This window comes from Chroicocephalus ridibundus, chromosome 8, assembly GCF_963924245.1.
Source record: "Chroicocephalus ridibundus chromosome 8, bChrRid1.1, whole genome shotgun sequence".
NCBI lineage: Eukaryota > Metazoa > Chordata > Aves > Charadriiformes > Laridae > Chroicocephalus > Chroicocephalus ridibundus.
In genome coordinates this window covers 16,124,551-16,246,446 of record NC_086291.1, presented here as the reverse complement: position 1 = coordinate 16,246,446, position 121,896 = coordinate 16,124,551, and the positions used below count along the sequence as shown (strand labels likewise).

Here is a 121,896-nt window from a genome sequence, read left to right as displayed (position 1 = left end):
ATAAATGCATACCACACATGAGAAAACAGTCTGACATCTCTCTAGGATTCCCTAAAGGATTTTTCATACAGCTTTCTGTCCTTATCAATCATTCTAGTATTTGCAAAAGCCCACAATCTGTTCCTATTGAAATATCAGCTTACCTTGCAAGATGTTAAAGTAGAACTAAAAACATAATGCTGATCAAGTTGTAATTAAATTTTCAACCAACTTGCTTCATATCATTTAACACTGTCAACCTTCTCTGTTCCAGTTCTTTCTGACCAAGAAAAGTTTAAACTAAGCCTACTGAATATATTTATGTCTAACTATCTTAGAAAGGTAGTTGTAGAGATTCTCATGGAAGGCCTGTTTTAGCCAAGAGATTGTGCAGAAAATGTTACACTGAAATTGATTTTAAAGGTATGTTGTAATGAGGAATGTGTGATGTAACAGTGTAATATATCAATAAAGGGAGTTAATTAATTGATAAAACAGAAGAAAACCCAAACATTAGCAAGCAGAGTAAGTCAATAAAAGATTATGGCTAGTTCCACAGCCAACATAAATCAGCCTAAATCCAATGCCATGGTGATTTCCACTGTTTTTGGATCTGGCTCTAAACCTTGATAAACAAAGAGGATACTACATAATCTATTGAGATAATGGATTAAATTTCAGTCAGGCTTTTATTTATTCCTTTCAAAAAAGTTTTTTTTTTTACTTTTATTTTTTAATAGCATTCTTTAAAATCTGTATTTGACAAATGTTTCTCCATTTTTGAAAAATCTTTAATGCATTTATCTGATTAGGTCATGTGCGTTATGCTAGGACACAAAGTATTTCAGGAAAAGGCTGAAATGCCTCTTTCAAACAGCAGTTATGCACGCAAGAGTGAAAACATCGGCTACGAGACCAAAGAGAACGGGGGAGTGGGGGAGAGGAGCGGGACGTAATGGGTTGAAAACGGGTATAAATCAGCACAGACCCACGGATTTCAGCAGGTGACGGCAGGGCCCAGGGAAGCGGCCATCTGTCCGCAAACAGCCGCTGCCGGGGCTGCGCTGCGGCCGTGCCGCAGGCCCTTCCACCTGCCCCGGCGCATCCCGCCGCATCCCGCCGCCACCGAGTCCCGCGGGCGCCGGGACGCCTGCTCAGTGCTTCCAGGCCGAGGAGGGAGCGCCCTCCCGGGCCGCGGCAGCCCTCCATCAGCCGGAGCCCGGCCCCGGGGTCCCCGCGGCTCTGAGGGGCCGAAGGGAGGCGGCGGCGCCCGGCCCTGAGGGGAGCGCGCCCCGCGCCTCAGGGCGGCCGGCGGCGGTTGCTAGGGCCTCGGCTCGCGTCCCCGGGCAGGGCGGCAGCGCGGGCCGCTCCCACCACCAGCGGGAAGGGGAGCGGGGCAGACCGGCGGCCCGGAGGGGGCTGTCTCCCGCCGCCGGCGCCGCCTGCCGCGCTCCGCGGTCACCGCCCGCCTCCCCTCGGGCGCTCTCCTCGCACGTACCTGTGTGGGAGGGCCCGTCCTCCCCGCCCCGCCTGGCCGGCTGCCGGCGGTGCCCCCTCGCGGGGAATGGTTTCTTCCCGGTTCCCCGCCGTAACCTCCCGCTCCTCCTCCCGCTAGTCCCCGGCTCGGCAGGCGCCGGCTCGGGTGCTGCCGACGGGGAGAGCCCCGCCGCGCCGCCCGTGAGGCGCTGCACGCTCCGCCCGGCCCGGCCAGGCTCCGCGGCACCCCGCCCCGCCCGGGAGGACCGGAGCGCTCGGGGGCCTCCCGCTCCCCCGCCTCGACAGGTAACGGTGAGGGACCGGCGGGGCGCTCGCCCTCTCCGCCCCGGGCTTCTCCTCACCCGCCGCCCCGCGGGGGGACAGGCTGCCGTCCGCGCGGAGAAGCGGCGGGACGTCCGCCTGTGGTGATTCAGCATCACCGCCCGCGAAGGAGGGGCGGCAGGGAAGGGCAGCCCGGCCTGGGGGGCTGCGGGTGCCGGGGAGCGGGCAGGGCCGCTGGGGCAGCCGCGGGGTACGGGTCCCGCCTAGGGACTCGGGGTCTGTCGCCGGTTCGGGGCGATGCTCCGGGGCGGGAGCGCGGGGGAAGGGCCGCCAGCCCCACGCTGCTCCTCGGGTGCCCGGCCTGAGGGCGTTGCGGGCGGCGGAGAAGCGCTGTCCGCAGAGGCAGCCCCCGGTCCCGCGGCCCTCAGCCGGGGCGGCGGCGGCGGGGCCCCGGGGCCGCGGGCGGGACCGCGCTGTGCCGGCGGGCAGCGGCCCCGCGGGAAGTTTCCTGGAGGCAGCGGGCAGCCCCCGTGTCGGGAGGGGAGGGCAGCGGCGCGCGTGTCGCAGTGCGAGCGACAGCGAACGGGGGGCGTTTCGCGATTAAAGGTATTAATTTTCTCCCCTTCCCCTCCCCCAAATTTTGCATGCGGGGTCCATCCTTGGTGCGGGTCGTGTCGCACGTAGGGCCCCGTCTCTTCGGAGCCAGTTAAGGCTAAAATGGGCTCGGCTGTTGGCAGTGGTACCCAGTGGAAGCTGAAATGTAGAACAAGTTAAATCTCCGGAGATGCAAGTCAAGTATCTTGCCGTGCTTTCTGCGCTTCGTTGAAAGCCCATTATCTGTGGGATCTTTTTGAATTTTTTTGCTATTGAAACCACAGGTAATTGTAAGCGAAAGGGAAAAGCAATTGATGCTGGAATCTGAACATACTGCTGAACTCTGTTAAACTGACTTAAGGTCTCGATATTGATCGCTTTTGTGCCTTTCTTATGTATTTGTGGTTTGAGCACCAAAATTAGATACTATTCCTTCTCAAAAAAACCCTAAACCAAGCAAGCAAATCCCTCCTGGTTCAGTATACCTTTCTGCCTAAATCCTTCATTAGTTTTATGTAGCAGGATGTTAGTACCTGTCTAAATAATGCTCAGAGAAATTATGCTGGGTGTTTTCCCAATTGAAAGATTAGAAGTAATAATCAGTTGTCCCCCAAATTCTACAGGGTATCTCAAAATATACAGTGACTTGGCATCAGTAGAAGCTTTTGCCCCTGTTTTTAGTACTAGAATGTAGTTTTTAATAGAAATAAGATATGTGTCAATGCTACTTTGAACAAAAAGTAATGACAGAAGCAGTTATTACGCCAGGGGTTTTCCTACACGGTGACTAAGTATCACGTCTACACTGACATATGGAAGTATTATTTTTGAAGCTAGATTCTCCGAAGACAAATGTTACGAAGTTTCAGAAAATTACATGAGCTATCCCATATAAAATATGGAATTTCTTTCATAAGGAAAGAATGTGGTTTTTACCTGTAGGGATCGGCAGTATTATGCAAGAATGTCTAGAACAACGGGGTTTTGTTTGTTTGTTTGTTTTTTAGAAAAACACTCCCTTTCTGTATTTCTGATCGTTTGGATACATTCCACATATTTCCGGATCTGACCACCAGTTTGAAAGTGTTAGAAGAGGCCAGGAGATCAAGCCTGTCAGCAGTTATTAGGTAATTATTCCAGTAATCTAGCAATCATTTTAGTAATCTGAGGCTCAGGTTAGCAGACAAATAAAGGTTTGTTCCCATGCTCTTCCAAAGCTGACGGTGTTAAATTGGCCGTGCAGATTAAGTTGTGGACAAGTCTGAAGAACTAGGAGATGAATTGGTCAACAAGCAGTTAGACACTAAACCACCTTGCAATCTTTTGTATAGTTAGAATTTTTTCTGAGATCTCTGTAATACAGTATGTTGATAGTGAGAGCCATGATGTATTTCTGAAGGTAAAATGTGGCAGACTAATGCTGACTGCTGAATGTGCTTGCTCTGAATTGCCAGCATCAAGAAAGACTGAAATATGATTTCTTGATATGAATCTCCATCTGTGGATATTTATTGTAGGTTTTAAAAATCTCTGTAGGATACATATGGCAAATGAGTCATTTCTTGAACTTTTGCATTTTCTGATGTTCTTGGGTTGGGTTTTTTTTTCCTTTTCTTCCTCCCTATGTTTTAATGTTGTATTAAGCAGTATTTTTGCATGTAATAGATACTTGCAGGTGTCTTGTACAAATTGAAAACAAGTTATTAATTTAAGGATGGAAATCCTTAGAAAACCAAGAAAACCGAAATGAAATCTTAACGTCTGAAATAGAGAAATTGATAACATTTCCCAAGCTACTTTGCATCTGCTTTTATAAAGCTTCTGTCTTGTCTTGAAAAATTAGCATAACATGTTGGAAGACAAGATTTTGATGTGTGCGTCACTAATGTTTTTTGGTTTTGTGCTATAATTTTATCAGTGTAAAGACAGGTTATTGAAATCAACAATGCTTATTTCTCATATCTGTAAGTTTCTGTAAACCTTCAGAAAATTCTGAGTGTTATTACTGCCTCGAAGTATTGTGACTTTTGGGCCAATCCTAAATTATGAAGACCTTGAATTGTATTGCTAGATTCTGTATCAGTCCTGGAAGAAAAACACAAATGCTTCTCAGTCTTTTTACCTTTTTGATGGGGTATTTCCATCATCCAGAGTTGACACAGTGACTTTATAATGATCTGAGGGGGGAGGGAATAGTTGTATTTTCCTAAAAGAAGGTTAGAGTCTGTATGAAGATAGTGGGCGTTCATTTTATTTGGAAATATGCGTACAAACTGTCAAAGTTAAGAAAATTTCCTGCAAGTACCACAGCATACATATTGGGGCATATTAGCTGGATTTTGGTTTTCCCTGTGAATTTTAGAATATTTAGCCCCAGATTCAGTCTTATTTTCTACACACCTAGAAGTTAATTGGGGCCATTTGACTTCCGGCAGTAGGATTCAAATGGCCCTTATTAAGCATGAGGAAGCTCTTTAGAGCTCCATTAATGCTTACCTAAACCCCTGCCAGAATGGTACTTTGCAACTCCTTTTGCGCAGACATTATGAGCCTCCCTTAAAGTTTACTGGAACCAATAAGACTTTTTAACATTAATATTTAAAATACTAATGTATTTTAAATTTAGAATGGAATTCGTAGATGTCTGCTACACTGATGGGTAAGAGAATAATCTGTAATTGAGAATATGGGAGAAAAAATGTGATATACTGAAGTAGTCAATCTTTCAATCTGTTGGGTATTAGAGCAAGTCTTCCTGTTCCACAATAGCACCCCTTTTGGAGCCAGAAGCTTTTTCAGACCATGAGGTTCCATTGTGCCTCGGTCTACTGGATACTTTTCTTCATGGTGGTGGATGCAGGAACCTACAGGTTCTGTAGGGGTTAAAGTCTTAGCTTTTTGCTTGTTCCCAATGTTCTTCCCTGTCTTCTCTCTTAAATGTTCTTGTAGCTGTACAAAATAATAGTTTTAAAATACTACCATGTTAATTTATATACATTTGTCAACATTTTTGCACTTGTCTTGAATTTCATCCACCAGGAATCAAGCTTTACCATAACAGAATAAATTTTTGGTTTTGTGTTTTGAAGGACTAAATAAAGCAGGGATAATGGTTCTTGCCTTCACTATTAGTTTTAATTGGAATACAGGATCTCCAAAATAAAGACCAATGTATATAGTTGTAATATTTCTTTTCCCAATGTTAAAAATATAAGTGCAAATAGTTTAGAATGTTAAAAATAGAGGCGATCATTTGAAAAATGTCTTTGCTTCAAAGGCAATATTGAAGAATATAATCACATTTTTTTTGATGAGCGTTCATCTCTGGGGACACAGAAACAGTTCTGCTTTATGGAGAGCCCAAATTAACAATAGTAGTAATGAAAGAAATACAAAAGAAAACAACGTTATGGTTTAGGACTCACTTTTCACTTTCCTTTGTGTGGAGTAAGTGGCATGCCAATTCCCTCTTACGCTTGTATTTGGTTTTGGAAGGATTCCAGACTGAAGTCTAATAGGTACCACTGTTGAAATGCACCTTAGGTGGCCATATTACTGTTAATTGATAGAAAACCTGGCTGCCTAGAAGGATGGAAGTGCTTTATGCTGCAGTTCAGAAGTCTCTTCTGGCCAGCAGTCGTAGCAGAGTACTAAGAGTCACTCTCTTAAGAAAGCAAGCCTGGATCCACTTTTCATATATAACAAACGCTGCAGAAAGAATTGAGTGGGGCGTGGGCTTCGCAGTTAGACACAGCGATGTGTTGACAAGTTTATTTTCATCCTTGCTTAGTAGCAAAATGCTAAATATATTCTTCTTTGGTTACATTAAAGTATGTTTCCTTCCAACTTTGTCCTTGGGTTGACATGTGTTTGTTTTATTTTTAGCGCTTGAAAACCAGCACAGTAATATCCCTATAGGGTGCAGTGGAAGCATTGGGGTATAGCATGAGAAAATTAAATCAGATGCTTAATACTGATTTCATGCAGGTGAAGAGGCAAAGATCTAGATACTGTTCATGAACACAAAAAAGAGTGGACTGACAGGGCAGAAGATTGTGAGATTTGATGGGGAAATTGCTCTTATTTCCTTGATCAAAAATGGACTTTTCTTGAAAAATGCAGAATAGAGCTATGTGATGGATCTCTGCATTTTCTTTGCTTTTGTGGGTGGTTGTCGTGTGTTTAGTGTTCATCGAACATGAAATTTCTGCGAATTTGTTACATTGTTTTATTCTTTCAAGCTTATCTTGGTGGGGTGGGGGGTGGAAGAAATGTGCTAAAACACTTTATATGAATTATTGATGAAAGAGATCTGAAAGATGTGCAATTTATTCACCAAGGAAAAAACCACCCTGTTTTATTCCATTTTATTTCATGTGGCTTTTTAGAGGGATATAATATTATCCTAACTTTTTATCTTTATGTCAACCTGAAGTCTTTGAAAGACTATAAATTACTAGTGAGCATTAACAATTAGGCATTAATTTGAATAAAAGATTTTTTGCTTAAAAATGAACAAGAGTGATGTCAGAACATGTCTTTGTTACATTTTGTACCATTTTAAAAATGGAAGCATTTTCTGACAAGAATGTTTCTGAGGATGGAGAATAGTATATTCAGTAAGTAAAAGAAAATGTCACTGCGTGATGAGGCAGGGATCAGTGCTGTTGTGAATTGTTACAAGGTCTTCAGTAGAGTTGGGAATCTTGTAGGATATTGACCCAGAGCAGCATCCACAAGTGAAGAAATAGAAGAAAAGTAAAGGAAAAATACAGAGTTAGATTTGAAATTTTGGACACCAGTTGAGAAATGATGCAGTTAGTTAATGACCCCAAGCAGTTGCTTAAAAAAGCCTATATATTACTTTCTTCTATTGCATCTAGTTATAAAGAGAAAATGAAAAGGGCATTGTGGCCTTTCTGCCTAAAGCAACACTCAGGAATACAAACATGTATAGGAAGCAAATCTTTGATATTTTCTGAGAAAATTAAATAAAATTTATGAAAAACTAAAATAAAAAAAAAGATGTATTTTTGTGAGTAGATGTTTGGGAATATCTGATGCAAACAGTCAGCCCACCATTCAGTTTCATTGATAAAGAATACCTCTCAGTCAGTCATGGGACACGCATGCGTAATGCTGTTCCAGCTGTTTGAGGATAACAGATCAATGGTCCAGTTGAGGCTCACTCTGTGCAACAGCTGGATGTAGGAAAACTGGAACCAAGACAGTATGAGGAGCCACGGGGAAAAGTTGCCTGTGGGAAGAGACTTCAGGAGAGATGTCCCGATTTCACTGCCAGTTCTGTGCTTCCACGGGACATTGCATCTTGGTTGCACCGAGTTTCTTCCCATCATTTCCCACTGTTTCAAAGTCCTTGAATTCATCTCTTTTTCAGTTCTGAAAGATGTATCTGTCCAATTATGGCTAGGCTAGAGGTCTTAATCTTTGGTGGGTTGTTTTCTGTTTGTTTGTTCGTTTGTTGTTTATTTTAAGTAGAGTGAGACTTTCATGCTGAGCAACTTGTATAGGAATCATGTCACCAATGTTTATACATCTACAATGCAGATACCTGCAGCTGCCTACACTGACTATACGTAGGCTGTCAGTGAAGGCATTCCAGAGAAACCAGATTAAAATCTACATTGTAGGGGGTCTACATTTATACAGATGAATCCACTGTTGTGTCTTCATATTTGAGGAATAAATGTGATTGCAGTGTCACCTGTGGGATTTCATTGTAGTGTTATTCCATACTGATTTGGGTGAAAGGGAGAACTTTCTTGTAAGCTGGGGAAAATGGCAACAAACTGTGGCAGAGCTACTGAGTTTTCAGAGCCTTATTTCTTTGCACTTATGCACAAATATACACATTTGTTTTATTTTCTATTTCACTCGAGTGGGCAAGCAAGAGAGACATTCTCTGTGGTTCAGAGAGAACATCTACTCTTGCAATTCGTAAACTAAGGGGGGAGGAAGTAAGAGGAAATGTCTTTTATGTATATTGTAGCCTTTGCACATTTGGCTTCCAGCTTCGTTCTGCCTGTGTGTGATTCCTGAAGGATGGCAGTACAGCTAGTAGGACTACAGCCACTTTATGTGAATATGTCCTTCTCCACCTCACTAGAATCTGTCTCTCCGCAATACTTTGTACTACAGGTGTGACAGTAGCAGTGCAGTTGGGCCTGAATGCTGTAAAACTCACACAAGAGAATGGAGTGCAGTTGATTTTTTGGTGCAGTTTTGGTGGTGTTTTTTTTCTTTTCTTCCCCCCCCCTCCCCCCCCTCTGTGGGTAGAACAAAAGAACTTTCCAAACCTTTTATTATCAGATGGCCTCCTTGGTCCACAGTCCACCCTTATTAACATGTACTGACCTGTCAGATCAGACCAATCTTTTCTTAATGAAAAAGAAAAATAATATGACAAAGAAAAATCATCTTGTGAAATGATGTCAGAAAACAATATCTCATTGATATAAATCGACATTGTAAAAGAAAACAACCAAATTTAAGAAATGTGGATGGTTTCAGAATACTACAGAAAGAGTTATCCTAGGAAAGGAAGTAATATTTCTCTTTCCATCACTTCAGATTTCATTTGCTTTAAAAATTGCTCTATGAGATTGTAATCCTGGCCTCAGTGAAACCAAATAAGTTTGATTTCAAAACCCAGATCTCATTGGTCCAAGGCTGGAAGAGAATAATAACCGTTTTTCTTGTAGCAATTTACGAACTATAAATCTTCTTTAGCTTACTTCTCTGCTACTATTTTATGCTATTGTGGTCTTGACCTCTTAATTTTACATTTGGAGAAGTCATTGTTCTGGTTGCAGTACCTCATGTCTCTGGTATAACTCCTTCCCAGTCACTGAGTCATTTTCTGCTTTTAGATTTTACTTCTCTTTAGCTTATTGTTATGACTAAATCCTACTGACTCTCTTCCCACGGCTCTTGTCACTCTCTAAGTAAAGTGGGAAATAATGCATTCTTTTCTTACAACATGTATCGTGCCTTTCTCTTTTCACCCAAAACAGAGGGAGAAAATACCTAGAAAGGGTTAAGAAAGAAATCTAAAAAGTGCCAGGGACAGGCTAAATGGGAAGGAGCTAGTGCTGCACCATGTCTTTCCCTGGTGTACCAGCGCTGCCTGAAGCTGTATCGGTTGTCAATTATGGATAGAAAAATCTGTTTCCCGAGGGCTGACTCTTCAGATAGTTTCAGCAATGCAACACTAACGGTAAGTGATTTCATTTTGCTACTTCTGCTGCAGAATTATTTTAAATCCGTTTCCATATCTGTGGGAGGTCCTAGTATGACTGTTTATTCTGCAGTATGTAATGTTGTCAGTTAAATCCATAATAAATAAACATTTTGCACTCTTGTCAGTAATTTGTATGCAGAAGAATTTGGTATATCATCTCATCCTGCTACATGCTGCTGCTAAGTTGTTTTTGGTGTTTTTTTCCCTATTGCTCTCTATTGCAGACTGTGTTAATTGAAATACAATACCTTTAGTTTGAATGCTTATGCATTCTGTCCACCACATATATTTTGGAATGTGTTGTTTTTCCAGGCTCCTTGTTCCTTTTCTCCATTTTTATGTTCTTTCCCATCCATCCTTGAACTTCCAGTTTATCTTGCCTTATAATAGAGAACTGGATTCAGGAGCATCTTCTGAATAGAGTAAATCTTGATCCATTAGCTAGACAAAATATGCTTCTGGAGAACAGCATGAAGCTTTTTCTGTGGCGATATATCTATATAATGCCTGCATAGTAACCCCTGATTTTGTCCCTGTGCATCCTACATGAGCTATGAAATAGGACGTGCTGCATCTAGACAACCAAGCAGTTCTGAAAGTGCTCCCTGAAGCTCATAATCTTTGTCAAGAAAGAGAGAAATTCAGAGGCAACACAGTTATTTTTAGCAGTGATCTGTACTGTGATGAAGATTTGATTTAAATAGACTGTAGTTTTGATATGGATGAGACATAGGTTGGTCTTGTTACCAAATGAGTCTGTGTCTTAATGATATTCCTGAATTGCACCACCAGCAGGGCTGTTCTGGAACTGAAACACTATGTTATAAAGTCCACAAAAGTCAGTAGAAATGTCTGTATTTACATCATTGGGCTGTGGAAAAGATTGTGCTACATATGGCTTGATCTCATTTACACTATAGTCTTGAGTACAAAATTTGTACTTTGTGTACATTTCTTCCAAATAATGGAACTGGGAAATTCCTGGAGAAAAGCTTTCTTCCTTTGAGCAGTCAAAGGAGCATGAAAATTGGCAAGTAGTTTCGTATTTGTGAAATAATATCAGAGTCCTGGATCAATAACCAACTATGAATCCCGGCTTATTCTCTATTTCTTTCTGCTTGGATTATCGATGGTCTTCTCCTTTTTCCTCACTTCTACTAACGCTTTGCATTAAACATTTACTGAAAGATTTATTCTTCTTGTTAATAGATGTGTTGTAACTTTTCCATACCTTTGCATTTATAAATGCATTTGGCTCAGTTTGGTGCATTTCTTTTTTCCTTATCTGTGGTCATCATGTAAGTATAATACTCCCTGGCTACAAAAAAATTCTTCTGTAATATGAATGATGTGATACGTCTGAGGGAGTCAGAAGCACCAAACAATAAACACTGTAATTTTCAGCCTAAGATAATATGATGATTAAAAAAAGAAGTGTGTGGATCAGTTCTCAGTCATGTTTTATTTTGGGTGGTGGTGGTGCGTGTTGCTATAACATAACAAAAAATGAATGTATGTTTCTTTTCAATATTTGAAAACCAGTTAACTTTGCAGCCAGCATGTATTTGACTGTATAAGTTCATGCCTTTCTGCTGCATTAAGAACGCGCCTTTAAAAAGATTAAAGCAATGTAAGATTAAAGCAATGAAAAATCAAATTGAGCCCTGCTAAATGAATTGAATATCCCACTGCTCTAGCCTCTGCCTGAGGACTTTTATTTCAGTACACTTCTCAAGCATAGCTCTTAACCAGCACACAATGAGGTTTTTTTTTTTTTTTAAAAAAAAAAAAACAAACAAAAAAACAAAAACAAAACCACAACCAAACACCAAAGACACACTCCACAGCCAATTGCTTTCAAGTGTTGCTTTCTGGGAGCTGACCAAGATGGATGAGGACAGGGCTAACTGTGTTATTGTTCCAAACTTGGAACTGTGCTGCTGCTGTGATTAAAGTCATGAAGGCAAGTAGGCATGCTTAGGGCAGTTATCTCCTCAGATTTTGGAGTTATTTTAAACTGCATTAAAAGCTATGATGCCATTGTCAGCATGGTCTCTGTATCTCAGAGGCAATGTATAATTACTCAGTAAATAAACTGTTCAATATGAAAGGGTTGCATCAATAATGCTGTACTTCTCATTCAGAAGGTGCATTATTCTGATCCTATGAGTTCAACCATATCCCAGAAAATTACTTTCTGGTAGGCTATTCTCATGCTTTGTTCTTTTAAGCAAAAATTAAAGGTAGTGTGTATAACGTCTGATGCACTTCATTTTTCTTTCTTGTTTTGCGTATTCAAAGTATTCAATTCAGTGTCAATATTTAAGGCATGTTATTTTTCTAGACTTTCTGACTACATGCTGTATTTCTCTACGGGTAAGCGGTATATACACAAAATATTCCTATAGGAAGTTACTGGAGTCTCATCTCATTGCTGATGAGGGTAGTGACTCTATTTAGATCCCCTACAATGGATAAAAATAGCGTGACACAGGGCATTTGGAGCCAATCCAGCCTTTTAACGGAATTTTTCTAAATTGGGTCATTTCCAGTTAGAGAAGCTTCTGAGGACTTGCATCCTTTTGAAACTGCTGATTTACTCCTGTTTTCATTTGCAAAAATATTTTCAAATCAGTGGTACCCCATTGAGCCCCAAATAAGAAGCTGTAGGGAGGAAAGCATGTTTTTGCTGAAATATTTTGTAGCTGCTGGAGTTTCTGTCTGGCTTTATCAGCTGTTTGTAAAATATTACTAGCATGGAGCGTTGGTCACAGTAGTCTTAGTGATACTGTAGGCCAACTGTGAGTATTTCTGACTGTCATTTATTCTTTACGGAGTAGAAGTATATGGCACAGTCATTAAAATATTAGAGGTCTACCAACTCTCATACAAGCATACAGGTATTCCTAGTGGAGCTGAGCAAATTGGTTGGAAGTGTCAGTATAATATGATAAGCAATCCGGTGATCACGTATGAGCAACTTTCTTGTACTTTCATGGTCAAGAAGACTTTGAATAGATGTTTCTTGTCAGTGCCCTTGGTAGCTTATTCAACACCTGATTTTTGTTTAATGTTTTCACATCAGGTGCTGAAACGGCATGCTAATGTGTGCCAATTTATAGCTCAGGCTGCTGTGGGAATGTCATCCTTGTTGCTAAACTAGAAAACACTGTTACGTGGCAGCATGTGAATTAGGATGATGTAATCCTCAATCAGAGTTGTTGTAGGCTATGTGCGATGACTGCAGTCCACGTTTAGCGATGCTGAAATAGGTCCATGAAGTGTAGGCCTGTCGAATAGGAGATGTAATGGGGCAGACTTCATGCGGGGCTAAGGTGTGGCTCTTGCAACACACTGAGTCTGTAGAAATAATTGTAACCATATTTGTGTACCCGTATCCCTGAACTTGAGGCTGTTTTCACACCAAGCCAATGCCACCAACTTAAAGAAGGGAGGGAGAATCTGATGTATGAGGGGGAACCTTTTAAATATATCCTTTTTTTGTTTGTTTTTTTTTTTTTGTTGTTTCTTCCCCAGGATCCTTAGTAAATCTTCCCCAGGATCCTTAGTAAATCTCCCCTCAGGGGCTATTTATAATAAAAGGAATCATTGCAAATACATCAGCTTCATTAAAGGATTACTGCTTTTTCTGTTATACTAAGACAACTATGCTTATACATGCAAAATGTTAAATTTTCCTGTTTTGTAGATCCCTAAGATCTCTAGCTCTTGCTAGAGAAATAAATCTTTTGAGAAGTGAATGACAGAAAAAGAAAGGAATAATTTAATTCCAGCAGTGATTAGTCTATGGTGAACACAATTTAAAACGTCCTGTAATATGTGTTGGTGTATGTTGGCATGCTGTAAGGAAAAGCATGGATGGTGCACTGCAAAGTCTAAAGCAGAGCAGAGATCTTCCCACAGGTGCTACAACTCAGTTCCTCTCCTAACTCTCTCTTGTTTTACCCTTTCCCCTACCAAAACCACACGGTTAATGTCAGACTTCAGTATCGCTATTACACATAATCGTTATTGCACATTATCATCTCTGTTTCTCGTATTAGTGGCCATGGTTGTCTCACCACAAAGAACATTGGCCCTTAGTGTGCGGCAGTCTGATAGCGCAGCTTCCTGCACTCCTGGTCCCCAAGACAAAGCAAACAAGGGTCCTTCAGCTATTTGTTTTAAAGGGAATACTTCAGTTGAGGTGACAGGGGTCCATCCCTCCTCTGGGCGGTAGGTATCGTGCTGCTCAGCTGTCGCGTGCAGAGTAGGTATGGCCAGTGCACTCTACATAGGGTACGTTTCTAGGCTGAAAATGCTTAGATCACTCCAACGCTATTTTAAGTGAAGGTGGAATGGTTGCTGGTGTTGCTGAGGTAGGTAGTTACACTAAATAGAGATGGGTTTCCATTCCGCACTGTTCAGTGGAACTCATTGTGATCAGGGGCTAGGAATACTGTCTGTTCTAGAGTTAGTGAAATGCTGTCCTGCTGACAGATTTATGGTGTTATCAACACTTACAAAGTGGCGAACAGTAGTACAAGACCTATATGTTGTCTATGCTTTTTGCTGACAGAGTATAACGTTAGAGCTGATATTTTTTTAGCAGTGAGTGATGCAGATATAAATTTTCTGAAATTAAGATTTTACTGTGTAAAAACATGGTTGTGCTTCATTTTGCCTGGGATATTTTGCCAATATTTTTCCTTACCATTATGAATGCTAAATGATGTTTATTAAAGTTCCCTGCATTTTATTTATGTTATTGTTTTCTAAGTCTTACAGGTTCTTTTAACTTGCCTTGTCAATTAATATATTTCCTTCGTTTTACTGAACAAGAGAAAGGTTCATGCGTTGTCCTTTTTATTGTAGTCTTCTAATTCTGTCTTGCTTTCTTTGATGACCCTCTTTTCAATATTGAGAACATAAATGTGAAACTCTATACCACTCATTTTGCTAACAGTCTGAAATATGTTATCACATTAAAAAGGGCTTTTGAAGGGTGAGAATGAGCCAACAAATATTCACATTGTGTGCTCTGCTATGAAAGACACTTTGGAGGTCGTTTTTAAAGAGAAAATCAATCTTCAGCTTTGAAAGCTTTGAAATTGATTTGAATTTGGCCAAGGATGTTAAGGTTCCTTTTGTGAAATGAATGAATGAGAGAGCCAAAAGAAGCAATATTGCTTCAAGATGCAATGAAAAGAAAAAAAATTGCCAATTCTGTGCCCACTCCTGATCTCTAAATTGTGAGTGTGAAGTGATTAATTCCTGTGAAACACTTACATTGTGATGCTTCCACCGTCTTAACAGCTTCTAATAAATTTCCCATTTTCTGAGTCTGGGATATATACTTGCCATTTCATTGGCCGTTTATGATAATGAAAAAAACCCAACCCAAAGCTGTGAAGTACAAAGTCAGGAAAAAACAAAAGAAAATCTCCCATGAACTGAGACTGCAAAGTTGCCGAGGCTCTGTGCTGACGTGCGTGGCTGAGCCTTGGAGCTGGCATTGAAGGGTTGTCTTCTGACCTGACTCCAACCATTTAAGATAACACACCTTTTATGTTCTCCAGCAAAAGATAAGGTTCACAACTGTGACACAAACTCTGTTTTGCGTTGTGTTTTGAAGGTAGACTTGGGAGGGTCAGGATAGGTTATGCTTTCAGTATTACTAAATAGGTGTTGTAAGATGCTGTTTATTATATAAGCTGTGGTGCAGAAGGCTAAGAATGATTCTGGGGCCTTTACTGATTGGGGTCTTGAACGGTAAATGGCGGTTGTAAAGTTAAACTCACACAAAAGCAACTGTAACTTATGAATTCAAAGGTGGAGTGCTGATACCATAGCTTGGTTTGGTCCTTTTCAGAGATATTTTGGAAGTTTTAGAAATGCTGGCCATTTGGATAAACTACTTCAGAGAATTGTTGTACAGAACTGCATGATTCAAAAAAGTTTTAAGTTGTGTAAATCATGCTGTTTGTATTCTTGTGTAGCGTGTAGCTGTCCGTTTAGCAAATCAAACACCCGAGAACTCTGTACGTTCACTTTATCTGAACGAGCTGCTGAATAAACATCTCGTCTTGTTTGATGGTGAGAGCAAAGGCTGTTGAAATTAATAGGTTTCCTTTGACTTCAGAGTATTTTGAACCAAGCCTTAATGTATATGCATTTTTAAGCCAGCAGAGATAGCCTTTTAAAAACAAGCTTGTCACTTTGACACATTGAGCCTCAAAGTGAGGATTGCTTTTTGCATCTAAAATTTCTCTGTAGGAGTGAGAACTTGCCACCAAATTGTTTTTTTAGCATGTTACAATAAAACTGCTTGGTTGTAGCAGGAACACTTCACCATAGGTTTTGTCAAGACAAACATTAAAAAAAATCGTGAAAGGGTATGATGCTTTTAATTCTGCAGTTTAATTACCGCAAATTATTATTACCTTGCTATTTGAGGGTGGTAGTGAAGAAGGCATTTTTATTTATTATAATTTCTGCTAATGTCTTAATCTCATTTTGAATCTGCATTTTATAGCTTAATTCCAGATCAACAGTAGATTATAGTTTTGTATAACTGTGATAAAGAGCAGAGCCCCACACTACGGTGTATCCAGACTTTCACACTCTGAGATCTCAGGGAGCAAAAAGCTTAATTATTTATGTCAGATTGAAAAAAACCCCAGAACTCAGATGTTTGCTAGGTCAATGCTCTGAAGACTATTTTCACTTCTTTCTTTTTCATGTTTCTGTGAAATTTTTGTTATTTTAATTTTCCAGCCAACCGGGGAGCAGGGATTGCGGTGCTGTGATGTTGTCCTTCCATCCCTGTGGTCATCCGCCAAGTTCTGTAACTAGATCGTCAGCGTGTCTCCATTTCAGGGCGAAAGCTCCTTATGTCAGGAGCTTTGAGGATTTCTTCCCGGCTGCTGTGCGTTTCCAGACACTTCTGACAGCACTGAGTAAATTGCATTAATGGGCTCAGAGGAGAGCAGTCTGCTAGTTTTAAAATCTACTCTAAAATATTCCACTGTTGGTGAGTGATTACTTGTCTCTACACAAAGAATGCAAGAAATGAAAATAAAACGGACAATTTAGTTTTTGATGCATTTCACCTAGATAAATAGGAAGACACTTAAAAAATGTTAGTTGTCTTTGAGAGGTCTCGTTGTATGTGGCATGGCTTAAGATCTGAAGTCACATTTTCAGTTCATGTATGTACAGCTGAGCACATGCATAGTCCGTGGAGCTTTTCAAACTGGTCGCCAGTAGTGTCACAATAGCTAGAAGGAAGGAGGAGGTTCACATTAAAAACTGTATGGAGTGATACAGCATTGCCTCTCCTTTAGAACATGGAGTATTTTGATAGCAGATGATCCTACCATTCCTAATGCTTAAATCTGTTAGATTAAATCTATTTTAAATGTGCATATGCAAGCTAGTCTCTTTTTACTAGGGTATACAGTAGCAGTTTCATAGTTACTGATACGATCCAAGTTAGCTATAAGAATCTCATTGATTTGAGTATTCTTTGGAACAGATTCTCAAGGTGCACCACTTTAAGTTTGATTGGACTCTCCCTTCTCTATTTTGATTGGATTAATTCAACCTTTTTCTAGGATGCTTACTCTTTGAGGGGGCAGGGGGGGAAGGGTCTGGTGGTATGTAGTTCCTATTTAGAGATTAAAAATAACCTTTTCAGCTCCATCCTGCATCATTACATAAAGTAAAAGATCATGAAAGGCAGAGGTCACTTGTGAGCAGTAAGGAGCAAGTAACTTAGGAAATGAGAGGGATTTGTTTAAAAATACTTCTATATAATCTAGAAGAATATTTTTCAGGCAGTTTACTAACTTATGATACACTTAATTTGTGTAACAGCAAAAAATACTTTTTTCTTTTCTATAACATATTACAACTTGTAATTAAGGAAACATGGATCACTCCATTAACTGTGAAAGCACTTCTTCCCACTATCCTCTGCTCTTCAGCCCAGGTACCCTCATACCTTGCTCAGACTGTTCCCTTAGATGGACTCAAGCATCTGCATTGGTCTCTGTCTGTGTGCAACACTTTGCTCTCTGGCAAGAGTACCACGCCTCTGCTGTCCGTGGAGGAAAACAAGCTCCTTGTGTTTTTTTTGTTTCCCCCCCCCCCCCCCCTTCTGTCTCTTTCTAGGGCAGGATTGTGTGCAGTGTATCTCTCTTGCTGGCTCTCTCACACCTTTGCCAGGCAACACTAAAGATAACACCTCATCTTTTTATTTCCCTGTAGAACACTTTTATTCAAAGTGCTTGTTTGTATAAGAATGTGCTAACCTGATGAAGGTGCATTCATTTCTTCTTCACAAGTCTTTCTCTATTTATAGGTTAACCATTTTTGTTCAGCCACCCTTGAATGAGTATGGGTGCACAGCAAACCTCCACTAGTTTCTATTTATCGTGATTTCAGGAGGGAAATGGTATATACAGCACGGACAGCAGGAACTGTGATCCTTTTCTGTCTGAGCGTGAATTCAAAGATTCCTGATAGGTGACTTGCCAAGATTAAGCAAGCTCTGTCAGTCCCAGTTTGGAAATAAAATACTTTCTTCCATGTTATTAAAAGCAATCTGTTGGAAACAGGTCTTTCAGGTAGGCTACTAGAGAGATAATGTCTCTATATTGTTGTAGCTGAACGCAGGTTATAGGTTATGCTTATTTTAGAAGTAAGAGCTTGTCACAGTTGTCAGAACTGACTCGCAATTTGATGTATTCATAACCTGACCATGCTGCTCCTGTTCCTGTTGCATGATCCGGTGGGCCCTGCAATAAGCTTCGCCCTGTACCTGGCCATTCCGTCGGGGCGGCAGAGGCTGCCCACAGAGTGGTCTGCGCAGCTGGTCTTTTTCCTTCAGCAGGCCTGAGACAACCGTGCTCTGACTGGGGGTAGGGCTGGGCAATAATAACAAATCAAGAGATGTGAGCTAGAAAAAGGTGCCTGGGGAGGACCTGGGTCAGAGAATGAAGTGACTCAGGGGTGATTTCTGCTGTATAGAAGTCAAAAAGAGGAACGGCGTGTGGCTGCCAGGGCCCGTGGCATTGCAGTGTTGCATCTCGGTGCTCTGTCAGTGTGTGCCTCTCTCCTTCCAGCTCCCTCCCTGCAGCAACAGCCCTTCGTTTATTGCTCTCGGAGATGTATTCCTGTCTCTCCCAAGTGACCCATTCCCCCAGTGAGAGAACTGCTCATCTAAAGTGTAGTCTGAGGAACAGCTGCAGTTTAGTTTGGAGGACTACAACTTCCTCAGTAGCCTGGTCTTGGTTTTCTTGCTGCAGAATTGGAACTTCTCGTGGTGCCGCACTGGGGACCTACAAAGCATGGAGGCCTAAGCAGGAGCAAGTCTGCTGCTCCCATGGCTTATTGTACAATTCCAGCTAGTGTTCTGGATAACGTATGCCCTGAGATGAGATGCTGTACCTCTCATCTGTCACTTGACGTGGTGGGAAGAAAAGCTGAGACTGTCCAATTTCATTGGACCCATATTTGCCCTTTGGAAAGGAGGTGGGTTCCGGTAGGAGCAAAGGAAAGGATTGCATCTTGTAATGTAAATGTAAAATATTTTGGAAAACTACTTCTAATTTTGGACTGCTGGTGTTTTGGTATTCAGTGAAATGGTTGTTTGGAGAACGGCGACTTAAGAGAAGTGGAGCAATTGTGAGACAATTTTGAGTTATTATATACAAGCTTAAGGTGGATTACAGTTTAACTTTATTGGCATAGGATATGGACACTGCTTGTGAAAAGTCAAAATCCTAGAATAAGTTTAAATACAGAGTACGGTAATGATCCCTTCTGTCTTTGAAGAATTCAGTTTAAATCAGGATTTGACAAATAGACTGCATGTGTCTTTGTAACAAGATTTGACATCATTAGACGAGTACATGCTTCAGCTGTGATGATAAAAATTATGTCATTCATAATCTTGTCAAGAAAAGAGTTATTTCAGTGATCAGTTAGCAGAAATTTTTGCGAGGGTTCGTCAGTCTAATTCCTTTGTTTTCCATATGGCCAAACTACTAATTGTCTGTAGAATATTCTAAAGGTGACCATAAATCTTTGCCATAAACTCGAGTATGTGCGCTAAGAAGTTGACTGCTTGAAAGTCATGGGCCTTGAGTGTTGGTGCTTTCTATTTAAACTCAAAAGAGTATTCTTCTCGAAAGAGTAGAATAGTTTCTATAACAAGACAAACAGTAGTTCAACGTGGCAGTTGTTGTTGTCTCCGACACAGTTTGGAGCTTTATCGTCCACCTTCGGAATACAATGTGTTTTAGTAACTTTGGGCAGATATTTTTCTGTGATTATAAGCTGAACGAAAGCTCTATGAGCAGCTTTTTTTTTTCATTACCATATCATAGCCTGTAAATCATGCTGTATTAGTAAGGGCTGGTGTTTCTCACAGGGAAATATTAGTCGTCTTGACATTCTTCCAAATTTGTTGAAAGTTTTTAGTCAGTGTGGTAGAGGAACAACTGCTAGGCATTCGTGTACATGCATAGAAGTCCTTAATTGGCTAATGGACGTACTTCAGTATTATTCCCAGGAATTAAACATGTTGTGTACTCTGGTGGTATTCTTAGCTTGAGAAACAGATAACATGCAACATTCAGTGAGTCATTGTGCCCAGCACTGCTTTTCCTTCACAGTGGTTTTAAGGAGGATGAATGCTTTGCTTTCCCATCTCTGTGTCTAATTTTAGTAGGCCAGCGGACAAGAGGACTTTCAGGCCACTTTCTCAGATGATGGCATCCAAAACATTAAAACTGTAAAATGACCTGCCAGTTTTAGGTCAATTTGGGGGGGATTTTCTGATTTTCTTAGTGAGTTCTGGTTCAGCGAAGTATGTTGCAAGTAGGTATGGCTGCGTTTTACTACTGTGCTGTCGAACATTGTGTATAAAACATCTCCTGCTTTCTGGCTAAGTACACAGGATCGTGTTTTAGTGTTAATTTGTGACACTCCAGTAAATGGTCATGAGGGAGATTTGGTTGTATCATTACCAAGCAGGGTTTGGCCCCTAGTATGTTGGCAACAGTCATAAAGGAACCATAATCTTTTCTTTTTATCCTTTTGTGTTAATGGACTGTTAAGGGTAAATTTCTGTCTTTAAAGGAAATAAGATCTTGCAATTTAAGGTATCTGCTTTTATATTTTCTTACCTAGAGGGTGACTTGGCCAGAATATAATTGTATCTCTCTCTTTCTTTCTCTGATGTGTGCGTGCGCACACGGACACACACACACACACACACAAATAAAAAATGAGGATTTGTCAGTAATATTTTGGTAATTTTGCTAATACACATTTTGTCCAATCTTACTACCAAATATGTTTCACATCATAAGTCATGTCTGAATTTGACTTTACTGTAAATTTCTGCTATTGACAGCAGAAGAAATTCATCATGCTCTAGATAAAGCTATTTAAAATAAGTTTTGCAATCAGAAGTGTCAATGTAAACTAACCTAAAACTAGTGTAAGGAACTTTTGCCACACACATAATTACAGAAAAGAAATGAAAGCATTTAAAAACCAGTGATTTATATTGTATATGTTTTGAAAACTCATAGATTTGTTTGAGACAACCTGCCAAAACAGCATTTGTTTTCTTGCAGACTTCGTTATAACAGTGCTGCACACCTGAAGTCACGTAGCAGTGTGTTTAGAAGCATTCTATTCCTGAGGTTCTTTCCTAATATTTAGCCCATTGTTCTTATGTGCTTAAGCTGCACTTGAAAAGCTTTTTAATATGTCAGATTTTCATATGTGTTTGTGTATTCATAGAGGAAAAAACCTGAAATTTTGCATCAGTGTAGACATGAAAAACAGTTGATTAATTTTACAAACTGACAATTTAGATACTGGCCAACCCAAAGTGTCTTTCAAGTGATGTCTGCTGTGTCATGAAGTGGTCATGAAACTGCAGCCATGTGTTACAAAGTGATTATTGGACAATTGCTTTAAAAATGTTGAAAAATGAAAAAGTGGGAAAAGGATTATTAAGATGATTTCAGTTATTTCCCATTTGGTACCTGAAAACATCTCATACAGTGTGTTTGATTTTAAATTTTTAATTAAAATATGGTTTAAAATTGCTATAAATTCAGTGAGCTTTGTGGAGATAAAAAGTTTGCAGTATTGGTTGAATTCAGTGTTACCTATTTTCATGCCCAAAATCTCCCATACACAAATGAAAATAAGAAAATGAGTTAATATAATCTCATATTGAAAATCAATTCTGCAAAATGATTCTTGCCAGAAACAAAACAATTGAATTGTAATGAACAAAGTTTTATATTTACAATAACTTGATCAATCTTTTAAATTAAGTGTTGCTTTTGACTTGTTATTAAAAGCATTTCAGTATTTAGTTTTCTGCTGTTTATGTTTTTTCAGGATTTCTCTATAACAAAGTCTCTCATATATTTTTTTTTAACACAGATATTTATCCATTCCAGAACTAATATTTACTACAACCAGAGACTGAAATGGTATGACTGGAGCTTTAAATAATTTGGCTTTGACAGCTCCATCGTTTTCTGAGAACTTGGAACGGAATTTGGGCTCTGCTTCTGCACTATCCTAGGTTATAATGCCATCCTTGCCTAATGAGGGAGGTATGCTAGTCTTGGATTTTTAATATAGCCTATTAATTATTCAGTATGCTTGTACCTCTAAGTTGCAGCAAAGGAAACGTTTGTATTTTTAGTTTATTTGTATATATTATTTGAGAGATAAAGATGTTGATAGTTACAACATTGGTTTTCAAAGATAACCATGGAACTGCTCCTCTGACTTTGAGTTCGGAACTACCCTATCAAAGCACAATTAAAAGAAAAGTCAGAAAGAAGAAGAATGGAGTCATCACTGCAAATGTCGCTGGCACGAAATATGAAATTGGTAGGAAGCTACGTATTTTGTTTTCATCCTAATAGCTACTGATGTGAGGGAATTACTAACTAATGGGGTGAATTAATGGACTTTGCATCAGTCTGACAGTGAGACGTTTCCAAAGGATTTTCCTTTGTAAGAAATCTTTGTTCTTTTTTTTGTAATACTGAGTTGATAGCTTTGAACACTGTGCATCTATTGCTCCCCATTTGTTACTCAGGGAAGGGCCTTGAAATGCAAAAACATAAGTTACCTAGAAGGCTGTGGAAAACCCCTCTAATTATGAATTACCTACGTGTTTGGAAGTTTACTTAAAGCCTTGAAAAATGAACAGTGTAAATTTCATGTTAAATACTCTAATTATTATGCAGAGGTTTCTCAATAAGATCTACTAATGTTTTTTATTTTGATGCTTGGGACTACTTCAGAAAAATCTTTTCTTCTAGAATCTGAGTTATGCCTGCCACCTAATCTTTCTCTTTTTTTTTTATATTAAAATAATGTATGCATTTGCTTTTGTAACTACTGTACCTTGACTAAAGAGGCATTCTTGTCCCCTGTCTGCAGTGACACTTATAGTCATCACTGTTTTAAAATTAACGTATGTGATAGCCAAGATTAAGTCTTAAAAGCCATGCAAGTAGACTTTTACTAGATGATTGTGGAATGCCTTAAAGCTCTGACAGTTCCCGTCAGTGGTTGTGCTCTCATTCAAGCCTCAGTACAAGGTGCTGTAATGTTGTAATGACAGGTTAGCAATAGACTGATGGAAATATTGCAAGATAAAGAGTAGCTTGCATGCTAACATAGTTCTCGGACCAAGGGTTGAATATTGGAAGTGTTTAAAATCTTAATTGATTTTTTAAATTTTGAAAATTAATCTATTTTAGAGATGCAAAATATTCCCTAAGTATGTGATTTCTCCGTAGTACGCGTAGTAATACAAGAAATGGGATTTGTGAAAACACGTGATGAAGATGAAACAGCTAATCTTATATGGAGTGATTCTGCTGTGCAACAAGAAAAGATCGCTGAACTTCGGAACTATCAGGTAGAGTGGTAGTTAAGATTTCTCACCGGTTTCAGTAAACTGCCTCACTCTGAAATGGTCAGTAATGTGTCACTTGTGGTCAGTTACATTTGTATGGGGAGAAAAAAACCCACAAAACACCACCACCAACCAGACTGTGCTAAGGCTATACCACTACATGTTTTAAAATCCTACTCTTTTCCAGAGCTATTTGTTCATACCACTTGGAATGTGGTGTTTAAATATTTGGGGCTGTTCTTTCATGCTTTTGTCTGCCAGTTTGGGTGTTGAGAATGATCAGAGTTTGAAAGAAGATGCAGAACATCATTTATCAGTTGCTCATAAGCTTTTAAGCACTAAGTTAACAAGCAGAGCTCTCCACAGTTTCTGTGAATAAATAATTCCTTTCTTTACCATTACTTTGTGATAGCATTCTTTGTTCCTAGATAGCTTTGTGAGTACGAGTGTGATAGTCTCCTTTCATGTCTGAAATGGAATCAGTGGGCATACTCATGTTGGTGGAGGAGAATACAACTTACAGCATCTTTAGTATTGCTAAGAATACATAGTATAATGTAAGATATTATCTTAAATCATTTATATGTTACACTAATTATGTTTGCCTGATTATGCATTCGAACATATTAAATGATTATATTAGGTATGCCAGTAAAACTAAAAAGTACCAACTGACTTTCTTTTTTTCTTCTTCCTTAGAGAATCAACCATTTTCCAGGAATGGGAGAGATCTGCAGAAAGGATTTTCTGGCGAGAAACATGACTAAGTAATCTTTCTTTTACTATTAAGAAGTTTTTCAGCCATAGTATTTAATGCAGTACAACATTGAATTATTGCTTGTAACGTTTGTTTAATTTTACTAAGAGGCTATGAGAGGACCAAGAATAATTTCCAAAGTTTCTTAATAACTTTGGCTTTGGTCCTGGATGTGTAGCAGTGGAGTGGGCCACTGTATCTCTCCAGTTGACTCCAGTGGAATATGATGTGGATTCAGTTCTCTGTCTATGCATTGTAGAATGTAGGAGAGCCTTAAATTATTGTGTAATACACTTAATACATAATACACCCAGGCATTATATCCTGTAATGGTAGAACAGAAAAAATAACTAGTACGTGGATGGATATTATTTGTTTAAAATAATTAATGACTATGTTTTTGTGTATATCAACCTTAAAAAATGGGAAGCATTTTACTGTTTATCTAAGAAATGTCAGAGAGGCTCGTTTGTCTAATTATAAATTCTCCTCACTCTAGTGGAATAACTGGGTTCTGAGGAGTTATCCTAGCTGAGAATCTGTGAGTAAGACCTGTAAGAAGACAATACTAAATAATGATTCAACAGTCTGGTAATAAGGAAAAGTTTAGGGATAAATGTGTGTGAATATTTTGATTCTTCTGATCTCAATTAGTTTAAAGAGCAATGTTTAATAGAGTTAATCTTTTGGCCCCCAACATTACCTACACTGCATTTCCTGTTACCAGAACAGAATTTGTTTTCATATATTAATGTGATTAATGTGATATCTCCTCTCTCTCTCTCTCTCTCTCTCTTTCTCCATTTCTTTTTCTGTGTTGTACCTGCAGCACATAGCATGTAGAATGTATTGTAACTATTATGATGCAAATATTACGTGCATTGCTATGGTGTCTCCATGTCCTACGTGTGGGGCCAGAACTCCCTTTTGTCAGTGCGTGCTACTCACGCACTTTCCACTGCCCCTTCCAGATTTAAACTCTAAGTAAAATCATAGAGATAGCACATGGAAGCAAACAGCTATTTGGAGAGGTCCTGGAAACAGTGGAACAACATTGGTCAGCGTGGTAGGGAGTGGTATCCCTGTGTATTGCGACAGTTCTGTGATTTTTTTAAATAAACGTGCAAAATGGACAAAAGGCACACATTGTTTTCAAATACAGTCTGATTATATCTCTCTCAAGCTATTGAATTCTGAGTTTGAAACAGTTTAAAGGTACTTGATGCAGAGATTTCACATCCTATAGATAAGATGGGAATAATTTCTCTGATACAGTAACTCTGGGTCAGACATATCTATGTTGCAACTTCACTTACTATCACTAGATATAGCAGGGTTTTAATCAGCCTGTTTTTCACAGCCTCACAATTCAATACTTAGTGTTCATAATTTATAAAAATAAAAATTATATGTGTTGAGACTGCTTGTGAAATAGACATATGTATGTGAAATCACAAGTCATTTGGGATACATGGTTGGGCAGGCTCTTGTCTGTAGAGTGGAGGATTTTGTTCCATACAGCTGCTGTTCTTCGTCTTAAAAGTTACTTGAACAAGATAGTGCAGAAACACTAATTCTGTTCTCTTGGTTTTTTGCTGCATGCAGCCTTTTCTATTCGTGGTACTGACTCGTACAGAATAGCTGTGGGTTTTATACCATTGAGAGTTCATGAAACAACTGCTGAGAAATGGTGGAGAAGAGACTCTTCTTTTTCTTTTACTTCCACCTTTGTTGTTGTGCTGATCTTGCCCTTCCTTTTTATGCAAGCTGTTGGGAATGAAGCGAAAAAAAAATCTTTGGACTCTGAGAGGCAAATGCTCTTCAGGAGGAATTGCACTTCAGGAATTCCTCTTACAGCAATATCCAGGCACTCTGGATCACAGGACAATGTGGTTTTCACATGCAGAAGGTGGAATGGAGCGTCATATGATATGAAAGAAGACAACCCAGCACAGAAAGTCTAGGGACACAGAGTAAACGAAGAGATAGAAGCAGGAATGTAATGGAGAACAAAAGGAGACACAAGTATCATTTTCAAGGGGAATAATCAGAACACAGAAAAGAGACAAAAAGAGACCAAAAAAAAAAAAAAAAAAGACGTGCCATTGCAGGGCCAACTAGATCTTAATTTCTGTAAATGGTCTCTTAGATGAGACCTCCTCATGTTAAGGGTAAGTGTGGTTACAGAATGAATACAATAAGTGGGAGAGAAGGTGTACGGAATGAATGGGAAGGGGAACGTACCCATGTGTGAGATGGTATTTCTTGCTGCACCATTGTTGTTTATGTTAAAAGGTTTGTGAACTGATCATGGACCAAGAATTGTTCTTATCTATATGTACCCCGTAACCTCCTTTCATACTTGAAAAGTCAGAGGATCTTGAAACCTAGGCAGTGGAACCTGCATTATTAGACTGAGAAGTCATGTCTTTAGTAACCTACGTTTTCTTCAACACCTTTTATTCTTTGGCACAGAAAGCACTCTGAAAAACAAGAGCACAGTCTGACCACATCTGTTTAGCTAAAATAGCACTCAGAAGAGCAATAATTTGCTGTTTAATTCTCAGATCTCCTGGTAAGGACTGCAAAGGCTAAAGGATAGAACAGCACAGTGAAAAAGTGGTTACCCACAGTAGTGGATAGCAGATGTGCTGGAAAACAGGGCTATTGTAATGGAATAGGCCTTGATTCTGCAAGCTGCTTGATGGTGATCCTAAGCTATTTCTGAATAGGGCCAAGCAGGGAAAGAACAGAGCTGAATTCTTTTGTTGAAAGTTTTCGTGAGCACTAGAACTTGTAAACACTGCTTAAGTATTCTGCTTCATATTATTAAGTGTTTGTAGTCTACCCAGTTATGCATAAGATAGAGAAAGGCATGTAGAACTGATGTACTTGGCATCACAAAGTAATATTTATATATCTAGAATACCATTCATTGAGTAGGGAGTATGTGTATTGAAACTGTGAGTAAGTTAAATAGCAAGTCTCTATCATGTAGCACTTCAGGATGCATATGGTAAATCATTTGGAGAGGGATGGAAAATAACACAGAAATTGCTTTTTGCCTAAAAATGATATAATTTCTGCCTAGATATGCTATTCAGTTAGTGAGGTAATAACATTTGTAAATATATAGTGGATGGAATGCTGTTTAAAAATTTGCATGAATTACGAATTATAATATCTATTTATGTTTTTTAAGACTGATTATGAATATTTGGTGGCTTTCATCAAACCAGATTTGTAAAAATAATAGCTGCAATGAAGCTGCGGAAGCACTGAACCTCATGCAGTACTTCAAGACTACTATAGCTATTGTGGTTTCTGCAGAGTGTTTGTTGAGTAGTTGGCTAAACAATTTGGTGACAGCGTATCTATTATACCAGTAGGGCTTGGCTACGGTCCTAGCCTTACAGATGTGGGTGGCAGCTCTGTTTTTTCCATTAGTATTTGAGCTACTTAAAGAAAAAGTCTCTTATGCTGCATCAGGAGTATTATGTAGGCTCATGGTAGAAATGAAAAATTGAAATGATACTGTAAGTCTCTTTTACGTTTAAGTTATCCTCATGCTATTACTTTTCTTTGCAAAAGGAGAAGTATACCTAAGTCTGTAATCAATTAAAAAGTATTAGAATTCATCATAGTGTGATTTTTAAAAAAATCAAAGTTGGGAAACTTCCTATGTCACTTAATTCTTTCAGCCAGTCACCTTCTGTTGGTCTGGGGTAATTTGTATTTTAGAGGTGTCCACCCTAATTTACAGAGTAGTTTTGAGTTACCCGAACTAATTTCATATGAGGTTATGAATGAAGTTTCAGGTATTCTGATTCCTGAAACAAGCTAGCTGCACCAGTATTTAACTCAGCAAAGACTAAATTTAGTCTGCTGGGAACTGTGGTATACCAGTCTGCATAGTACCACCAAGTCCACATTGCTCCTACAACTTGGCTGTTAACCACTATTAAAGCTACTTTGTTTAAAGCTAACCCATGTGTATCTAGCGCATACTGCCAGTCTGGTGTGAGTATAATCTTCTTGTCTGCCAGATACACAGCTTTAGGTGATGGAAACTTCTACTGACTGAATTTTCTACCATTTTTCTTCTTCTATTTCTCTTTTCTGCACAGGCAACAGAGCTATAAAATGAAATATGTTCACTACCTCAGCTGCCACAGCTATTAAAGCGGGGAGATCAAGACCTTGCCGCATCCTTTAACCAGATTCAGTTTTGGAGATTGTTCCCTACGATGTCTTAACCTTATATTTGGTTTTGCTCTTCTATTGCAGAATGATCAAGAGTCAGCCTCAGGAGTATAGTTTTATTCCTCGAACATGGATCTTCCCTGCAGAATACACACAGTTTCAGAACTATGTAAAAGAACTGAAGAAGAAACGTAGACAGAAAACATTCATAGTCAAACCAGCTAACGGTGCAATGGGACATGGGTAAGTTGTGCGTTAAGTTCAGTCTTCTTACCCATTAAAGGTGAAATTCAGTGCTATTTACAACATTAACAGAAGCTGTGTATTAGTAAGAAGATTGTATTTCAAGTTGTACGGGGCATAAATGGCAGAGTTTCGGTGGCTGGGGGCTGCAGGGGTGTCATGTGTAGAGGAGGTCAGGATCTTCCAGAGCTCTGAGACCAGCCCGGCCACCCTATTGCATGCCAAAACTGCAGCCAGTCAGAGAAGCACAAACATATTTAAGCGGCAGCCACAAAGTGTAGGAGAAACAGAGGCGATGTTGTTGGGGATGTGGCTGGAGGTGCACTCTTGGAAGGAAGTGACACCCATGCCGGAGAAGGGACAGCCCTGAAGAGACTGTGACCTGCAGTTGAGTTGAAACAGTTTTGTCTGTGACAGGGCTGCACAGTAAAAACAATGAGATAAATATTGCAATTTCATTCTTCACTCTGTTCTTGTTTTTTAGATATTTCAATTTTAGCTTTTATTGCTTTTAATATCAATTTGGATTATACAGTATAGTAAAGCTCTTAGTTATTAAAAATATATCAGAATTACTGTAAAGGTAAGGCCACCAAACTTCTCCATTTCCTTAATTTTCATTCATCTTGATAAGGCCAAGGATAAGCTGAAGGGAGAGGTAGCAGCATAATTCAGAGAAATGTCTGGAAAGTACTTCATTGTGTTCGAAGTATTCAGCACGAGAACACTGAAATGTATCATAAATAATAGAGTAAGATTAAGGCAACAAAGCTATGGGAATTTGAAGTTAATAATTATATGCTGAAAATTAGCTATTACAGTTATTTAAAAGCCTGTGTGGTTAGGGACTGCCAGTTTATAGTCTGTGTATAAACCATTTTTCATTCGGATGTGGCAAAACTGGAATACAGAAATACTGAGCTTAATCTATGCCATCCTTAGTCGTCCCGATCAGTGTCCTGCTTTGCAAACGTCATCGCCGAGTCAGGTTAGCACTGAAAGTTCCTTACAATGTGTACCTCGGGCAGAAGTTGTGACAAAGACTGGAAGCCTATTTTTACTGCTGCATGGGGTATAATCACAGAAGCTGGAAACTGGTCGTTCTGCCAAGCAATTTCGAAGTGTAGAGGGAACCCATTATTACAAATCGTTGAATCAAAGGAAGCAGAAAGTTATTTTGAAATGGCTCATTTCATCCAGTGAAGCACCATAAAGAACAGGAAACCAAAAGCCATGCAGCACTTTTTCTCTACCATACAAATCAGATATGTAAGTCTCTCTCTCCAGGTAGACTTTAGCCTGACTACCTGGCTGGGTGACCATGAAAATCTATTATGAAGAGTAATGTCAAAGTTCCATGTTTTTAAAAGAACTTTTGTTTTTACCAGGATCTCTTTAATAAGAAATGGAGAAAAGTTACAAGCTCAGGATCACTTGATTGTTCAGGAATATCTTGACAAGCCATTTCTTATGGAAGGCTACAAGTTTGATTTACGTGTGTATATTCTTGTAACCTCCTGTGATCCATTAAAAGTATTTTTATATCATGATGGACTGGTGAGAATGGGCACAGAAAAGTACCATCCCCCCAGTGACTCAAATTTGGTAAGTTGGAGTTTATTCCAATTTATTGCTTATGCATGTAGACTTTTACCCGTGTTGTGTTTGGAGGAGGTAAAATAAAGTAAGTTGTGACATGAGATTTAATTTGGTATTCATCTGGCTGAACTTCTGCATTGTCATTGAAGAGAAAAAAATTAAAATGAAAGATATTTAACTCATGCTTTTCTATCAAAATCACAAGTATAGCCACGTTATTGCTTATCTATAAAAATTTTACATAACTTTGCATGTATGCATGCTAAATAGTTTAAATATTTCCTAAAAGAAAGCAATAGATGTCAATTACTGACGTTCAACTCAGAAAAAATGAAGTAAAGCAAATCACATCAAAACCAGTTACATTGCTTTTAGATTTATCTGAGACTAAGTTTTGGTTAGGTGGAAGAGGTAAGGTTTCTCTCCTGCTAGATCCTTGTTTAACGTCCCTGAAATTTAGAGCTTCTGCTGAGGATCCTGCAATGTTTCAGCCATTGTGTTGGGAACCTAGGCAGAAAACAGAGAAGCAGCAATACAAAGACCAGCGCGTGAGAGTGGTCACTGCAATCCCTGAACGCGAGGGAATCTGCTGGTGGTGCTGTTTGTCAGTGACTGCTTCAGCAGGGAAAGGAGTATGTACTTTACAACTTTAGGATGATGCAGCAGGGCTGCCTAGAAACTTGCAGAGAAACAAGAAATGGTAAGGGACGTGGTAACGCTTTTGGACTCTTTAAATCCTCCTGTTCACTGTATAGCATCTTCCCCTCTCGAGAGGTATAACCCCTCTCTTCTGGCACAGACCAAAATGCAGATGTCTGTTAAGAAAGAACTAGGTTTGAAGCATTGAAAGGCATCAGTAGATTTGAGTTTCTCACACCTAACTGTACTCCATTACTACCATGTCTTTCCTTTTCCGTACCACATACTTTTAGAGCTGCTTCAGTGTAATTATGCAATAGACAACGCATGGAGAGCTTTTTTCCCTACTTGTCACTTAAAATCGTGACTGTCTCTTAGTGCTCCTTTGAAGAATGCAGGTATAATTTGGAGCCCAGTACAAATGGTATAACTGGAAGAGTTCCAATATTATATTTGGAATAGTTTGCTTTTAATATTTTTCTATTCTTACTAATCTCAGCATTAGCAGCACTGAAATATGCTCTGAGTGGATAAACAGAACAGGCAGTTGTTTCTGTGTTCTCACAACTGTTCATGTTGCAGTTTGTCTATTGTATGAAATAACCTGGCTTATCACTGATGACTTCTTTGGATGACATTGTTCACAGTGACATTGTTCCAGATAACTTCAGACTGAAGATTAGTTAAGATGTTTAACAAATGTTCTAAAAACACTTCTATTTTTTGTAGGCTGAAAAATAATTGCTTTTGTCTGAAATAATTTGAATTTCATGGAAAGATGACATTTATAATGACTCAACAACAATATGTTTCAGAATGATTCTCAAAGCAGTAATTGGAAGCTATGGAAGAAATTAATTACTTGTAGTGCTAATACAATATATTGCTAACTAGTCTGCAATTAAGTTGCTTGTTTTTGTTAATTTCGTTAAGTGGGTTTTTTTAAATGTAAGTGCAGTGTGATAAATGGCAGCAGAAGGCTTGTGTTATCTATTGGCTATCTTATCAAAAAGGAATTGGAACAGAAGGCTTGTGGTCAGCTAGAACATCAGCTATACTCAAGCGAACAATCAAACATGACAGAGAACTTGCTGTGATGAGGACAGTCATTATGGTAGTGTAGGTGGAAAGCTGAGTTAATATCTGTACTGGGAGATAATGTAAACATATAATTTATAAATTAGCCTTGGAAAGGTAATTTTTTTTTTTTTTAAATGCAACTGATAACATGAATCTGCTGCTGGTGACATATTGCTCCATAAAGGAACTAGAGCACTCGCTCATCTATGCAATGTATATCTTGAAATTTACCTCCCTCTGAGGTATGGCTACCAGCCAGTTGAAAATGAGCAATTTTGGCAGATATCAACATGGCAGATGAGTTTATATGTAAAAGATATTTTAAAGTATCACCATCATGAGAACATTTCTCATAAATAAACTACAGTGAAAACTGAAATGTGGGATTGTCTATGAAGCAGATGCCAGAATGTTTTTTAGCACTTTTAAAGTAGCACTTCAGATACCATCTTTATTGTTTGCTTCTTGTGGAATGTAATCATTCTGTAAGTTATGATAATTGCGCTTCACTTTTTCAGATAGTTGTTTACATGCAGACCTGTAAAAATGGCAGCTATATTGCCTAAGCAGATGTTGAGTGGTTAGTCGGTTGACTGCAGCTGGCTTAAATACGAGCACAGGTTTTGTTATAAGAAGGCTAAAACATTTAGTAGATGAAATCTCCAAGATTCAGAAATGCTAAATCTGCACATAGTGTTATTTGCTAATGTGAACTGTTTGTGAACTGTCATTATTGATTTAACGTATTTTTTTTCTTGCAGTTATTTTGAATTGACCATTCTAGAGTTGTATTTAAGGTCTTTTTAATGTCTTTTCTCCCTTTTTTTAGAGTCAGTTGTATATGCATCTGACTAACTACTCTGTCAATAAACATAATGAACACTTTGAACGGGATGAAACGGAAGACAAAGGAAGCAAACGCTCCATAAAATGGTTTACTGAGTTTCTAGAAACAAATAATCTTGATGTCTCCAAATTCTGGAGTGATATTTCAGTAAGATAAAACTAATACACTTTTCCTTGTTTTATGTATGTATATTCTTAAAAAATCAATTGCTTCTGCCATCCACTTTACTGGAATCCAGAGTGATTTTTGAAACTTTATTTATCCAAATTCTCAGTGATGCATGCTACAAAGGACATACTATAAATGATGATTATGGTTTTTAAAAGGCTAAATTCAGAGTTTGATTATAAATTTAATGTTAAAATTTTTCTGAGGGACAAAAGCCCTTTCAAACTGCAATTCATGTAATTAACGTGATACAAAGGAACCATGCCATTTAAATTCTTGGAGACTTTTCTAGAATATAAAGTGAATTTTATGTGTGAATATTTACAAAATTGTAGTCAGCGTTGCGTGTATCGGTGGACTGGAACCTGTGCCGTTGAAGTCCAGTGATAATGTTACAGGTATCTTTAGGTGAGGAATAGGCCTAAGATTGTTAGAGCTTAGGCCTCATCTGTACATATGATTCTGAGAATGTTTATGAAAATTATATTGCAAAATGATATGGGTGAAGATTTGCTATACTGTACTTTGTTCCCAATATACATTTAGCATTTTAGTTATTACATATCTAAAGGTATGTATGTACTATCGAAAGTAGAACAGTATTCTCCAGAGCTATATAAGAAACCATATATGTTACTCCATAGGAATAGTTTATTTATTATAGACCATTTATTTGGTATTTTAAATCTTTTTAGTAGATACTTTAATGACATGTAAAAGATTAAAGTATGAAACACACTAGTTCAATGTATACTGGTATCTTCTCTCCTGATGAATTTTTCTGAAAAAAATCCCTACAGGAGTTAGTAGTGAAGACTCTCATAGTTGCAGAGCCACATGTTCTTCATGCTTATCGCATGTGCAGGCCAGGGCAAGCACCTGGAAGTGACAGTGTCTGCTTTGAAGTCCTGGGATTTGATATTCTGCTGGACAGAAAACTAAAACCATGGCTCCTAGAGGTAAACCTCTTTAAACAAACGTAAATTTTTAAGAGTAAAGTTAACTAAGCCCCCTGGTGAAAACGTATCTATGTAAGAAAGCTTACAATGAAAATCGGTGCATTGCAGGAAGTACTGTTGTTGAGTACATAGATGGTGCTTTTTCTGCAGCGTCCATATGGAAACACTGACTTGCAGTGATGTTTGGAGACTCTGGTAAAGGTAATTGTCTTCCTGGAGGAGTGCAGCATTTCATATGTTTTCGAAAGTTTTAATGAAAAATGTGATGTTGTGATGTTAATCCAGTCATTATTGTAGCTGAAGGACCTTGTTTATAGCAATTGGATGCTACGTAGTTTTCCTTCATGAGTATGGCTCTGTTACATGGTTCTGGCAACTTTTGTGATTGTATGGTCTTAATTTTCTTTTTTTGGGGGATATGTGTTCTTTTCCTCTCCTGTGGGTTTTGAAAGCACCCACACAAAGAGAGGAAACTAATTCAGAATACATGAAATGCTGTCAAACAATTGGCCTGAATGGACTGGAAGAAATGTTTTTCCTCTGACTGGTTACTGGTTACAGTTAAGCTTAAGTGGTTACTGGTTACAGTTAAGCTTAAGTGGTGCTTGAACACATTTTCAGACAGGAATGTTTGAGGTTTGTCTATTGTGTTCCTTTAATTACACTATTACTAATATATGCATGGGCTTCACTCGTCTTTTTTCAGATTGTCTTATATCATTATGCTAACTGGTTGGGAGGCTGTACAGCTGGAGTTAAAAAGCAAAATGTATTCAAAAATCTGTCTGTTTGGCTACTGATGAGCAAAATGTACACAATTAATTTACTAAATTATAACCTTGTTCTCAGACCATTAATACTGTCAACGGTTGCTTTGTTGCGCTTATTTCTCTCAGGGGTTCGGTATAATTTTAATTACAAAAGCACAAATTCCGTCACTGTTGCCATGCCAGACATAGGCATATTTGCTGGCTTTGATGTGCTAGCCAAAAGCAGCACATGACATGAACTTAGTCTGGACTGCATTGACATCTTCTCTTTATCGATCAAAGCCTACCATCCCTTTGATTTAGCTCTACGCTTCCAGATTATCTTCTATAGGTTGCCAGTAGCTTGCACATAAGTGTATGGAGTTGTTTAAGTACAGACTGAAGTTGGTCTGTGTATGCATTTCATCCAGCCGTGAAGCAAATGGCGACAGACCTCTGCTGTGAGAGATGGTGAATCAGCCTGGGTAGTGAATCCGCTGAAGGACACCCCTCTGTCTCTGTGGATGTTTACACGCAGTATGGAGATTTTAGGGGGTTCGATTCATCATTTATGATAACGGGTCTCAGAGAAGAGAATCATACTATCCCAGACTCCTTGTTTGTGAAGGAGGGATCTCATAAAGTAGTAAATGCCGCTCTGGTATTTTGTGTTGCTGGAGAATACTTGAGTTGTATGCCTCGTTATGATTTCTTTAAATACAGAAGTCTAATTATTTCCTCTTCTGCTTTTGGTGATACAGGTATCCTTCAACTTATTTTGCCAGATATTGAACTAAACTAACAGAAATGTCAAACTTCGAAACAGTAATTTAGTTTCTGTACTCATTTTTACTGTGCTTGTTCATGTTTTTTGCAGTGATCTCAAAACAAACACACAGTGTGTATATGTGTGCACACTGTATGTATACTGTATGTAGTGTAGTAAAGATAAAATATGCACTATACATAATTATATATATATATACAGCGAGTGTATATATGTATATCTATCTATAATTTTGTTTTCTTAAACTAGTTCAGGCTTCTTCCCTAGCTTACCACTCTGTTTCCACTATTTCCCTCTTGCCAAACCCCCCTTAGGGGAGTGAATCATTCTTTCTAACAGTGGTAACAAGTACTAATCACAAGGCTCCAAATGTTCCCAATGTTATGGGAAAAATGCCAAAATAGGATTAAGATGGTAAATCTAGTTTCATGTTTCCATAGCTCATGTAGTTTTTCTGTTATAAAGATAGCTTAATAAGCTATTATAAGAAATAAATTGTGCAACATTATAATGACCCTGCTTTCCTGAGATGACTTTTGTTTATATTGCCCTGATGCGATGTAGCTTTCCTGCTCCTTGATGCTACTGAACTTCCGGAACCTTCTACCGAAGTGAGGGCTGTGGGAAATGCGTGATTGCCATCTTGTGGCACCAAATGTCTCCGGCAAGCATCTGTGCAGCCCCAGCAGCCTCCATCCTTTCTGAGTAGCAACAACTACTTAGATCTCCCTTCTGCTCCCAGGAAATTCAGTTTTACTCTTTTTGTCTAAAACTTCCAAGCTAAATTAATTTATGTACATAGGAAAATCGTACACTTGAAGTTCTTGGATGGACTCCAGCATTGTTCAACCTTGTTATATCCAGTTGGGATCACAAAGTTGTGATCCTTGGAGATCCCATTTTAATAACTGCCTAAAGTGCAGGGTCTACCACTTCCCTTGTGATTTATGTGGCTGAGAGAAACTCACCTTATATACAGGTCCACAGATTTATTATTTAGTGTAAGTGAACTAGCAAATCTGTTCCAAACTTTGCTATCCATCCAGTTAAAAGGACTTTGGGCATCTTAGGCCAAAGTATCCAATTATTGCAAATTTCTATTAATAAAGTAGTTAAAGCTCACATATATAAGCTTTCTGGTATCTACTCCTTTCTCTTGTTACCCTGCCTATGCCCCTGGAGATCCAAAGGCCGACAAGGGGCAGGAGAGGACTGCTTCTCCAAAAAAAAGGTGGGTAGGTGGTTATAGCAAGTTTTCAGTGTCTTGTGTTCTTCAGCAGGAAAAACACACTGTTGATGGTGAAGGTTTCTTCTTCATTGCTCTTAGCTTCACTTAGGGTTGTCTTTATTGCATTCCTGTAGTGAACACTACTTGGCCACTGTGATCAGTGTATATCTCAGAGTCTCTGGATTTTCAAGGCCTTCGCTATCATTGCTTGTAGCTTTCCGGGCCTTCATACAATCCTGGTTTTGCCAACAATCTTCAAGATGTGCCTTTCTGATAAAATTACTGATGTTATATTAACACAACCTAGTAATGTATGTGTCCTGTTCTCGGGTCATTGAACTCTAAATAATCGTCTCTCAGGAGGCAGATACATAGACAATGCTCTGGTAACCAGTTATGAATACCTATTGTGACAGTATCACTGGTGCGTTATCAAGATTACTGTACAACGCTGCTGTCTTACCGATTAGTCAGCAACAATATTTCTTGTCTGGAAACAAGGGATAGCCACATGAAAAATAAGGGACAGTACTTTCTTTTAAGGGATATTTTAAGGGAAAAGCAGTTTTCTTAAGGTAGTGCTTTTGCCCAAGACTTCTCAAGATTTCTCACCCATGATCACATTTGACAATGCAAGACACTTTGTTCCATATAGCAAGTATTTAGCCCCGAGAGTAAAATTATATGCAGATATCAAACAGCTGAATATATAGGGTAATGGTATCTGCATTTTGTGTACTACTTAGATGACAGACATTTCCTGTGTATCTCATTGCATTTCATTGGCATTTGAATTTTTCCTGTGATACCATTTTTCATAAAGCTGCTGCATAAATGTAATCTTTTTGTTTGAGATCAAGTTCTGCATCTCAATCAGCAACACGGCTTGTGGAAAATGACTGACCTTCAGCAAAACAAAACAGATTCAGTCACATCTCATCTCTCTCAAAGTGTCGAGCATGAGTCAACAACGTGTACTTACAGTGACGTTGGCTAACTGGACCTGCAGGTTGATGGCAATGATCTGTTTGGCACCTGTGAGGCCACATCTGGAATATTCTGTCCATTTTTATCCCTTAGAGTAAGGGAGAGACATTGATGAACCATAGTGAATTCATCAGAAAGGTGCTAAGGTGCTTAGAGTGCTGGAGCGTATGTTGTATGAGGAAGACCTGGCTGAACTGGGTTTGCTTTGCCTGGAAAGGGAGGGTTTTGTGGGATCTAACTGCAGACCTGAAGTGGGCTTTGAGAGACATCGGAGTCAGGCTCTCCTCAGAGATGCACAGTGAAATGGCTGGAAGAATTCCGGAATCGTGCATAACAGCATGATGTGGAAAGGTTGCTTGAATGAAGAGAAAGAGAATAAGAGAAACAAGTATGAAAAAAAGCTTTCTCTGTGATCTTTTGGATTTCTTTTATTGTTTTGAAATAGGGAAATACATCCCTTGGTGATGCTCTGATAAATGCACATAGATAACTATGCAAAGCAAATGTGCTGTAAATTATTTCTCAGGGGGCAAAAGCTTAAACTTCATACAGAAAATTTAAGGTGAGATTCTCATCAGAAAAGCAACTGAACTGGCATTTTGGGCACGCAAATTTGTTATGCCCCTATGGTTTCCACACAGATTTAACCCCTTTGGGTTTTACTGTGAGGCTGGCCATTATTACTTTATAATTTAGACCTGTTAAAAAAAAAAAAAAAAAAAGAATAAAAGAATTCTGCCAGCTGCGTATTGTGTCAGCTTTCCACAAAGCACATGAATTATATTCAAACCGGTGGATGGAGAACATTTTGAGTAATTTGTCAGGTACAGACAGTCCTCTGTGATATTCAGATTGCTCTTAACAGTCACAAAAATTAAGAGGATTTAAAAGCATTCTGTTTGAAGGAAGTGTTCACCACCTTACATGATCAGGCACAGCTCTTGGGCTGCCATTTTGAGAGTATGTGTATTATACAAATATCTACTGGGGAGACCATGATGTTTTATTTTCTCTGAACTGGTACGTTTCAAAATACATAACGACATTGTAAATCAAATTTCAGCTTATTTAAAACACATAGAGAACCTGAGAGTTCATGTTGTTTCTTACTGAAGCACAGTCCAGCAACCTCTGATGTCAGGGTGAGCAGCCTCCACTGTTACTCTGTTGAGAAGAGCTCACTTCAGTGTCTCACTTAAGTTGTATGAAGTCCAAATAAGAATAGTATGAAAAGTAATAGTACAATAGTTACATTATTGTATAAAGTAGAATTGTTAACATTATGTCCAGAAATGAGTAGTTAATAACTTTAACAAAGGAATTCTGAGCTTTGTAAATATAAACTTTAAGCATGGGAAATTCCCATTCTTCTGCTTCCAAGAGTCTGTAAAAACATAATGAAAGCTGAAAATATATCTCTATTAAAGCGTTGGATTTTTCAAATATTCATTGATGTAACTAACACTTTTCTTAAAACCTCTATTGCCGCTTATTGTATGTTTGAAAAGGAACACTTTCTTTGTAGGTTTGCAACAGAGAGCACCTCCTTTACTCATATTCTTTAGTAAAAACTGTACGTGTTTGACAAAGCACTTTTATATCAGTCAGTGAGGCAGTGTTAACAAAGGAGTGGTGCACAGGCGTTAATGATCAGTGAGGTGAGCACAGAGCGCCATTAATGCTGCCCTCCCATGGTCCTCGGCAAGGTCAGCATTTCAATTATGTGACGAGTGTATATATACATATGTGTAAAAGAAAAGCTGCAAAAGCTCACTTCTCCCTTGACCCAAGCATTTAGCAATATTTAGAACCTTGCCAGCTACCATTAGGAAGAGCAACAGATGAGACTGTTCATCTAGCTCTTTGGTTCAGTTCTTTCCTTCTTTTTAATTTTATTTACGTAGAACAAAGAAGACTTCCTTTCAGTTATTTTTGTGCTCAGGCAGTCTCTCCCTCTGTTACGTTGGAGAACCATTTTTAGGGCTCTTTCTCCTGCTGTCTGCTGGCTTTTTCTTCTATCTGACACTTGTACATGGGTTTTCTTTGCTCTCAAACAGTAGCAGTGAACCCACTAAGCAGATATGGCTTTAACTGGCTCAATATTTGTAGTAATTCCTACTCAATATTTGTAGTAATTCCTACTCTTACCACTTTTCCAGTGAATAAAGAGTGAAAAATGCTGCAGTTCGGTTTAACGTATAATATGGTATTACTGTGGACAGTTGCCCAAAGAGCTGGTCTAGCAACTTGCCTCTATCCAGTGATCATGTCTATTGGGTGAGATGTTTCTTTTTGGATTAATGTCTCATTTACCATTTGAAGCAAACTGTAATTTTACACTAATTTTACCTGTAAAACTTCCTCACGCAGGGACTTCCCAACGCTTGGTCTGGTGTGGAGAAGAGGGAAGTGATGTGAAGGCAGGACTAAGAGAGGGGCAGCAGCAGTCCTTTCTGGCAGCCTGCAGTCACACTGGACTAGGTTAAATGTGAAACTGCACCTGTATGAGGCGGTTCTGTGGTGCTTAAACTGACGAATGTACCGGCTGTGAGATCTCTTCCCTCCTCCTGGCCTTTGTTAAAGGCATGCTCCTTTCCCTGTGATGGCACTGGTGCTTGTAGGATTCCTTCCTGAGATGATCAAGGACCAATGAGAAATAATTTTTGGTGAGGTTAATCTTTGTGTGGATCATTGGGATTAGCTTCCGCGCTCTCTGTGAACCCGAGTGGCAAGACAGTGAGGTAGGCAGAGTACGGCAGCTTGGATTCGTATTTGTTTGAACTGCCATGGAAAAAGAGCCTTCTGCTTAAGCTAAGAAAAAGGCGGTGAGCGCTCTCACAGTTTGTGAAGTCTAGAAATGAGTGATTAGAATGAACTTCATGATTGTCTCTAATCAAAGATCTGCTCAATGATAGCCACTAACAGCAATCTGTATAATAGGATTTTTATGGCTTATAAATTTCTTTGACTTTTTGAATTCTATTGTTAGCAATCTCAATCACTTTAATAAAGAATGAGATCCTTTCCAAAACATTAATGCTGTCCTACAGATTGAACAGAGATTAAATCCCTGTTATTGAAAGGATGTAATATGTTATTCAATTGATTTTAGGTTTATAAAGTCATTCATATAATCTCTCTTTATATTTGAACGGCCTTTTCAACAGGTATGTGTGACAGAGAGTAGAAAATTTCTTTTCCTACTCCATACTAATAGGCTGCAGCAGTGGGAGGTGAGAATATGTTCTTTGACTGTTTTGGTAAAGAGGTGAAATGCCAGGCTGAAATTTATCCCATGTCTTGGTGAAGAAGAAAATAGCGTATCATCTATCTTACGTATTTACGGAGTTTAGTTTTTGTAAAATCAGAATCGTTTGCAAATGTAACTGTGGATGGGAGCCTTCACAGGAGGTACTTCAACATAGGTTTCTTAATTTAAGCATTACAGATATGAGGTCTCTACTGACCAGTGTGTAATTATGAAATACATGGAGCTACACAACTGCTGTGCTTACAAGCAGTTTGTTTAATTGTATGTGCTATATTCAGTGAAATTTTCATTATGAAACCGAAGTTGAAGATTTCAGTTGGAGGAATTAAAAGCTTATGTGGACAATTCAGTTCTATAGCCATTGAGAAGTCAGAAAGTAAAGAAGCTAAAGTATCATTGCCAGTAAAGCAGATAACTTGGGAGATAAAACTGTGATATTGTAAAAATAAGAGATGTGAGAAACACTATGTCCAGGAGTCTATATAGAGGAATACTTGTATTTGTTTATTAGCAGTATTTCTTTTCTGTGCATTGTTGTATACAACAGATTAGAAAATTTGAAGTTTTGAAGATAGTTTATCCCAAGAAACCTAATGCACGACAGTGCCATAACTCCAGAATTAGTGTTATGAAATCTGTGATGACTAGATTCAACCAGTTAACTGCTAGTTGTAAGAGTAGTGCTGGTCATAGAAGGCATTCAGATAGATCAAGCATGTAGTTATTTTATTCCTTTGAGTGAAGTCCCAGGTAGTCTATAATATGAAGATGCTGCGAAGGAAAAATGTGTTAGTTACCTCTGAGCACAACTGAGTGGAGCCTTGAAAAGGTATTGTGTGGTGAGGCTGTGAAACGTTGTGCTAGCCAGTTTAGTCAGCTGTGCTCTTTGCAGGGAGTATATTATCTGTATGCTCTGGAGGTTAGGTTGTCTGCTGCATGGGGTTTTTTTCTGGCATCGAAGAGGGCTTTTATGTTCTAAAAACGTTATTTGTGGATTCAACCCTTTGTTTTGTGACTTAATTGTGATTTCTTGCAGATTTACCTCAAGAGTATGGGTGGTTTTGCACACCAGAGACTTAAGCAGTGGGTTCAGGTTATGAAGTTTTGGTAGCAATGCTGGATGAGGATATTACCCAGGACTGAGGCCACAGTAGGATTCAGATCTCAAACATTAGTCATGAATGGTATGCCAAAAAAATCGAGGATGTAGGCGATACGGCAGTGCTCCAGTTTTCACTATGAGTGCCGTAGCTTTTAAATGACTGCATTAAAGTGACAGAAACCTTCATGTGGAGTGATTGCGTAATGTCTCGTAATAGCATTTTGCTTCATAATAGCATTTCAAATGCCTTGTTACATCTTTCCTAACCTCACTTTAATTTTCTGCTTAATTAACACAGTCAATATGGTTTTGTTTGTTCAGAAGTGCCAGAGGTAGATTTTTGGCAAAATTCACTCTGTAGGAGAGAAACTGTTATTTAAATTATTTTACACTTTTCATAGTGTTAATTCTCACTGGTGCTCATATAAGTAACGCATATTTATAAAATTTTTATTAATGCAGAATTTATGCCCAATATTGTACTTCAAATTGTTGTAAATCTAGCAAGTACCTAAACTAAATATAAATACAACAGTGTGCACTTCTGTATGCTCTCAAGTTGGATGCTTCAGTGCTCTGTGTGTGTGTCAGTGCATCCCTAGGAATTCACTATTGGACCAGCATAGCATTTTACATGTTCCAAATAAGTTGTCATATCTAGCTGCAGTCTCACTAGATTTAAGGATTTGTTATACATAAAAAAATTAGAAATTAATTTGTTGGAAGTTCTAATAAATATCTTTCTGTCTGTTCACCTGTTTTTAATGCATGCAAAACCATTATTTCAAAGTAGAATATCGGTAGTTTCTACATGTTGATATGGAGTAAAAAAAAGCAATACCACGGTACAGAGTATAATTTTGTTCAATACCTAACATTTCTCCAGAATAAGGGGGTGGGGCTTGATTTTATGTCTCTATTTTCAGTCCAGCGAGCCTTTCGTGTATTGAGGTATTCGCTGGACTGAAGCATAGTGTTGCATATTGGATCTTCATACATATGTTTTTAAACATACATAGGTCCTTTCTGGATCAGACAGTGTGATATCTCAAAATCAGAGTATTTCCAAACTTATTTCAGTTATCAGCTGAATTTAATCAATGCAGCTCTTGTTGACGTGTTTTGTTTAAACTTCATGTTGAAAATGAGATGCAATGTGTCTGTGGTCTTGTCAACTGCCAGTATTCTTTAATGGAACTTTGGAGAACTGGGTTGTAATCCTTGTGTTTGTTTCTCTGGATGTTTACATGTTTGCTTAGCTGCAAGTGGAACATTCACATTTTTAAAAAGAAAAAGTTAATAAATGTTTTTGCTATCACAGTACAGGAAAAAAAAATTTAGTCTTTGTGATGTGAGAGGAGATGGACAGGTCAGTCTAAGGGGGTTGACCAATTAAATATTTGGAGGAAAGTCTTCCAAAAAAGAATATGTATACATGTTTTCGCTATTTCTGCTGGTTTTCTGTTATTTTTCTTTCAACATCAGATCTCATTGCCCACTTTGCTAGCCTGTGTGCAAAGCCAGCAAAGAAGCTGATTCTCAAAGCCAAAAGGTACCCTTCTGCAATAAGTATAAGTGGTGGGGCAGCTGGGACTCCGCAACAGGACAGGCGGTGGCTCATCAGCCAGAATAGTTCTGTCCCATTACTGTAGAGGTTCTAAGATGCTCTAATGTATCTAAAGTGTTAAAACACAATTTTAATGAACCGCTCTTGCCCTCTGCTTTGGACATACCGACTATCCCACATCTTATTTGCACGGGGCACAAGGTATTAGTTTTGCCTTCTGAAGCTCTTTAGTATCTGTCCCTTCTGTGACCAGCACTGCTCGTTCACTATCAATCGAGAGGATTCCTGCCTCTCATTAGAACCCGTTACTCATGTCTAAATTTTTGTACCAGCCTGGAAGGTGTTCCTAGAAGTGTTGATGCGGCTACTTCGTGATCCCTCCTCAAAGCTTTCCAAAAGCTGAAGTTCTTCTGCAGGGGCTCTAAAGCTTGGTGGTGGTTGGTTGAGACTCCTGGCTATAAAGTGTGTGGTTTAGTCTCAGTGATTCCCAGTTGCATTTCCCTTGTCCCTCTGTATTTATGGTGACAATGTTAATCTTTTATCTTGTACTTAGCTATAAGCTTTTTGTTACCGAGACTGTTAATTATTTTTTGTTCTCACACTATGTACTGATTTAATAACTTAGATCTCTAGGTGTTGCTGTAAAGTGTAGCTGAATAGTTATTTAAATATACATGAGAAGACCTTGAATTAGAGCCTCTTTCTGTCCTTATATAGTTGTTACTTTTTAAAGAAGTTTGAAGTTATTCAAAGTTGCTTTCAGACTGGGAACTAGAAAAGAGTTTAACTCTGCCTGTGATGGACTACCGTAGCATGGCACATAGTCTGTTATAATGGGTTTAACAGCACTTTGCACGGCAAATTTTCTGGTTGCAGCACCCAGGGATAGATTAGACTGGATTCACAGTGCCAGTACTTGAACGGTGTTCATTGCAAGTGTCTGGATGACTTGGTGGTTGAGAGGTACATCTGGCTCCCAGTATCTGTGATATTCAATGCTCTATTTTTTTAAAAATATGAACAGAAATGAGCTTCTCAACATGTGTTCTCTTATTCTCTGCTACGCTTGAAAGAATGGTTTCTCCAAAGGCTATTACTGAGTCCAAGTAGCCTTCTCCTGAATACTGAATATAGTTACTACTATATATACTATATAGTTACTACTATATTCAGCTACTACTGAATATAGATTCTCAGTGAAGCTGAACATTCCTGAGTCTGCTGTATCTTGTTTTTTCAGATTAATCGTGCCCCAAGCTTTGGAACTGATCAAAAAATAGACTATGATGTAAAAAAAGGCGTTCTGCTAAATGCATTAAAGCTTCTCAACATACGGTAAACTTGTCCTCTTCAGTCTGCCTCTCTTTCTGTTGCTTTATTTTTTTATTATTTATTTTTTTTTTATTTCAACCAGACTAGGAGAAAATGAAGACTTTTTTTCCATCTTCATATTTTCAGAATGTAAATGTTTCCCTTGCTGTCAGTTTTGCTACTGAAATTAACCCAAATTTAATGTTTCTTCTTGTTCATGTGCTTGCAAAAAATGAGTGGTAATAGTAATTTTTGTACATTTTTTTTTTTTTTAATGATTTTTCAAACAGGTCTCAAAGTGGGGATGTAAGTGCAGTCATGGGCATGTGGCCGTACAGGAAATTTGCTTTGGTGATAGTTCCATATATAGTCAAAAGCCATATTCCTCTACAGGAAAACTTTGTAGTTGGGATAGGTTGGAAAAAATCTACACTTCAGGAAAATAGATACAACCATGTTTGTACATTAAATTATAGTACAAAGTCATTACAGTACACCTTAAAGCATGAAAATATTGTAGCCATAAAAGTTAATATTTAAAAAAATTCATAATGAATGAGTCAATTCTAATTTTATATCATAAACTGCACATGACTGATGGGAAAATACAGATGATATACTGTCAGCTGCATTGGATTGACATATCTTAATATCATCTGTGTTTCAGGACAAGTGATAAAAGGAGAAATCTAGCTCAACAGAAGGCTGAGGCTCAAAAAAGACTCTATGGTCAAGGTTCAATGAAAAAACTGTTGCCAGGTTCCTCAGAGTGGGAGAAGCAGCGCCACACACTGGAAAGGAGAAAAGAAGAACTGGTAGGAAGGAAAAAATGTGCTGTTTCTTGCCCATGGCTTATGCTCTCTTTGTTTTAATTGTCTTGTTTTCTTGATTTGTAGAAGGAAAGACTTGCACAAGTACGTAAACAGATTTCCAAAGAGGAGCATGAAAATAAACACATGGGGAACTACAGGTAACTATTTTTGACTGTATTTGTAGGAAGTATTCCATGCATTTTTTAGGAATAATGGAAACAAGTATTTGTGGTAGATGATCATGTTCTGCCAGAAATATGGAGGCATTTATGGAGAAGATATATATGTACACCAGGTAGTAAATTTTTTTTTTTTAGATAAGTTCTTTTTTCTCATTTCGAATGTGTGCGTGCACTTAGGAATTTATATCACATCAGTTACTCCTAGTGTTTGTACAAGACATTTGCCTGAAAGACATGATTGTTCACATTCAGTGTACCAAGAACCATGACTGTCATTATGGGCCTGTTCTATAATCACGTACGATGATTCTTATCTCTAGGGTATACAATATATGGGTGTGAGTATACCCCTATAAAAAAATCAAATCTGAGTATTCCCCTATAAAAAATCAAATCTGAATATTATCTATGAGGCTTGCCAAAAGTTCAGAAACATTATTGGTGCTTCCATCATTTTTGATAGAATGGCATTTGAAATACTATATTCATATTTCTGCACTTTGATTTCGGATCTTAGTAGGCTTAAATGTAAGTATCTTCAGATTGCTTGGTAAAATACACTGAAAAGGAAGCTTTAACTTAACTTGTTGGCTATAATAGGTATTGGCCAGAAAACAATAATTTTGTTTTACGATGTTTTTATTATTACTATTATTTCTTTATATTTGTTTAATGAGAAGTGAAAGCAAGGCCTATGAATGTTTGGCAAAAGGGAGTGGAGTATGTCTAGAAGAGATGATGGGAGTATTTGCCCACTCTTTATAACATTCATCAAGGATGTGGGAGGTCCGAGTTCACATCTTTTAGTCTGAATTAGTCAAAATGCCTTTACTGCTCTTCTTGATCTCTGCTTTTTTTTTGAGCAGTTGTTCTATAATTCCCAGTAAATTTCTCATTTAAACAGATAGATGTTTCTTTGAAATTTTCATTTTTGATGAGTTAACATTTTGCTTACGAAAAGCCTTCCTTTGTAACATTCCCAGTTTTAATCACATCCTTTCTTGACATATGTGGAGCTCAGCTAGTACCTAACAAACCCCCCCACAATGAAACAGTTATTTTCATGCTACTCAGACTATAAGAAAGAGAAACATCATGATGCGTTAATACATTTTGCTTTTTTGATAACTTTATAGTCTAACTTTTTAACTGATCACATTGTAGGTTGCTTATTCAGTTCTTGGCTGAAAATGAGCCAAATGTTCTCTTTATTTAGCTTTTTGGTTAATGTAAATCAATAAAAATGCAAAAATATTTTTTTTTTGCCTTAGGGAAAAAATGAAGTGTCATTTCATGAGGAATGTGCACGTGTGAAATGGCAGAACAGCTTTGTGTTTTCTTATTACCATGTGTTTGCAAAAAGGCTGAAGAATCAGCAGAGCCTGAGAAGTAAAGGAATCTTGGCTAGAGACGCAGAGAAATTTTAGCTGAGCATTATGCAGTATTTTCTCCTTGTGATGTTCTTCTGCAGAGAAGGACTAACTTCTGTCAGGCATTGCCATAGAATCATGGAAATTTTGGGTGCTAGTATTGCTGCATGGATTAATATTGCTTTCTGAACAAAAATCCAGAGAAACGTCAATCAACCTCAGCAGGCTTTGATTTAATCTATGGATATCAGTTCAGCAGCTGGCTTAGTCGAGTGTCTGCAAGCATAACTAGCCCACTGATTCTAGTGGGAGTCCTGGGGTGGTCAGCGTAGGAACCGTACTTTCAAACATTTGTGAATTCATGAGGAACTGAAAAGGATATATATGGCTTTTAGCTGCAGTGTATTTCTACATATATCAAAATGAATATCCTTTCTTTAAAGTATTGTTCTATGGCACTTTTTCAGCAAAAATATCAACACCGTTAAAAAGTGTTGACTGCAACTAGATTAGAGCTCCTACAGGTATTTTATGCAAACTGGAACCATCTTCACTTTCTGTAAAACTGCCCTGAGTCTAATGGAATCATAACCGTCCTTTTTTCATTGCAACAAAATCATCATGAAATGAACTTTTTCAAGGAGAAAAAGACTGAAAAGGGAGGAGAAAGGACCTTGTAAAAAAGTTCACAACAGATCCATAAAACCATAAAAGTCACATAATGCCGGTCAATATACAAATGGTACCTATGCTTTGCACAGTGCGGGCAGAATTTAATTATGGATTATTCCTTGCAATACATTAGAAATTAGTCTTCCACTTTCATAATTTCTGGCTGTGTTTCAGGCTTTCATGACAAATGGATTGGAGTGGTTTTCTTCAAAGCCCCTTGTTGCTTGATGAGCATGAATAAATCGCCAAGTCCTGCTTCTCATATTGTCATCATCTCCTTACCTGCGGTTTTAGAGAATAATGGCATAGCTGGTCTAATGGAAAATCAGAGTCACCCTTTACATCTGTGTACCAGAAATTTTTTTTTCTTAGAGTACCTATTTCTTCCTGTTCATTATTTTGGAGGATTTAGCATTCATGTGCGGTCCTTATTCAATCTTTAATTTACATCATGCCCATTAACTCAAAGCAATTGTTCAGGTTTTCACCGTTTTATGTCCTTTCATTGATAATACAAATTATTTTGTGGCTCTGAATTTTACATGCAATATTTTGTAATATTTCATGAATCATTCACACCTGTGTGTATCATTCACACCCACTGAAGTTTCAGAGTACTGCAAAACTGAGTTTTGGTATATCTCTGGAGTGACCTGACTAGCTAATCGCTGGTTTAAATATCAGTGTGTTCACTGAGTTAAAATTAGATTTAGAGAGCAATGTTCAGAGTATATATTTTATGATATGATATTATATAATTATTATAGATGAGATGCATTATAGAAGAGACTGTGAAGTAGCCGCATTACTTTTGTTCCTAGTGTGTAAGTAGCTCAGCTTCTATCTTAAACTCATTTTTTTTCCCCCTATTTTAGGCGAATTTACCCTCCTGATGATAAGACATTACTTGAAAAGTATGAGAGTTTATTAGCCACTGCTTTTCAGACGTTTCTTGCTGGGAGAGCAGCTTCACTTCAGCGGGAAATGAATAACCCTTTAAAAAGAATGAAGGTACTGAAGCACAAGAAGTATTGGCTTCACGAGTTATTTATTTTGGAATTCATGACCTTGTGGATTAGCTTCACAATAATCATATGTGATGGCTAATAAATAGCATTTGATAATGTTTCCATCATTTCATTATTATTATTCTTTGTGCAGCTTGTGGGCCAGATCCTTGAATCTGGATGAACTGCAGTGGACCCAGGGTGGAGACAGGCTAGATGGCTTTAAGCTACTTTACCATTTCCCTGATCCTCAGCCTTACCCCTGGCCAAACCAGAGGTTGGCAGAAACTGCTTTTGAGCTGGTAATTGCCTCCTTCTTCCTCCAGTAACGTCCCCAGCCTATTCATCCACTTGTATGGACTGGAACGAGAGATATCATAAAACCAGCTCCACTAGTTTAAGGCATCCAAAAACTCTGCCTGATTGCCTACTTATGTAGTTGGAGTAGGAAAATGGCTATATTTAAAATAATGAACTAACGTGATTTAATTTGAAATCTGATAAATAATTTCCCATCTGTGTAGTTGACATCATCCAGCAGTTTTACAGGAGTAAACCCTTTCTTCAGACTTTTATCTTTAATAAATGTTAAGACTTGATTTTTAACTTTCAAATTCATGTTGATTGCAAGCAGAGGTGCATGCATTAGAAGAAATACTCTTATATCCTCCTGTGGAGGGATTCCTAGTGTTATGTCAGGAATTAGTAATCAAAGTAATTTCAAATTCCTACCACTTGGTGCTTGAATTTTGGAAGGATAGGATATGTCCTGCTTTGAATTAATTTTAGTGAAATTCCCATTTCTAGGAGGAGGACATTTTGGATCTTCTGGAGCAGTGTGAAATAGATGACGAAAAACTAATGGGAAAATGCACCAGGCAGCGAGGACCTAAGGTATTTGACTTTTAGATACCAGTTTTTTATTTCACTTCGTAGAGAGGTGGTCTGAGAATTTTAAGTAGGGAATTTAGTTAGCTGATCCTGGTGGAAGTTTTCTTCCTCAGACTGACATTAGCCTTTTTTTTTGAAGTATGAAGAGAAGCATAACTAGTTTTTGTCCAACTAAATCCCATTAAAATTTTAACTGGATATGAGATCCTTCTTTTCCTCTCTAAGCTATTTTGGGGAATTGTCATGCATGGCAACAACTGTTGCACAAGAGAGTGCTTGATTTCAGTGTGTGAAATGATTTTTATATCCATAGCCTATCTCAAAAGAACGCTTTAATCTTTAATCGATTAGTGCCAGCAATGAGTTTTGAGATCATAGGATAAAAGGCACTATGGAAACTCAAAGGATTAATTATTATTATGATGTATCTGTAGCTTGCTTGCTTGCTAAAAGGGTTGTACAGTATATCTTGGAGCCTGTTTCATATCCAAAATCTGCTTTTAAAGTGAATGTTTATTATTTTTAGCTTAATGCTTTCTGGTTGTGTGCATAGTTCATGTGAGTCTTTGCCTTAAATACACTGCATATTTCTGTAAAGATAATTTCAGTAAAGATAAATAGTTTGGGCTTGGCTAAAATAGGTATGTTTCTTATATCCTGCAAACATTTTAGGTCAAGTCTGCTTAGAGGAGCCGGCATTTGTGTTCCTGAGCTCTGACAGATTTGTTTATAGATGCATGTAAATTTTTTTACAGCGTTTTGTGTTTCCGATGACATGGTGTACAAATCTGGGAATTTCTGTACAAAATGAATGCTGACAATTTTCCTGAGCTTGCAGGGGTACTTTATGTATGTGCAAGAATCCAGAGAGCTACATCTTATTACAGGCATGCATACTGGAAAGAGGATCTGTGTATCCAATCTGGTATTAAGACAGATTTGCAGGAACCTCATTACAGATACGGCATTTTTGTGAGCTAGTGCTTTAACAGTCATGGATTCATTTAAAGAAGAGAGAAAAAAAAAAAACAGTCCACCCTGGCAACACAGTCAACTCACATTCTTCAGGGATTCTTTTCCTCAAGGTTTTGTTTTGAGTTCTTTAACATAGGGTCACTAAATTAGAGTTCAGCATCTCAGTCACATTTTTCCTTTTTCCAGAAGCCTGTCTCTTCCCAGCAGCCCTCAGAGAGCGTCTGTCTGTTGACTGTATGCACACAGCCTTGATCTATACTATCTCTACACTCGCTGCACAAAAGCCATTCCCAGGCTGGAGGGCATAAACATTTAATAGGGTACTGAGCCCAAATTAAGAAACCTCTCTTTTAGTTAGTTTTAAGATGAAGTTTGATCAGTTTTTGAGTGAGACTATATGGCATGGCAGGCATATGGTTCCATAGCTTACAAGCTGCTCTACCAATATAATATTGTTTGCACTTACAGAATAAAGAAAAAATGGCATATGACCAAAATTCTCATCTTTTTTTTTTTTTTTTCCCCATAAAACTGATGAAATCAAAAGGGAAGGCAATGAAACTAGCTTATCCAAGGAGATTGTTTCTTTTCCTTGCAGTGTGCACACTTCATGCTGTACAGGATCTCTACTCCTGCATCTTTTTTAGGGTCCTGATACACTTCTCAATCATTTAAACCATGCCTACAGTGAAGCCGTGTGACTGGAGACTTCCCTGGTTGCGTAATACCCTATGCACTCCCTTTGAAATACAGATGCCCATTGTGGATGGCCTTGTATCTTGTACCGAAAGAGCATCACCTCTTTCCTGTAAGGGGTAAGGTGCATATGGCTAATAATACACATTTGATTGGCCACCTCTTTGTAAAGGGTCGGCTATGAGATATGTAGTATCTAAATATATATCTGTATTGAAATCTGGCGAGTGAGGTAGGCAGCAAAACTTATTATTGCCTGCCAGTCTATCAGGTAAGAGAATAATCCAGCTGTAAAACTCGTCTTCTTGTAATCATAAAATCCCACAAATAAAGATCCATTAGCGTATCAAAAAAGGAACACATACAAGATCTGATAGACAAAACGAACCTGAAGGAACAGTTACTCAACATGAGTGTTCTTTCAGAAGGTCATAAAGTCCTGTCCTCCCTTAAAATTCGGTGTCTGGCCTGCTGACAAAAGCTGCTGTTAGGAAGTCAGGTGCTCTGCCTTGGGCGTGCTCTCTTCCTTGGAAAAAGGAACAGTCAGGACTTGGAAAACTCCATACAGAACAGCTGGAATAGTTAGGAGAGAGGAAAGTTTTCCTCCTCATCCTCCTCCACACATAGAAACGTGTATACATATACACATTACACATATATATATGTATCTGAGGGGCAGAGGAGCGTGTGTGTAAATAAACTTTGCAAGTACCAAGTATTCCATATTTGCCAGGAATTTCAGTTTCTCTTTTTTATTCAAACGTGATTAGGAGCTCAGAGTAGAAAAAAAGTCAAGAATTTCCCAGAATGAAGGCAGTTTTGCTTGCAATTAAAATATTACTGAATTCTACTTAGACTGAGAAATACATTTTGGAAATGTGTGGTTTATTTGTAGCCTCTAGAGGGCACATTATCCTTACTCATTGTAAGGTTTACTCTTTTTTTATTACATTGCACCTGTTTGTGCAGAAAAAAGAACTAAGGAAATAAAATAACATATTTTAGAGGAAATGAGCAATTACTTTTATTTTTATCCTTCTGATATAAAATCAGATTAGTTTAATCAAAGAAAAATCAGGTTAGCATAAGGGGAAAATGAAGGCGATTATTTGTCATTATTGCCTTTTGTAATATCTTTGATCTTTCTTTTTATTCTTCTTTGTTAATTGATGTAAAGTCTTGGTCACGATGTTCTTATTGTTTAGTGTAGAACGTGGGAGGAACATGCATATCATAAGTGGGAATGAGGTCGACCTTAAAGCCCCTGTGAATTTTGATTGAAAATGTTTATTATCCCTTGTATAACTCATCAGGAATGTCTGATCAATAGATCTCCATGATACACAACATTTCATGATTAGGACAGCTATTTTTGAGAATGCAATACGTGCTGAGGCACCTAAATTTGTCCTTTTGGCAGGTAGATAGATATCATAATATTTTTAGTGTAATCTGAACAATTGCCAGGGCTCTCCTCAATGAAATATACTTCTTCAACTTTTCCTTATCTGGTCTAACAGCTTGGGCTTGCATAAACATACTGTCACTTTTAAGTTAGTGGCAGAAATCTCTTTTCTTCCTTGGCTGGAATAGAAGTTTAGGTAGAACATGTTTACTTACACTACTAGTGTACCTTGCAGGAACAGTATCTTTGGGGCTTACCCTTCCAGTTAATTTTGGTGCATTACATTATGCTGAGATAATAGGGCAATTTAAATTAATCCTGAGAGTTCTTCTGTTTCACTCTGAAACAAAATATTAATGTTTTTAAAATCTGAGTTTTAATTGCAGTCTATTAGATGACTAGGAAGGTGAGGCCATCACCATAGCTTCTTATAGCTGAGAGTCACTGGAAAGAAAATGTGTAGGAAAAAAAAGTGACCACATGAGCCTTCTTAGGATAATAGATATCATGGAGGATATTGCATTTTTCTTGTTTGCTTGATGGTAGATGGAAGAAGAGTTTTCATTTGTAGCTTCTATTCTTGCTTCAGTTTGTCTCCTACTTTTTGCTTGTTGTCTCACAGTATCCTTGGTAATAGCACAAGATTAATTACTTAATGACACTGAATCCCATGTCCATATGGGACACCCAATACACCTAGCATAGCTTCCTATATTCTTCCACTTGCTGCTTTCTGCAGGATATGCATTAGTCACTCTCTTTTTCAGAAGTATATCAGCCAAAGTTCCCTGATGTATTTCTGTACTTTACATTGGTCATTGTTAAACTAGAGTTTCAGTTATTGCAAATATCAGTGAGGGATTGAAACTGATTGTAAATTGTATTCTGTACCGCTGGATTTATGATTTCAAACTATAATTCAGTATGTCTAGCAGTGTAAGTCATACTTAAAATAGTTTGTTCTCCCCCTTACTTTGTTAGGCTGCTCTTCATGTGAGAAAGATTAGGATAACCGCGTAGTGAAATTAATGAAATATTTAAGCATTTATTTTAAAATTAAGGACAAATTTCCAGTCTGATTTGGGAGGGTTTAAATATGTACAAATGAACCTGCTTGAATCAGGAACCTAGTGTCATAGTAAAATGTTCTTTGGGATTATGAAAGAATTTAATTTCTTGGGTATTTTTTTTTGTTGTGTGGTTTTGTTTTTTTTTCGCATTAGCCCTTGTGTTCAATGCCAGAAAGCGCACAGCCCTCAAGAAAACTTAAGAACTACAGTAGTGACAGTAGCTGCGATAGTGGTAGCAGTATGTCAGAATCGGGAGAAGAAATTGAAAAGGAAGATCACAATGAAAAAAAGGAGAAAAAAGTTTCATATGATCTTGAAGAAAATAAATGCAAATCTTTGGAACGATCAGGTAAGTTGAATTATCAATTTTCCAAGTAAGTCTGGCATTCACGATGATTTATATAAAATGCTTCAGTATTTAAAATGTATCAACATTTGTAACTCAGGGTTAAACGCTGGTTTGCTTGTTTCATCTTCTTTAAAATCTTCTCTAAATTAATGAAAATGAATTTTAAACCCAGGGAAAAATTAATATACTTTTGCCAAGAATGCAAAACAGAAAAATACACCTGGGTTATCACCTGGGCTACATGTGGAAATTTGCTCTTATTTTTTTTTTTTTGAGAACATTGTCCTTTTTTGCCCTGTAAAAAGTAATCTTATTAAGCTTGAATTTGCTGGAATATAGAAAGGATAAAGAAATATATAAAGGGTAAAGAAATGTATCTGGAGACATATAGAAGGTAATATATTCCAGATGAGATCCCTGCACAAGTTTTTTTTGTGATTGTGATTGTCTTCTTTCTTTTTGTGATTGTTTCTCTTGCTGCAGAGCATTAGTGTGAGGATGTTCTGTCAAACATGATAGATACAGCATGTTATTTTTTCTTTTTTTAGCAGTGTATTGTCTCAAAGAAGTTCATCATGTAATTGCACACATATAATGCTGCGTCTAAAATTTTATTTTTCATAGCAGCATCATTTATTTAGCAGACGACTGAATTAGAAAAGTGTACATCTATGCAGGAGCAGATGAGGGAGACCGGACCTGCAAATATGGGATCCCATCAACCAAATTTTCTCTCCTGCTTCCATATACTTACAGTCAAGAAGCCACACGTAGTAACCACATAATTCTTGACCTATAGGGCATATGCACTCTGTCATAAATCTGATGCATGTTATGGAAGACTGGAGTCTACTTGATTGAAAGTTGACTACGAGGAAGAAATAAATGTTCTTATAGAGTATGTAAAGTATGTATTATTAGGGGATCTGACAGGAGTAACTGCTACATGTATAGTTGTTAGTCAACATACATTATAGTACAGCATATGTGCGCACATGTTGGTCATATATGTTTGTTAGTTGGTTAGTTAGTCATTTGTTAGTTACAAAGAGTGAAAAATGGGTGTTAAAAGAATAAGTAATTGCATCATTCATTTAATTTGTCTGCAGGTAGAATGAACTGGAAACCTTCGATTAAAAATATAAAATCTCCATCATATTCACCCCCCACATCATCCACAGGTCCAATAAGGCGTTCTGTGAGCTGCCCTCGTTCAATATCGATATTGACTATGCAGTCACAGGCAGCTGAGCATCGTCCCTTTTCAGCCAAAACATCTCTGCAAATCCAGCGTGCATCCCCAGTGAATAGGTCTCATTCTTTAAATCGCAGCCCATCTTCAGCTAGAGGAGTCTCTCAGACATCCAGCTTGGGAACTATGAACTCTTCAGGGGTGAGTTAACACAGCAGTTGCATTCAAAATGTGTTCCATTTCTCTAAAACTCAATAAATACATTACTAATTTTCACAGTGTCAGAAAACCTGAGGTACTACAGTCAATGTTATTTTGACAGAAACTCATGAATTTAAGATCTCTAGACCAGCATATGACTCACCATGAGTGCTAGCTGTGATGTTTCAGTGTTTCTGGTGCAGCAATATAGATGTCGTGTTTATTGAGAATGGAATTAGAGTTTTTGTGACTGGGAAGGCTGCTCTCCTAAATAGTTTTTGAAGACAGAAAGGGTTTTACTTCTCTTAAAAAGTTTCTCTGGTTTCTTTGGGGACTGCTGGTTCTGAAATAAAGGATGTACCTACTTTCAAAATCTTTACAGTAACAGAAATACATCAGTATTTCAAAACCAGTGTATATTCCACATTGTATCAGAATAAAACATTAGTAAGACTTTGTATGGGTGTCCATTGTAGAGGAAGATGTAATTCATTTTCAACCTAGTGTACCTGAATGGCATACACTATACCACTGCAGCAGAGTTCTACTTCCAGCCATCTTTTTTTTTTTTTTTTTTTAAAGTGAAGATGAAACTTCTTTCCTTTTGAAGCCTGTCCCTGGGACAGACAAACATTTAGACTCAGGTGGTCTAACCAAACGATTAATAGAATAAATAGATCAGATTAAACACGTTTAGCTGTTTAGAATTTGTGTGGTTAGTTGTAATTTCACGATGTACTTCTGAGCCATACATTTTTTTCCTTTTGTGACTAGACTGCCATCTTCTTTGGCATCTTCTTCGCAACCCAGGCATTTCTTCTTCTGTGTTTGCACGGTGGATCACATATCCGCTTATCCCTGGGCAGTGTTTGCTGGGATCAGTCCCCAGCCTCATTCAGTATTGTATTCAGTGTTGGTGCCAGTGTTTTTCCATTCGTGCTTTGGTACCTAACCTGTATATTTCTCACCCAAATAATTCACCTGGAGATGGGGCAAAACTATATTTGCGGCCTTTCTCTATTGTGGTGAGCTTTGATTGTGAGAAATCCTTTTGTAATGCTAATGAACTGGCTTCATAGTATTTACTATCTCTAATCATCATTTTTATCCAGTAGAATGCTCATTGTCTGTTTTGCCTGTGAGGCTTTGTCTAAATGATGAAAAAGGATCCTTTTAAAATTGTGTGCTGAAATCTTGTGAAATACTCCTTAACATGGTTTTCCATCTTTAAAGTCAGCTAATAGAATTGGAAAGACATTAAGATTGTGTCTTCAACACAACGTGTTAAAGGTATTTTTTATCACATTAGCTATCTCAAGTTTAAAAAGTACCCTTTTATCATCAAGATGTACTCTGAGAGTTTAATGAGACAGGGCTAATATAGATTTTTCTATTCACATTAACTCTATATCAAATACAAATTACTGAAAGATTAAAAACAGTCTCTTACCATCTGACATTAAAAATGGGCTACTCACTTAAATTAACATTAGTAAGAAACCATACTCTGTTTTTCATTGAGAAAGCTCCACCAGAGAAATGATCTTGATGTGCAGAACAATTATGTTGGGTGATAGAGCTTAGGTCATGCTTCTTAAAATAATGTGAATAAAATTACTTACAGAATGGATAAGAACTACTCATAATTTAGCACTGTATTGTGAATGGAACTCTGTTCATAATTATTTTTGCAACTAAGAATAATATACTATATATTACTGCTAGAAGAAAATTTAAATTGATAAACTGTAACTTACTAAGAAGAAATCATTTGTGCGCGATAAAGTATTAGTTTATCTGTCCTTTGGGAAAGAAAAGAGCAGTACATTGCCATTTTTGGAGGCTGCTGAGATCTAAATGTACTAAAGATATGGAAACTAAGTGGAATAAGTCATTTACCGTTGGGAATTATATACGCATTATTATAGCAGTTACAAACAAAAGTGGGTTTGGAGATACTTGCTATCTTATTATTTCAGCCATATTATTATATATCAGGTAGCAAAATATTTTGTTATGCTTGAAAATATTTATCACTTACTTAAGCAAAAATACCCTTAAGTAATTATTGTAGTTCTTAGAAAATACTAAGATTTAGAAATACCTAAAAATATTCAGTTTCGCTCTTGAAAAAAACAAAATTAAGCCTGCTTAATCTTCCAAACACAAAAATAAGCAAAAGAAAGAGCACCAGAAACAATTCTGATTTAAAGAAAACCCCAAAACCCTCCAGAGATGGTCCTCCACAGACACTGTAGGGGTTCAAGTTGATGTTGGTGTAAAAAGCACTGAGATTTTAAACAAAATCCTGGACAATCAAAGACACTGTCAGAACCCCCACTGATCAGAGTGGGAGCAAAGCGTCCTTACTTTTTGAGGCTTCCTGAAATCCCGGCACAATGACATGTAATTGGCAGTTTCTGTTAAATTGTTGCAGTGAAGAACCGAAAGGAAGTTTTTTATGACTAATAATTTCTTTTCATTATGTTGAATTAAAATTCAAGGTCTGTTATCTAAATTTCAAATTTAGATTTTAAATGGAGGGCATCATAAATATCGAATATGTATTTGTTGGTTTTGTTTCAGACAGACTTACGTTTGAACTGTTTTTCTTGAATTTCTTGACAACTATAAGTAATGGTGATGTGTTAGTGTACATAAGGCATATATGTGCATATTAGTTACGTATTAGATATTATGTCTACAGAATTTAATAATATATTTTATGCCACCCTATTTAGAATTTATTTTTGTCGAGGGAACATCTTTGTAATGTGATCTAATGACACTCCTGAAATTTTTCCTCTGCTTCACATTGATGTTTAGAGTGAGTCTTTGCTGCAACAGAAAACAAAGGAGCAAGAAGTTGCTTTGACAAAAGAGACTCTTCTCATTATCAATGACATGAGAATGAAGTTCCCAGGAAAAACAGATGAAGAATCAGAATTAATTATAGAAGATGTAAGTATCTATAAATAAGAAAGAAGAATTAAAGGCTAGGCACTTACCGTTTAAGCCACTAAAATGAAGGGAAGTAGAAAGCTCAATTTATGATTCATGAGCTCCTGTGGCCTTAAAACTTCCATAACTCAGGATAATTCAAAAGATTTCAAAAGCTTGGAACTTTGCATACTTTCTGACCGTAAGAGAGTAGCACTGAAAAGGTTCCTATGTCTTTATAAAATATATGAGAGGCAATCAGGAAGGTTAGGAAAATTCAGTTTTTCATTGTGGAGAAAGTTCAAACTTTTAAGTAAGCTAAAAAGAATGTTACAATTCATTAACTGTTTATATTTCATCTGATATTGTTAGTATGGATCCTGACATGTTTAACTTGCTCTTGAGTAGGCATACGGGAGAACTCAGAATGGTATGCTGCAAGACAAACTGGAATTTTGCTAGTCATAAAGAACACCAGCCACACTCTTTTTGGCTTTTCTAGTGTGCCAGCTTACTCTTTATTACATCCCACATTGTCCCGAGCCTCATCCTGTGGTATCAAAGACATGTGAAACAATGCCCGATCTAAAGGGCAATTAAAAGGCAACACCTAATATTCAGATACAGAACCAGAAAATACATGGTATATGAATCCCTTTTAAATGGCTAGTGCAAAGAAACTAACGTCATCTTGGGAAAAGAAAAAAAAAGAAGATAGAAGTTCTCTCAGTCTAGTAGAGATACGGAGGGATCTAGTAATTTCAGTTAACACCTGAACTGTGATGTAGTAAGCACAGTCCACGGTGTGTTAGAATTAATCTCATTCACTATCCGGTCGGAAATGTCCTTTCCTCTGCAAGCTTTCAAAATGCTGATTATGTCTTTAGTGATCTGTGCGACTGCATCACGGTGGAAAGGAATTGTCCTGTAATGATGGTTGATTTGGGTGACTCTGGACATAAGTAGCATATTTAGTTTCTCATCTTAGAATCAGAAGTAAAATGCTTCGTTACATTTTCTCATTTGGACATATTGAGAGTGTGTGTGCATTTATGTGCGTATGGGAGTGTGTGTACATGCATGCACTCCATCTAGTGGTGCTTTCTCATGCAATGCTGGTGCGGTTATAAGTGCATTTCCTTATTGCAGAATTCTGTTATAAATTTGTTTGGCCTTAAATAGTTTCTGATGAGATACAGTATTTCATTATGGAAGGAAAGAAGTAGTGGTATACTAGTTGTCTGTGAGGAAAAACTTGATATAGATCTGGAATAGAATAGAAAGATAGAATAACAAAGTGAAAATAAAAATGTATGTTCACAGCTCTAGCTATTTTGATAGTACTTAAACATCATAAAAGGAGAGTATTGCAGTTCATATATGATCATTTATAGAAAGGATGTTTTCAAGATATGTCTAATGTCCTCGATGCAGCAAAAAGCTCACGATTTAAATAGATTAATAGTCATACATTATTGAACGTACTGCTGTGCTCAAGGAATCCTAGCTGAGTCAGTCAAGACAAGTTTCTACCTGCTTTGTAGTGTATGACTGTCAGAATCAGCTGGAAAAGAGGGCAGGATTAAACTGAAAGGTTGCACAAGTCTTTGCAAACGTTCCCCCCACATAAATTTGCAAATATTTTTCTACTTTTAGAGAAAAGTTCTTTTCACAGAGGTCTTTTAGATGCTCACACTTTGTAGCATTAGGAATGCCCATGAATGAAATGCCAGATTTCAGTTGGTTTTATGTGTATTTCTTTTATCTTGTGTTTTGCAATGACTCCAGATTATGGACAATTGGAAGTATCATAAAACAAAAGTGGCATCCTATTGGTTGGTAAAACTGGATTCTGTAAAGCAACGAAAAGTAAGTGACGTATATTTCATTTTCTGAAGATCATCTGAAGTAGATGCATAGCAGTATTCCTACTGGTGTTTAGCAGTAGCCGGGAGTGACCTGAGATGCTAAAATACTGGCTATTAATGCTAAAATATATATGAATTGATTTCATTGCAGAAAGTAATGTTGCTTCATATTTAGACAAGCATAATTATCCTGGAATATGATTTCAAGAACAATTTAAAAAAAAATTAATCTGCTGAAAGAAAAGCAAATCATTAGTGCTTACATACCTAATTTTTGGCAAACATTCTTAGAAGTGTATTGATTCAGCAGATTTGATTGATAAGGGATAAACCAGTCAGCAGTTTCTGACCAGGCATATTAAAATTCCATTAGAGGTAGTGATATTGCATTTGGTTATTTGAGTCTTTGACCCACAGTATTACAACAGATCATGCTGAATAAAAAATAGACCTGCCAAGCAAAGATTATTGACATTGTTAAAGTGTTCAACTAACTGGTTTAGTCTTGCAAAGGACTAATGATACTTGTTTATCATTCTGTCTTCACTCGTCTGCTATCTAGGAGCTACTGTTGTGCATAGCATCTACAGAGTTTTCAATCTGTTTAAAAACTGACATACTGTAGTATGTCAGTCATATCTGTATGTCACATGTCAGTCAAAATCATTTTCCCAGTGTAATATTTATTTTACTTAATGTAGCAGAAATTATATCTATTACTAATACTTTGGTGCCCCTAAAGCGGTATTTTGGGTTTTTTCTCTGCCTCAGTCACCGATACATTATGTGGATTAGCATATCAGTTCCAGGCATTTAATCTCTGTGTGTCTCAGTTTCACAATCTACTTTTATAGACCATAAAAGAAAGTAACTTAAAATGCTACGTACATGATAAATATTATAATTGGAAAAGGTTGGTAGATTGTTACAGAAGAATGGAAGAACAATTTCGGATCCTCATCTCAAATTACTCTTTATAACATGAGCAGTGTGATCCTCAGTCTTTCAAATTGTATTTTATGGAATATTGCATTAAATGCTTGTATTTTTATACTGGACAGAGAAAACATGTCCATTTAATGTGATGTCATATGATAGAAATGCATTTGACTGGTCACGTTAAGTTTAGATGTTACACGTAATATGTGTCCACACAGCTTTCTAAAACAAAATTAGACACGACAAACTGAAGAACTTGGAAATATAGGAGCCTATAACTTAATCAGAATTCTCTTAAACTATGTCAAATGGCAGTATAGATCTATTTAGCACAATTATTTCTTGTGCCATTGACAGGAATCAGTAAAGGAGCTAACCTCATTGGCTGAGATTGTGTGATTTTTTGTTTGATATCTGCAGCTGTTCTGCTGAATAGTTCTTTGCTTAGAATGATCCCGTGTTTCTTTTTGATTACAGGAAAGAATGCTGCAATCCCAATATACATGCACACAGGTCTTTTCTGTTGTGTCCACATGGCAGCTGTAGCCTCTTGCCCAAAACCAGAGAGAGTCTTAGTGGGGGCTTGTAGAAAGTGCTGATATGGAGGAAGAGCTGCTAGGAGGGAGGGAGAGAGGGATAGATAGATGCACATATACATAGATAACAGGGCCCAAAATTCACACTGCTGCTGCAATGGAGATCACGTTTTCTCAGCAGGAGTCTTTTGGACAGTTGAAACTGGTGAGGGACGTGTTGCTGGAATTGCTTTCTTTAATCTATGATGCCACCAGTGTGGAAAGAAGTCACCAGATTGGGCCCACCGTTGCAACTGAGATACAAGGCTTTCACACAGGAGTGGTTAAGGTGTCTCTTTTAAACCCTTCCCCATACGTCATTCCCCAAAGCTATGGGAAGGAGTTGCCACAGGGAGAATAATATATCTGCTCTTTGAGGGACTGAGGCTGTTTACTATACATTCTTCAATGCCCTTCCTAAGCTCCGTTTGGACATCTGGCTTAATATACCTGTGACTCTCTAGCTTTTTCTGTTTTTATTTTATTTGCAATCTATTCAGAATTTTCTCCTGTAAGCGTTATTTCAGAAAGCCTAAACTGTATAAGGGTGGTTCTGTCCTTTGACTGAGTCATGTCAAACCAAGGGCACGTGTACAAAGTCAGGATGATACAGGTTGATACGCCAAGTCATTACTAGCAAAAACTGCGCAAACAGAAATGTGGATTTCTTTGCTTTTCTTGTGAGGACATCTTTTACAACTTAGGAGACTTATAATTCCTGAAGCACTAGTGGGACCTTTCATCTTTGCTTGCACTGGAAATGATTTGCCTTTTTTTCTTTTTTTTTAAACTGCTTTTAACCCCAATCCCTTCAAGCAATCAGGCAGTTATTCTTAGAAGGGTAGTTTATAAAAACGGATTAACTTTGACAATGACATTGCAGCTGAGGACTGCCAAACGTGTAAGCTTTTGTTGATTTGAAAGAAGTATGTTTTATATTCCAATGGGGTGGGTAAAAGAGAAGTAAGCTCAAGGTGGAGAATATTTATGCAAGTAAGGAATCTGTCTCAAAGGTACCTTCTGCAACTTTGTGAAATACAAACCAGAAACTCAGTCCCCTTCACTATACTTACTCGGAAGTTCTAAAACATGAGAAGAAAATACCTGGGCAATGTACTAGATTTCACAATGTTCATCTCTGACAGGTATATTTTCTTAAGAATTATCCAATATGATGTAGAAAAATTAAACTCCTGCTCATATTCTTAGTGTCTAATATTCCGGCATTACAGCAGAGGCACAGGAGTCATTTAGAAGCAAGTTGAGAGTAAACTGATGAAATCGATACATGCTCAAATAAAATTTAGTCTCCCAAGACTTTTAGGAAAAAGAGACTTTTCTGTGGGAGGAGTTGTGACTGTCTTGTGTTACATCACTTTACATAATTTCTTTAAAAGTGTTTTGATGGTTACCAGAGGGTCTGTACATCTTGTTTTGAATACTCTCTTTCATAAACTCTTATTCTGTTACACCTAGATAATTGGTTATGTTAAAGTAAGTGATGTAAATTAAAGTAAACAGAAAGATGAAGGCAAACTAGGGAAATTGACTTAGGAAAATGGGGATGTAGGTTTCATGAAGTTCCAGCTCTTGTGCAATGCATTGTCTCTTTTCTTAAATGGATGATTGAGGCCGTGTTTGCAAATTGAGAACATTTAACTGGGGTGTTTTCCCCTCTGGCATATTGGCAATATCAACACAGTAGAAACAGGAAGAAAGTTTTTTTTTCTGGAGTACCAGGCAGTCTGCAGCTGCTCTAAGATGCAAGATTCGATCTGTAGTTTTCTTCAACTCCAGATGCGAAAGTAAAAGTAAGAGCTCTACATTGGTATCATAGTTCTTAGTCCGTGTCTTTTTGGACTAGTGAGAGAATCTACATGGGGTGGAATTGTTCTGTTTTACCCAAGGAGATAAATTACTATTAGTCAGTGTAACATTGCAAAGAAAGGTATGGTTGATCCTTTATGTAATTTAGTTCGTTCAAATGGGTGCATACAGTCACAGCTACTGGCCATTGTGTGGGAAAGCCTTAATGAGGCGAGGCATGAGGAAAAGGCTGCTAGAGAAGCATTAAGACAGTAGGCTATGCTGCTAAGAGGATGTCTGAAAATCTGGACCCGTTCCACAAGCGTGGGGCAGTCCAAAACCTGCATTTAGCTCCTGCAGACACTAAACAAGATCAGCATCCTTAGGTTATAATTTACTACTCTTTTTATCTCACTCTTGGGGAGGAAGAGACCACAGGTGTGGGGTTAGTGTGTTAGATACCTGCATTCATAAAGATTCCCAACAGAGAGGAGAGCAATGCATTCACACTAGGTGCATATGTGCAGGGAATTAGCAAAAGACCTATGCGTGCAGGCTAATTCTAGGTCTTCAAAAAACAGCTTAAATAACGTATTTCATTGAAGTTGTCATTATTAGGCATCCATAGATTTCCTGCTCGTTAAGCATTTCTCTTTACTACACAGCTCCATTGTGCTATTGCAAGCATTTTGTTTATGCTTTGTTTCCTTCATCATGTCTACTCAGATTATTTACGAACAACAGTTTGTTGTGCAGGACCAGAAAATCGAAGTTCCATACCATGCTTCCGTACTTTACTGTTTCACTAAATCCCCTTCACCTTTTGAGAGTCAGATGTTTAGCCGCGTGAATCAGTTTGTCACGCACTTCTGAAAGTTTCCTGAGCAAGTATTGTACCTTCTAAATCTTAGAATTTGCAACATCTTATAACAAATAAGTGAATACCTCCATCGGTTCACCACCCACTTGAGTCTGAACAGTTTTTTGGAAGATGCTGTTTTGTGAAAGAGACAGTAAGGGTGTCTCCTTTACAGGAAATCATGTTGATTTAACTGACTTTTTTGTTAATAGTTACAGCACCATAGGACAGATTATTTTTTTTTTTTAGGATAGATTTTACAGTGTAGATTTTACAATGTAGTCTGTATTTAATAAATCTGTTGCATTTCTATAAACATTGCCATTTTAAATATCTTATTGATTATTTTCTTACTTATTGATTTCACTACACTGTTTCCTGCATGAAAGGTAACCTAAACTGGTTTGATCTAGGGTAACACTGAGCTTGAACGGATATTAAACCCAAAGCAGTTTGTTTCAGAACGTTTTAGTTCTTTATAAAATAGATGATATTTTAAAAGGGAGTGGGAAAAGAAGAAGACGTAATCTTCAAATATGTAATATTTGGGTTGTTAACTATGTTGCTTCTAGTCTGTAATTGTGTCCATTTTGTTTCTTTTTAAACTCTTTTTGTCTTTTAAACAAGCTAGTATTGAACAGGCTGAAAAGAATAGAAATTAACTTTTCTGTAATAAAAATAAAATATTTTGATTTGGCTTTGCAAAATGTTATTGACAGAAAAAGCATATCATAAAAGTTTGCTGATGAATGTGCAGAAATGAAACATAGACATCTGTGGGAATTTATAGCTATGCAGTCATCTGTGTGTGTGTGTTTGTGTGTGTGTTCAGTGAATCAGCGAACAGTTGGTTTTAGGTTTTGCAATATGCCTTTGCTTTGATTTCCTTGGAATATCCTCTCCTAGGTTTTGGATATAGTCAAGACAAGTGTTCGTGCAGTTCTACAGCGTGTCTGGAAGGCTCCAGACATTGAAAATTTACATCTGTACCGTCTCTTTAACCGTGTATTTAATCGGTTACTTTGGAGCCATGGTCAAGGTCTGTGGAACTGTTTCTGTAATTCAGGGTAAGCCTGTTTTTCTTATCTCAGTTTTCTTAATAACTTCACAATTACAATCAATTCTAGTGTACTTTGTTGCTCATTTTCATTCAAGAGAATGCTGTAATACATTGAACTTGTATTAAAACCATCTAAAGATACAGTATAATTACAAATGTAATAATCTAGGCCAACCATTTCAGTAATGGAATCAGACATTTAGCAATATATTTACAAATATAATAATCTAAGGAAAAAAATCTAATTTTCAAAATATCTGAGCATTAGGCCAACTCTTTCATTGCATGATGCACAATTTTGAGGCCAGACCACTGTAAGTGTCACATGTGGATTTACCATCAACAGAAATCATTGTCATATTTATCTGAGCCCCAGACTTATAAAAGAGAAGAATTCAGTCACAAGTGCAGCTGACATCTCACGCCAAATGCAATGTCGGTTCTGTGATTTACAAATAATGAGTTTGAATTTCTGTGCTTGATTACATTTGCTGTTTCCTACACTGGTGGGAATTTAAGTATATGCAGAATAGAAAATGTCCACGCTGAGGTAAGCAGATGTTTTTGGTTTGGTTAGCAAATACAAGTTGTCTATGGGGAAAAACAGATCAGGCCATATATTGAAAGCTCAGTGTTCTACACTTCAAAATCTACATTGCTGAAATCAAAGGCATTCATGTAAGGATAGGTTTGGAGGATCATATCATAGGTATAAAATAATCCCTCCACCCGCCAAATTTCTTCATAAAATAAGAATACAAATGTTTAAATATGAAATACATTGCATACAATAAGACATTTTATCTGTAACTATACACAATGTATAAAGAATGGAAGGGGCTTTGATTAGCTTGCATAAGGTGTTCTAAGAAATTTCTTGAAAATGAGCTACAACAAACACAATAGTATGTTGATGGATATTGTATGTACATAGGAATCAGGTCAGTATGTTCTTCACATTTGTCATATGTAGAGAATGTACATAATGCACTAGTTATTGTTTCCCAACAAAACGGATAACAAGAAGAGGGATCTGAGAGTATCCAAAATAGGTCATCATTTTTTGGGGCTTTTTTACCGCTATCTTCTCATTGCTGAAGGCTTGTTATTGTGCAAGCCATTAGGAGCCTGCGTTTTTTTCACTAAGACGGGCCATGGGAATATGCAGATAATGTCAGACTTAAGATTTGCTAGAGGTAGCTAAGGGGTATGCAGTGCACTGCAAAAGCTGAGGTAGGGTGAGAAAAGATTTCTGTGTTTCCAACCTGAAACATTTGTCTAATCCTCAGCAGCTGCAGGGTCCCTCCATGCCAGCAGAGGTGTGTGAAGTCTTGAGTCCAAGGTCAATTTTTGTTGTCATAAAATATTATAATTACCTTCCCTTTTTATAATGCTGTTATTATTTTGAATTTTACTTTTAGTGTGAAAATCTTCTAATGTGCATGAAAATTTTTGTTTGGGATTTCAAAACTTTTGAACAACTCTGCCGCTCACTTGGCTCAGGAGAAGATTTTTGAGCCAGCAGAAGAGTTCAATGAAGAGTAGGATTTCTCATGTAGCAATAATTTTATTTGTGCAGAACAAGACTCAGCTGACTGAAAAGTGGAGTTACATTCTTTGACAAAGATTCAATTCCTTGTAAGAGGAGTTGCTATGTAAAAGATTCTAAAAATACTGTAAAAGTAATATACAAATATCCAGTACGTGAAGAGATCACTCTGCATGTAATGTACTTAAAACATAATTCACAGAAGAATACAGAAAGGCTGTTTGTATCTTCCCAGTATGTTGTTGATTCAGTTACAAGCATCCTTCTTGCCGTGTAATCCACAACATCCATGGGATCCCATGTACAGCACTTCGGTAGCAGAGGCCAACTTTTCGTCCCTTTTTCTTACAGTTTGCTGTGCCATTTTAAAGAACAGATTGGAATAAACATAGGGCATGCGTAGAGTTTGGAGAAACATGTCAGGAGGGGTATTCATGTGCTAATTTGGAAACAACATGAGTGTGTGATAATATATTAAGGACTATAGAACTTTGACTATTTGTAAGATACGTGTTTTGGGAGAAGAGCAGAGCTAATAGCCTTAAGGTTTTCTCTTGCTGGTTAGATCTCTGCTATGCATATGCTATTTTAGCAAAAAGAATGAACAATGAATCAAAGAAAACTTCAGTGAAATAACCATGATGTAAAGGTACAGTTGTTTTAAAAATTAAAAATAACAATTAAAAATAATAAGAGAAAACTGTTAGAACCAGCTGACTTCAAGATGGTTATAAAAAGAATAACACATAATTGACAATATTGCACAATCAAGCGTTATACTTTGTTCTGGATCTGGTGAGGACTCCATGATTTCTTACTAATGTATGGAAACTAAAGTTACAGCATAACAAATAAAGCTTCCTTAGGTAACAGTACGCTGATCCCTGCTGACTGCAGTATAATGGAGTATGAACTGAATCTGTGTAGCACATGGAGGACGTTGCACAAGCACATTTATATCAAAGCTCATTCAAATTCACATATATGTTTCCAAATCGCAATCTTTGTTATTAGGGTAACGGTATACCACTATGTTCATAATCAGCCATGGTTACAGCAGACCACATATTATTCTTCACTGATAAAATCCCTCCGAACTGTAGGAAAGTGATGACAGACCTCCAGGCCCAGAACTTAAGGAATTTATCAGGAGAGTTTCTTCCACAGGATTTTGGAGATTTATGGATTGAATTAGAATATAATTATGTGTAGTACTGTGAATCTGTTGAATGAATGTAATACTTAGAACTTCGTGTTGCTGCTTTCTACCAGCCATCATATGACTTCATGAGGAAAGAATGAAGACAATAGATTAATTTCCATGTAAAAATACATGTGGAAAGTTCCCAGACAGGAAACAATATTGAGAAAAATATATTAAAGAAAATAGTAGCTTTTCAATTAACAGAATTATTCTTTTTATGAAATGAAAGATGCCTTATAAACAATATTTCTAAAAAAGTCATTATATGGATAATAATTAAGGAGAAATGCTTGTGTCACATGAAAATTATGTGTGCAGTGGAAAGCCAGTAGGACTGAACAGTTTCAGCTGGAACATGTCATCTAGACTGAGGAGCCAGGCTGAAAAATAAGCGAGCTATACATATACAGCTTATCTTTTAGTCGTTAATGTTTGTAATTCCATCCTAATACAGAGTAAATTTAAAAATCTCACTAGGCAGAAGTGAGCTTGCATGTTCTTTGATGTCATTTTAAGGACAAACTTCCTACACCAGGGCTGTGAAATCTATTGCTGATCTCGGTAGACAAGGCTAAAGCATCCTGGATGCTGTGTTGAAGCCAGATGCAGCAAATTTTCCTCACTCTATGAAGTTCTGCTCTCATAAACAAACAAAAAACCTCAAGCTTACAAACCATCTGTGCTATTGGATAATGTTTTGACCAAAAAAAAGGCTTCACAGAGGCCACGTTGCCTTTAAAACAGATGTAATGATCTATAATCTGGTCAGAATTTTGCACAAACAGGAGTGTTGAGGTGAATGCAAAGAGCTATTGTTGTCTTTTGTGGTAAAACATACCTGATTTATATTGGTATGGTAGGGATTCTTTTTGGTGTGGGGTTTTTTTTTTTTTTTTGGAAAGAGAAATGGCTTTTTAAGAAAACAAAAGCATGATGGTCCACATTTCAAAAATAAATGCCTCTATAGATACGCTCTGCAAGTTGCACTTAATTGTAGAAGAGCAACCCCATATGACCAGATGGAATAATAAGTAGTATTTGAATGACTAAACTGAGAAACTCTTCTCATGTGATTGTTTGGATAAGGAAGCAGAGCACATACTAATCTCCTGTAAATTAATTTCGTGTTTGTTTCTTAGTATCATGTACTTAAATTAGAAGAAGAGCATCATTATGCTGTGTAGACATTTTGAAATAATTTATAACTTTTATCAAATCCTTTCTAATATCTCATCACATTCTCATTCAGGTGGTAGCCTGTTAAAAATAACAAGTGTTTTTTGTTATTCCTGTTGTAAGACACATATACTGTTGTGTGACAGTAAATCATTATGTGCTAAACCTAAGTAATGGCCCTATAAACGCTTTAGGGAGCAAACCAAGTGAAAAAAGGCTGTGGACATTTCACATATGAAGATTAACTTCTTAATTTGTATTTTGGACTCAGCATTTGCCAGCATTTGTGTTAAATAGTATAGACCTTTCCTGTAAATAGGCAAGGTCATGCTTTTTCTCTTGTTCCTCTATTGTTAAATCTGATATAAAGCAGTAGAGCTCTCAGATTGCAGTTTGTGATAGAAAAAATGAAGTTGTGTCTTTTTCTGTAACAGGAGCTCTTGGGAAACCATATTCAGTAAAAGCACAGAGGTGGTGACTCCTGAGCAACTCCAGTGTTGCCAACGAGTAGTACAGCTTTGTAAACACTGCCTGCTCGTGGTTTATAAACATTCATCAGACTCAAGAGGATCCCCAACTGGGATTAGCCCCCACTGGGATGATACAAGGTATACATTTCAATATTCTCTTCCTACATTATAATTCAAAGTATAAAGGATAATACTGGAACAGGTTTTAGTCTGTGTTGCTACCACTACACTTCTTTTTAAGCCTAGTTCACTATGTTTTAAAAAAAGAAAAAAAAAGGCAAACCACCCAACATTTCCCTTGATCCTGAGTTTCTACCATTCTAATCTCTTTACCCCACTCATGAAGTGCTACTAAAAGAAGACTTGATACACACATTTTGTGTGAAGCTACACTTATTGAAGTCTCGATTGCCTACTGCCCAAGTAGCTGCAGCAAAGGCTTTCCATAAAGTGAACTGAAAATTTCCTTTCTTCCCCTTCTCAGATCCCTCAAAGTCACTGATTCCAGATTTGCATTCTTAGAGGTATCCTAACATGTATGATACTTCTGGCTTCACATTCGCAGTGGGATGCGATAGGGGCACAGCTCCAGCCAAGGGTCAGGTAAGTGCCATCTGATTTACTGTATTGCACAGTTTTGCAAAGTTGATCTCCAAAACCTACAGATTGAAAGCTTTATTTCATTTTACAGAGCACAAATATATTTTCAAACCTTGCAAAACAGCATCATATAGTAAAAAAATTATTTGGCACTTACCCGATTCTCCATTGGCTGGTTTAGTTCTCCAACTGGATACAAGAGGGGTTATAGTATTGTCAGTGTAGGTATTACTGAAAATGCTCCAACTGTGGGATTCAGTGATCTGCAATTTAACAGTCGGAGGTGGAGAATTAAATGTAAGTTTCAAATTATTTAGGTTCCAAATTCTATCCATAATGACAATTTGAATTATTATGTATATAAACTTACAAATACTTTGCTTATATAAAACACTTTACAGACATTATTTCATAGAAGGGCTTTATGAGTTAAATATTACGTGAAAAGCAAGCCTTTGATATATTATCTGTTAAATTTATTTTATGACTTAATTGTTTACTTGCTGTATCTCAGACTAGTTATTTGATACACTGAACCCATTTATTATTGTCATATGGATCTTAGGGCACTCTAACATAATTTTAAACCAACCAGAAACTGAAGTCATTTGGTCACAGCAAAAGTATAAGTATGTTAGCCACAAAACAAATCATATTCAATATTAACATCTACTGAGCTATAGCAGGAGTATGGTAAAGTCATTTGGATTAGCTAAGACTAGAAAATCTTCAACCTTGAAGTTTTTATTGCCTTTGCTGTTAATACCACAGAAAATTTTGCATCATGACCAACCACAAACTATTTGAACTGATCGGATTACTCTAATGGACTGCAGCTAACAGGCTTGTATTTGGAAACCAGTGAAAGGGATGGTCCAATAGAACTTTCTCATCTCCAGTTTCTGTGGTTCTTTAGACACTGAATGGAAGTTTATTCATAAATTTCACAGGCTGGAGGAATCTAAGCCCTCTATATTCTACATATCAGTATGTCTTCAGCCGTGAAGTGTCATGACAACTCTGATGATTGATTAAAATTACAGTTTTTATATTAATCTCCACAAATGTTACATCTGTACTGTGGGTACAGCAATATGCTAGTTACCCATGATATTCTGAATTTGTGAAATTAAAGATACATATGGAAATAAAAGCTCTTGCCCATTGTGCACCACAGTTGTAAGGTAATGAACTGTTTTCCTAGAAATGGGAGAACCACAATACTGTTTGACTTTTCATCCAGGTTTCTGTTTTTAAACGATATAAGTATCTGCACCACTAATAATAGTTTTATTGACTTTTGGTAAAACTGTGTGAAGTGCAAGAAGAGATCAGAGTATGATTTAATAAATCTACAAGAAGTCAATTTTTTCAAGACTTTATGAAATCTAATTTGAAGAACTTTGTTTTTCTCTGAGCACAAACCAATTTTTGGGGTTTTTTTTGTTTATGAAGCAAATGTTTGTGAAACTAAAGCTTTCAAAGATTACAAATAGATACCTCTTCAGCTGGGAAAATTTATTTGTACAAGGAGAGAGAAAAGATAATGAAAACTCCCACAAAGTTCTATTTCCACTTTTAAAATTTGTTCTCAATCCCATCTCCTAACTGTAAATCCACTATATGTCATGAAGAGAATAAATAGGAGTATTAGTATAAATGGTCACTTTTTCCTCACAAAATTAAAAGTGTAAAGAAAACAATAGGGGGAGCTCAAAAACTATACCAAAATCTCTTTAAAATAATAGCTAAAATCTGTAAAAAGTCAGACTTTTCCTATTTTGATAAATTCGCCTGTGTTACAAAATTTAAAAAAAATACCATCTACTGCTAGATCCTTACAGTTTGCAAAATAATTTTATCTATTACATGGCATATTCTCTGGGAAGCATTAGAGTTTTTTACTGTATCGTCAAGCAAAGGTAGGACTCAGTCTGGTGATGTAGTGAACTGTAAAGCTCACCACCAACCCGTTACAAATCAGACTTTATTTTTTTGCAAATTGTTTAAAAAATGTATTGGTGATAATATTTTTATAATAACAGCTTTTCTCAGAGCTTAAACAAACCCCGTGTATCCCCTATATAGATTGTTCCCATTGACAGTGTGATGCTGTTTCTATCCACGTGATTACTAGGATTAGTCTTTTAACTTATTCATCATTAATCAATATGATTCACTAGAATGATGCAACAATTTTTAAGCAATACTTTATACAATGTGTTGTGTTAATCCATCTTAACATTGACATAATTCATTATGAAATTCTGATTTAGCGTGGATGTTATTTTTGTACACTTACTGTGCTCATCTAATGATTTCTGCAATTAACTATTAGGAAATGATAACATGAAAAGATTTAAGAATAAATATTAGGCATATCATAAATTATTGTTTCTAGTTTACATAAAATACAGGCTATATAGTTGCCTGAATTTAAAAGGTAAATAGTCACTGATGTGTCTTACTAGGTTGCAGCGTCATTGTTTCTTGCTTTACTAGAGCAGTGATGGTAGCGTGTCTATTTTTACAGAATTGGAGCTGGAAACCAAAGCTGAAAATCCCTGTTTTTTCCCTAATCAACTTTTTTTTTTTTACAACCTAACTTTTTATAAACATCAGTTGCAGTTTTTACCCAGCTTAAGTTGAATAAATAGTACTATAATAACAGAGAACAATGGGTTAAGTATTCATTTTTGGTAGTAGTGCTACACAAGATGTATTTGTTTTATCTATCTGCTTGCTTTAAACATAAAGGACTGGAAAGATGTTTAATCCTCATACATCATCTTAAAATTTTGCTAAGAGTTTCTCTGAGTTTAGATCCGTTTCCTGAGTTAGCTAGTGCTTAATGCCCTATATGTTTTCTAAATAGTATTTATTGTACATAATTTCTTGCATATGACGATTTTAAGGTATGGCGCATGAGCAGCTAATTCTTTTGCTCTTGAATGTCACTTTGCCTGTAAACTCTGCTATATCTTTCATATCCTTTCTAGGTATTTATTGCCAGGACCTTCACTGTTCATCATGAAATCATCCTCATCCAACCTTAGCTGTGGTTCATCTGGAATGCCTCGCCCTAACATTTTGTTCACACACAGATACAGTCACTTGTGAAGCAGAAGGAAAGTTGCTGGTTATTTGTAAATAATGGCACTCTTTTTTTTTTTTTTCAAATTAAAATTTGTGATGGAGCTAAATATAAGCACTGTTATATATTTACTACCATATTATGATAACATTTAGCTGAAAACCTACTGTAAAAGCATAACTTTTCTGGAAACATAATAAACCTTGTTAAGTTGTTTACACACACATGTGAATGTGTAGATCTTGCTAGGTTTATAAGTAATTCCTTCCTACTAGAAATGTTATTTTTGCTGCAGAATATGTAAAATGGAATTGATCTTGAAGATCCTATTACAGTGTTATATTATTTTGTAAGTACAATACTTTGACTTAAATATTATTTATTGTAAAGTATACTATTTATTGTCTCAAATGTAATTGATCCTTTAACAAGGCAGATGATTAAAAAACTGTAGTAGAACAGTATAACTGTAACGGTCATCGAAAATAATCTGATCATTTCTTTGACATGTTTAAAATAATCCCCAAAACTCTCTAAGCCAAACCTAAAGCAGACATCTCCTCTGAAATTACAAGATCTATTTAATGCTGCTATTTTTCTTGAAGGACACAGTATAGTATCTTTTAGTCAAAGTGAAGGCATGTAGTACACAAACATTAAAAGTATCAGTTTAGGCATACAGTTTCTAATTGGTTCTTGTAATAAAATGGAAGCCAATGTTTGTCACCCGATTTTCATTCACGTTACCTACGGCCTGTGCCTTTAGGTTTCCTTTGGGAGCAAGCAGTCATCCCCAACTCGCACAAGCATGCATAGTGGATAGTTTTTCTCTTTTACTGCACAAGTGGTAAAGCAGACATTTTTAGGAAATACTGCAGCTGTAATTATTATTTCAACCTTAAACTGCTTGGTTTGTTGTAGTTATTAGCATACAGTCCAGTACCTACTGTAGAATGTATCCTTGCCATGGACAGTATTTTCTAGATTGCTGACAACTTTAAATGCTGGAAATCTAATTCATTAGAAAGCTCTCATTCAGATTGAGCTTCCTGGGCCTGGCTGAAGGGCACAAAAAGACAACGAGCCAGAGCAGGAACCTAGAATTACCAGGATTTGTAACCTGAAAACGTCATTCAGGTTTTGCTACAGACACCCAGTCGTCCCACTCAGCATTGTGCTATACAAGCCTTATTCATTAGAGAAACAATTATTTAAAAAACCCAGTTAATCTAGATTTAAAAATGAAGTAAGTTTTTTAACTAAGTAAAGGACAGAGTAGTTATTATTTACCAAAGACTTGTTTACTTACCAGTCATGTAACCATGAAAAGTGTTTGTAAATTAACAATATATTTCAGGTATACTTAAAAAATTAATTTAGGGGCTAATTATCCTCAGGAGCAAGTATGTTAGAGGTTTTTGATATCCAGAGATTTAAGGCAAATTTAAGAGACTTAGGAAATTTGAGACTGAAGTTGTCTGGAAATGTATGTTTGTTTGGTTGGTTTTTTAATTTTAGTCATAGCATATATAAAACTGGGAATTTTGGTGAGATTTTTGATGCCTGTGCTGTAGTGCCTCAGCTCTAGAACTACAGGATATAAGAGAACAAGACTATTTGTAAACAACTAAAAAAACCTCTTGAGATTAGCCAGGTATAAGCGGTCTTCTCATCTGGTAAAGGCATCTTCATTTTTCTGGTAATACTAGTTTAGTAATATAGTATGTTCACATTAACTGTGTGTCTCTTTTGGGTCCATACAGTGACTGCTGATAAATCATACTATGGTTATCTGTAAGACCTAATAAAAATTGTAAATTCTCTCTTCTTGGGGGAGGCTTCCATTATATTTTGCTTTTGGCTATAAGGATGAAACCAGCTTAGCTTGCCAGGCTCAGAGTTTAGGATAGTAGGTTCACATGCCTTTTTTTTTTTCCTTCTTTTTTTTTTTTTCTCCTTTTCTTCTTTTAAACCACATTACGATCTCTGTTCTCAGAAGCCAGTGCTGGGACAGGTCAATCTGTATAGAACACTCTGCCAGCAAAACGAGGGTTACTAACCATACCTATGTGGCGTGGACAGATCTGAAAGAAAAATATATTTAGCATGTACAAAAGTGGACCAGGTGATTGGTTTACGTCTGATGTCACTTAATATATTCATATTTCTGATAACCTTTGCTAAAGTGCTGCTGTATTCCTTATAATGTGTGAACCAATACTTTCAATAAACGCGATGCCACACTGCCCTGCCAGCTCCTCAGAACCGGCGCCGATGGTCTGTGGGTGAGTTATGGGCTGCACCTACAGTGCTGTAGGTGGAAGCGTTTACTCCTTTCCTTTCTCAAGCGTGTTTCCAAGTTGTACGAGAGCTCTAATTAGAAGGAAAAGAACAGAGATAAAATTTTTACCGTAGGTTGATCTTTATGCATTTAAGACATGAATAAAATAAGGTAATGTGTTTTGTAACGGTGCATGATAATCTCAGTAACGCAAAAAGAATCCCTCTGATACAGAAATAAGATGCAATAGCTTTAACGTAGGAGCTGTGTATTTTTAGGCTAAGAAAAGCCTGTGGCTGCCCCTGGGGAAACGGGGCCGCAGCCCCGGGCACGGCGGGACCCGCTCCCGGCCCCGGCCCCGCCCCCGCGAGGGGGCGCAGCGGAGGTGCGAGGTCAGTTTCCTCACAGCACCTGTGAGGGAAGTCGGGGGGCGGTCAGGTTGCCCTGCTAAGTTTTATTAGTGACTGACTCTCCAGAAACCCACTGACATTTAGTCAAAATTATTTTACCAGAGGCTTTTATTTTCCGTTCCGTTGTTACAGTTATTTTGTTTAGAGCAGGCCGGCAGTGGCGTCCCACCAGCCGGCCGTCACCGGGCCTTCCTGCTGGCCGGCAGCAGGAGCAGGGCCTGACAGCACTGGGAGGGCCGGGAGCCCGGTGCTGAGCCCAGGCGCTCCCCACCACCCCCGGGAGGCACCTCTGAGGCCGCAGCAGGTAGGGGGCAGCTGAGGAGGGGCGGCAGGGCTGTGGGGTGGTTTGGTCACTGTGCTTCGCTGCCCAGAGCTGGCCTGGTGGCAGCTTGCTCCTTAGGTAGCACCAAAACGTGAGGTGAAGGGCTGTGGGTAACCCGAATTGCCATAAAAGATGCCTGTGCCCCACGTCTGCTGTCTTGAAATAACCTGGCATTGATAATGGCAATTTGATTACATTGGCATTGATTACGGCAAGCTGACGTGTTGTGTAGGTGTTTAGAAGGAGCCTGATCCGACGTGACTGTTGTGATGTCGATGCTGGTTCACTGCTCCACGCCCCCGTTCTCATCCTGCGCTGGTGTGAGGGCAGGACAAGCAGCTATAGGGCTGGGCTCAGAAATACCAATTATGAAACCTTACAAAGACCTCATGCTTTACTTGTGGTGTGAAACAGCCCTTAGCCTGTGAGAGCATGGCCTGATGGCATCTGATCTTTTTACTGGAGGAAAATACCTACTGAAGTCTGCAGGAGTTGTGTTCATCAGGGCTGTGAAGCAGCCTTCCAGGGCCAACCAGAAAGGGTGCCGCTTTCCACAGCAGAATGCTGGCAGTCCAGATCTGTGCCTTGCCATGTTCTCAATGTGGTCAGACCTGTTCTGTGCCTGAGGATGTGGAGTTTTCTGCTAAAAGAAAAGTGCTTCTCTGGGTCTTGGTAATGAGCTTGTGAGTCCAAATACAAAGTCTAAAGTTGCTGAAGTCATGTTAAAGGAAACATTATTTAAAATACCTTATAAGGATACCTGTTTGGAAGACCTCAACTTGGGTTAATGTTCTGTCTACAAAGAAATGCCTTGTCCTTGTTAGGGGAAAATTAGTCTCTAATTGTTGATTGTATCTACAGGAAAGTAAACAAATTCATCAGCTTTTAAAACTACATCTGAATGGTTCCTTAGCTGGGCTTGAAGTTCTAGAACAAGTTCATTTTAAAATATAAAGCCATAACTTTACAGTGTTTGACTCTACCTATATATTCAAGTGAAAAGACTGAATTGCATTGACAGTTATAACATCTAATTTAGGTGTTAGCAAACGTGAATATTTGCAAGTTAGCTTTGCATGCAGTGTTAAAACAGTTAAAGCTGTTGCATTTATTCCTATTTTCAGGAGAAAATAATTTGCTGTTAAATGGCATACTTATTGGAAAATCTTTCACTCCAGCATTTTCTAAAAACATTTGTAATTTTTTCTGTATGTGGTAAAATTCCCATGCATTAGTTGTTATTCTGCATCTGTGTTCTTTGTTCTCTGCCAGCCACCTCTGTGCAGTTCCCTACATTGTTGAAATTGCTTGTTAATGTAGAAGAGTCTTTGTTGATGTGTAAATACCTGTAGCACTTTAGGACTCTTAAGGAAATTTGGGATAATTTTACCATTTACGTATATGAAACAGGAGAAGATTCTGCTTGTGGGGGAGCAAGACAGATACATTCTTGGTGGCTTTGTTGCTGTTGTTTTTGTTTTTAATATATACTCATTTCTTTTAAAACAAGGCAACATTTACTTAGTAAGGAGAACTTTTAATGCTGAACTTAGAACTGCCCTCCTTTTACCATAGGTATTACTCATACTATAATATAATACAGTTAAAATTATTGCATATGGCCCCTAAATGCCCTCTGAACAGGCCTGCCTGCTCTTAGTGCCACAGAGCCAAGGGGAGCGTGTACCTGGCTGAAATGCTGGCTGACACAGATGCCCAGGATCTACTCGGCATACCGTGCTGGCTCAGGTGCCTGCACAGCGGTTGGTCACCCTCTGCGCCTGCCCCTGTCAGGAGTTATCAGCTGCATTGCAAAGGGTAGAAGAGCACAAAGGAAAGTGACCCAGACCTGCCTTCCCTGCTGTGCCCTGATCAAACCACTGCTCACGGCTACTGTCATGCGTTTTTGCTGAGCATCGTCATGCAGCGTGCTGCTGCAGCGGGGTTTGGCAGCATAGGCAGTTCACTCCCTGCAAAGCACTGGCTTTGAAGGCTGAGGGGGGCAGTCATGAAGTAGAGCAGAGCCCAAAAAGGCTATGAGAAGTCAAGACGTCTGGTGAGAAAATGCATTACCCTGTAGTGGGTTACACATTAAAGGTTTTCCTTGTGCCCATCTTTGTGGAAATTATTTGCTCGGTTGCAGCTGAATGAAAGACTGTTTCATTTAATGCTATGTATGATTTTTAACAGTGGCATAATATCATCTGACCATCTATAGCATTATACCCACTCAGTTGTTCCTGCCACAATTCCCCACAATCCACTGTCTCTGTTAGAAGCTTCTCAGAAGGACATAGGGGACCTATTTTTTAAATAGAAGCTTTTCATTTCAAGATAAATAAAATGTCATGCGATACCAGTATTGCAAGCTTCTATGTAGTGTGCAGATTTCTTGTTCCGATTCAGGTATCAGAAGCGGTCTGGTTGTCATTTGCACAAGAGGGATGGGATTAATTTACTTTGCGAAGAGAAACACAGCTCTGAGTGACACACAAGTGGACTCAGCAATACTCAGCAATGGTGCATCTGGCACAAGAACAGACAGAGATGAGAATTCAATATGTGTTTCCAGGAGCGCACACCTGCGCCCCAAGGAGCCCATGTGCGAAGGCACCTCTGCTGAGTCGGAATGGTCTCAGCTTTTGCTGAAGTTGCTTCCTTGCAGCTCTGACATTGCTTGCTCTGCCAGAGACTTGTGTGCCACATACGTACAACTGCAGGTTTCATTAGTACAAGCGTGTGGTAAAATAACTGATACGCAATATCCCTTACACAGGCAGTAAATTAGTCAAACAACTAAACATTACTAATGAGAAGTAGGGTAAATTATCCTCTGCAGAGATCTGTACTTTCTCCGGTACCTAATGAATTAGGGGGCGTTGTGCAGTGTAGACATATTTTTAGTAACTGACCCTGTTGGTACATAGTCCGCAGTCTCAGACCTATGTCAGGTTTGGAAGAATAGGACTTTCTCCCAGTCCAGCTACCCTTTCCCCTTCAGCCCTATTAGGTGATTCCAGGAGTTCTGCTGAGTGAAGCTATTGGGCACACAGCCTGTTCCCTTCCCATGCAGGGTTGGAATCATAGAATTGTTTTGGTTGGAAGAGACCTTTAAGATTGTCAAGTCCAACCATTAACCTAGCACTGCTGAGTTACCACTAAATCATGTCCCTCAGCAATACATCTATCCGTCTTTTAAATACCTCCAGCGTTGGCGACTCAACCACTTCCCTGGGCTTGACAAACCTCTCAGTGAAGAAATTTTTCCCAATACCCATCTTAAGCCTCCCCTGGTGCAACTTGAGGCTGTTTCCTCTTGTCCTATTGCCTGTTACAAGGGAGAAGAGACCAACCCCCACCTCGCTACAACCTCCTTTCAGGTAGTTGTAGAGAACGATAAGGTCTCCCCTCAGGCTCCTTTTCTCCAGGCTAAACAACCCCAGTTCCCTCGGCTGCTTCTTATGAGCCTTGTTCTCCAGACCCCTCACCAGCTTTGTTGCCCTTCTCTGGACATGCTCTGGTATCTCCATGTCCCTTTGTTTGTGCTGTTCATGGGAGTGAGTGCTTTTCTCCACCATTGTGTAGGATTCAAGCCATCTGATTTCTTTTATTCTGATTCAGAGAATGAATAAAGCAGTTGCATGAAAATGATGTAGAACTATACAAATATGCTACAGGATGGTTTAAGTTTAGTCACATTGTTGTTTATTGTTTTGGTGTTTAATATGTTACGCAACCAGAAGCAATTCAGAAAACTTACTGGCATGGTGAAAAATAAGTTCCTCTGGCACTTAAAATAATTTCTACCAGCATTGGTAAACTGGACCCAACAACATCTTTCCAATCTTTAATTTACTTAATTTGTGGGATGATTTGCCCAATTAATCATCATGATTGCCTACAGCTGTGTGGTTGGGTTATACTCAGGGTGCACTAAACTTCGCTATGTCGCGCGCCAAGTGTAGAGTTTGTGCATACTTTTATTTTTGTCTGCAGTGGTTTCAGAGTGTGTGTTCCTCTCCTGTCACTACATCCTCTGGTTTTGCTTTGAAACATGGGACATGAACCAGAGACGGCTCCCTAACTTCCTTCAGCCGTGATGTGCCTTTTGTCTTACTGAGAAGCTAAATGCTTTGCTCCACAGTTGTGCCACTGAGTATGACGGTACTGGTCACAATTGGTGAATAATGGGAGTATAGGTAGCAAGAGAATATTTTTTGAAAAGCAGTGTACAGTGCAGTAGTTTTATACTTGCCAGCTTACAAGCTGTTGGTACCTTGCTTGCGCACGTTGTTACAGCTATCAGAGTAGCGTGGCTATTTGCTGTGGTAGAGAAAGGCGCCGCTAACACCGACCGTTCTTTCTGAACTGTGAAAGTTTGCAGTTTTTCTTCCCTTCCTTCCCTCCACCCCCAGCTTGCTCAGGTGGAGGAAGCAGTAAGCATTCTACCCTTTATAACTTCCAAATGTTAACAAATCTGGGTTTGAGGAAGAAGCTTTAATAGCGATATGAATGATCATGTAATGTGAATCAGTCTTCAAACTATGCCAGTATATGTTCTTAACTGTGTTTGAATACAAATATTTTTATAGAAAATGTGTTTGAGTTGCCCAAACACTATCCAGTTAATATACTTTGTAACATCTCTGCCTGTTACGTATCTTCTTTCAGGTACACAAATACACGTATTATTAGTGATAATAGAAAACTTACTTAGGATTAGAAAGCTGAAGTAATTTGATAGCTACTCCTGAGAAACACCCACGTTTGGAAGAAGCTTGGCTCTCAGAAAAGCTTTTGGAATGATGGAATCTATTTCACAGTAATTTTTTTTTTCTCCTGTACAGACTGCAAAAACACAGTGGGGATAGCTTTACTGGCTATTACAGTCAAGTCAAGTACATAAAATTGGTATACAGTTTTGTTTTAGTTGTCTGCCGTATAACCTGTTCTACAATTCTAGGACAATTGTATATCTTTTTTTGCATCAACAAAGATAACAACATCTAGTAACACTCACATGCATACTGTCATGTCAGCATTTTTGTTATTTAGGAATTTGTATCTCACCTGAGTTGCAGTTTAGCTTGCAGAGTCTCAGCAGGAAGTATAACACTGTACTGTAATTATTTAATCAACAATAAATTGTACTTTATTGTGTCGTGCCATTGTGCTTTACTCTTTTTAAAGAAAGCATTGTCTCTTTCAGAAGCAACTTTGCTTTCATTGCATATCTACTGGCAAACCATCACTTTTCAATATAGTGTAGTAATTGGAGTCTAGTAATGCTCCCTTCTTGTGTCTGTACCCCTATAAAATTTAATACCAAGTTTTACTATTTTGTGGGGAGAAATGGCTTAACAGGTTGGTTGTATTGGCCTTAGGCACCTGATTGTTGAGATTATTTCTAGTTTCTGAGTTCTTTCTAGTTCAGTATGTAGAAATCTGAAAGCAACTGAGCCGTACCACAAAGCACCAACGTACTGCAGACTGCGCACTGTCATACTGCCCACGCAGTGTTCTCTCTCTCCCCTGGGTCCTCAGCAGATGTCAGTAATGTCACCAGTCACACTGCATGCGGTAGCCAGCATTTCCAATAGCAAAGATGCTGATAGCAGGGCCTGCGTCAGGCAGAGTTTGTCATCTGCAGGAAGACCCCATCCTCCAGTCCTGCTGATGCTGGGCTTCATTTGTACTTGGGTTCTGTCTGCACAGACAAGATTATAAAAAATGACTGTCCTTTCTGAGAAAGGAGGGCTGTCTCAGCCTGCAGGATATGCTTCTCCAAAACACTGGCAAAATAATTTCCAGCCTCAAGCCCTTCAGCACAGAGGACTGAGGTTTTGTGATGCCATGGCAATAAAGGAATGACTTCGGCACTACTGATGATGATTTTTCTTAACTATTATTACTACTGTTTTCTGCAAAATCATTGGGGAAGCGAGGGAGATTTTTCGCAACTTAAATTCTTCTTGTTACCAAGGTCAAGTGAGAGAGCAGTCTAGAAATAATTACCCCAGCCTTTTTGTAGTTAGTTAATGGTTACTGGGAAAAATTTATTCTGTAAGCTTTAATTCCTGTGGACACTCTTTTAAATCAAATGGTGCAACCGACCCTACCCTTACTTAACTGAGGAGCAATTCTTAAGATAAAAGTAGTTTTCTACAAATTAATATCAAGTAAGCATCTTTTTTTTTTTTTTTTTTTTTTTTTAAATCATATGTTATTTTAGCGGGTGGAATATAAGGGCGAGCAGCATTTGTGCAATCAGATATAGTCACACAGTACTTCATCTACAGGAACAACAAGACAGGCATGCACCAAGCCCTTCAGGGCTGGTGGTATCTGCCCTCACAGGTAACCAAAGGCAAACCCAGCCCTGCTCTGCAGCTGTCCCACTGTCCCTTTGTGGCAGCTCTGCAAGTCTGAGAGAGCTGTGGGCAGTCAAGCTGCTGAGGTGATGGGCTTGGGCAGCAAGAGTGAATGGGTTTAAGCTATCTGTATTGGGCTGGCAGGTTGCAAGGAAATCTGTCATGATGGTTTCTGGAAAACTGTATGCTTTGAATCAAGTTCAGTCAGGCTCCACTGGGTTGTAGTATTTCTCAGGCTGAGTAGTTGCTAATATGAGGGCTTCTTTTTGAAGCACAGTGAGTGGCACTTAGTAAAAAATGCTTTCAGGATCAAGCCTGTAACTGTCACATACAATAATGAAATCAAAGGGTGGCATCCTTAAGTTTACTCATTTTTAAAAGCAGTTTGCTTTTCCTACATATTTTGAGTTGTGTAGCATCACATGAAAATTACATTTTTAGTATCTTTTTATAATGCAACAGAAAATGTTAGTGTTACTCAGGTGTCTGAAATGCCACTAACGTATAGCTTGTATGAACTAAGTATGTCACAGATAATTCAGGGATTAATTTGCAAACCTAATTCTTGTAATCTTAGCGATATGGGAAACTTGCAGTTGTTTGGAAGAGGAAAAAGGCAGATTAACAGAGGTACAGAAAAGTCAAGTATTTTTTAATTACTGCTCTAGTTAAGGAAGAAAAACCCAAACTCTTCTCAAGCTCCTCCCAAAGGAGTTGTCTGGTTTAAACCAGTAATTGCAATTAAGAACATCAAGTAAAAGAATTATATAATGCTGCTCCATTTTGCTATTAAAAGATTAAACTTTTTCTGTGTTAAAATTGAAAGCAGGAAAAAAAATGAAAAAGGATTTAATTTACTAGTAAACTCGAGTGTTTATCAACTGTAAAAATGATTTGATTTCCATAGCAATGGGATATAAGTCAACTTGCAGATTTTAAAGATCAAAGATAAAATAATTGCAAAAACCAGTGATTGGCTATTTATTTATTTATATTTTTAATTGAATTTTTAAAGCTCAGTATTTCAGGATATTTGTTCCCCATTTACTATGGGTTACTGGGATTTGGCATTTAACCTTGCATTTATTCTGTAAACTGTAAATTGAAAGACTAAATAATCTGTGACCCTTAATAAAACCTCAGTGGTAGAAAGTTGCTCTCAAGATATATCAGCTGTGTTGAGGGACTGTAACCAGCAAATTTCTGCCTTCTGTTCACGTTTGGGCCCAACTGTATCACAGAATCACAGAACCTTAGGGGTTGGAAGGGCCATCCAGAGATCATCTAGTCAACCCCCTGCCAAAGCAGGTTCACCTAGAGCAGGTTGCACAGGAACACGTCCAGGCGGGTATTGAATATCTCCAGAGAAGGAGACTCCACCATGCCTCTGGGCAGCCTGTTCCAGTGCTCTGTCACTCTCACAATAAAGAACTTTTTCCTCATGTTCAGATGGAATTTCCTGTGTTCCAGTTTGTGCCCTTTGCCCCTTGTCCTGTCTCTGGGTTCCACTGAAAGGAGTCTGGCCCCATCCTCTTGACACCTGCCCTTTAGATATTGATAAGCATTGATGAGATCCCCTCTCAGTCTTGTCTTCTCCCGGCTAAACAGACCTGAGTCTCTCAGCCTTTCCTCATAAGGGAGATGCTGCAGGCCCTCCGCTGGACTCTCTCCAGTAGTTCCCTGTTTTTCTTGAACTGGGGAACCTAGAACTGGACACAGTACTCCAGATGTGGCCTCACCAGGGCAGAGAAGAAGGGGAATATAACCTCCCTCGACCTGCTGGCCATGTTCTTTTAATGCACCCCAGAATACTGTTGGTCTTCTTGGCCACAAGGGCACATTGCTGCCTCATGGGCAGCTTGTCCCGGGTCCCTCTCTGCAGAGCTGCTCTCCAGCAGGTCAACCCCTAGCCTGTACTGGTGCATGGAGCTGTTCCTCCCTAGGTGCAGGACCCTACACTTGCCTTTGTTGAACTTCATTATGGTCCTCTCCACCCAACACTCCAGCCTGTCCGGATCTCGCTGTATGGCAGCACAGCCTTCTGGTGTGTCAGCCACTCCTCCCAGTTTTGTATCATCAGCAAACTTGCTGAGGGTACATTCTGTCCCCTCATCCAGGTCATTGATGAATATGTTGAACAAGACCAGACCCAGTACTGACCCCTGAGGAACACCACTAGTTACAGGCCTCCAACTAGACTCTGTGCTGCTGGTCACAACCCTCTGAGCTCTGCCATTCAGCCAGTTCACAATCCTCCTCTCTGTCCACTCATCTAACCCACACTTCCTAAGCTTACCTGTGAGGATGTTATGGGAAACAGTGTCCAAAGCCTTGCTGAAGTCAAGGTAGACAACGTCCACTGTTCTCCCCTCATCTACCCAGCCAGTCATGCCATCATAGAAGACTATCAGATGGGTCAAGCATGATTTCCCTTGGTGAATCCATGTTGACCGCTCCTGATAATTTTTCCTCCACATCCTTAGAAGATGACATCCAGGACGAGCTGTTTCATCACCTTTCCACGGATGGAGGCTGAGGGGTGAGGCTGACTGGCCTGTAGTTTCCTGTGTCCTCCTTCTTGCCCTTTTTGAAGTCTGGAGACACCATCTTTCCTCCAGTCACCCCTCCAGTCACCTCTCCTGTTCTCCGTGATCTGTACTGTAACTGAAATGTAACTCCATGAACTGTAACTGAAATTGTTTCGGCTAAGGTGTAGTTCAGATCAGCAACAGTGTACTAACTGGTCTGAACTGTGAAGGGTCACAGATATAACAGGTTGCATCCTGCCAGCTGCAGAGAGCTCCAACCTGAAAGAGTGAACAAAGCCTTAATTTCCCCTTCCCTTTGGTCTCCAGGCTGCATCAGCTTCTCTCCCACTCTCTAGAGCTGGCTTGCAGGGTGGCAGAAATGGAAGGGGGCTGCGATGCTGAGCTGTACGGGGTGGTCCTTCCAGGGGATCAAGAGAAAATGAATAGTGTTGAGCAGAAAATTGAAGATTACCTTGCAGTTTGTCAGGGCTGGTTTCCAGAGAGATGCAGCAGTGGGAGGTATTCCATGGAACAAGTGATTTTTCCGAATTGGAGCCGGATGCATAGATGGCACTGTGACTCTTCCCATATTAGCTGGCATTAGACTTAAACTTACGTCAAGTGTCTGAAAGATCAGTCTCTTACACATTGCAGTGCAGTTTTAAAATGTCCTTGCTTATGATGTAGTGGATCTCACAAGTGACAAGCCTGTATCTGAGGTAGCAGAAAGCTAAAAAAGTTTGCTCTGCAATTAGTTTGTGGGAATTCATATACTTTTCCTTTAGAGCAGCACCATCTTCTTCCTGTCTCAAAGTGACTGCACGACCCTGACAGAGGTGCTGGAAGGCCGTATTCAAGCAAGGAACAAAGAATTATGGCTCTAGAGCAAATTGCAAGAGTTCCCAGTGAAAGCATAGGAGCAGTGAGTGTAGATACCAGACGCTTCAGCTGTGATCTGCAGGGTTCGTCCTTGCACTGACCCCTGTATCTCCTCCTTGGTTTTTGCCCTGAGGTGATCTGAAGTAGTAGCGGTCTGAAACGAGGCTTGAGTCGCATGTTTCCTCTGTATGTTTTTCTATGCAAGATGTGGTCCTACAGCTGCATCCTTGGGGACAGAGTTCTGAAACCACTCGCACGAGGAGGGGGCCAAGAAGAGCTGCAGCAGACCGTTTGTCAGGGTCCTCACATAACTCTTCATGTCTATTGATTTGAGGCCAGTTTTAAGATTTATGTTAAATATGCTTGTTTGGTATCTGATTCAAACTTGAATTATCAGTAATTGATTTTGTTATTTTTATTTAATGCAGATAATACTTTAAATAAGAAATAGTTAGGTCTTACTTTAAAAACGGTTTTTGAACTGTGATAGGTTCTCTTTGTGTTATTAGTGATCGTCTTTTATCTTCTATAATGTTATAATCTTAATTTTTCATATCATTAGGTTTTCATTCTGGTGGTCTTGATATGAGTTTCCATTATTACAGCTTATCTGATATCCTTTCCCCTGAAATACACTATTTTGTTGTATGTCGCAAAGATACACTGAGGGCAGTTAGTTAAAACAACTAAATTTCTGCTTCAGTGGTGTGCTGCTGTTTATGAATTACTCTGTTTATGTTCTTACCATTCATGATTTTGGCAGAATCGTTTGACTGAGGTTTGGCTCTATTAATCTTTCTCTTCTCTGTTTATATGTAATAATTAGTTTAAAATTTCACTCACTGGTATAGCTGCATTAAGTATAACATCTTCTAGTTATTCCTGGGGCAGTAGCTGTAGTGGGAATACTAATCTAACGGCATGGTCACAACAATTCTGCTGTGACTCTGTTCTGTGTATGGATGCAGCAATTTAGCTACATAAATTCCCTCACAGATTTTTAGGGAAGCTTTAAAGATGTTCAGAAACTCTCATCTGATTTAATTCTCTTGCTTCCTGGTGTGATTTTCTTTGATTTGCAGATTAGGTGGGTACAGCTGGATCATACAGGATAAACAGCTTTTCGAAAGATATTAAAAGATAAGATTTTTCTAAATATCGGTACAGTCTTCAGTAGCTACTTTTTTTTACTCCTATGCAAAAATCTATGTGCATGTTTGTTTGTTGTTCACAGAAGAAGGAGGGCAAAGCTTTCAAACTGTGGTGTCTAAAATTATATGCCAAAATATATTAATACATCTCAGTAAAAGAGAAAGGATTTAAAGGTGCTTAGCATTTAATTTTGTGCCACTGAAATCCAAGAGAACTTTAAGTGTTCTCCTATGTTAATGAGGAATAATTCTCATCTGCTTTTACACATGTACGTTTGAATGCTTTAAGTGCTTATTTTAAGAAGATTGTCCTTTGTTGATTAGACTTATTCACAAAAACAAATGGAGAAAAGTGTTTGCCCTCCTTTAGTACTTGTAAACCCATGTGTACTCTAAGGATTAATCTCCCTAATTTATATTATTTGCCCCAAATGAGAAATAGCCTGAAGGTTACTTGGGCCTGTATAACTACCACATGGAATTGGTTATAAACATTATTACTGCAGTTCTGTGCAGCCCAGGTGGAAAGGACAGGGATTATTATTAAACATTTTTATAGCACAACAGATGCATGCACAAACAGTCTAACACAGAGGAGACAAAATAGGATAACAGCTGAGGAAAACAAGGATAGACATATCACTGGTGAGAAGGCATCAGGTAAGGAAGAATTTCAACCAGGTGGTTGTGAGGGTTAGAAGGCCCACTGAGGGCAAGATGCATGAGAGTATACAAACTGGGAAGGGCTGTGTTAGGATGCTGTGCTGGGTCTCTGCTGTATGAACAGTGACAGGGTTCTTTCAACGAGCTAGACCATGAAGCGAACAGATCGGTTGGTTTTAGTTGTCATATCCTGTTTATTCTGCCACTAAGCACAAATAACTGTATTTACACTGAAATTTACAGTGAATGCTTTACTGTTTGCTGGTCTCTGCTTTTCCTACCTTAACCTCAAGAGTAGTAAAGTATGGCTGCCACTGCCACATGAAAGAACCAAAACAACTTATCATAATATTTTTTTTTTCCAAAATTACTCTGCCCTTTCAATATACATATTTTTGATTAATATTTTTGTGCATGTAGGCATGGTATTGATCACTTTGGTAAAATAGCATGTAGCACGGAAGACTTAAGCCTGATGAAAGAGACAGGGACAAAAGCAGCTAACTTATTGCATCATTGGTCATTTCTTAGCTGAAATAATGATGAAAAAATAATCAGCTTTTTAAAACTATTTAAAATCAGAAGCTAAGGGTGATGTGTAAAATCAGTTTTGGAATTAGAGTTGAATAAATATTTTTTAAGGGCTGGAATTGTTGCATAGAGAAATTTGTGTCAGTACTGCACATTCACCAAAAGAGAGCAACCTAGGCACACTGTACGTGCCTAAGGCAAGTGGCCATTTTACATTGTAAGCAGGAACATATCGGCCTCTGTTTTAGAGTCTTTATTTTACCTGCCTCTGAGTGTGATGGATGTGGTGCAATTATTAATTAGGTTTATGGCTATTGATGATGTATGTTTTATAGATCATATTTTTGTCTTTCAGTTGTTTATGTACAATATGTTTCCTCATTCGTTACGATTGCATTTAGGATACATGTTTATACTTTTGCTGAAACATTGCTGCTTTTTTTCCCATTAGAAACTTTTTTCAACAGAAGACTTTGCATTCATGAATTTTCTTTGGCTAAAGTCATTAGCACATTAAAGTCAATGTGCTTAACATTTTTAGTTTTCTTAAATGCTTTGGCATGATATCAGCTAAATTTTTGGTTGACTTGAAAAAAATCTTGTAAGCCTAGAAATGTGCGTTTTTTTGTACTAATAATTGTTACCATTCTGAGTGTGTAGAGACTGTTTTATTTTACATTCAGTTTCATTCTACTGAATAATCCTTTCAGCCCTAAAGCTAATAAAATGCACACAGATATGTAAAGATACTTATTTAGGTAAGCATGTGGAAGTTCCTTGAAGTCTCATTCCAAAAACATTATGTCCATCTTAAGTTAGTAACTGTGAAATTTTTTTTAAAGCAAAACTTGAGATAAGTGACCCTCAAAAAAAACCCCAAACCACCAAGGGATTTGTAACGCACAAGATTGCTTTCAGACAAGTTCTTATCTGCAGTGTCCAAAACCAACCTGTCTCATTTCTCATAACTTGGATTTTGGATTGGTCATTAACAAGTTGGTTGTTTACACTGTCTATGTATCACTATACCTTGCGGTCCTTAGCTCACATAAAAGCGGGGGTGGGGGGGGGGCATGGTCCTGTGACCTCATTTAAAGCGGTGCTGGATCCTGCCCTAGGATCTATGTAGGCTGAAACAAGGGTAGCGCTCTGTGCAGCAGGCAAGGGAAAGGGAGAGATGAACAACAAAGTTTGACCCGTACCAGGCTGAGAAGGGCAGTTTTCTCCTTGTTCTTTTATTCAGGCGAGAACGAATGCTTTGACTCCTTTCTCCTTGTTTTATTTCCTCTGTAGTCCAGAGGTTGAAACCAAACAGATTCAAGTTTGTTATAGCTATATTTCTGCTCAGCCAGTAGAAACTAAGTGCTGTAAACTTTCCAGTTGCTTCCAATGTCCCAATGATAGGCATTTCTTCAGTATAGTAACACTGGCTGCACAGAGTAGACCTGTGTTTGGGAGGACATGCTGTGAACTGGGGCCCTTGGGTGGCGATGGTGCCGGAGGTCCGATGGATGCACAGCTTGTGCCAGTGGCCGCGTGAGGCTCAACAGCATGGATGCCCTCAGGCGAGTCCCGAACTCTGCAAAGACTCTTGAAAAGATCCCGTAGTCCAAATGGCTTTACTAGGATTCGCTTAAGGGGGTCCAACAAAATGTCAGCTGAAAGACATGTTCAGGCCTGTGGAAGGATGGAGCGGGTCAGAGAGCAGGAAAACAGGAAAAATGGAGATGCTGAATAATTGCTGTAGCAAAACCAGCATCCTGTCATGTTTATTTGGAAAGTGGATGATGCACAGTAACAGAAATGAAACATGAGATGTATGTAAAACAGGAGTGAGTCTGAATCTAAACGTGGCCAGAGGCAACGCAAATGCTAGTATGTTTTTAATAGTTAGAAACCTCACATGAAAGGTTTGCTGGAGCCAGGAAGTGCTAGGTGTGTGGGTCACTGGAAAGAAAATTATGTTCTTCTGTAGCCTGGATTTTTGAATGTGTATGCCTCTATTTACTTCTATTGAAAAATAAAAAACAGTTAATTTCAGAGTTCAGTATTCTGTGAAAGTTCTCTGCGAAGAACAAAAGGGTAGCTCCAATAGATGCTCGTGTGGGAGCGGGAGTATGTTGGACTCTGGAGAGCTAAGCAAAGATAGAGCAAGATTTGGCTGTGCCGGAGGCTTTCAGCCTGTGTTTGTTTGTTGTGGTGTGTCTGTTGGAATAAGTAGCTCTTCATCTGAGACCTCCGTGCACAGAGAGTGACCCTGTGTGTGCCAGGCAGACTCTGCCCCTGAAGAGCCACTCTCGCATCTCTTTGCCAGCTGTGTGTAAGCATTGGATTGAACCTGTTTTTCACTTCCCACTAGAAGAGATGTCTGCATCAGCTGTCCAAAGTCTAAATGTAAGGACTGCATGTAAATAAGATGGAATGTCTATAGATTTACAGATGCATGCACACACAAGATTTTTGCTCAAAATATTTATATCCAGAATTCTGGAAGAATAAATTGTTTAATAAAAATACGTTTTTCTAGCCAAGACATCATCCTTTTCCCAAATATTTTCAGAGTAAATAAGCATTTGAAAGAAGCGTAGACTAATAATTCTGAGGCTGCTGAAGCATTCAAGATTTAGGAGTCTGGATGCTTCACATCTGAGATTGAAATAGAGCATTTCTGAAAATCCTGTTTCAAAAGTATGGGTTTTTGCAAAATAATCTTGCCTAGTTTTACACAGGGTGGGATTATACTGATTCTGTCCAAATGAGAGGTGTTTAGCATAGTTTAAAAAGATGAATTAAGAAAGGCTGGCATAGGACCGTATGGATCACTTCATTTTATAGACTGAACTGGCTTTCCTAATACTGACTCCCAATATGTGACAAGAGTATTCCCTCTTTCTGAATTAATGAGATTCATCATGGGTTATACAGCCAGGCTAGGCGACCCAGCTGAGGGAGGAATGTTCACACAAGGGGCATCTAAATGACAGACCCGCATGGATTTCCAAATCTACATTTCCATACATAGTTCTAGACAAAGGAAAAAGATATTTCCTAGAATATTTTTTTTTTTTGTCAAAAACTTTGAATTGTTAAACTGACTGTTATTTTGTCTCACTATAGTAGTTGTCTGTGTATGTACACAAACAGTCAGGAATGGTATTTTAACTACTAAATTGTGTAAAATTATAAATGTGAATTAAACTGACTTCAGTGTCAATGCCAGTGGTACACACAGAGACAAAATATGACTCAATGTTTCCAGACAACGTTTGCACAATTCCTACGAATAGGAATGGTGCTTATCCTTTACTAACAAGTTATACATTGGTCAATATAATCTGCAATGTTTTTAGTGAACCATTCTTATTTAGAGCAAGGTCTGTAATTTTCACAACTGTTGCTGCTCTTTTCTTTTATCAGTAGAAACCTTCCACTTGTGATGCTCTATTTTGCAGAATGCAAACAGTGAAATGGTGAAACTACCAGTCCTAGACCAAAAGTTCTGAGAAGTTTGTGTGGTTGAGAACATGCAGCCTTTAGGTTCCCACTCACTGAAAGGAGGGGAAACTTTAAAAAATGAGGGCTACTGTGTAGGTGGGATGATGTTTCTGAAGTGGTAAGCAAATGAGTGTGTCTATGCTGAGAGCTTCATGTGCTCAGGAAGCGCCCTAATACGCACTGCGGTTGTGTAGAAGTTTCTTGTTTTAGCCTGCACCCTTTGAGAGTAATGGGCTACTGCTTGAGACTGGAGCACTGTTGCTTCAAATTGTGATAATGTCAGCACAAAAAAACAGTTAGGGTTGATCCCTGAGCTGGCAATACTTTTCATGGTCATACTGTGCTCCTGTGAAGGTCAGGTTTGGGAGAAATTTAATACATATATATACACACATATGTTTATTTAAAAAAAATATTGCCATCTGTTCCCCCATATTTTGGCCATATTTATTAATGATCCCAATCTACAGTGGTGTTCCAGATCTTTGCTGATTTTTAGTTTGCCTCTTTCTTGTTTCTGTCTATTGACAACTATTTTCTGCTCATCTGTCTATGAAAAGCAGAGCCTACAATGCTTTCTGTAGTTGGTAATGGAATTTCTGGCAAAGGTAGATTTCAGCTGCTAAGAGAGGGAAATTACTGGAATGGGAGAAGCTTCCAATTCAACTCTTGCTGTGTTTGCTTCTGTGATTTGTTTGTGTGACACAGTACTGTAGCTCTTACCACCTAAACAACCGTGCATCATCTGCTCCCCTGCTGTAAGGGCGAGATGTCTAAAAGAGCACAGCAGGGGCAGGAGAATTGCAGAATTTAAGGATCAGAACTGACCAATACAGAACTTATAATAATTGTTTGAATCTGTAGTATCCAACTGGTGGTGGCTGATGGGTTCTAACTTTTGCTTCTCGTAATAATTTTAATGAAGCTGCAGCTTTCCAGCCATGTATGATGTGAATTTGGAGATTGGTTGTTGCTCTGCAGGGCCCACAGCAGCGGGACGTGGACACTGCTGCCACACCACTGACGAGATGTAACTGTGTTATCGAAACAAAGCATGTGAGCAGTAGGATGATATTAGGTGTTTTTTTGTGACATTATTTTGGCTTTTGTTTTATACGGAAAGCTTCCTAAAATCAGCAGTCATTTAAAATGCTTTTAAGCATATAACTGAAATGTAACATGAATTATCATTTCATATTTCACTGCTATTCTTTGCATGCTATTGATGATTCCTGGCTCTGTAAAATATAGCTAGGTTAGGCCAACCAACAAATCCTGATGTTTTTGCATAATCTCTGTTGTGAACAGTAAAAGCATGTGTATTCTGCTAATCCATATTGAGATACAAGCCCGCAGTCAGAGCACTAAATATAACTTGCTTTTAGGCCAGGAAAAATAAGTTATAATTTTTTTCCCATGAAAACACACTTTGAAGCAACTGAAATATTGCCTATTTTGTGTGGTTTTGTTTTTAAAACTATCTTTAAATATTCCACAGCAGACATTCTACCCACAGAAAACAGCAGGAGAGTTTTCTTACATAATAATCTGACAGATGTGTCATGGTATCTAATCCCTTAAACCTCCAAAGCCCTCTGATAGTGGATGTTTTAAAAGGCCAGATTGAAAAGCATGCTGCTCTTTTATTGAGTCTTTGCCTTCAGTGCCCATTCCACGCTCGATCGCTTTATTTTGCTAAAGCAGAGTACGTGATAACTTGAAGTCAAGAGAAAAAAAACTGTATCTTAGAAAACAGAATTAAAAATACCATTCAAATAATTAATACCAAGTGAAAACACCATTTAAAATCTGCATTTACATCTGGATCTTCTCATTCAAATCTTTTTTCCGTGCTTTCTCTGAGATTCTATCAAGAAGTAAATCAATAATAATTACACACACAAAATGACCAGCAGACTTGCAACTGAACCATCAAGATTTTCACATTCCTTAACTATGCAACCGTGTAATCATATTACTGTAACTCTTGTACTCTTTCGTCTCAGGCCTTTCTGTGCCTTAGAGCACCATGTCTGAGTATGCCGTTGGCTGTTCAAAGTGGGGGACTCTGTCTTCTACTTGCCTGGGCAAGCACCTGGCGTACTTTTTAAAATAACAAAGTCATTAGAATAGTCTTTGCCTCTTAGCTCATTTTAGCCTTTTCTTTTTCAGAGCCGTTATAGCTTTAATAATCCAAATGTCAGAGGGAACATGAATTCAGAGGATCAGGGTTTCAGTTAATCACGTTAAATAAGTTCCCTTGATACTTAGATACAGCAGCATACGACCTTATTTCAGCTAGCAGGAATTTTGGATAAATGAGGTTCAGGTAATCAACATCGCAATACATGTGACTGCTTTGTTTGCCATAAATTTGTGTTCTACATAATTTAAAAAATCGTATCATGTACTGTTATGTGGGAGTTGGATTTGAGCTTGTACCCAAACTTAAAACAAGCAAAGGTTTAGAAAGAAAAGCTGACTTGTTTGGGATTTTTGACATTTGCAAAAGCGCGATATGGTGTTAAATGTGTGGATGAAAAACTGTGCTTTAAAGTATATAAGAACACCTAGAATTTCTTTCAAAAATGTTATTAATGTTTGTTTAGATAAAATCATAGCTTTCTAGTTTTTATAATCCTTATTACTTTTAGTAATGCAATTATTTAGGGCTTTTTCTTTGAAATGTGAACTGACTTGAGATATCTCACCTGATGAGGTTATCAAAGATACGTGAAATGACACTCTGGGACTGAGAAACTAATCATCTCTTCTTTGATTACACAAACCGGCCTGTCTTTTTCATGAATGCAGCAGCTGACCTTGACTTTACACATGGTCAGTTTCTACATTTTTTTCAGCTTTAAAAAAAAGCATTTTTCAACAGACTAATCCTATAATGCAGTGATTTCTTTTTCCATGAGAATTTCTCAGTGATTTTTAGTTTTGTTCAGGCTAAGGTTCTTTATATACCAGTTGTATACACATAAAATGTAAGATAAAAACAAAGGAGGACAGACAAGAAACGAAGATTATACACAAAGACTTCTAGGTTAAAGTGGTTCTGCCACTCTAGCAAATGTGAAATATGAGGTTAAAAAAAAGGCCTTTATTATTTAAGTGGCACACGTTGCATTATGGAGAAGAGCTTTTCTTTGTGTAGATTACAGTCCTGTCTAAGGATGGCCTCCATTCATTGTACATCCCTTCTTATGGGGTCAGGCTTCCTCTGTATTTCCTCTGTTTTTCTTGTGCAGAATTAATGATTTGCAAATTACCACTGCTCTATCATATTCATTTATTTATTTTTTATTTTGGATTTTATTATTGTGTGTATATTGAGGGCAGCTTCATGCCTCAAATTAACATTTTAACATTTGAGTTTAATACTACATTATCCTATAGTGTGTGTATTCCTCCTATACTGATGAGATTGGATGGTGGATTTCAGACCCTCGTCACCAACATTTACAGATGCTGTTTGGGAGTGGAAATCAGTGATATGGTGTAAGTGTTGGTGTCCAGGCAAGTCTGAGAGCACTTTGCTTGATGTGACTGTTCACGGCTATAAAAGAAGGGAGACTGTGGAAGACGTTCTCTTCCATTCAGGCTGGCTGAAGGAAGGAAAACCTCTATTGGTTGGTTTGATGTTAATTTTACTGTCTGTTGAAGAATAAGGGTTTTCAGAAGCAAGGACTTATGTTTTCATGGAACCATTTCATTCCAGAATTAGTGGTTTATTCTGTACGCCTGTCCTTTTTGTTCTGTCCTAATCCTTCTGAAACCAAATAGCTGTTGCTGGGGAGTAGAGCGCCTGCATGGAAGGAGAACTGTTACAAAACCTCTATTGTATGTTCTTCGGCGGCTATTTTGGTCAGTTTAACTTAGTTGTCATGCCCTCAAGCCTAATACTTTCTCTTTTTCCATTGCTGGAAACACACTTTACCACTTAAGGGAACACTGGAGGCTTCAGCCCTGCGGTATGTAACAAGGTGGGAGGGCTGCTCAATTCTGCTGTCTTTCTAAAATTACAGATACACCTTCTACTCGTGTATATGCTAAAGGAAAGGAGGAGGCTGTGATTAAAGTGCTTTGGTTTTTGGAGGCTCAGACTTTCTTCATGACTTTTGAATGATAACTTGGGCTCAGATTCTCAAACATACTTGAACAACCATGTAAGCCCTTAAGTATTCGATTTGGCTTTTAAGCGCCAATGATATTTTTGAAATTATCCAGCCTTTGCCACCTCCACCAGTTATGAATATCTTGTAGCCAACTATTTGTTGCAGCCTTTACTTGAAGCCAGAGTTCTGCAAGATGATCAGCAAAGCTGAATCGCAGAGGCACTTTCTGAGCTGACAGCAGCTGAGGGCCGCTCATGCACAAAGCAGCTGAAACCAAGAGCAGAGAATTGATGGCAGGCTGAGATGTTCTGATCAGAACGCTTGCCCAGAGTGAGAAAAATTCTAATTTTGTTTTTTTACTTTGGAGTACGGATTTAAATTTGGGTCTCTGGTATCTTAGAATAATATCCTAGATACTGAGCTGCAGATAAAGCATCTTTTCTCATTGTGAACAATACTTATTTCAAGCAGAGGAGTTTCAACAGGAAAGAAACACCATACTTAGTGACACTTTGGTGGAGTGGGGTTTTGACTGGTGTTTCACCTTGATGGTTTGAAACACTCATTGAAGATTCTGAGGTATTTAGATTTTGTTATTGTTGTTGTTTTAGGAATAGTTTTTTTTTTATATAAAGCAGTGGTGGGCTTTTGCAGGTGAAGAAATGGAGGTGAAGAAATTTTTAGCAGGTGGTTAACAGGTAACTGTCTGTGGACTGGATCAGTCACTTGGGCCTGGCCTGGCCTCTTTCCCTGTGTCTCACCTCTAGCTGCTGGGAGCTTCAGCCTGGTGCTGGTGTTGCACTGAGTGGCCAGTGCGTGCTGGGTGGGAGCTGCACAGCCCAGCAGTAGCTCTGCAGGCCGCTCTTGGGGATCAAGCCTTTCATTTCTCTGCAGCTCTCCTCTCCACTTGCAAAACAGAGAGTTTCACCAGCCTTCATCACGTCGGTGTTGCATGGAGAAGATTAGAAGGTGTTCAGATACTGCGTTGTGCTGGTAGGGACCATGCAGGCATTTCAGCCAAGTGTGAAATGGCTTTGCTAAGCCAGCTGCAGAGGTGCACTAAACTGGAAAATTTCCCCCTAACTTAGTCTTGGTTTAATCTACTGTTTCTGTTTGGATCTTTATTCAAAACCAACTGGTTTTTGCTTGATGAACACCCAGCTTTCCCAACTGGCCTGCGTTTCATGTTTCATGACTGTGAAAGACCTTCACTGTTCAACATATACCATCAGATTGTTTCTAAGTACATGGTTGCTTGGGAAAGATGTTCTTAAATGAATAATTGTATTTTTGCCTGTGTAATTATCACATGATAATTTCTTATATTCCTCTTAATTTTGATTTACATTTTGACGTGGTTTACGTAACACAGAAGACCTTATCTCTGTGATTCAGAGTTTCAATTGTGGAAAAAATCAAGACCTGATTTATTTTTCTTAAGTCCTGGGTCCTGATTTTTTCACTCTGCCTCTGCTAGTAATATTTACATGAAATACATTCAGCTTGCAAGTAGGAAAAGGAGAGAGTTATTGTAATTGAGTACTGTTTATATTTTTGTGGACGGTTTGCTACATTGTTGAAGTTCTACATTTAAAAAAATCCTAAACAATAAACCAGTTCCCTGATTCTAGAATCCTGTTACAGCACTTCCATATGTTACCACATAGAATCATAGAATTGCTGAGGTTGGAAGGGACCTTTAAGATCATCAAGTCCAACCTTCGACCTACCCTGACAAAAGCCACTTCTAAACCATGTCCCTAAGTGCCCCATCTACCCTTTTTTTAAACACCTCCAGGGATGGCAAATCCACCACCTCCCTGGGCAGCCTATTCCAATGTTTAATAACCCTTTCAGTGAAAAAATGTTTTCTAATATCCAATCTAAACCTCCCCTGACATAACTTGAACCCATTTCCCCTCGTCCTATCACTTGTCACCAGGGAGAAGAGGTCAGCCCCCATCTCTCTACAACCTCCTTTCAGGTAGTTGTAGAGGGTGATAAGGTCTCCCCTCAGCCTCCTCTTCTCCAAGCTAAACAACCCCAGCTTCCTCAGTCGTTCTTCATAAGGTTTGTCCTCCAGACCCCTCACCAGCTTTGTAGCCCTTCTCTGGACACGCTCCAACACCTCAATGTCCCTCTTGTAGCGAGGGGCCCAAAACTGAACGCAGTACTCGAGGTGGGGCCTCACCAATGCCGAGTACAGGGGGATGATCACTTCCCTAGTCCGGCTCACCAGACTATTCCTGATACAGGCTAGGATGCTGTTGGCCTTCTTGGCCACCTGGGCACACTGCTGGCTCGTATTCAGCCGGCTGTCAACCAAGACCCCCAGGTCCTTTTCTGCCGGGCTGCGTTCGAGCCACTCTGCCCCAATCCTGTAGCACTGCATGGGGTTGTTGTGACCCAAATGTCCACATGTAATATTTTGCAACAAAGCTAAGCCTTGTGTTTCATTGCTTTGGATACTGATGAGGCATTCAAGAAAGAAACATAAACCAAAGATTTCTAGAATGGATAAAAGCTGAAGGACATGAGGATGTGCAGGGAGTGCCTTCAGACCATGTATCATCCTGTTCCTCTGAAAATGGGGCAAGAAACACACTGTTCCTACGTGAACATATAGGGAAATTATAGGCAAGAGGCACATAGGCCGCTCCTCTGCCTGAAGTCTATATTCCACTGGATATATAACTACTTTTATTTTAAAGAACCTTCAAAGGTTTACTGCATTTATTTATTAGCAGAAAGGTTGCAATCACTGAGAAACTGTTGAAATGTGCCACAGCCCATCTGTCCCCAATTAGATTCACTGTTACCTTTCTACATCCAAAATTTAGATGCCCGGATATCATGCAGTCAGCTGGCTGGCTATAAAATGTTGTGGGAGAGCATACATACAACTCCCATATTGAAACACTGTTTTTTTACAAATGAACTAATTGTTCCCATGACCAAAAAGGGGTACTTGAGACCAGCCATTGCAGCAGCTATCTAGAAGAGCAAGAGTTATTCCTGTTCTAATAAACAGTTATTTATAAGAGATTTTATTCTTAAAAAAAATAAAAAATCAAAATGTTCCTAATCTAGAGCTGTGGATTCCTCCAGGTACCTAGAGTTAGATGGCCTGTTGGTAGGAAGGGTGTGCAGCAGGAAGAGCCTGGCTGCAGGGGAGAGGAGGTGGGACAGTCAGGCGTACCCTTCTGAATTGGCAATTCTGCACAATTTCTGTGGGAAGTTCTTTGTGTGCCATTAGCAGCAGTAAAGATTCATCAGGCCAAATTCTGATATTGCTTGCATCTATGAAGAGCCCGTGGGCTTGCACAGGTGTAATGGGTTGGAAATCAGTGAAATTAGTCAATAATTCTGCTGGCAGTTCAGAGGGAGGAGTAAAATTCACAATCCTATGCAGTTGGCCGGGGTGATTACCTGCACAGGGCTAGCAGGAGTAAGAGTAGGAAATATATCTGTCTGAATCGACACTTTTGCAAATGAAGCTATTGGTTAAAACTGCTATTATCTCAAGACCACTTCTAGTGAACTATTAATCAGGAAAGCTAGAGATACTAGGTTTAGTTTTGCTATGCGACTCTTTGTTACCTAATTGTCATGTAATTAGCCGGCTGTTCACTGGGAAGGCACACAGTGTGACAGCTGTCAGTGGTATCTACTTCTGTTTTGTTTTGGTTTTTTTAAATAAATGTGAAAAACCCATCACATGTTGTGTTGAATGAGGGACTTGCATTATGATACTTTGTGGGCGCTGTTTGAAGACGTGTTGTGGCTTGAAATCAGAAGGGATCAGAAGTATCAGAAGCTGGGTAATATGGAAACTTCTGTACCACGGATGAGTTACAGAGGTTTCTGGCTTTGTGGAGGGGGTATTTTGTGTTACTGTTATTCTGTGTGGTGACTGAGGCAAGATCACAGAGACCAGAAGCAGTGGGTGCCACTATTTTAACTGTTGTCGCAGAATCCCAGAGAAGTTGGGGTGGGCAAGGACCTCTGGAGATCACCTAGTGCAACCCTCCTGCTCACAGCAGCATCAGCTAGAGAAGGTTGCTCGAAGCTGTGCCTGACTGGGTTTTGAACATCTCCAAGGATGGAGACTCTGAAGTTTTTCTGGGCAATGTGTTCCTGTGCTCAATTGCCCTTACAAGAAAAAAAGGGTTATTCTAATGCTTAAATGAAGTTTCTTGTATTTGTTATGGCCAAATCCTGTACAGTCTGGGTAAATAAATCCCATGGTTACAACACTGACAGGCTTTAACAATTTTTCCTCCCTCCCCCACTCTCCCAGCACTTGTCTATAGCAATGACTGCCAGTAGTACAGCACAGGAAGATTTAAAGATAGTATTTTGTTGTGAAAAAGGCCTCACTAAGAAGAACTGAACTCAATTTTAATACTGAAAACCAATATTGACAAGTGTGTACTATTCAAGCCTGACTACTGCTGCAGCTTTTGCTGGCGGTCTCCTGTGCAGTGAAGGTCAGAAAGAACACGGGTTCCGAACCAGGCAGAGCTGAAGCTCGGGACTGGCATTAATTTAATTATGTAAGGATAAAATGGCTCTAGTCCCCATTTTGGGATGTTCAATGCGATAGATGTAAATTGCTTCAGCGCAGTAACTCCACTGAAACGAATGGAGCAGCCATAGCTTGTAACATCGGATGGTTTCCTGTCCTATCATTAGCAGTCAGAGTTGTTTTCAAATTTCAGATTACGGTAAAGCTGCTCCCAGTGTTTGGATGCTCAAATGCTAGTAGTTTCTGAAGGTGGCTGTGGATGTCTCCACGTATGTTTTCCACTGTTGTTCAGCTGCCATACTATTGCAGCTGCTGCTTTACAGTTTATTCCAAGAGTTCTCTTTTTTTTTTTTTCTTTTCTATCTGAAGCTCTGTTCTGACAGCGCTCCCTCTCTCACAGTTCACATGGAGAAAACTTGTTGCAGGACCAGGATCTGAACTGGGACCAGTGGTCTGTGCTTATTAACGAAAATGCTTAGGGAGTGCAGATAGGTTAATTGAAGTTAGTTGTGTGTGACCAGGTCGGTTTGTCTTTAATCTTTTATGTTTAAATTTTATATGCATGAAGACAATTAATCCTCTTAACTGCTGTAGACTTTGAATGCTTAGTAAATAAGTGGCCTCTTTAATTGATGCTATGGTGTTTGCCTGTTTAAGCCAAAATAAAAGTAAAGTGCTACACTGGGCCTTGAGGGAATCTTCCACAGTGTAGAGAGGTTCTATTATGTAAAAGGCTTAAGAGTCTTCCCAGCTCATTATTTTTATAGTACTGACTGCTTTGCTCTTTTAAGACAATGCTTTTTTAGCATCAACAATTTTGAGATCAGAGAGCACTTCCTGAGTGAAGGCAAATTGAGCAAGATATTTCAGCACTTGATAATCAAAGATGCACTTCTCATGCGTGCAGGTTAACACCGCTTGCCTTTTTTTTTACTGAAACCCAAAAAGGTATTCCTCTCGAGTGAAGGGCTTGTTATCTTCACAGTGTGTACAGTAAAATAATAGTCCAGAGCTTATTTCTTCACAGTGAATCATGAAGTGCTTTACAGAGTGTATATCTAGGGATTACTCACTGGTCAACTGACCAAAATACCGATATTCTGTACCAATAAATCTGTATAACAGTTTTAATGAGATGTGAAGAATATCTTCTGCACTTTTAATTGTGTCTTTAATTTTGTTCAGGTAGTATGTTAACACTTATTCCACTGAATGCCATGCTAGTGACAGTTAACAAACACATCCTTGTTTACACCAGGTTTCAGATCATACCCATGTTGCTTAAATCATTGTTCAAGTGATGTTTTCCTTTGGCCTGTGTGGTGAATAGATTAGGAGTAATAAGATGGAGGGGAAGAATCCGACATTTAGAGATAATTTTTCATACATGAGGTATGATGGAGAAAGGGCTTGTTGTCTCATTTATAATGAAATCTAAATTCAGATGAGTTTCACAATAAATATTTTGCCAGGCTGCAAATGTCCTCAGTATCATGCCAGACAGCAGCTGAGCGCAGATGAGAGTTGTTAGTGCCTCAGCTCGGCTTTTTCTGTAGGTGTCACACTCACTCACTGCCTCGGCTTGACACTGCCTAGCTCTGCTCTGCAGTCCTCGGATCTGATCACATTTACTTATACATGTAATTGTGTTCGTATGTAATTTGTTATTAAATTCAGTCATATTTAATAATTTTGGGGAACTAATAATCTATTTTAAGTACAGTCTGTATTTTTGAATAACTTTTCTTTGAGGTTCTTAATTTTTAACACAACTTTTAAGGTCAGTGGTCCGACTGTGTAAATTATTAAATAGTTCTGAATTTTTTATAACTTTCCCCAGCAACGCAGACTGGATTTTCCTTTCTCTTCACAATTCCTGGACGTGCAGTATGGAGGGTGATACTGTACATCCTTTGTTTTTTTGTTTCAGATCATAGTTGTTAATGTGAAATCCAAGCTCTCGTTTTACTAATTGTAGTAGTAATAATATAGAGAATGTTTTGCTCCCTCCCGATATAATTGACCTGCTTCTTTAATCTGTATGAGACTGAACAGCACGTATCATGTTCATCCCTTGGTTTGGGCTTCCTCTGTAGTGGAGCTGAGGTGCAGCTGTGGATCAGTTCTCGAGGCCAGGGCCGGCACTACCCCAGAACAGTGCTGCTGCAGCAGAGTTTAATGGTCCGCATTTCTGCAGACTCTGAATTTGAAGATCCAGTCCTAGGACAGACTTTGCTCTTCTGAAATTGTGGAGCAACATGATACTACTTATTTTAGCAGGGTAACAGTACAGGGAAAAATTCTGCAAGGCAGGAAGAAGTCAAGTTCAGATCTATTTGGACTAATTGGTGGATTAATCCAAAGAAAGATGCAGCCATATGGAGGTTTTGCTAGCAAGTAGAGAGAGACACTTGTAGGGTACATCTCAGATTGGTTTAGATTTCTGTAGTGATCACATGTTTATTTTTGTCTATTGGAGATTCCTGGTTGGAGGTCCTTATCTTTTGTACGTGACCCTGAGTGTTTGACTTCAGCATCTCTGTGGCAGCTGTGCCATGGCAATCCTCTGGAATGGGTGCCTTCTCTGTACTATTGCTCTCTAAGCACAGATCAACCTTTAACAAACACTTGGCAACCCATAAGAAAAACCCTTATGACTGGGTAAACAACTTTATAAGGTATCTATGTAATATGGGGAATAAGAAGCTGCCAGATGTCTCTGGGCTGAGAATTGCCTGGAGAAGTCATCCCTCTCATCCTGACCCTCCTCCCCAAGAATCCCATAAAGACTATTAATAAGTCATACCACGGCAACACGAGTGACGTGGACTGCCACTGAACTGAGCTTCCTGGGCTGGCTGCACAATTTACAGTCTACATTACTTCATAATTCTTGAGTGGAAGAAATTAACAACTGTGGGTGCTGGCAGCTTCTTTTTATTTTTTTTATTTTTTTTTATTTATTGGAGACCGCAGTGGTTCTTATCCTTCCTTTACCACTTCCACGGAGAGTAAATGAGTTTACCTGGTAACAGCATATTGTGATGGGCACAAAGGATATTGCTTATTTGTGGAGGATATAAACACACTGCCAGTCACTTGCTGTAGCAATGAAACTTGTTAGTCACAATGAGCTAAAATCTTCCTTGCGCAAAATTTTCAACTGGACTAGTTTATGCTCACAGGAATTGAGAACTATCCCTTCTGGTACTTTAGTGTCTATTTCCTTGCATGGATCGGAAATGTTTGTCTTTAAAGCAGTAACTCTGCTAGATAAACTGTAGCTTTAGTAACAGTTGTCTAAATTTGGAGGCTCGTTTCACTTTCCCACAAGCACATGTCTGGAACAGTTCAAATAGCTCTCAGTTGGAGACCACCATTAGAGGGTTTGGTGTCTCCTTCCCCCCACAGTGGGTCTATTTCAACATTGTGCCTACATCACCCTGTAGCCAAAAAGGAAAAATACAGTTGACTAATTGCAAGGATTTAAATTCAAATGCGAATTCAGATCTTTGCAACCATGACATCATTTTTGTTTGGGTCAGCCTTTGGATGCTTGCTGACCTTATTAAGAAAAAACAGTGCAATGTATTCCAATCAATGACAGTCACATCAGCTGCATAACCAGCAGCTGTAAAAGAAGCTACAAAGCAAAAATACCATTCACCATGTTTTTAAAAAACAAAAATTACCCCCTCACTAGGAAAAAGTTGCCACAATCTCTAAACCAAGCGCTTTCTTCCCTGACACATCTAAATGTAGAAATTTTGTGATATAAATATTTTATCTATCCTGTGGCACTCTAGGAGTAAAGGAAATGTGACCATTTTTGTTCTGTGATCCATTTTTTTTTTCTGATAAAAAAGGAAAGACAGACTATCTGTTTCTTCTACTTCAAAGTGCTAGAGACACAGGGGATTCTCTTCCCATATCCTTTTAATTTTAGTATTATCAAGCCATTTTGTAAACTTACCAAAATTTCTTGAGTTTCGTTCTTCTTGTAAGGAATACTTTCAAGTAGTGCCTGGATGTACCTTATGATTGCAAAATCACACTTCTATACATAAGGAATCTTATGGGAAGAAACAGAAATTAAGAACAACTTAAAATGTAGAGAATACATACCAAGATAAATGAGTCTGTGCCTGGGATGCTGCTCATGCTTAACTCTACAACAGATACATACCAACAGATGCCACAGTCTTCAAAACAGCAATTCAAATACAAAACAGGGATTTCCTTTTCATTTTTCTTGTCTGTTAACAAGAAGCTTAATTTTATGCTGATGGAATTGGGCAACACGTAACATTTTCTGATGCTGCTGGGCGTACGTGCAGACTGAAGTGACCACCCATTACGTGTCTTGTAATGCCTAGTCTTCTGAAGCCTCTCTGCCTTTTCAGGCTGAGCTACCTTGTGCTGTTGCTGATCCAATGCAAGCTATGAATGTTCAGCATTTCTGGAAATAAGACGCAGATTGTCTCAAGTTGGGTGCACCAAATCTTCAGAAAATGCTGCTAATTAAGCATTTTGCTGGAGGGCGCTCTCTGAAACCACCATGAGATAGGGTTACTGTGATTGAAGTCCCTTCTACTTTGGCATCTAATTTCAAAATGAGTGACAATAAACACAGTGCCTGATCAAAAGAGATGCAAAGCATGGGGTCCCCTCCTGCTGCATATTTATATGTTGCAATGTGTTATAAATACATTTAACTCAGTAGAAACCATTGTAGTTTATATAAATCAGCTGTTATTGAAGAGCTAGCCAGTTCATTAGTGCGTGTGTGCTTCTGCATATATGCTGGGCTGCTGGAGGGAGAGAGTTGCCGGAGTGTCAGACCTGTGATGGTCCTCTTGCATTCTTCTTCCATTCAAAGGTATCAGCAGTTAATTAGCGAAAGCTATGCAATAGATTTTGCAAATAAAATACCTGAACCTTTGTCTTTTAAAAATACCTTTAAATCAGTTACAACACAGACAGAGAAATAGATATGAAACATGGGTGACCTGGGGAAAACATCTCTACATTTCAGAAATAGATGGTCCCTCCTTTTAACACCCTTGTGGAACATTTTGTGTCAATATTGATGAAGGAAGCTTTGTTGCTGGCTTTATCTAAATCAACATGCCTATGTCAGGAGAAAATAGGGCCCAGTGATTCGCAGGTGGTTTTACCTTGTAGATAAATATTATTGCATTTTGAGAGGAAGAACACGAAGCTTTATTTGCCCTCTTTGGCATTACGACCACTGCCACGATGTGGAACAAAGTTCTCCATAGACTAAGTAAAGTCTCTGTATATGACACGGTTTAATTTGAGCTGTGTAAGAGACAGAATTGTACTGTTGGAACGAGCTATGCATTTTAATTCGCTTGTATTTTGTGAGAACAAAAATGGGGAAGTCTAGAATATATATAAGCCAACTGTATATATAAAAGATAATTTCATCTGTCATCTACTGTATATTAATGTGTGGAAGCACTGACCAAATATGTCTCTAACATTAGAAGGCTTACTAAGCCAGAAAAGGGCATCAAGAATACATATGTAATTTTCCAAATACAGAAATATCACTTTTCTTTTGAATGTGTTAGGTTCTCCTGGGTATAGCTTTTTATTTGTCCAAGACACACCAATACTTTTTTCTTTTTGTGAAGTTAAACGTTAATGGTGGGAAAATACCTGTCAAAATGGAGAAGTTACTTCTTTGGGGGGATGGTGGTAAGGGGAAGAAATGCTCTTTCTCACCATCTGTTTTCCCTAGGAGGTGGCCCATGTGGAAAATTGCATGTATAACTGTAAAGTCAATTGCTAATGAGCCACTGGGGGCGGTCTTGGAGTAGGAATAGTAAGTCTTATCAGCCTCCTGCTCGTTGTGCTTTATGGACATTAATGTTTGCAATATTCCATGAGTTGGTGAAATGTTGTTATGCAAGTATTAATCTCTTTTATATATTGGCAACAGAGACTAGAAACAAAATGATTTTCTCACAGTCACAGGGAAAATTACTGCTGGAACTTGGCGTAACTCTTAGGGAAACCTGTTTGCCTGCCCTGCATTCACAGATGCATCAAGATGATCCTTCTGAGTGTTTTCTCAGTGTATCTGTGTAGGGTGACACCAGCTTACTGCATGTGCAGCATCCTGCACATCTGCAGTAAGCTGCTCTGGCAACCATCTGGAGAACTACGAAAAGAAGCAACCCCCAAGCAAGGCTCTCAAGTGATATTCAAGTCCATTGGACCTTTGTTTTTGGTGGAACTGTTGTCCTGTTTAGAGTAGCTTATAGATCTAAGCACCTTGTTGAAGCAAGGTATAGTCGTAGGCAAGAAACTCTAAAAATCCGTCTTTAACAAAGCTGCCATAAAGAAGTTTGCACCTCTGCAGAAGTACAGAGCCAGAGGGCAGCTGCTGCCTCTGTGCCTCATTATCAAGAGTTGTGTGTTGGCTCAGGATCTGCTAAACCAGAGAATCTGTAGACGTACGTAATTATCAGCTTCCACTGAGCCCTGATTTGGACAGCTGGTTCCCTTTCTAGCTGGAGAACTAGCACGTCGATAATAGCTGCTCGTTTTACGGAAGAGAAGTGAAGCCTGGAGGAGAAAAAGTAGTTCCTAGCGGTAATATTTGTGAAAGTCTGGTGGAATGCAGTTGAGAGTTGTCACGGTCACAGACAACATGGCAGGATATTATTTCTGGGGAAAATGCAAGCAGCTCACATTTTTTTAAAATTGTTTACTGATTCAGATAAATTAGATTAGTCTGATGGAATAGATAAATTAGTGCAGCTCAAAGTGTTTAAGTTTATGAAAGTGTTTACTCCCTGCTCCTTTTGTTTAGTTGCACTCGCTAGAAGATAATGAGATTGACCTAAACTGCAGATATCTAGTAATTTTCAGCTGCTGCAGTCTGTGGGCTTTGTTTATTTAATGTCCCTGCTGCACTGTTCTTAATAATTTTATGTATGCCATGATCTCAAAAAGAGATTATCGGACTCTTTGTTGAGTATGATAAAGAGAATATTTTTGTTCAGAAGTGTGTGATGAGACGCGTTGCGTAGAGAGTGTTTTCTCACGTTAGGCAGCTGCCTAGTGGATTAAATTCCGTTGCAGAGCCTTGATCAGATGTTTTCCGTGTCAAGCTGAAGGGTTGGTGGCATCAGTGCTCACTAAATAAGTAAATTCCTGAAGTGTTTAATGCAACCCTGAAATAACAGTTTGGGATAGAGATAGTTTAAATGTAGGTAGGATGGGGAAAAGGACCCTGAGCAGGAGGAAGTTTTGACAGCAAAGAATGTGCCAAGGAGCAGTGTGCTTTGTTTATATATTCCCTTTTTGTTAGAGATTTCTCATCCTCAGCAGATGAAAGGAGGTTGTGTTTTCTCTGTTTTAAACACAGGGATACTATATGAAGAAACTTCTTACCCACACACTGATTTAATGAATCTGTAATTTTAGGCTTGTCTATTTGGAGAGAAGGGATTTTCCAATGTTTCCTGAGGAGAGTTTCTGAAAAGCAATAACTACAATATTAAAAACTTCTAAGTCACCTTTTTCTCCTCACAGGAAATAACACAGCTTTCCTTGCATCTCTAGCAGTATTTAATTATGCCCGAATTCTTACACAATGACAAATGGCAGGTTGTCTCAGTGGTAGAAGATTTGAATTTTTCGATGTGAAATGCAGATTGTGTAGGTCCTGGATTATCTCGGCTTTGGCTGTGCATTGGAGCTCTGACAGATTTTTCCACTCTCCTTTGTACTGCGGAAGACACTAAAAGAAACGCTGTGAAGAGATGTGAAGTTAGCAGCATGTCTATGTTTGTTACGTGCTCCTGACCATGACACCTAGGCCTGATTTACTGTCTGACACTCCAGTCCCCCATGGGGGGAGTGTGCTGGGTGGAAAGTGGTGGTAGATGCAGATTTATTTACAGAAAGCTTCCTTATTCCTTCTGTTCTTTTTCCTGCCTCTGTGACTGCATTCAGAACCTTCTTTGTGATGGAAAGAGCTTTGTGTCTCGGTCTGTGTTTCTTTTTGGACATCCCACAGTCCAGAGTCCTTTTTGCAAATAGCTGCCAAAGAAAGGAGGATTTGCCAATAAGCGTTTTTTGGCAGCAAGGTTAGAGGCAGGTTATTGCCACAGCAGAAACTTGTTTGCAACCCTGGTCCCCAATTCTGAGCTTTGTAGGTATTGTCTCAGCATGGCACCAAAAAACTGCAAGGCATAACCTCTTCGGAGAGTTAATGGTTTAGATCTGGCAACCTATTTTATCCCCCCCAGCAAGCCCTCGAGAGCAGCGCTGGAGCTCCAGCTTGTGCTTTCTGTGTGGCAACCCCCAAGTCCTGGTGGCTCAGAGCAGTTGTACCAGAGCTTGCCGTGCTGTGGAGGACATGTCATCGCAGGATTGATCCGTCCTGCACAGCAAGGCAAAATGAACTGGTTTGGGCCATTCTGCAGCAGAGAATGCCACCTCCATTCGCTCTCTGGTCGGTTTGTGCTGAGGGACTGCATATCTTTGGTGAATGACATGCATCAGTGTCCAAGCATCAGCTTTTAGCTCCTGCCCCTCGGTTTCTGCTGAGGGAGGGGAGGACAGGCAAGGCTGTCCCCTTGGCTTCTGTGATCCGCCAGCTCCTCGCTCCAGCAATGCACCTTGCAGTGCTGCTGCCAGTGAGTGCCCCCCACCCCCAAATGGCGACTTTTCCTTGAGAAGAAGCAATTTTAGATGAAAGTGTCGGGCCTTTTCCGCTGGACGTGGCCGGCGTCTCGGCGGTACGGAGCGGAACAGAGGAGCGGTGGGGCGGGCGGCCGGGGGCGGGCAGGGCTGGCGGCGGCGCGGCGGGCTGGTGGCGACAGGTGGCGCCAGGAAACTGCGCAAATTTCTCCCGGTTTGGTTCCCCCCCCCGCCCCAGTTTGATTACCAGTTTCACTTAGCGAATTCAACCCCCCTGTTTCGAAACAGAAGCATTTCAAGACGGTCTAACCTCCCCTCAGCTGAAACTGTCCGTGCCTCACTGCTTGGCAGACAGCAGGACCAGCTCTGTGGGTGCTTTTTATAGTCATCATTTAAGAAAAAAAAAAAGAAGGAAAAAAATAATCACCACCCCATTAAATCACTTCTTTTTGTTGTAGCTGCAGGTAAATGTGAATACCTGCACAGATTGGAGCTGACTGAAACTCTAAAAATTATACTGCAAGAATATTTTTGATGGATTTTCAACACCTCCAGAGTTCTTGTCAGCATCAGTGTGTGGCTTTTTATTTAAAGTTCTTCCTTTAATGGGTCCCAGGACCCATGAAAACATTCAGGTCAGTTTAGTACCTGAGTCTTCCCAAGTAATTAGCAGGTAGAATTACCTGGTAGCAGTCAGTATTTTCTGCTGTACTCCGTCCACAGAAGCTGCAGCAGAGTAATTGCTATCTCTGGCGGCCCTGCAAACATGTCTAATTTAATGTGTCAATAGGGATTTTTCTCTCTTTTTTTTTTTATTCCCCATGCCAGGCTGTGAATTTTCCTTTCAGAAGGCCAGACTCAAAGTGAGATGGATATATTGAACATGTGGATTTCAAGGAAATGTTTTTCCCAGCAACTGTAAATGTGTAAAAGCATTCAGAGCTCGTTCTCCTCTCCACATGACTTTTCAACAGGTTAAATAAATGTATGTAGCAGTCAGATACTCAACTATGTGATGCACAGTTACTGGAGCAGATAAATGCTAAGCTGACCATGGTGTCTCCTTGCCAGCAGTGCAATGTTTCAGTCCTTCTGGCTTCTTTGGGGGGAATGTTCTGGTGTTCTCTGATGCTGACTCAATGATATCAACTACTGGTGAGACACATGTAGCTTTTTAGTCTCCCCTCAGTCAACATTTGCCAGTAGTGAAGGAACAGATGGGCTCGGATCTGCTCCAAGATCAGATGTGGAGTGAGGGTATTTACAGGATACTGCTCCACAGGAGGGTTTTCCACCAGCAGGTTCTCTGTCATGGCTGCCTCACTGGGTGTACTTCTGTGGCTGTGTTCAGGAGCAGTGCTGGGTCAGAGGGCTGCGGTTTTCTTAACTGCTTCGTTTGTCTAAATACCACTTTCTTAAGTGTTACATTGCGGGGGCTGTGAGTTTTTGTTCTGTATTGAAAAAAACATGGTCCTATTCTGCATGAGGGAAAGCATATATTCTAATGATAAAAGGGGTCATTCCTAAAAGGCAGATAGATACATATACGCATTGTATATTCTCTACAGATCTATAAACAGTCCTTTGAGTCCGTTCACATCACACTGTGAGTCACTGATGTTTCTTATTTAGTTTTCAGTGAAGACCCCAGCATCTCGGTTGCAAAGGAAAAATAAAAATAAAATAAACTCATCGTGAACAAACCCATTGGGCATGCTTCTGAACAGTCCTGGATACACAACACACAATATTCTTAGTTATTAAAGGAGAGGATCCCTGAGAATCAGAGTTGCATTGTGTCGGGGATTGTAAGCATACAGAATAAAATGATCCTTCCTGAGAGCACGAGCAAGACCTGATCCTTGGGTGACCTAACTGACATTGCTAAGCTGGACGCAGCAGACCGATATTACATTAGCCACTTGATAGTATGATCTTCTTTTCCTTTACGTTTAAAAAATTCCCTTTTGAAAGAGTAATTAGCGTAGATTTGAAACACTAGAGGACTGGTGTGCTACTCAAGGTCTTGTTGTTTGCCTTTCCTTAACTTGAATTTCCCAGTTTTAAAGGGGAACCTTTAAAATTTAAAATACTGGTTCCAGTGGCTGGGACTCACGTATGCAAATACTGCAATTGTGGCGTAAATGGATATCAAGATTAAGTACTGTGGCACTATAGTGAATGTGAGAAAACAATTTCATTAATGAATTAGGGCTATAATTTAATGCAAAAAACCCCTAGATCTTCCACCAATTGAAAGATTCTACTGCTTTAAATAAAATCAAAATTGCTTGTCATCAATATCTACATCTTTAATATTAAAAATTATTTGTATTTTTTATTTTTGGGCCTTAAATCTATGCAGTATAGTAATGCTTCAATGTGGGCCTTTTCAGAAGAAAGACCTAGAAGTTTTATAGAGAACTCACTCCAAACTGCCTCTCTATTCAGCAGATTAAAAATTGAGGTCCTTCTCTGGTTTAAATGGCAGTCAGAAAATCCACAGGTAATCCCTGTAACTTTTCATATAAATTTGATAACAAAAGCAAGTGTGCTACCAGTATCTCTATAACATAACTAAGCTTCATTGCATAACTCAAACCATGATGGAGATTTTGACATGCTCAGTGGCAACCTGACAGATGTGTCATAGCGTCTAATCCCCCAAAGCCCCAAAGCTCTTTGAAAATGGGTGTTTCTGAAAGACCAGATTGGAAAACATGCTGCTTTTTTATTAAGCTTTTTCTCTCAGTGCCTGTATTACTTACAGCGTCATCTTGTTGCCGGGCTGACTGTTCAGATATGCACTAACTAGGCTGGCAGTTCTACTTTGTTAGCAAAGAGGTTATATATATATACATATATTGATGTATATGTAAACTATATATTTTATATAAATTATGTAAAAATAATTGTTTTTATTTACAGTTTGAAAATATTGAAGTTGGGAATTTAAGGCTATTTTATCCCACATTTTCCTGTTGTGTACAGATGTACCTGTGGTGTGTCCCAGCCTCGATATTTCTGGCATTTAAAAAAAAAAAGAGTTAACATTAATATGGATTTGTGATAAGTTCAGAAAGTATTCTGGAGCAATATTTGAAATGCCAATTGTAGGCAGGAAAATAAACTATGTGCTTGAAAGTGATTTTGACAAAATGCCCCCCAAATTTAAATGCAGACAGCATCTCTAGTCCTGGGATTTGCCAGCATATCTCTAAACCAGACTCATGGGAGACTGAAAGAAGGTTTCATTGCAACATCACCATGTCCTATAGATAGTGCTCAGTGGCGTCTCCGTTATTTGGATGACATCCACAGTTGGTAAAAAGAGAAAATTGGGCCAGTTTACATTCTGTTACAGAGCAGCTTCCTGGATGACAGAATAATTTCCAATCAAAGTGCCCTGGATTACTCCCTGCTGTGAGCTAATAGGGTGCTAATTAGCATATTTCATTTATTTACTTAACTGGGATAAAAACAATTGGGCACAGGTCCCATTTACAATGGTTTCCTGGGGAAGCTGCAAACTGCTGTAAGTGTAACCGGCCTGCATTAAAAAGATATAAGCTCGCATAAACATAACGTGCAGACTGAACACAAACTGGTATTGCTGTCCAATCGCCTCATACACTGAGAGCGGTTTAGAACATTAAATAAAGTTGTATTTCTGTTTTCTTCAACTCTTTAAGTGGGCCAAATGAAATTAGAGCAGCATTTTTCCAATCTTTGCAGGTCCACTGGTGACAGTACTGAACAAGTGCTGTGCTATGGACAGCATCGTGCTTTGCCTTCTGGTCTCTCTTGTCTTCATTATTGCCTTAATGTCTCATGACTATTAACAGGACTGAAGGCTTTTGCAAGTACTGGATTACTCATGAAACATGGGTTGGGAACGGTTGTCTTGCAACTTTTTCCAACTTTCTCCTGTGCATTCCCAGGGTGGGGCATGCCTCCCCAGCACATTGTGCTATTCTTGAAGATCTTTCTAGTTGCAGAAATGTTGAAAGTGCCCATTTGTTTATTTCTCATCCCCAGCCTCCCCATGCTCCCAGTTTCCTGCATATTGTAAAACTTAGAAAATTTCAAGCACCCAACTTAGTAGCTCATCTGTGGAAATTTTGAGTGTATTTTCTATGAGTTTGTAGAGAATGAGGCAGAAAAAAACTCTTCTGCACTGTTGAACAAAAGTCTCTTTGTGAACTGTTTGACATTTTAAAACACATCTTTGCATTTTTATATCTTAAGCAAGAGTTTTACTTAGGATGAAATTCCTTATCCATTTTGATTCACATTCTCCTTAGTTATGAAAATCTGGATTTGCCCTAAGGCACTATAATATCTCTCTGCATCTGGGAGGCAAGTTCATTAAACGGAATGGAGAGATTTTGAGATCAAGAGACCTGGGGTCTGTTTCTGCCCTCTTTACATCTTATTGTGTGACACTGAGTAATGTGCCTTTCCATTCTTCAGTTTCCTTATCCGTAAACTGTAAAGAACACTTTATCCTGCCCTTCTTAATGTGCTTTAATATTCTCAACTGGAAGATGCTTTTTGGCAAAGATGTGCTAACCCCCAGCACCCTCCCCAACCCAACCCTAGCTCACCATTTCCGTACACAATAACCTCCTACCTGAGTACTTGTGTCACAATGTACTTTTTATCGTTTATCTGGTTTCCAAATTCAACCGATAGTAGGGTTATCTAGTTGTTACAATTGTTGTTCTGATTTGTACGATCTGCCTTCCCTCCTCTCCAGTTAGCCTGGGAGGCCCTTCTCATTCTTTTCTGTGGCAGATTTTTGCTCTTATTTTTCTGTGACTCAAAAAGCCCCTGAGCTAGAAAGGAGCTATTCTAGAGCATACGTTTCCTGTACTCCATTGAATGAAATGCCACTGTGGAAGAATATTGCCCTTCTGCATTTTCTGTGCTTGTAAAACACATTTAGAGCATCCGAGGATAAAAATTTATAAAGCAATTAGAATAGAGATCTGAGCATTTGAGGAGATGGCACCTTATTTCAGCCTAGTAAGACTTATTCCCCAGGAGATGTGGTTTTTTGTGTTGTTAAAGTTATCATATATCCCATAAAAGCATCCTCTCCACCATTCCGTACCTGTCCTCTCCTTGGTTATCAAAATACTATTCATCTCTTCTGATGCAGTGGCATGTCCTGCAGAAATAAATATAGTTCCATTTTGGGGTTCTATGAGTAGATGTAATAGCTATGAGTTACATGCCAAAGGGAATTTAAACATGAAATGAAACACTCTTTTGTTTTTTCCAGGCCCACCTGAACACTGTGAAAAAGCAAATAGAGGCACCCTTTGAGGACTAGCCCCACACTTTGAGCATATTCACTAGCCAGTTTCGTTGCTACAGTATATTGGCACAAATTCAGGAAAAAGTAAAACTAAAAAAAAAAAATTCCTCAAGGCTTGTGAATTCATGACCACAGTCCCAGAAATATGACTGTTGATATGTGTGCAGAAAAAACTCCTGGTCGTGTTTCCGGGGCCATTTGAGTTCCATCAGGGGCCAAAAATCTGGACGATAGTTCTGTATAATTTTAGTGTGTACCATGTTGGAGAACTCATCATTGGTGAGTGAACCAATTTTTCAGTAATCTTTGTCACAGCAGGCAAGATAGAAATTGGTCTGTAATTTGTAATCATTACTTCTTTGCTTGAGATTAATCCTGGATCACCCACAGTGAAAAAAGATGCCTCCTAACCTCGGGAAGGACCATTCTCCATTCAGAAGGCCACTGAGGCTTGCTGTTCACAAAGCACACTTTGTCTTGACCATCCTTCTTTTTTATGTCAGATGAACTTTTATCTATGTTCTGCTTTTTGCTACAAGACTGAATACTCCAGACATTTTACATAAAGCGATTTTCTCAATTCTTAGTATTGTGAAAGAGATTGGAGGGTCAGGGGGAGAGCTTTGGAGTTTTGCTATTGATACGTTTTTCAGAAGGGACAAAAAAAGTGCTATAATGCACACAAGTAGATGTGGGCAGTGAATAGAAATAACCTTTATTAACATAGAAAGGCTCTACTTACTACCAGGTAGTTAATGTGAGGAATTTGGGCTAAAGGATACTGTGATTCTCAAGATCTGAGTTGGCTTCTGAAAGCAAAGCACTGAGAAAGCAACCCAGCTAGTCCGGCACTGTACTGTGTATAAAGAAACCTGTGCATTGGAAAGCCTCTGATATTCAAAATGATTTCTTAACTGACCTCTTCAAGGTAGCATCATGGTTATACAATGTTGTTTTTGTTTTTTTTTTTTCTCTCCAGTTAAAAGCCACCTTAATTTGGTCATTGATTCCCCTCCTTCCCCTTCCACTCCTGACTTTCCTTAAACAGACTAAAGGGACACCTGGCATAGAGTTTGGTATTCTGATGTAAAATGCCCTTTAGCTGAAATCCGATTCAAAATAAGAGATAACAGAAAAAGGGGGGGAAAAAAGAGAAAAAGCTGGATATGTGAATAGGTTGCAGGAATGGCTGTGGGATACCAACATTGAAAACAATAAATGTGGTCATAGTATTCATCAGGTGTTGCATTTTCAGTAAAGACAGGTAAGTATTAAAACCATTGATCACCCCTATTCAAGAATGATAAATTCAGTGTAGGATGGGTGAGAGAAATCTTCTGAAGTGCTTAGGGCACTGGAGAGCCTATTTTATGATAAGCAACACAAAAGAAAAAGCTACAGAAGCTGAAGGGCAATGTTCGAATACCAACAAATAAATGCGAATGGCCTGCAATTAAATTGGAAATGAAAGCTTTCTTACCATCAGGTACCATTGTTGGTACATGCACATATCCATATGACGGTACAAAACATATGGTGGTATAACCATCACTGAATAAGGAACTAGGAGTTCCTTTCCAGTATATTTCCTATACTGATGTGCTCCTAAATAGCTGTGTTCATGTAATTTTCTTGGATTGGGATAAAATGTCAGAATAATGTTTTGAGATCTCAGTTTTCAAAGAGTGAGCATGTGAATTGAAATACATATGTAACTTAAAACAAGCTTTAGGATTAGGAATCTTTGAATAGCTTGTTTTGGTTAACTTTTCTCTTGATCTGTAAACACCAGAGTTACTGAGCCGACTATAAAGAAAGCAGCAAGAAATACTGGAAAAAATGTCTTATGTAAATTATCGGTCATGTCTTACTGACTACTTCTTCTATTTAATTGAGAAGTTAGAAGCATCTGTTTTGTACTTCAGATTTAAGATCATTCCAAGAAGGGGGCACTGGCAATTTTGGGTTTTTCCAGTATATTCATTGAACCCATTAATTTTAAATGAATTTTTGGAGTGTTGCTGGAGGGCTGTAGCTTGATTTTAATTTTCATTGGTGTTTGTGTTTGATGTAGAATGTGTCTGCTTAACTGAACTGAGCTCCATACAGAAGTTGGGGGAAACTTGGCACCTTTTTTACGTGTGTTAGAGCCATTCTTTGTCTAACTGGGATGTCTCTGGTTTGGAGACTTTCCAAGATGACCTTCATTTATCATTTGTGGCATGGTGTTCTGCAGTCCTTCCTGATAGATCTGTTTTATTTGATTATGCACCAAGACAAGAGAGAGGAGAAAGGTTTGGATATTTAGGAAGAAGGTCTGTGGCTCTGACAGGAGCCAAGCGTTGGCCTTCTCTGTGCCCTGCTCCTGGCTGTGAATGAAGGGATGCCCCTCATGAGGAACAGGGTAGGATCCTGCTGAGTCAACTGATGCTGGCAGATACTTGGAGCATGGATTGAAAGTGTGAGTACAGTCTGTCTCTGTTTCTTCTCTCTTTATGCTCCAGGAAAACAACAGGGGTCCAGCAAAAATGAAAGTAAATTGAGCAAAGAGTGTCCACTTCTGTCCTGTTTCTCCAAATATTTCTGAAGTGCATGCCAGTCCTTGCTGACAGCTATGTCTGCACATCCTGACTCAGGGATGTGTAGTTGAGAGAAACTGAAAAGCTCCTCCTGGCTCTAGGTAACTTATAATATGAATATTTATATAGAAAAATTGGGGAAAGGGGGGCATTGTGGTGGCAGGATGACTGTTGAGAGAAGACAACTGGACACTCATGAAGTAATGAAGTTTGTCTGTTTCTGCTTCCATGCACACAAGAGATGTACTCAGATATATTTACTTAATTAATTTCTGCTATTGTCTCATTTTCTGTGTTCCTTTGTTGCCTGATCAATCTTCTTGTTATTTGAGCTTGCTCTTTTTCTTCTGCTGAAACTGATATGTGCATAAGCTGTAGCAAAGATAGCTGAATATTGGAGACTTTGCATCTGTGACTCATTCTACTGTGAACTGAATATATTATTTTCATAGCCTCTTTAGCCTTTAGGAAAGCATTGATATATATGTGTGTATATATATATATACACACACACATATATATATACTTATATTATTTTTTTTTCCCCTCCCTTAAATGAACAAATCTGCTTCTGGTTAAAGAATGTTTGAAAAAAAGCCCCAAAACCTATGGCTTATTTTTTTGTGTTTCAAAATTTGGTAATTTCAGTGAATTAGTGGTGGATATATTTCTGCATACATCCTCCTAAAAATCAAATTCAGAACCCCACTTGTTCTACTCCCTAGCAACTTAATTCCTTTAAATTTCAAAAGAGAAAGAACAACAAAAGAAAAAAACCAGTATAGATATAAAATAAATCTGCCAAATGTAGGTTTTGGTTTTAAGAAAGTATTTTCAGTCTGTATAGGTTTGTACTTTGCGTTGTGTGCAGGGCTACATTTCTTCTTCTCCATCGGATAAGTCCTGTATTACCTTTTGTGGACTGAAGAAGAGGCTGTGTGATATACTGGAGAGTCAAGAACCCCCTTCCCTGTCACTGAACCTGGGAAAATCCGTGTTGCTCTGCTTTCCATTTCTTGCTTTCTCCTGCTAATTCCACATCGAGGAGTTCAAAAACAGGGACCGTCCCTTACCCTTGGTCTGGAGAGGGCCTCTCCCTGTCAAAACTCCAGGTTGCTGCTGCCAAACAAACTGTAACTTTTCTGTTTTGCTTGTGAATGTTATTAATTCTAGGAATCATTAATTCTAGGAATGCTTCAGGGATAAAACGTAATGTCAGTATTGACAGCATGTGAATTGTGTAGTAGGTGCTGCTTGTAAGCATTTCACGCCAGAGATTCATTCAGCTTTGTGGATGCCAGCTTTTACTTTCACATTGTTAGTTGGAGAGCTAACTGCTTGCTTGCTTCATGCAAAATGAGGTTTGTGTTTTTCCTTAGTGCAGTAAATGACCATGACTTATAAAATGCTAGCAGCTGACACTGTCATGACTTTGATATGCAGAGAGATTTTTATAACTCATACTTTCTATTAATACTGTTTTCCTCATAAGGTGATTGTTCTCAATTGTATACAGGGATGTATAGTAACGGCTATTTTTTTTGACACTTTATCAGAAGTCTTCATGCATCTACCCTTTTGTAAATATATGAAGCTGTAGAGAGAAAAGCAAAGCCACAAAGAGAATTGTTAAATCAGACTTGATGTGCTTTGCCAAACAAAGGAAAAGTTCAAACTGCATTGTAGATATAGTGCAAATGAATTTCTTTGCAGCCACAGACACTCATCTGTGGTCTAATAAAGATCATTCTAATTCTGTGCCTTCTTCAAGACTTTACAGCCCTGTCTGTCTGGGAATCCTTTTCAGAATTGCAGCAGATGGGGTGAGAACCTGGATCGCTCTGGGAACTTAGTAAGGACCTGAATGGGGCCCAAACCCAGCACTAATCACAGGCCATTTCAAATAGCCTACCAAAAAAATGTACTGGATTAAAGAATAATATTTTAAATAAGAACTCAAACATTCCTCTTTATGTGAATGCTTCTTTTGAAAATCATCAAAAAATTAAGACAGTTACAATATGTTTGAAAGTGCTGGGGGAGGGAGAAAAAAGATAGCGTTCACAAAGACTAATTGAAGCATAGAGATAGGTATCTTTCTGTATGTTCCATTTATTATTTTTCACCACTTGTTTTATTAACATGCATCTAGAGTTACACGTTGCTTTAATCTCCTTGATTAAGACTTGCTGAAAGGGTCTGTCATTATTTATTGTCTGAGTGCCTCAGGTCCCACCTTTTGTTTTACATTAGCTCTGCCAACTACCTCTGACTTGAAAAGAGAATATTGTAGCTTCGGTAAAGTTTAGTAGGACTGATTCTCTTTTATTAAAAAAAAGAAACAAAACACAGCAAAAACCAAAACCCAAAATCAGTTGGATGAGTAAATATTATCTTAAGGTAGAAGACACCACTTTCCTACAACTGATACACAGTAAATATTCATCTGAACAGCTTTTCAGAGCCGTTTTCCATGTTCTTTTCTTACCATGGGTTTGCTATGAGTATTACTTTGCTGATGAAGTGCTTGTTTTTCTCTCCTCTAGTAAATAAGTCTTCAAAGCTGAGATATGTTGTCTTTTTAGCTGGAAAGAGTTAACTCAGCTTGCCAGCGCTTTTCTGCTGAGCCACATTTAAGTAGTTCATTGGGGCATTGTGACTGTAAATGCGATATAGCATCCTGACAACTGTTCATGATTTTTTTCATAAATAAATAAAACTGCATCAGAAGACGTTCTACTTCTAAGGAGTAGACAGTTAAAGACAGTGCCCCCCCTCCACCCCCCACCCCAATCCCTAGAAACAAATTCACAGGGGTTTACTATGATTTCAGCCCAAGAGGGGAAAATATGTTTTTAATGTAGGATTTTTTTTCCCTGTCAGTGAGTTCAGGAAGATACTTAACAGGAGAATGAAATAAAGGTCCATTGTAAAAGGTACCTAACTCATCATTACCACATGCGTGTTGCACATTTCTGCTGTACTGTTGTCTTTGATATTATAACCTTTTTTAGATCCTGCCCCCCCCCCGCCCCCCCCCATTGGATTTTATATTCAGGAGTGTCTCTGGAATGGTATAATTTAAAGAATATTTCTAACATATGGTAGAGTATCTGTATGCATGCAAATACCACCCTGGATCCCAAATCTAGCTATTAGATATACCGTATTTTGATTTTTCTTTGTGTGTGCTTGTATCACAGAGAGAGATTCCAGTTTTGAAAGACTGCAGTTATACCTATCGGTTAGGTAACATGAGATCTGTTTGGAGAATTGGTGGCTAAAAATGCCATTTAAATATTCTGCTCTGTTAATGCTTCAGGTTAAAAAAAGCTGCTGTAAGAAAATATTTTAGGATATAGATATTTAGAGCAGTTGGATTACTTTTGACAACACTGCAAGGAATCCATTCAAAGCTGATTTTCCCCTTTTGTTCACTGAGGACCTGCAGAATCTAAGATAAAAATGGCAGTTGTCCTCAGGGCACCCTGAGGCATGTCATTAAAATTGGAATTTGATCCTCTTTTCATGGTTACTTGGGACAATCAACCACAGCAAACCTGAAAACTCATCAGTTTTCAAAAATATGACGTGCCCTTGACTTTGTCAGTTTGGATTCAATGTGCAAGATTTGAGTATTTCAAAATCCCTTTAGATGTCACTCTGTCTTCAAGAATACAAACATTGTGCCTTGTACTGTATAAAAGATACAGTACTTCTAAACATTTCTGAGCACTTACTCTGCTTGTGACAAGGGACAAACTGAACTATAGTCATCAAAGTAAAATGCTTTATTAATTGAGAATTTTGCACACTGCAAATTGTAATAAATAGAAATGTATGGAGTCTGGTTCTTTTTAACTATTAAAACAATTTTTTGAATGGAAAATTAAGACTGAAGTAATCTGAAGCTTTCTAAAGCTGGATGAAACTATACATTCTACCTGGCTGTGTATTTCTATTTGATAACAGCAATTGTCAAAAATATCTGGAAAATGGATGC

At 38.6% G+C, this 121,896-nt stretch overlaps 1 protein-coding gene across 9 annotated transcripts; it reads left to right on the top strand.

Moving 5' to 3' along the window:
- Positions 1-1,381: 1,381 nt before the first annotated feature.
- Positions 1,382-75,851, top strand: TTLL7 (tubulin tyrosine ligase like 7). 9 transcript variants are annotated; one of them, XR_010072212.1, is made up of 24 exons: positions 1,385-1,761; positions 3,339-3,458; positions 16,370-16,625; positions 22,070-22,245; positions 22,400-22,528; positions 23,449-23,570; positions 24,267-24,334; positions 28,612-28,770; positions 30,159-30,375; positions 32,918-33,082; positions 33,904-34,062; positions 44,994-45,088; positions 45,732-45,879; positions 45,961-46,034; positions 48,976-49,111; positions 49,915-50,001; positions 54,298-54,493; positions 55,603-55,886; positions 58,713-58,847; positions 60,615-60,695; positions 65,780-65,940; positions 70,297-70,470; positions 70,817-70,935; positions 73,932-74,070. XR_010072212.1 is itself a non-coding variant. In XM_063343587.1 (24 exons), exons 5-24 carry the CDS (start codon positions 22,221-22,223, stop codon positions 74,050-74,052), a joined length of 2,736 nt encoding a protein of 911 aa, XP_063199657.1. In that variant the 5' UTR covers positions 1,391-1,761; positions 3,339-3,458; positions 9,366-9,568; positions 16,370-16,625; positions 22,070-22,220; the 3' UTR covers positions 74,053-75,851. The 9 variants fall into 9 exon arrangements, 8 of the variants coding, with proteins under 8 accessions (XP_063199662.1, XP_063199657.1, XP_063199655.1 ...); XM_063343587.1 differs by lacking the exon at positions 70,817-70,935 and adding an exon at positions 9,366-9,568 and having other exon boundaries at positions 1,391-1,761; positions 73,932-75,851; XM_063343592.1 differs by lacking the exon at positions 70,817-70,935 and having other exon boundaries at positions 1,382-1,761; positions 55,675-55,886; positions 73,932-75,851.
- Positions 75,852-121,896: the final 46,045 nt, after the last annotated feature.

Excerpts from the sequence above, each read along its gene's own strand:
- TTLL7 (XM_063343590.1), top strand. The coding sequence starts at position 22,221 with ATGCCATCCTTGCCTAATGAGGGAG. Across the intron at positions 30,376-32,917 it reads CCCCCAGTGACTCAAATTTG|AGTCAGTTGTATATGCATCT; the intron begins GTAAGTTGGAGT and ends CCCTTTTTTTAG. Across the intron at positions 60,696-65,779 it reads ATTCTGTAAAGCAACGAAAA|GTTTTGGATATAGTCAAGAC; the intron begins GTAAGTGACGTA and ends ATCCTCTCCTAG.